Source organism: Oncorhynchus masou, chromosome 3 (assembly GCF_036934945.1).
Source record: "Oncorhynchus masou masou isolate Uvic2021 chromosome 3, UVic_Omas_1.1, whole genome shotgun sequence".
NCBI classification, from domain to species: domain Eukaryota; kingdom Metazoa; phylum Chordata; class Actinopteri; order Salmoniformes; family Salmonidae; genus Oncorhynchus; species Oncorhynchus masou.
This window is the reverse complement of record NC_088214.1, coordinates 41,606,007-41,750,185: the sequence shown is the minus strand read 5'-3', so window position 1 is coordinate 41,750,185 and position 144,179 is coordinate 41,606,007. Positions and strand designations below refer to the sequence as shown.

Below are 144,179 nucleotides of genomic sequence, written 5' to 3'. Positions count from 1 at the left end.
TCCAGTCTGTGTTTCTTTTTTGTCTGCTATGGAAGAGGCAGAAGAATGCACAATCACGAGGGGATATAGAGTGGCAGCTGTTGCTTCGCGAGGTATCGCTAGCAGTAAAATTGCAAATTTTGCTCTCCATCCCATGCCAAAATGATTAGAATTGCATGAAATGAGAGTTATAAAATTGCAAAAACTTCTCTCTGCTCCATGGCAAAATGTGTAGAATTGCAGGAAATTAACTTTAAAACGTATATTTGTTCTCTTCGCTGTCATGATGGGGCCTGCTAAAATGTTTTGCCTGCAAGGGGGTGGGGGGAGGGGGGTAATTCAGCAGTCCTAAAAATATGCCTTATTTACTTTGAAGAACTAAATTGTGATTTTGTCAGACAGCAGTTCTATAGAGATGATATGATGCTTTGGAATGAAAATAATACTACCACTACCATCATAGAGCTTTTAATATTATTATTTTATTTTTTATTATTATTAAATTGTTGTTACAGCATTCAAACAAAACAATCAAACCCAATATCGAAAACCGTGATTTCTTTTTTAATCATTGAACCGAAACCGAACCGACCTCAAAAAGCACTAATTGCTCAGAACTCATTCAGATCCACAGAATGTGTTCAGATGTTTGATGCAGGAAACAAAACATGGGTAAACTACGGAACATTCATTCAGTTCATTTGTTACCGTTCCTCCCCAGGTGACTGAAACCAGGACGGGCCCGCTTGGATGCAGTAACTATGACAACCTTGACTCTATCAGCTCAGTACTGGTCCACAGTCCAGAAAACAAGATCCAGTTACAAGGTACTTCTGAAACCTGATCTACAGACAAAATGTCAGCAGGCATAGTCTACAGACAAAATGTCAACAGGTGTATCACTCTGGAAGAACATGAATGAATCAGGTGTGGCTTTCATGGTTTACTAATTTATTCCCAACAAGTTAAAGGGACTACTGCACAGTAACTTACTACAGCTGCCTCTATATGGGGTGCATTCTTAAGAGGTCCAATGCAGTAAATACAGGCGATAGTAGTTCTTATCTGCAATCGAATTGGCTCTCGAGGCTAATCCACAAGGAACGTATTCATACCCCTGGATGACTGTAATTGGTACATCCTCAAAAGAAATGTAGCTGCAGTGCCTGATTGTTGTGCCTTCTTACACTCCGAAATACTTACCTAGGTCTCACTTGCCTCCCCAGGACTCCAGGTAATTCTACCAGCCTACCTGCGGAGCCGCTTCGTCCAAGCAGCCCTCAGCTACATCGGCTGTAACTCGGAGGGCCAGTTTGTTTGCAGGGCCAGTGACTGCTGGTGCCAGTGCAGCCCGGACTTCCCACAGTGCAACTGTCCACAGACGGACCTCCATGCCCTGGAGAACAACCTACTGCGCCTCAGGGAGGCTTGGACACTGGCCAACCAGGAGTTTGTGGAATCAGGTGTTTACTGGAGTTAGTTGAATATGCAACAGTTCAATGTACTTGGTGATGAGCGGACAATTGAGAAGGCTGGGTGCCAGTATATTTCTGCTTTAGCCAGCTTGTTGATGAATTGCAACAATGTAGTGTTGAGTGTAGGGAGTCAGGTCTTCAGGCTCACATTCAATAAGGTTTCATATGTATGGAAATAATAAAAATCCCCATTGTGCAATTTTTCATTGAGATATGGTCGTGGAGTAGGGTGCATAGTAGTTTTAAACCTTCACATAACAAAAGCGTATGTATTTCTCACTCCACTGAAATACCCTTGTTTCAACAAAAACCTTGATATAATAGGTTAACGCGGCGATTTAAATGGTCTTGCTTCGATAACGTAGACAGCTGGACGTGTATTGTTTGCACCCACTCCTAGTTACTCACCATCTGATACATTACCACTTTAATGACTGAGGTTGGATAACTATCCCTCACGACTCCAAATTACAGACAGGTGGTAAATAGAATGTGATACATTTTTGCTCCAATTAAATAATGTCAGTTCTGTTCTCTAGCAAGTCACAAACAAAAAGAACAACCAGTTGTTTATTCATACTTGTTTTTTTCTTCTTTTCTCAGACAGTGAGAACAGACACTTTTTTTGACACATTCTCAGAAAATAAAACTTTACTTATCCATGTTTTGTTTTTCTTATTCTGTTTTTATTCCAGAGGAGTTCCAAAGTTTTGTTGGAAGGTTGCCAACCCATTACGCCGTGAACACATCTGTCGTGGAGCACTTGTGGAGCATGGATGGGGGTCTGCTCCAACGCTATAGGCAGCTGGAGACCACGAGTGGCCTGCTCCTTGACAAAGCACGTCGCGCCGCGAACAAGCTCTTCAGTCTTAGCAAGAGATGCCGCCATCGGCCCAGGATAGTGCTGCAGAGGGAGAGGTACAGAGTATTTTTAGGGGGTTCGTTAACCCCGAGGTCCCCCCTAAAATACCTTGTCTTGTATTTATGCAACTGATTTATTTCACTGTACGAGAAAGAAATGCACTTTTGGGGAAACAAAAGCTGAGAGGTTAAGAAAGGAGACAAGAAGTGCTGACGGTAGAAATTGAGTCTCACCTGGGAAAACCCGAATTAAGGGTAGTTGGACGACCGGCAGTAGCTTATTGCAGTACAATTAGAACCGTTTCTACTTTCTTATCCGAAGTATCTAAGACCACGGTGCTCAGGAGTTGTGGTAGGCCTACATACTAGGTCACAATAAGTCTTTGGATAATGTGGAATGTCCACACTCAGAAAGGAGTATGAAGAACACACGTTTTGACATTCAAACGTTTGTGCTTGAGATCCCGCCTCTTCTACAGTAACCAATTACATGCAATCCCTTTCAATCCCTTTCATTGATGTTAACCGCCAAAAACTACAGTCGGAAGTGCATTCAATTTAGAATTTGGATAGCCTGGTCCCAGAACTCTTTGTGCTTTACTGGGGCTGGCAAAATAGATCTGGGACCATGCTTCTGTACCTCTAAAAATATGGTTTCTGAGTAAACGATGAATGGTTTTTGCCCTGTGACTACTGTGGTTTCCTGGTTCAGCCCTATGCCCTGCTACCTGGCCCACCAGTAATTAGTTACTCCAGCTTTCCAGAGCAGCTCTCCTTTTATCGTATCTTCACTGTGATGGATTCCTCGCTCCTGACCGCTCTGTTTCGATAGCCATTCTTTGTATAGGAAATGAACTAAATGGCACAATTACTTCGGTTCTCCTGCCATATGCAAGCTCTGCTTCCTCAATCCAATTACACTGCTTTATCACACCTCGCTGGTAGTAAAATGGGGGATTTGATGGAGGTGCAGAATTATTAAACTTGTACATTTTATTGCATCTGTTCCCATGAAACCTTTTATTCTTTAAAAGCTCTGTAATTGTACTGAGTTGTTGGTATATGCCGTATTCATACATTGAACAAAAATGTGTGTGTGTGTGTGTGTGTGTGTGTGTGTGTGTCTCCCTCCATCGCCACCCACCTGCCTACTCAGGGGGAATTCACGACTAGATGAGCATGTTCATTTTGGTCTGATTTGTCTTGCATTGCAACAGCTGAGCCTACGAGAGCAGAAATGGGGCTTCTGATCTGCCTATCCCTCTCAATTTACGATATTGTTGCTGTTAATGTGCAGTATGAATCCTGCTGTGTCTGAGGAGATGTTTTTCACATACAATCAGGTAAAAAATGATTGGCACCCTTGATTAAGATTAGCAAATAAGACTGTATAAAATAAATACTGAGCTATATTGTATGCTCCAATTTGAAAATGTTTATGCTAATACAATTGCTCAGAGAAAGATTTTGTTTAACAAGTAATTTTTTTTGGCCCGCAAAAAGATAAGGGTTAAAATGATTGGCACCCCTGTTTTCAATACTTTTCAAAACCTCACCTTGCGAGGATAATGTCACTGAGCCTTTTTCTAAACACATCGGGAGCGATCTTAGACCATTCCTCCAAACAGAATCTTTCCAGTTCTTTGATATCCTTTGTCTGTGCTTATGGACTGCCCCTCTTCAATTCAAACCACAGGTTTTAAGTCCTGAGATTGCGATTTTGTGGCCAATTAACCATTTCTTTGTGGATATTGATGCGTGTTTGGGATTATTTTTTCACTGGAAGATCCAGTTGTAATCAAGTTTCAGCCTCTGTCCTGGTACTTGGTAAAGTTCCCTTTTTCTGTTGTTGCATACAAATATTTATTTTATACTGGGTTTTTTGCTCATCTTTATAAAGGACGCCAATCATTTTGGACCTGACTGGATCTCATGGACAGAAAACAAGAAAATGGACTCACAAAAGTGACCAAAACAAAAGAAAACGTAAATTTACTAAGCAATCAAAATGTAAAGTGACTAAGAAGTTACCCTCATCTACAGTATGTTCTATCCTCTGTCCTCAGACCCCTTCGCTACTGGCTGAGCTACATCCTGTCCCTTCTGTACTGCAGTGAGAATGACCACATCGGCCTGTACTCTGTGGAGACCCGCAGCTGCTCCTGCCCCTACCTCCACCCCCCCTGCCAGGGCCCCATCCCCTGCTCAGTAGGAGAGGGCCCCCGCTGCACCTCCTGTTCCACTGAGAACCGCACCCGCTGCTCCAGCTGCAACTCGGGCTTTACCCTGGGCCAGGGGCTGTGCCGACCTGCCGTGCCTGACCCAACGGACCCCTACCTGGGCTTGGAGAGCGACCGCGACCTCCAGGACCTGGAGCTGTGCTACCTGCTCCAGCACCGGGACCCGCGCATCACCTTGCACGGCATCTTCGTCAGCAACGACGTTCGCCTCAACGCCTGGTTTGACCCGTCGTGGCGGAAGAGGATGCTGCTGACCTTGAAGAGCAACCGCTACAAGTCCAACCGTGTGCACATGCTCCTGGGGGTGGCGCTCCAGGTGTGCCTGACCAAGAACAGCACGCTGGAGCCTGCGCTGTCCGTGTTCGTCAACCCGTTCGGGGGCAGCCACTCGGAGAGCTGGACCATGCCCATCGGCCAGCACGGCTACCCCGACTGGGAGCGGACCAAGCTGGATATCCCCCTGGACTGCTACAACTGGACCTTGACACTGGGCAACCGGTGGAAGAGCTTTTTCGAGACAGTGCATTTCTACCTGAGGAGCCGCATTAGGGATTCGGTGCCAGGATTGGCTCCAGGGCCAGAGGTTAGGGGACACAGGAACGCTAGTACAGTGTACCTGGAATCACCAGAGGGCACCGTGGAACCAGTGGTAGCATCTTCATCCCAGAACATGGGCTACATGAAGATCAACAGCATGCAGCTGTTTGGATACAGCATGCACTTTGACCCGGACACCATCCAGGACCTGATCTTGCAGCTGGACTACCCGTACACTCAGGGATCCCAGGACTCGGCCCTGCTGCAGCTGGTGGAGATCCGCTACAGGGTCAACCGACTCTCTCCTCCAGGGGCTCAACAGATGGACCTGTTCTCATGTCTGCTCCGTCACAGACTGAAACTGTCCAGCTCTGAAGTGACCAGAATACTGGCTTCCTTACAGGCTTTCAGTGCCAGACAACCAAACTCTGTGGAGTACGAAGCAACCAAACTATGTAGTTAATAATGAGCGGTGGGCAGGGCCAATGTGATGTTTTTTTGTATTAACCCAATCAGAGACAATGTCTGCCACATAAGCTTATAGATTTTGTCCAATGGGTCCATTTGTGTCGGTGTACACTGTTCATGGCTTTAGTTGTATGTAAGTGTCATTGAATTTGATGTTTTTAATCACTCAAATCAATCAAATTGCTTTCATTTGTGTACTTTTATACATTTTAGGAAACAAACCATCAATTGGTTATTACATTGATACTAACATGCACCCGACTGGAGCATGTGAGTGAGAGAGATGGGAGTGAGACGCTGCATATGGGCTGTGTTTGTACTGACCATCTGAAGCTGCAGAATACATTGTCTCACAGTGTCTCTATTCTCCAATGGGGAGAGAAGGCATCATTGGCACAGATTACCAAGCATATAGTGGGGAGATTGAGAGTAGTAGCCTCCTACTCTGTACCTGGCTGACATTCACATTTACTATGAGGGATGAGGGAGGGAAGCAGAGAGACATGCAAAGCATCAAACACGGGCTAGGTATCAATGGCCATGATCAGAGATACAGTTGAAGTCTGACGTTTACATACACCTTAGCCAAATACATTAAAACTCAGTTTTTAACAATTCCTGACATTTAATCCTAGTAGAAATTCCCTGTTTCAGGTCAGTTAGGACTCAGCACTTTAGTTTAAGTATGTGAAATGTCAGAATAATAGTAGAGAGAATGATTTATTTCAGCTTTTATTTCTTTCATCACATTCCCAGTGGGTCAGAAGTTTACATACACTCAATTAGTATTTGGCAGCATTGCCTTTAAATTGTTTAACTTGGGTCAAATGTTTCAGGTAGCCTTCCACAAGCTTCCCACAATAAGTTGGGTGAATTCTGGCCCATTCCTCCTGACAGAGCTGGTATAACTGAGTCAGGTTTGTAGGCCTCCTTGCTCGCACACGCTTTTTCAGTTCTGGCCACAAATTCTCTATAGGGCTTTGTGATGGCCACTCTAATATCTTGACTTTGTGGCCCTTAAGCCATTCTGCCACAACTTTGGCAGTATGATTGGGGTCATTGTCCATTTGGAAGACCCATTTGCGACCAAACTTTGGGGCGGCAGGGTAGCCTAGTGGTTAGAGCGTTGGACTAGCAACCAGAAGGTTGCGAGTTCAAACCCCCGAGCTGACAATGTACAAATCTGTCATTCTGCCCCTAAACAGGCAGTGTTCCCAGGCTGTCATTGAAAATAAGAATCTGTTCTTAACTGACTTGCCTGGTTAAATAAAGGTAAAATAAAAATAAAATTCCTGACTGATGTCTTGAGATGTTGCTTCAATATATCCACATAATTTTCCTTTCGTCATGAAGCCATCAATTTTGTTAAGTGCACTAGTCCCTCCTGCAGCAAAGCACCCCCACAACATGATGCTGCCACCCCTGTGCTTCACGGTTGGAATGGTGTTCTTCGGCTTGCAAGCAACCCCCTTTTTCCTCTAAACATAACGATGGTCATTATGGCCAAACAGTTCTATTTTTGTTTCATCAGACCAGAGGACATTTCTCCAAAAAGTACAATCTCTGTCCCTATGTGCAGTTGCAAACCGTAGTCTGGCTTTTTTTTTATGGCGGTTCTGGAGCAGTGGCTTCTTCCTTGCTGAGCGGCCTTTCAGGTTATGTCGATATAGGACTCGTTTTACTGTGGATATAGATGCTTTTGTACTGGTTTCCTCCAGCATCTTCACAAGGTCCTTTGCTGTTGTTCTGGGATTGATTTGCACTTTTCGCACCAAAGTACGTTCATCTCTAGGAGACAGAACGCATCTCCTTCCTGAGCGGTATAACGGCCGCGTGGTCCCATGGTGTTTATACTTGCGTACTATTGTTTGTACAGATGTACGTGTTACCTTCATGCATTTAGAAATGGTTCCCAAGGATGAACCAGACTTGTGGAGGTCAAAGATTTGTTTTGAGGTCTTGGCTGATTTCTTTTGATTTTCCTATGATGTCAAGCCAAGAGGCACAGAGTTTGAAGGTAGGCCTTGAAATACATCCACAGGTACACCTCCAATTGACTCAAATTATGTCAATTAACTTATCAGAAGCTTCTAAAGCCATGACATCATTTTCTGGAATTTTCCAAGCTGTTCAAAGGCACAGTCAACTTAGTGTATGTAGTGTTCTGACCAACTGGAATTGTGATACAGTGAATTATAAGTGAAAAAATCTGTCTGTAATCAATTGTTGGAGAATTACTTGTGTCATGCACAAAGTAGATGTTCTAACCGACTTGCCAAAACTATAGTTTGTTAGCAAGAAATTTGTGGAGTGCTTGAAAAACAAGTTAATGACCTAAGGGTACCTAAGGGTACGTGAACTTCCGACTTCAACTGTAGTTCTCACGCGGAGCAAGAGGGAGTTGATTTAAAGTCTCAAAGACCATTGGGTAAATCTTAAATAGCACTTGTGCAGAAGTCACTAGTAGTCAAGAAATCTAGATTCATAAGACATTTTCTCCTGGGGGTAAATGAGAGACTTGATTTTCTGATATTCTCTACTAACCACTGCTCATATTGAATTTAAAGAGGATGAGAGCTGAAGGGATTATGCAGTGTGATGGTACTTTATGGAGGTAGGGGGTATTTTTCGACTGGGTGTTTTTCTGTAGTCTAATAGTGAGAAGCTTGTACATGTTATTTATGCCAGACTTTTTAAAAATCAAATAAAAAACAATCAGAGTAATCCATCCCTTCTCTTCCTTTGTTGTAATTCTAATTTAAGGGAAATAGAAAGTGGGTAGAAACAGAAGCAATTGACTTGAAAACACTACAAACGACGCACTCCTTGTCCCCAAAATATGCAGTCGTTAATTTGTAAGTAAATTGGATTGCTTTCCAAATTTGACAGAACCATTTTCAGTGAGGCAAGGTTTAAATTTCTAGTCAGTTAAAAAAAAGGTCCTAGTTATATTTGCATATCCAAATGGAAAGTAAAGTAATTAAAATCAAGGCTGAGTAAACAAACAATTAAACAGCTATGCCACCCATGTGTAGCATTTCATCGACAAGGCCCAAATGTACTTGAACAAACCCTTTATAATGCTCCTTGATTGTGGGGTTGCAACGTCCCCGGATCGCTAACCTTTATACTGTGTTGTCTTTCAAAATGTTATTTATCAAGAGGGAACCAACGTCATTCAGTAGGGAGGCCATTTTCTTCTGTTGAAATATGTTAATTCAATGGTTGTTCACAACTGTCCAATTTTGTAATCATGGTGTTTGATTGTGATTGTACAGCATGTAGGCCTATATCTGCCAATGTAGAGTTTTTAAACACACAGAGACAGAGATGAGCATCGAAGGATGAAGGAAACACACACACACACACACACACACACACTGAATGATTAGCTGAGGCTTTGGGCTGACAGGCCAGTGGGCCTTGGAGGAAACATGAGTTAGACTAATGTGTGTGTCTGTTTTACAAGTGGGCTTGCGAGGGGAGGCCGGGCTACGGTGAAGAGGAAGAGTTTATGGAGAGGAGTCTCTCAGGAGAGGCATTAAAAATAATGTCTGACAATCCACAGGAAGGAATGAACTCGCCCTGGAAGTCCACCGAGACCAAACGAGAAATCTGTGTGTTCATTGTACAACAGCAGTTCCTCTATATGAAACAGCCCTGTTGTTAAAGCTGAGCCACGCTCTACCGTGCTGGCCGGGTTAGGCATCCACCACTGGAACCGTGCTGGAAAGAACAGTATCAAAATAAAATATATGAGCCAACATAGTATGTTTCTGGTTGGCACGGTAGTGTGAAAAGGGGACATGTGAGCTAAATGTATCCACACACAGGGATAGAGCAGGAACTGAACATAGAGTGACTGATAACTGTAAGAGAATATAAACATGTTCTCCTCATCATGCATATATGACACGATACAAATCATCGTCTAAGGTATTGGTTTTATTTATTGTTAATAGATTCAAGCCCCCTCAACAATACTTGACACAATCTTTTTAATGCACCCTTTAAAAATATTTTTTTTAAGATTTCTATTGCTATCCTTGAGACCTACCCCAGCTAGCACATAAGGTTCTGGAACATTCTTAGCACATATAAGGAACTTGACAAAAAAAACATAATTTTATTGGTTACTGCATTATGTAATTTTTTGGGTGACCAGACCATATTCACATAAAATTGTAAGTTGTAGATCCACTATTTCTATTTCTTAAGTTCCATTTTGTGTGTCTTTTACTTCAGTTTTATACACTAGCTTCAGGCAGCTGAAAATACAATATTTTTCGTTATGGAAAAGATATGTCACAGCGGTTTAGATGGTACAGTGACTCTCTACACTACACAGTACTTGCTTTGTCACAAACAGAAATCACATTTTTGCAACCAGGAAATGGCAGAGCGATTTCTGCATAGTGCATCTTTAACAGACTGTTTACTTAAATTTCAAACATGGTTACATTTATTTCAATTTTGGTAATGTTCTATGAACTTTCTTCTGTGGAATTGTTAGTACTTTCAGCACAACATTTCCTCATGGTTCTATTTAAAGTAATGTTCTCAAATTGTTTGGAGAAATTTAAGAAAACTTTCCATAAAAACCACAAGACATTTTTAATAACGTTCAGAGAATGTTCTTATAATATTATTTAAAAACGTACAGTCCTTTCTCAGAACGTTAAGAAAACATTGCATTAAAAAACACAATAAAACATTATTAACATTCAGAGAACGTGCTAAGATGTTATTCAAAAACATGTCCATTCTCAACATCAATAAGACTCACTCTATCCTCTCTTGTGAAGTGTGTTCAGGTGTGTTGGCCGCGACCACTAATTGGCCACACCTGATCTTAATGAGTGCTTGTTTTCTTTTAAAATGGGGTATGATTGAATAGACGAGAACTAACATCTTTGTAGGTGCAAAAAAACAGGCATGCTAGCTCCATCCTGGTAGCACAGTGGACTAAATCCTGGCTAGAGGACAGAAGATTATAGGTTCGCTTCTCTCTGATACTGTGTCACAAAAAATAAACGTGTTTGCATGATTAATGCATGAAATAATGAATTTCCATGTGTCCTATCTATACTAGGAGTTCCAAAATGTTAACCTGAAATAAGCTAACAGTGTTATTAGAAGTCTTACTGAAACATAACATTTTAAGTAAGTTATTCAAAAACTACAAAATAACCTATAATTTATATTCTCAGAGCCTTAAAATGTTCTCAGAACCTCCCTGCAACCTAAAAATAAAACATGTCAGTTTTCTTATCAAAACTTTCAAAAAACTACCAGTCAGGAAACCTTTGGCTTTGTTCCCACAACCAATGTGCAACCAAAAACTAGTGTGGGACTATTCCTGCAGCACCAGGCAAGTTCAATCAAGTGCAATGAAAGTACAAAAGTATTTAAAAAAAAATACTATTTGGTACCCAGGTCTGGTTTCAGGAGATTCAAAACCTGTCATGAAACAAGCTCAAACCACTAAGAACAGGGATGTTGTTCATCTGATGAATTACATCGTACTGACATGAAACCTCCCATATTTCCATCCAATAAAGCCAATTTGCTTGGCAGCTGAGACATACTCAAATCAGAAGAGCACTCAGACTGAATCACCTCATTGGCTTTAAAATATTGCTGGAGTATGATATTTTTAACATCTATACTTTCTCACATAGCTTAACAATGGATGCAATAAAGATTTCACATCGGGAGTGGCATCAATGCCCCCTGCTATGCCAGGAACACTAACAAAGGGCCAGTTCAGTTATTTATCTCAGTCTCTCATTGTTAGCTACCGAGCTAATGACAAAGATGAAAGACGGAGATACTGAAGAATTAAAGATAATGCACACCACAAACAAAAAACACCCTCCGGTGACCACCGGTGGGGGTTCTCCTCTGTTGTTTTGCCACGTACTTATTCAACAGCTAGCATTATTGAAAAGCAGAGCATGTGAATTTAGAATGAGAGTCTGGCTTCCCTTCCTGTAGTACAAACCCTGTTAGAGGCGTAAATCCATAGACACACCAGGGCCCCTACGCAACGCCTGTGGAGCCTCTGCTACTTCTTCGGCTTCCTCTATACAGTTCTGATTATTAGCATAATATGGTATTATAATGCAACGCTAATCAGGTGCTGAGGAATATTCAGCCAGACCAGGGTGGGGATTTGAGGGAAACTTCCTTGAATCATTGAATAGTACTCATTGTATGTTGTGCTATACTACTGATAAACAACAGTGGTATACTGTCATTCAAAGCCAGAGGCAGCCATTGTACAATATACAGTGTATAATAATCCATGCCGTTCTGTGCCCCATATACTGAATACAGTACTCTAATACTAAAGTACACAATCCAAATATAACCGGTAGAGGTTAATAACTTTAGTCATCTCATATCATCCAGCTAACACAATGCCATCCCCATATTGCGTTATGTTCCAAAACATCACCTCAAAATAGCATACAGACCTGTTAGTAAGTAGTGCAGCTACCTGTTACCATCTCAATCGAGGTATTTGGGGAAAGAACTATGCCTGGCAAGACAACATTCCTCAAATCATTGGCCTGTGACACAATGTGACGAATTGAACTGACAACATTATACATTTTGTGTTATTCATATTTCACATAGTAAACAAACGATTAGTTATCCTCATTTACTCGGCTGTGTCCGGGGACGCTTCAGGGGTGGGCAGATGGCTCGGGACCCTTTTTACAACATTTCTCAACGTTCCCCCTTCACATAAATGAAACAGGCACTGACTAGCACATAATCAGGATGTCTGGAGACCGTTTGATAGAGCACAAATTATAGTGAAAAGCTGTAGGAATCAACGGTTTCGGGGTCTTCGGAGACTGTTTGGCTGGCAGGAGCTGCCATAGCTGGAGGACTTGTAATCTCACAGCCCCCTAAACATTGCAGCCAATTATTTAGTAGAAACAGGCACATCCCAGGACAACCCAGGGCCCTTGAACAGCACAGTGGAGAGGGTATAGTAATTATGTCTCAAAATCATAGGTAATTTGTCTCTTTTGAACATTATTTACTACACCATACACTTATCAAGTACTCTGACGCTATCGGTAGTCTATTTCACTGGTGATACTTGCTTTTGCAGTTGTCAAGCTTAGTGGCAAGTTCGTAAGAAGTTTGTACCATAGATGGGGTTTGAACTAAACGACCCAAACACCCATGGTGAAAGTTGTTTTTTTACTATACCCTACCTCGGTAAGCTGTCTCTTGTATTAAGTTGGAATTCACTGAAGCATTGAGAAAGAGCACATAGAGCTACTAAGTTAGCTTAGCGGTTAAGAGTGTTTGGTCAGTAACCGGAAGTTTGGCTCAGTGAAATGCTGGTTCCAGGCAGCAAGGTGGAAAAATCTGCAGTTCTGCACCTATGATGTTGATTAAGGCAGCCCGTACCTCTCGGATCCAGAGACGGCCACTGGCAAGCTGGAGAAGTGTGCTCTTCATGGATTAATGCTGGTTTCAACTGTACCGGGCAGATGGTACATGACATTGTGTGGGGGAGCAGTTTGCTGATGTCAGTGTTGCGAATAGTGTGCTCCGTGGTGGTGGGGCAGGCATAAGCTACAGACGATGAACACAATTGCATTTGAATGCACAGAGATACCGTGATGAGATCCTGAGGCCCATTGTCTTGCCATTCATCCATTGCCATCACCTCGTGCACGGCCCCATGTCGCAAGGATCTATACACAATACCTGAAAGCTGAAAATGTCCCAGTTCTTCCATGGCCTGCATACTCACCAGACATGTCACCCATTGAGCATGTTTGGGATGCTCTGGATTGACGTGTATGGCAGCGTGTTCCTGTTACCACCAATATCCAGTAACTTTACACAGCCATTGTAGAGGAGTGGGACAACATTCCACAGGCCACACTCAACAGCCTGATCAACTATATTTAAAGGAGATAAAGGCTGTGTGAGGAAAATGGTGGTCACATCAGATACTGAATGGTTTTCTGATCCACGGCCCCTACTTTTTTTTTAAAGGTATCTGTGACCAACAGATGCATGTCTGTATTCCCAGTTATGTGAAATCCATAGATTAGCACCTAATGTATTTATTTAAAAAATTGACTGATTACCTTAAACAGTTGAAGTTGAAAGTTTACATACACTTTGGTTGGAGTCATTACAATTAGTTTTTCAACCACTCCACACATTTCTTAACAAACTATAGTTTTAGCAAGATGGTTCAGACATCTACTTTGTGTTTACAGACAGATTATTTCACTGTATCACAATACCAGTGGGTCAAAAGTTTGCATACACTAATTTGACTGTGCATTTAAACAGCTTGGAAAATTATATCATGGCTTTAGAAGCTTCTGATAGGGTAATTGACATCATTTGAGTCAATTTCAGGTGTACCTGTGGATGCATTTCAAGGCCTACCTTCAAACTCAGTGCCTCTTGTCTTGACAACATGGGAATCTCAAAAGAAATTGCAGACCTCCACAAGTCTGGTTCATCCTTGGAAGCAATTTCCAAATGCCTGAAGGTACCACGTCCCTGTGTACAAACAATAGTATGCAAGTATAAACAATATGGGACCACGTCGCCGTCATACCGCTCAAGAAGGAGACGTGTTCTGTCTCCTAGAGATGGACATACTTTTGAGCAAAAAGTGCAAATCCCAGAACAGCAGCAAAGGACCTTGTGAAGATGCTGGAGGAAACAGGTACAAACATATCTATATCCACAGTAAAATTAGCCCTATATCGACATAACCCGAAAGGCCGCTCAGCAAGTAAGAAGCCACTGCTCCAAAATCGCCATAAAAAAAGCCAGACTACGGTTTGCAACTGCACACGGGGACAAAGATTGTACTTTTTGGAGAAATGTCCTCTGGTCTGATGAAACAAAAACTATACTGTTTGGCCATAGTGACCATCGTTATGTTTGTAGGAAAAAGGGGGAGGCTTGCAAGCCGAAGAACAACATCCCAACCGTGAAGCACAGGGTTGGCGCATCATGTTGTGGGGTGCTTTGCTGCAGGAGGGACTGGTGCACATCACAAAATAGATGGCATCATGAGGTAGTAAAATGATGTGTTGAAGCAATATCTCAAGACATCAGTCAGGAAGTTCAAGCTTGGTCACAAATGTGTCTTCCAAAAATGGACAATGACCCCAAGCATACTTCCAAAGTTGTGACAGAATGGCTTAAGGGCCACAAAGTCAAGGTATTGGAGTGGCCATCACAAAGCCCTGACCTCAATACTATAGAGAATTTGTGGGCAGAACTGAAAAAGCGTGTGCGAGCAAGGAGGCCTACAAATCTGACTCAGTTATACCAGCTCTGTCTGTCACGGCCGTTGAATGAAGAGGACCAAGGTGCAGCGTACATATTCTTTTTATTAGAAAAGACGCCGAACAAAACAATAAACGCTATCAAAAAAAACCCATGACGCTAAAGGCTATGTGCCATAAACAAAGTTAACTTCCCACAAAGACAGGTGGGAAAAGGGCTACCTAAGTATGGTTCTCAATCAGAGACAACGATAGACAGCTGTCCCTGATTGAGAACCCTACCCGGCCAGAACACAGAAATACAAATAATAGAACATAGAATACCCACCCCAAATCACACCCTGACTAAACCAAATAGAGACATAAAAAGGATCTCTAAGGTCAGGGCGTGACACTGTCAGGAGGAATGGGCTAAAATCCACCCAACTTATTGTGGGAAGCTTGTGGAAGGCTACCCAAAATGTTTGACCCAAGTTAAACAATTTAAAGGCAATGCTACCAAATACTAATTGAGTGTATGTAAACTTCTGACCCACTGGGAAATAAAAGTTGAAATAAATTGTTCTCTCTACTATTATTCTAACATTTCACATTCTTAAATTAAAGTGGTGATCCAAATTTTTACTAGGATTAAATGTCAGCAATTGTGAATTTGGCTAATTCTGTATTTGGCTAAGGTGTTTATAAACTTCCGACTTCGACTGTATGAACTGTAACTCAGCAAATCTTTGAAATTGTTTTATGTTGCGTTCATATTTTTGTTCGGTGTAATAAAGCAGTGATCCAGAAACAGAACGTCTCGTTAGTTTAGCATATGCCCGACTTGATTCCATCCCAACCTGAAGTCCAATTTGTGGTAATGGGAAGAAAGGGCAACGGAATGTCAATGTGGCCGACTTTGGTTTGAACCAGGATCTCCTTCATTTCCCTCTGAGCTCAAGCCATTAGTTTGGAGAGCTGACGCAAGTTTTCAGGTCTGGGGAAAGGTTACTCATCGTGCAAACGTGTTTCAGCAACCCACCTTATGGTATTATTATCATGATCTCCAATTTGCCACAGTAGACTGATCATTTGGGACGATTTCTGGCTGAATTGTTCAATGGGACCCATGTACCTGTAAATGTCCAAAAGTTTAAAAGGGTTGCTCATTAGATTTGGGATCCTATTGTGAGCCTGGTTAGTCTCCCCCCAAACACAACCCAGATGCCCTTGCACAACCTAATGACAGCATAAATCAACTGTACAGCGCCTTCACTCGTAATCTGTCCACAAATTCAAGGGCCCCCATCCCATTTTAATTCCCTCCCTGCCGGTGCGGTGCACCCTAACTCAAATTGCGGAACTATAGGACTTGAAACTCGATAGAAAGGCGGAAATTGAGGCACATTCCTTTGAAAGCGAAACGTCTCTTTATTCCTTGGAGGTTGATGTGTCTGCAGTAAGCATGCACAGTTTGCAGATGATGATGATGATGAAAGGGGTTTCAAGTCTGGCTGAAGATGAAAGAGATGACTTTGCTTCTCTCCAGACTCATTATTCTCAATTTAGGTGTCTTTCCGCAGAGTACTTCTCTCCTCCCCTCCTTTTCCCTCTTTCCTCCCTCCTTCAATGTCAGATCCCTCGCTCTGGCTGAATGAATGAAGTCGTCTTCACTTAGGGGTCCGCTAATAGGATCAGAATGATGCCCAAATGATTTTGCTAGACAAATTGAGACAAATGTACAGACATTTGGTAGACGGATAGTAGACATGCTGCTTTGATGAGAACGGGTAGATAATGAATTAGAAAGTGGGTTCTTCATGATTGAAAAACATACATTTTGAAACATGAATGCAAAGAAAGTTGTTGGTTTTATCCTTGGCTCGTTGATTTGGATGCCCAAGCAACTAACAGGAACCTGTATTTACATCAATGATTTCAGCACGATCACAACTCTAGAGAGGTTTATCTCGCTCTGTCCTTCGAGGCACATTTCATGACCGACAATTTAAGCTGTGCCTCAATTAATTGGCTCCCATTTGGGGCGGTCCACCAAGAGGACTGTAACCGTATGCTAATTCCGCAACTAAAAGCAAGTGAAATACACCAGCCAGGCTTAACTATATGGAAGTTTTATTAGTGCTTAGGCAGATGGGTAATGACCCTCGACAATAATAAAATATGTTTTATTATGTCCCAAATCTTACCCCTTAGAACCATGGGTATACAGTGTGTGGTAAGGTGAGACACTTGCGAGTACTTGCATTTGTTACACCTCTTCTTGATTCCATGTGTTCTTATAGAAAGTGAGAAGATAAGGCAATGTCATTTCACCATTCCCTGAGTTACTTGTCCCTATCTACCGATTCAATTAAACCTAACAAAGAGGTCCTCAAAGAATGATTTCCGGGCTTCACATTTTGCAGTCAGATGCAATCAGTGCAATTGCTGCAAAAATGTATAAATTGCCCATTGCCACTAAAGCCCTAATATTCAGTATAAAAGCCTAAAATGCAGAGGCACTTTTCATTTGCTCTTGTCGCCAAAGACAGAATATGTTTGCAATTAGTGTATGTCAAAGATGGAATCAAAACAGTAATTAAAATTGACACCAGAACGGCACATAGAAAATGTGCGCCATTGTTTTTCTGACAGTGTGGCATAAACATTGCCTGGCATTGTCGCTTGTCTTTATTATCACTGTTCTGAACAATATAACACATTACCGTATCTCCCCAAACTACAACAAATCCCCAAATGTTCTGAATATAACATTCAAAAGTTTTAATTACTCAGCTCTTAGCGTACTGTATAGCCAGCATTTGCCACAGATGGAGATTGCTGTGTTAGCTAATTAAAGGATAGCTCAACCAAATTACAAATGTACATATGTGTTTCCTTTCCAAATAGACAGAACATTTTTGTAACGTGGATGAACTATCCCTTTAAATCAACCAGCATGTGTTATGGTATTCCTATTTTCCCTTATATCCATGCTAGTGGAATGATTATCATAGACTCGTGTTTGGAGGTGGTCGAGTGGCTTGTTGAGGTCATCCGATTAATCCCTTGTTGAAAATGAAACTCTCCTTCAAAATGGAAGGAATTAATAGACAGCCTCTCAACAGCTCTTTTCTCCATTATCCTTCAATGTCAAGTAGGCCTACAGAGGTGGTGGAGTGCTAGGCACAGTATGATAGGCACAGAGACTCATTATTACCAAAAAACTCTTCAACTCTATATCGAGACTCTATACAGCACTGAAAAAGAATGACTCAGTCGCAGTCTAAATTAAATGTGACACCTGTGTATTGATTGAATCTGAGGACATAACCACACAAAATGGCATCTCTTTGTAATTTTGGGGGGAGAATTAACAACTTTTCCGAGTAGAGTTCCTCACTCCCAGACTATGTTCAAATTGGATTGGCTTTTTCAGTCATTTCACATGTGGCACTGATACCACCTTATTCACTCATATATACTAAGTGTATACTGTATGTTCCTCTCTTTTCCATCTTCAAACTATTGTAAGTAGCCATAACGGAATGGCACCGTCAAAAGATGAATGTGGTCGTGTGTGGTCATGTGGCTAGAGCCCCTGACCCCAGCACACGCACCGTATATGCCAGAGTTGTCATGGGCTGGAATCTGACTCACTGCCCTTCTGACTCAAACTCCTTCTTATCTGCCTCTCACTATCCTATCTGTTCAATAAAATAAAATATACACAAAATCTGATGAGATTCATCTTTATGGTGTCATCTATGTCTCTGCCTAAATCTAAAATGTGAGGGTCCATAAATGTAAAGGAATGTTTTACTCCACAAAACCTTTATCACCCTTTCTTAAGAAGAAACACTGGGTCCTGATGTTGATCCTTACAGTTTAACTTGAGAGAACTTGTGAAACTGTGCTCTGCTTTCCATTTCTTAATGCATTAATATCGCAATTATCCGTAATGAATCTGCCAAGATAATGTAACAGAGGAAGATTTATGACAGTCCAACAAAAGACTGGTGCAATGATTCAGTAATTTCTGAGACTGGGGAAAGACAGACATTACAAGACAGACTCTCCTTTCTACTGCGGCCCCTTTTTCCACCTCTCATTTCAGAAGGGAGTACCTTTAAGCCATCACGTTCAGATAGGTCCACTTATCGCCATCATTTATCCCCATTATGCTTCAATCACAGCCTCACATCACCCCATTGCAGAAAATAGCTGTGGAGATTGCAGGGCCACTTGTAAAATATTTATTTTGTTTGATAAAGACAGTTAATTAACCTTTTGATGCATACCAACACATGGGTTTGATCATTCTACAGTGGTCCCTGCAGTGGAAACTCAAACCGGTGTGATTTAGAACGCTTATTTAGAATGTCCATTTTAGATTGTCGCAACAGTCAGTCTTTGAGCTGACAACACAGTTTTTTTTTCACAGAAACATTTCGCACAAACGCAGTCCTTACAACGTTATGTCCTGAATGTGGCAAGTTTATGTTTGAAATGCAATGTTCAGACAGTGACAGGTGTGTCGTATACCATCATTCAAGTCTCTTCATTCACTTAGGGAAGTTTACTCAAAAGATGAATGAACCATCCCTCACTTCATTTTGTTATAACATCTTTGGTCGGACAGATGTTTACGTGACACTTAGAAGGCATTGTATAATGTCAACAAACATGGCGCCACACATAGCTGGCAAATAGTTTAGCATTAGCTCATCATAATCAGTACAACTTTCAAATAAGCATTTTCTGTGTCCATTACAATCTATAAAATAATTGTAATGCATGTCCCTAATTTGTTTTTTTCATAAAACATTAACTACATTATGCTCCATACATACATATACATACTGTACATATGGTATGCTACAGTAGAAACGACATCCCGGTATACAGAAAATAAGGCACCTACTTTGGTTAGAACACACACGTCGAAAGTTATTATTTGTAAGCAAAACAACAATGAAGGCAATGCAAGCACCAGTCAGAAAATATACCAGGGGGAAAAGTTTGTGCTAGAATGCTCAAATATCTGCATACTTGATTTGGGGAAACACTGGGGAGGTGCTTGGGCTCTTATGGAAAAGAGAAGTTTGTCCGGTTGAGTAAAGCCTCAAACATAAATTGTCCGCAACAGTGAAATGGGATACTTCTATGTGAATTAATGAGGAGGCGGAACACACCTCAGTTCAAACTCAAACTCAAACAAAAACTTATTAAGAAAATCATTTCAAATTGACAAGATGAAATATAGCCGATAGATAATTAGCAGGCAGTGTGCGTTTTGGTTTGACAATCACATTTTGGGATAGTGAGTGCATTCTGACATCACACGCATAAAAAAACTCAAAACAAACTCAGGATGGGGGCGACCGTTAGAGATATTTGGAACTCACGCATGAAAAGTTTAATCATGCCTGTATGATGCATTTTGCATCATACAGAGATGAGTTCTGTATTTTAAAAGTTACATATTTTGAAAATGTTATTGCTGACATTCAAAACATGTTTGGGACTATGTCAACAATGGACTAATTTTTATTTTTATTTTTTTATTTCACCTTTATTTAACCAGGTAGGCTAGTTGAGACCAAGTTCTCATTTGCAACTGCGACCTGGCCAAGATAAAGCTTAGCAGTGTGAGCAGACAACACAGAGTTACACATGGAGTAAACAATTAACAAGTCAATAACACAGTACAAAAAAAGGCAAGTCTATATACATTGTGTGCAAAAGGCATGAGGAGGTAGGCGAATAATTACAACCTTGCAGATTAGCACTGGAGTGATAAATGATCAGATGGTCATGTACAGGTAGAGATACTGGTGTGCAAAAGAGCAGAAAAGTAAATAAATAAAAACAGTGTGGGGATGAGGTAGGTGAAAATGGGTGGGTTATTTACCAATAGAGTATGTACAGCTGCAGCGATCGGTTAGCTGCTCAGATAGCACAAGTTTGAAGTTGGTGAGGGAGATAAAAGTCTCCAACTTCAGGGATTTTTGCAATTCGTTCCAGTCACAGGCAGCAGAGTACTGGAAGGAAAGGCGGCCAAATGAGGTGTTGGCTTTAGGGATGATCAGTGAGATACACCTGCTGGAGCGCGTGCTACGGATGGGTGTTGCCATCGTGACCAGTGAACTGAGATAAGGCGGAGCTTTACCTAGCATGGACTTGTAGATGACCTGGAGCCAGTGGGTCTGGCGACGAATATGTAGCGAGGGCCAGCCGACTAGAGCATACAAGTCGCAGTGGTGGGTGGTATAAGGTGCTTTAGTGACAAAATGGATGGCACTGTGATAAACTGCATCCAGTTTGATGAGTAAAGTGTTGGAGGCAATTTTGTAGATGACATCGCCGAAGTCGAGGATCGGTAGGATAGTCAGTTTTACTAGGGTAAGTTTGGCGGCTTGAGTGAAAGAGGCTTTGTTGCGGAATAGAAAGCCGACTCTTGATTTGATTTTCGATTGGAGATGTTTGACATGAGTCTGGAAGGAGAGTTTACAGTCTAGCCAGACACCTAGGTACTTATAGGTGTCCACATATTCAAGGTCGGAACCATCCAGGGTGGTGATGCTCGTCGGGCATGCGGGTGCAGGCAGCGATCGGTTGAAAAGCATGCATTTGGTTTTACTAGCGTTTAAGAGCAGTTGGAGGCCACGGAAGGAGTGTTGTATGGCATCGAAGCTCGTTTGGAGTTTAGATAGCACAGTGTCCAAGGACGGGCCGGAAGTATATAGAATGGTGTCGTCTGCGTAGAGGTGGATCAGGGAATCGCCCGCAGCAAGAGCAACATCATTGATATATACAGAGAAAAGAGTCGGCCCGAGAATTGAACCCTGTGGCACCCCCATAGAGACTGCCAGAGGACCGGACAGCATGCCCTCTGATTTGACACACTGACCTCTGTCTGCAAAGTAATTGGTGAACCAGGCAAGGCAGTCATCCGAAAAACCGAGGCTACTGAGTCTGCCGATAAGAATATGGTGATTGACAGAGTCGAAAGCCTTGGCAAGGTCGATGAAGACGGCTGCACAGTACTGTCTTTTATCGATGGCGGTTATGATATCGTTTAGTACCTTGAGTGTGGCTGAGGTGCACCCGTGACTGGCTCGGAAACCAGATTGTACAGCGGAGAAGGTACGGTGGGATTCGAGATGGTCAGTGACCTGTTTGTTGACTTGGCTTTCGAAGACCTTAGATAGGCAGGGCAGGATGGATATAGGTCTGTAACAGTTTGGGTCCAGGGTGTCTCCCCCTTTGAAGAGGGGGATGACTGCGGCAGCTTTCCAATCCTTGGGGATCTCAGACGATATGAGAGAGAGGTTGAACAGGCTGGTAATAGGGGTTGCGACAATGGCGGCGGATAGTTTCAGAAATAGATGGTCCAGATTGTCAAGCCCAGCTGATTTGTACGGGTCCAGGTTTTGCAGCTCTTTCAGAACATCTGCTATCTGGATTTGGGTAAAGGAGAACCTGGAAGGGCTTGGGCGAGAAGCTGCGGTGGGGGCGGAGCTGTTGGCCGATGTTGGATTAGCCAGGCGGAAGGCATGGCCAGCCGTTGAGAAATGCTTGTTGAAGTTTTCAATAATCATGGATTTATCGGTGGTGACCATGTTACCTAGCCTCAGTGCAGTGGGCAGCTGGGAGGAGGTGCTCTTGTTAATGAAACAAATACCACAATATTGTTTTTGGGTGGACTTTTCCTTTAATTGGCACTTACTATAGTCTTTTGTTTGAGATGGGAGAACATGTTTTTTATTAAGTTGAACATGTGCTCGTCATGACAGAATGTTACAAGACCCAAAAGGGATTGATTTCGTGGAACTACCCATTTCTCCCCACTCCCCGCAACAAAAAAAGCACTGGTATTGGAATATATATTATGTTAATCTTTCATTAGCGCTGATAAGGTAGCTCTGCATGTACTGTAGGAACACAATCATATACATTGTCCTTGCATGGTAAAGTGCATATTAAGTATGTAGTTTTAGCCCTTGGGCCAAAGTGGGCATTTGATCTCTGCATACAGTTTATGATTTATTTCTCAATTCACCCAGATCGGACTGTGACTAAATCATTTTTCCTCTGTTAGCCCTTGAACTCTTAAGCTTTTCCCCCTCAAATCATAATGTATTCATGCATATGTTACCTGATATACAAAGTATTCCATTGGCATTCATAGCTGGACCTTGAAAACAGAGAAGTGGTTGGGTATCTTTCAAGGAGCAGAGGCATTTAAGAGGTTTACACTTAATAGGACTTACTGTATATGTCAGTGGTGGTCCCTGGGTCTGAACCACGCCCTGTGCAACTGGGTCCTGGACTTCCTGACGGGCCGCTCCCAAGTGGTGAAGGTAGGAAACAACACCTCCACTACACTGATCCTTAACACAAGGGCCCCACAAGGGGCCCCACAGCCCACTCTTGTACTCCATGTTCACCAATGACTGTGTGGCCACACACGCCTCTAACTCAATCATCAAGTTTGCAGATGACACAACAGTAGTAGGCCTGACTACCAACAATGAATAGACAGCCTACAGGGAGGAGGTGATGGCCCTCGGAGTGTGGTGTCAGGAAAATAACTACCTGCCCTCCAGGACACTTACAGCACCCGATGTCACAGGAAGGCCAAAAAGATCATCAAGGACAACAACCACCCGAGCCACTGCCTGTTCACCTTGTTATCATCTAGAAGGCGAGGTCAGTACATGTGCATCAAAGCTGAGACAGAGAGACTGAAAAACAGCTTCTAACTCAAGGCCATCAGACTGTTAAATAGCCATCACTTGCCGGCTACCACACGGTTACTCAACCCTGCACCTTAGAGGCTGCTGCCCTATGTACATAGACATGGACTCACTGGTCACTTTAATAATGGAACACTAGTCACTTTAATAATGGTTACATACTGCTTTACTCATCTCATACGTATATACTGTATTCTATTCTACTGTATTTTAATCAATGCCACTCCAACATTGCTCGTCCTAATATTCATATATTTCTTAATTCCATTCTTTTACTTTTAGAGTTGTGTATATTGATGTGAATTGTTAGATACTACTGCACTGTTGGAGCTAGGAACACTAGCATTTCGCTACACCCGCAATAACATCTGCTAAAAATGTGTATGCGATCAATACAATTTGATGTAACTTGGTTCAGTAGATATGAAATGCATTGAATAAATCCTGCTTTCAACAAGCAGCTTGGACTGACTGATGGTGATCATTTTAAAAGTGAGACTTTGCTGCTGTCTGCTGGTATATCCGTGAGACACACGCCAAGTGCTCTGTTGGAATTGGGAGGGTGTGACAAGAGAATACAGCTTCTGCATAATAATATACGGCAGTGTGTCTAATCTGTCCACAATGTTATTAATATGTATCAAACATGTTTGTATAGAGGCAGTTCTAACCCAATTAGAAGTGTAACAAAGATTGCAATTGTAACTGATTAACTAATTGATGATGTTCTTCTTGTCTCAAGCCTAAACTAAAGTGGGGCAAGTGTCTGCCTGAAAGCTAATGTATCATGCATAGGTTCAGCATGTCAAGTTGATGCAAATTACCCTCTCTGGGCAGGTTGAATCACATAGACTAAATTTAATCAGAAGCCGCGGGAATATACTGTAGGGATTTGGGTCGTTTTATATTCAAACCAATAATACATGATATAAGCAAATCAAACTGATTCAGACCTGGGCAGAACATTTTAGTATTTTGTGGTTTATTTGAAAACACCAACTTTTCAAATACGCAAGGTAGTAGAATAAAATCAATTATTTTCTTTGATATTCAAATACAAGTCTCAGAAAAACTAATCATATTTGAAAGCATTTTGAATACCTCTCAGAATACTCAATTACATTTGAAGATATGCAAGTCATTTCAAAACAAAAACATTCATTTGATTGCTACCAAATATTTGATGAAGAACCAATTACGGCAGTTTGTGTAGTTAGTCTAAATATATGCTCATCAGCACAGTGTGCTCTTAGAAATTGAGAGTGGTGGATCTAGAAATAAATGCATGAGGGACATGGAATCTCCTCAAAATTTGAGTAGACCACTTTTGCAGCTTCAAAATGACTAACACGTATATTTTCATAATAAGTGAGACATAAAGTAATACACTAACACAACATCGAATCACATGCGCCGAATACAATGGCTGTACCATGAATGCTTGCTTACGAGCCCTTCCGTTGATTTGACATCAAGTTCGTATATATACGTAGTAACTTTGTGATTATTACAATTGCAACATTGTTGTCACATAGGACTTTGGAAATTGCTTTATAATATTGGAGTTATTAAATAAGTGGAATAAGGAACTCTCACTATTCCTCTTGTGTACAGTAGTTCCAGAAACTCTCAGGTCATTACTATTCAATTAAAATGCAATTACCAAAGTTTTATGTAAAAACATGCTAATAAAATGTTGCTCCAAAAGCAAAGTTTTATTACAAAGAAACAGGAACAGTTTAATGTTATGTATTACTGTGAACGCAAACAATAACAAAATATGCTAATTAAGTGTCGAAAGGAATCTAAATGTCCCAAAACAGGCTTCTTTAATCAACTACAGCCAAGGTAGGTATTTTGTTTTTATGTTTTATTTCTTACATTGTTAGCCCAGACAATCTTAAGTGTTATTACATAGCCCCGGAAAGAACTATTGGATATCAGAGCGACATCTACTTACCTGCACTACGACCAGGAAAACGATTTTCTCGAAGCAGATCCTTTGTCCGAACCACCCAGGGCATTTCAACTGATTCCAGAGGCTGACCCAAAACAACGCCACAAGTGAAGAGGCAGACAGAGCGGTCTTCTGGTCAGACTTCGAAGGCGCCCACACCACCTGCCGCTTCCGAGCATTTTACTCACTAATGTCTAGTCTCTAGACAACTAGGTAGACGAAATTCGGGCAAGGGTTGCTTTCCAGAGAGACATCAGGGATTGTAACATACTCTGTTTCACGGAAACATGGCTCTCTCGGAATATGCTGTCGGAGTCGGTACCGTCACCTGGATTCTTTGTGCGTTGCGTCGCCAGGAAAAACATCTCAAGAAGAAGGGTGGGGGTGTATGTTTTTTTTTTTTTTTTTTTTTTTAACCTTTATTTAACCAGGCAAGTCAGTTAAGAACAAATTCTTATTTACAATGACGGCCTGGGAACTGTGGGGTAACTGCCTGTTCAGGGGCAGAACGACAGATTTGTACCTTGTCAGCTCGGGGGTTTGAACTCGCAACCTTCCGGTTACAAGTCCAACGCTCTAACCACTAGGCCACACTGAGTTCCTGTATGCTGTAACAACATACAGGAACTCAAGTCCTTTTGTTCACCTGACTTAGAATTCCTCACAATCAAATGCCGACCATATTATCTCCCAAGGGAATTCTCCTCTGTTATTGTCACAGCCATGTATATCCCCCCTCAAGCCGATACCATGACAGCCTTCAAGGAGCTTCACTGGACTTTATGCAAACCGGAAACCATACATCCTGAGGTTGCATTTATTGTAGCTGGGGATTTTAACAAAGCAAATATGAGAACAAGGCTACCTAAATTATATCAGCATGTTGACTGTAGCACTCGCACTGGTAAAACACTGGATCACTTCTACTCAAACTTCCGCAATGCATACAAGGCTCTCCCCCGCCCTCCTTTTGTCAAATCTGACCACGATTCCATTTTGCTCCTCCCTTCCTATAGGTAGAAACTCAAACAGGATGTACCCGTGCTAAGGACTATTCAATGCTGGTCTGACCAAACGGAATTCGTGCTTCAAGATTGTTTTGATCTCACGGACTGGGACAAGTTCTGGGTAGCCTCAGAGAATAATATCGACATATACGTTGATTCAGTGAGTGAGTTTATAAGGAAGTGTATTGGACATGTTGTACCTACTGTGACTATTAAAACCCACCTTGGATAGATGGCGGCATTCGCGCAAAACTGAAAGTGTGAACCACCGCATTTAACCATGGAAAGGTGACTGGAAAATGGCTGAATACAAACAGTGTAGTTATTCCCTCCGCAAGGTAATCAAACAAGCGGAATGTCAGAATAGAGACAATCTTGAGTCGCAAGTCAACGGCTCAGACATGAGACCTATGTGGCAGGGTCTACAGACAATCACATACTACAAAAGGAAAACCAGCCACGACACCGACATCTTGCTTCCAAACAAACTAAACACCTTCTTTGCCAGCTTTGAGGATAATACAGTGCCAAGGACTGTGGGCTCTCCTTCTCCGTGGCTGACGTGACGTGAACACATTTAAACATGTTAACCCTCGCAAGACTGCCGGTCCAGACGGCATCCCTAGCTGCGTTCTCAGAGCATGCGCAGACCAGCTGGCTGGTGTGTTTACGCACATGCTTCAATAGGGCCACCATTGTTCCTGTACCCAAGAAGGCAAAGAAAACTGAACTAAATGACTATCTGTCATCAGGAAGTGCTTTGACAGAATAGTCAAGGATCATATCACCTCCATCTTACCTGTCACCCTAGACCCACTTCAATTTGCTTACTGCCCCAATAGGATCATAGATGATGCAATCGCCATCACACTGCACACTGTCCTATACCATCTGGATGAGAGGAATACTTATGCAAGAATGTTGTTCATTGACTCTAGCTCAGCATTCAACACCATTGAACCCTCCAAGCTCATCATTAAGCTTGAGGCCCTGGGTCTCAACCCCGCCCTGTGCAATTGGGTCCTGGACTTCCTGACGGGCCGCCCCCAGGTGGTGAAGGTAGGAAACAACACCTCCACTTCGCTGAGCCTCAACACTGGGGCCCCACAAGGGTGTGTGCTCAGCCCCCTCCTGTACTCTCTGTTCACCCATGACTGTGTGGCCATGCACGCCTCCAACTCAATCATCAAGTTTGCAGATGACACAATAGTAGTGGGCTTGATTACCAACAATGACGAGACAGCCTACACCGAGGAGGTGAGGGCACTCAGAGTGTGGTGTGAGGAAAACAACCTCTCACTCAATGTCAACAAAACAAAGGAGATTATCGTGGACTTCATGAAACAGCAGAGGGAGCACCCCACTATCCACCTCAAAGGGACAGCAGTGGAGAAGATGGAAAGTTTGAAGTTCCTCGGCGTACACCTCACGGACAAACTGAAATGGTCCACCCACACAGACAGTGTGGTGAAGAAGGAGCAACAGTGCCTCTTCTACCTCAGGAGACTGAAGAAATGTGGCTTGTCACTTAAAACCCTTTTATAGATGCAAACTACCTGCCCTCCAGGACACCTATAGCACCCAATGTCACAGGAAGGCCAAAAAGATCAGACTGAAAACAGCTTCTATCTCAAGGCCATAAGACTGTTGAAACAGCCATCACTAACACAGAGAGGCTGCTGCCTACATACAGACTTGAAATTATTGGTCACTTTAATAAATGGATCACTCGTCACTTTAATAATGCCACTTCAAAATTGTGTACATATCTTGCATCACTCATCTCATACGTACACTACCGTTCAAAAGTTTGGGGCCACTTAGAAATGTCTTTCTTTTTTTCTTTTTTTTCTTAAAACAACAGAAAATTGATCAGAAATACAGGTTAGACATTGTTAATGCTGTAAATGAGCTTCAGACTATCTCCCATAATCAATGCCATTACCTGTACCCGTGATGCAACTGTAATTGCCCCCATATGCCTTAACACCCCAAGGGGCCCGATGAGGAGGTACTGTAGGAAACACAGGGCTCAAAGAGGAACAGAGAGTTGAATTGGGCTGAACCTGGTAAAAACCTCTCAGAATACACAGCCACCCCTCTCCTTCTCCTATAGCAAATGGGTGCGTAGCCAGAACAGGTCTAGCATGACCAATGTTTCATGCAACTCATGCAGTCCTTTCTATTTCAGGGTCTTAGCTGTACACCTCATATAAGACAGCCACAAATTGTCCCTACTATCAACACCAGTCTCAGTGCTAACATTAATTGCCTGAATGGGATTTTTAACACAGTGGTGGCAGGTTCGGTCCAGGGGTGGTAGAGGAGTGATTCTGGCCCTGGTTCGTCTGGGACCTCTGGTTTTGGCAGCACCTTAATAGAAAACACACCCATCGTGTCTGTCCCGGTCCTTTGTGGTCCGAGGGTGTAATTTGTAAGTCGCTCTGGATAAGAGCGTCTGCTAAATGACTTAAATGTAAATGTAAATGACAATAGTAGCAGAAAACGGCAGATTTCTTATGGAATATCTACATAGGCGTACAAATGCCCATTATCAGCAACCATCACTCCTGTGTTCCAATGGCACATTGTGTTAGCTAATCCAAGTTCATCATTTTAAAATTATAATTGATCATTAGAAAACCCTTTTACTACTATGTTAGCACAGCTGAAAACTGTTGTTCTGATTAAAGAAGCAATACAACTGGCCTTCTTTAGACTACTTGAGTATCTGGAGCATTAGCATTTGTGGATCCATTACAGGCTCAAAATGTCCAGAAACAAAGACTTTCTTCTGAAACTCATCAGGCTATTCTTCATCTGAGAAATTAAGGCTATTCCATGTGAGAAATTGCCAAGAAACTGAAGATCTCGTACAACGCTGTGTACTACTCCCTTCACCGAGCAGAGCAAACTGGCTCTAACCAGAATAGAAAGAGGAGTGGGAGGCCCCAGTGCACAACTGAGCAAGAGGACCAGTACATTAGAGTGTCTAGTTTGAGAAAGTCCTCAACTGGCAGCTTCCTTATATATATATATATATATATATATATATATATATATATATATATATATATATATATATATATATAAAGGTGCCTACATGTCTTGGTGTTTAAGACAAAGGGGGTATCTACTTTTTAGAGGTCTTGTGAATCCATAGCCATTTTAATTAAATGATGAAGTAGACCTCCATGGATACTTGATGTGATGTCATCAATTAAATCTGTAGGTATGTCATTTATATTGTTGTATTGCATCAAAAACATATGAAATAAATTACAAGTACACTGAGTTTTTAAATGTCATTTTCTTTCAATTCTTTCCATAACATTGCTGGTAATTATTGGTGAATCATCGAACCTCATTTGATGTGAGGAGCCAGTCTCCATGGATAGTCTTAAACAGGTATGTCCTATCTTTGATCACTGTAAAGGCAAATATTAGCATCTAAAATGTACCCCAATATTTTCACGTTATTGAGGTACTGAGATGACGTTTATTTACCTGTTTTGTGTGAAACACACTATTGAGTTTGAAGTTGTCCTGCTACTAGTCATGCAATGGCACATTCAGATGAACCCTTCGTAGAATCATCATCTTAAATATAATATATTTTGGTAATGGTATGTTAGCAGGTGATGCCATTCTTCAACAACACAGACCCCAAAGCAAATCAGGGCTTGCTTTATGGCCTTTAGCATGCAAGTGTTCTGACAGTGATTTTGCCTCATCTTCTGACGCCAACAATACATCATCAACATATTATACGACAAATCAAATGAAATGTTACTGGTCATATACACATATTCAGCAAATGTTATTGCGGACGTTATTGCAGGTGGAGCGAAATGCCTGTGTTCCTAGCTCCAAAAGTGCAGTAGTATCTAACAAATAAAAACAATAGACAAATCTAAAAGTAAAACAATGAAATTAAGAAATATATCAATATTAGGACGAGCAATGTCGGAGTGGCATTGATTGAAGAACAGTATAATATAAAACAGTATATACATATGAGTTGAGTAAAAACGTATGTAAACATTATTAAAGTGGCTAGTGTTCCATTAGTGAGTCCATGTCTATGTATATATATAATGCAGGAGTCTCTAAGGTGCAGGGTTGAGTAACTGGGTGTTAGCCAGCTAGTGATGGCTATTTAACAGTCTGATGGCCTTGAGATAGAAGCTGTTTTTCCATTCTCTCGGCCCCAGCTTTGATGCACCTATACTGACCTCGCCTTCTGAATGATAGCGGGGTGAACAGGCTGTGGCTCGGGGTGGTTGACGTCCTTGATGATCTTTTTGGCCATCTCGGCAGAGTTCCCGAAGAAAAAGTAATATCTCAGACTGGCCAATAAAAAGAAGAGATTAAGATTGTAAAAGGACACAGACACTGGACAGAGGAACTCTGCTTACAAGGCCAGTATTGCAGAGTCGCCTCTTCACTGTTGACGTTGAAACTGGTGTTTTGCGGGTACTATTTAATGAAGCTGCCAGTTGAGAACTTGTGAGGTTTCTGTTCCTCAAACTAGACACTCTAATGTACTTCTCCTCTTGCTCAGTTGTGCACCTCTTGAGGACTCTAACCTCCTATCTAAAGAACACAAATTGTTTCTTTAGGGCCTGGTTACCCCTACAACCTGTGTTTAATTCAAAAGCTTTTACAAGGCTTACATTAACCTCACGTGTAAAAATTGCTGCTCAACTAGCAACCCACTTCCATGCAACAAGAATTGTTCTCACCCTTAATCAATTATGGCTTATTTTAACTGATAGGGCTTTAACAGAGGATTCTAACCCCTATAAATCACAGATACGTATCACTCATTGCATGCACTTATAAAATATTTATCTGATTTGGTTCTTTTAGATTGGTGTGGGTCAAAACACACCCATCAATATGCAGTCAGGGGATCAAGAGCTAACTCCCGAAATGGGTTGCGTGCCGCCCTCACTTTTTCTCCAGGATCAACGCACAGTTGATGAGTATCTTTGGTGTAGACCAAACCATCCTGTGTCACAGCCCCATGTGTTAGCAGTTGTTGTTATTCTTCAACAACACAGACCCCAAAGCAAATCAGGAGGATAAAGATGTATTTATTTAAAGAGAACAAATCATAGTTGTTATGCTTGAAAGTGGATGCTTGTTCTTTCCTGTTCTCCTTGTTTTCTCCGCTGAACGAAGAGACAGGATATAGTTTATACCGAAAGCCTAGCCTGTGGTTGACCAACTAGAATTAGTTTCAGTAAAATTGTGCCAATGTTCAAATACAATGTATCCGTTTCAGGCTTCAATGTATAGATAGTTTGGACCAATGAGAACTTGCCACACATAGCTATGAGTCCCGAACTGGAACCCCTAAACAGAATCTAAACAGATGTTGAACTGAAACACAATCCGTGTCCCTGACCCATTAATCTTCAATTCCACATTACAGAAAAACAACTAGTTCTATTGATCTCTCTGCGTTGTGTATTTATCTTTTAATATTCATACTGATGTTGTGAGCTGGTTTTGGATCAGCTCTCTGATGGGTTTGCTGAAAGTCATCCATGGGAAAACCCGGAGTTTATCTTATACACATATGGTTCAAGCATTGTGGACGGGGGAGAGAGGAAGGCAGGCTGGGCAGTTACTACGATGGACAATGTGACAGGCATGTTACCATGCAGGAACATCAACACAGGTGGCGGAACTGGTGGCTTTGACAGAATCATGGAAACAGGCTGAAGAAAAAACAGCTAATATCTACACAGACTCAAGGTATGCATTCGGCGTTACCCATGACGTTGGAAAAATATTTGAAAAACAGAGGATTCATGACATTACTGAGAGCTCCTGTGAAGAATGGAACAGAGGTGATGGCTCTACTGAATGCTCTCCAGTTACCTGTACAGGTTGCGATTTTGAAAATGAAAGCACATGGAAAACTTTACAGGCGAGAGTCAAGGTCATGACCTTGCCGACAGAGCTGCCAAGGTGACTGCCAAGCAAACACCCCTGTCACCAAAACCAATTAGGAAATACACCTTGGATGCATTGCAACACATTAGAGATATGCAGAGCAATGCATCAACAGTTGAAGTGTGGGAATGGATGGCTGCAGGATGCAAACTCAGTCAAGAAGGTGTGTGGAAATACAACAGGCGATGTGTTGCACTAAATGCACTCTTACCCTACTTAGGTGACACAGATCCACTCTTTGGGACACATTGGTGCGGACAAGATAATTTATCGCTTTGTGGGCAAATGGTGGAATCCTGGTGTGTGGAAAGAGGCTGATGCTGTCGTGGTCGAATTGCAACATTTGTATGGAAGACAACACCAAGGGATGAGGGAAAGTACAGACAACGAGTGCCTGCCCCACCAGGACCATTCAGACATCTAGAGCTTGACTACATCACACTGCCTAAATGTAAAGGACAGGAAGATGTGCTGGTCGTTGTTGATCATTTCTCACAATGGGTTATAGCCTACCCTACTAAGAAAGGAACCGCACGACACAGCCAAAATTCTGATTCGAGAAATCATTCCCAGATGGGGATTGACGGACCAAATAGACTGTGTGTGTAAGGAGGTAGCTCATCTTCTGAACATAGACTGGCAACTACACTGCCCTTACCATCCTCAATCGAGTGGTCAGGTAGAACTCACAAATAGAGTTTTGAAAGAAAGACTGTCAAATATGCATCAAGAAGGGATAAAAATGGTTGCATGCATTGTCTACAGTCTTATCTAGTATATGGGCCACTCATAAAGAAAAAACAGGGTTGAATCCATCTGCGGTCATCACAGGTCGACCCATGTCACTACCAGGCACGTTAGATTTGAGAAAGGTAGACGTACACATTATGAGCGACACAATGCTTAACTACTTCATGCAACTGTCTAATGCAGTAGGGGCAGACAAGTAAATGAGGTGTGTGGGAATAACACCTGAGAGGGGACATGACGTAGTGCCAGGATGAATACATGTAACTCATTGCAAGGTTGTCCATTTTGATGACAAAGCGGAGACTGGAAAATAAAGAACTGATTGATCAGCAGTCGGGGGCCGATCTCGAGATTAGAGACATAGTAAGCCGATCAGAACCTGATACGCTTATAAGTTTGTACACAACAGTCATCATATTAGGGATATTTTTTTAAATGTCCACTTTTTCCTGAAAATCAGGACATGGACACCTAGGGAGATCTACAGTGCATTTGGAAAGTATTCAGACCTCTTGACTTTTCCCACGTTTTGTTACATTACAACCTTATTCTAAAATTGATTAGATAGCTTTCTACACACAATATCCCATAATGACAAAGCAAAAACAGTTTTCAAATTTTTGGTAATTTATTTCAAATAAAAAACAGCAATATCACATTTACAGAAGTATTCAGATCCTTTGACATGAGACCCGAAATTGAGCGCAGTTGCATCCTGTTTCCACTGATCATCCTTGAGATGTTTCTACAACCTGATTGGAGTCCACCTGATTGGAGTACACCTGTTGTAGACATGATTTGGAAAGGCACACACCTGTCTATATAAGGTCCTAGAGTGGAGAGTGCATATCAGAGAAAAAAGCAATCCATGAGGTCGAAGGAATTGTCCGTAGAGCTCTGATACAGGATTGTGTTGAGGCACAGATCTGGGAAAGGTTACCCACAAATGTCTGTGTCATTAAAGGTCCCTAAGAACACAGTGGAATAGTTTTCAAACAACCAATACTCCTCATAGAGCTATAGACACTGTAGCGAGAATGAATATTGCCTTGGAGGAAGATAATGACACAAGAAGACCCAAGTTGGATGGTAACACACCGCTATACTATAGCTGGCCTCCTGATGCTTCCCCATCTCCTTGGGGAAGGCAGTACAATGTTTGTAAAGGAGTTCAGTGACTATTTACATTTTATTTATGTATTTAATGTATTGGCATATGCTACATTCTTTTTCACTCAGTTCTATAATATATTGTATTTTATTTATTTCAGGAGACTTCCACACCATCTGATGACACCATGGACCTCCAACTCCCTATGTTGCGAGTATTGGCCCAGTCCATTCCTCAACACTTTTCTACTTGGTGGTGGAAAACAAAGCAGTCCTTGCTTTGCATGATTTTGTGGATGCTATTGCAGCATTATCATTTTCACATGACATATTTTGGCTACAGTACCCAAAGACGTGTGACTGTACTTTCAAATGTATGCAGGTGCAAAGGCTGGAAAGGCCAGGCAGAAAACACAAAGATACCCTACAAGCTCATCACGTTTATGAAATGCCTAAAAGAAAAACATTAGAAATAAATATGGCATAATGAACATGTAGCCTACTGTAGTTTAAAAAATATATATGTTCAGTCATAATGCTTAAACGAGCACAACTTGAAATAACATGTTATTGTCAAAGACTGCTTAGAACTTACAGTTCATGCAAAACTTTTGTTATACTTTGCAAGTGAATGTCATTCTGCAATGAGGCATGTCATGAAGAAGCAATTATTCACATGTTACGAACCGATGTTGAGAAACCATCTTGACCTCATGCCTATTTGTCAAGGGAAACAAAATATTTCTACAAGGGCATTAATTGGCTAAGAGGGGTTCTCCCTTTGTGAGACATTCTACTTGAGCTCCGTGATAGCTCTGTGCTCTCTCCCCCCCACGGGTTAAGGTGACATAACAGGAAAATGGGCTATGATACTCACTATCCCTGAGCCATTGTCTTGATGAAAGCTTCGGAAGCTCATTTATGTGGTACTGTACCATACACCAAAACCACAACCAAACCACTGATCTTGAGTTTGAAGTTTTCATCGACAGGTCTCAGGAAGAGGGATAGAAGTAACTCTTTGATACTAATGGTTCATTGACATACAGGACGTGACGAAGCTAGTTCGATGCATCAAATTCACATGCTGAGTAACCTTGCCTGAAACCTAAAGAATTTTGTTAGCTCCCCAAGCTAATGACTAGATGTACACTCAGAGATCACAAAGCGACAACCAACAGTTGAACGTAGCAAGTGGCCATCCTATCACTTCTGACTGGAATGTCGACCATCATTTTCTGACCATTGTACATGTTGAATTGGCGCAAACAGCCACAATTCGTCGACATCAAGCAAGGTGATTGTCGTTTAGACGATGTTGTCACGTGTCTGAGCTCTAATACAGTATTGTAGCATCCAGGAGATCCAAATTCAATCCCAGTCAGCCACGTACAGTAAGTACTATTACGTGGCTGGATCTCTGTGATGATGAGGTCAAAGGGGGATGACAAAAAAAGGGAGGTGGTTCGGTGCATCAAACTCACGTAATGGGTAACCTTGTCTGAGAGCTAAAGACTTGCGTAGCTCCCTAGGCCAATGTCTAAGCTTTAGCTCAATGGGCTAACACAGTCCTTAGGTGCTCATGAAACCCCGGGTTTGAATCAAGCCAGTCATGCATTAGGCTATGTAAGTGTGCTTTCATCCAATTACCACTTTGTAATGGTTCTGTGATGTATGGAGTATGGCAAAACATGTTTGGCTAAATAAGCAACCAATGAACACGATCCGAGTTGTCATTGATTCAAAGTTTGACATGGCTTGTGCCATGGCGACCTGACCAGTAGCCTACGAGTTCATCATTACATCTACACTATCCCAGGAACTAGGCCTGTTAGAGACAAGATATGTGGAAAAGCTGAAAACATGCAGTGTTCATGGTTTGTAGGCTTGTATGATTTGACATTAATATGATATAATAAAAGGGACGGACATCCTCTGTTGTCCTCAACATTGCCCTTGGTGACACCGATGTGACATCCCCATGTTGTTTACCAGCATTCACATATATCTGTGTTCCCGCTCGTCTTAGTTTTTCATTAGAAAACCACTCTACGGAATCGGAAAGGATGCATTAGTCAAATGTTGAAGTTAATCAATTCCTCTCTGCAATGTTCCCAATTAGCCTTCTGTGTACTAGCATCCCACTGTTATGGTGTTCGCCGTGCACCCGCCATCTTGTTTCTAGGCCAGTCAAGTAGTGCTCGTCACCCCCTGTAGAGTTTTCTGTGAAAAATGTTATGACATTTGCACTTCATCGTCTTTAGGCTATAGCAAAGATGATCTATTATATTGATAAGATGGTTGAATGAACGCTCTAACAATGGAAATACATGTCCTCAAAGATGGAAGGCAGGCGGGAAGAGGTGAGATCACGTGGGACCATTCTAGCCAATAAGAGGGCATGTACACGTGTGAACAACAGGCACAACTAAGATGTTTTTCTCAAAGTAGCCAGTAAATCCTCTCGCATCGCGTCTTCCTCTCTGGCTATAGTCTCGAAAACCAGACCCTGGGTGGGAGGCAAAGCGGATGTCTAGAGAGACTATTTAGGCTATGTCTGAGGGAATAAAGTACTCTCCATTTAGCTTTGAAATTAAATGAATCATTCTTAGAATTATTTGCGAATAAAACAGTGGGAGAGTGCTAGATCATTTCCATGGCATACTCCTTGCAGAAAGTTGGGGGTCATCCATGTTTGGTGTAATAAGATGTAATAATGATTCAACTTGTTTGGGTAACATTGTATTAAGGTACCTTTAAAGGGGGTTGTAGACCATTTATAAGTATTTTAATGGATGATTATTTATTAGTTCATAGTTTTTTTTTATAAATGATTCATAAGCAGTTATAGCTCATTGGTTGAAATTATGTTGTAGTTTTAGTGCTGGACAAATATTTATTTATTTTCCTTCAGAACAGAAGCTTCTCTTGTAGCACACAATGAGTGAAAAACAAGGGGTGCATTCATTTATAACAAGCCGTCTTATAGCTCTATAGCTTGGTAACATTTGGTATCTCACCAAGACCCATGGGCCATGTATCAGGAACAGTAAGTATCCTCTTACTCAACACCTGACTGCATGGATTTCTTTGTGAGACCACATGCTTCAATTATTATTCCAACAGAAGCTAGGACGGCGTTTGTATAACACAGTTAACATGGATTTATCCCAGCCAAAAGCTTTGCAAAACCACCAATGACCGGTTGACATTTGATCCTCCGCAGATAAGGTGCGCCATATCGTTTATCCACATTGGGTCAACATGTTAGTTGGAATGCATGAGGTTGGACTCCACCTGTTCTATCAGATAGCCATTCAGAGGGATAAATAAGGATGAATCCCAGATCCACTGCCAGATGGTCAGGATTCATAGCCTTGTCTGCAGCCTTGACATAAAACCAAACATAATCTAATTGACTTGGAGATTTCCTTGCTTTAGTGGTGAAGAAAGATTTGAGATTAAATGAGTTGTTTAGTTCACCAAAAATTCTGGACGTTAATGACAAATGTCAAACACAATTGTTCCTGAAAAATGTTGTATGTAATAATTGTAATAATATATGGTCATGTAGAAGACACCTTCATCCAAAGTGACTAGCAGAACTGTTGACATTGATAGTAACACATGCAGTGCCTAGTGAAAGCCTACACACTCCTTGCAGTCTTCACATTTTGCTGCCTGAAAATTAAATGTAAAACGGAATTAAACTGCATTTTTCCCAACAGATAAACAAAACATACTCCACATTTCTACCAAACTTTATGGAATTGTTTTAAAAAGGTCATACGAAGAATCATTTAACTATTTGATTTTGAATTTGAAGAATATTAAATAAGTATTTGATGAAAAAATACTGCTATTAGCCCATACAGACACATTGAATAACAGATTCACTACATGGAAAAACAGATAGTGCCCCCCAAAAGTATCTCTTCTATATCTGAGAGATACAGTATCAGAAAGATCAGGAAACATATATACAATGTATTTGGAAAAACTATTCAGGCCCCTTGACTTTTTCCACATTTTGTTTCCTTACAGCCTTTTTCTAAAATTGATTAAATATTAATTTCTCTCATCAATCTACACACAATACACCATCATGACAAAGATAAAAACAGATTTTTTTAAATACATTTTTACAAAATTATAACAAATAAAACCAGAAATACCTTATATACATAAGTGTTCAGACCCTTTGCTATGAGACTCAAAATTTGGTGGACAGCTGCTGCCGTCCTATTTGACAAAACAGCAGTGTGGTGTCTCAACAAGGAATCGATGACAACACTTGGTATGTAAAGCATAAACAGCACATTTTGATTATGTAATTGACCTCCAACATGATTGGCACTTTGTCTGAGATTGCTGGTGTTGTGAAGGACAGCACTGTGACAGGGATCAACATCACACGGCTGGTTGGACTGGAGGATGGTACGGTGCTGGTGGAAAGCTATGGCTGGCAACAACACCTGACTTCGTACTTGAGGCCGCTGCCACACATCAAGCAGAAAAGTTATAATACTCTCAATAAAAGATTTGCAAAACAGAGTCAGTGTAGTACAGTTAACTATACTGACACACACGCCATACGTTGCAGCAAAAATATATATATATTATCTCGCCACTTTACCCCTTATTGTATGCATATAACTACCTCATCACTGGTGTCGTTATTGATATTGTTCTTGTACATAGTGTCAATATAAATAAAATAAAATACACTATCTATTTCTGATATTGCTACTATACAAGTAACTATTGGGCAGTACCGGTTACACTTTCTGTAGAGACCCATCCACTCAGCAAGATGTGGCTGGGGGTTATAGCATTTCTTTCACATGACCCATCAATTTAGACAAATGTGTCAGGTTAGGCGTCATCCAGTGGCGACCCGTCATTCAGGTCAGGTGGGGCAAATTCTGTGCAAAAAAAACGTCGAGAATAAGAGAGCTCAGACTGGGAAAATACATTTTCAACGGTCATCGGAATTGTAAATCTTTCTCTTTCTTTGATAACAAAATTTGCCTGCGATGGACCGCCGCGCCACCTTCCTGTTCTAGTGAGCACATCACAACAAGGTGAGTCCAAAAATGTCTTATATGCTGCTGCATAAAATATGTAATATGCCAGGGGGATATGTATTCTGTATCTAAGAAGGTAATACTAAGTGTATGTTGTGTAGTAAGATGTTAGTAGCCCATGTGGCTCACCCTAATAATTTGGTCTATTTTCACCTCTTAATTTTGCCTAACGTTACTGTTCTGACTCGGTGGTGCACATGTAGCCTATAACATGTTTTTGAGAAATGTCATAATCTAATATTTTAAGAGCTTTCATTGTCTGCTTTTATGCCCCCTTTATTTATCCTATGGTTCTGACTTTGTGTGCAGGGAAAATAATGTAAGAGCAGCCAATGTTCTGCCTTCCGTCGCTGTACATTTCAAAAGTGCTGAACACATAGTTATATTGACTACGTCCATCTTGGCTCGCTCATTAATGTCTTAATTGAAATTAAATCTTACCCGCTCATCGTTCCCTTATGCCCTACTTTGTACATCTCAATTGTCAGTAGAAACCACATTTGTTTAAGTCAGCCATATCAGCTATGTTTTTTTCAAAGCATTAAACAAGGTTGAATGAATTGTTTCACTGCCAGACAAGGATCCGCTGATAGCCAGGTGTAGCTGTAGTAAGGATTCACTCCATTGTGCTGGAAAGAAAGCTCTGCTGTTGCAGGCCCTAACATTTGTAGCAGGCTTTATGTAGGCCCTAACATTTGTAGCAGGCTTTATGTAGGCCCTAACATTTGTAGCAGGCTTTATGTAGGCCCTAACATTTGTAGCAGGCTTTATGTAGGCCCTAACATTTGTAGCAGGCTTTATGTAGGCCCTAACATTTGTAGCAGGCTTTATGTAGGCCCTAACATTTGTAGCAGGCTTTATGTAGGCCCTAACATTTGTGGGCACCGCTTGTTTCCATTATAATGTAATTAATGTATTGTTTTAGTGTTGTGTTATGCAGTGGCTTTGCTGGCATACATCTAAAACATGTATCCCCCCCCCACCAAGATTTACATGCTAAAATCGCCTCTGGTGTCACCTAACATTTATGAATTATTTTTATCTGGACATTTTCTGTTTACCTGGAATTTTCCCTTATTGTAGGCTACTACTTTTACCACTTTTAGTGTTAATCTTTACTACGCTATTCACTGTTTAGCACATGACCTTACATGTGAATCCTTAAATGGATGGGTGTGGCTGGCTTAAGAGGGCGTGAACAATGCTCAATGGGTGTAGACAAAGGAGAGGTTCCATTAGTAGTACCAAAATATTCAGGGACCATTTTCTTGAAATTGAGGATACAAGTTTATTAACTTTCAAAGCAGAATTACTTTCCCATTTTTCCACAAAAATGCAGTGTATAATATAGCATTTTGGAGCTTTGTGTCTCTGCTTTTATCCAATGTAAAAAAAAATTAAAACAATTTTTGCTACATAAGACCGAATCAAGGTGGTCTTTCACAAATAGTTAAAAAAAAAACTTCAATGAGTAGGTATGTCCAATCTTTTTACTGTTACTGTATGTTGCCCCAAGAGTTTCGCAAGGTTAGTAGAATCTTATTTAAAACCATTCACAACTGTAATGGCTGCCCATTCAGGAATCGACACCACACCCCTGGTATTGGCAACACCATGCTAACTCACTGAGCCATTGGAACCATGTCCCTTCACTGTTTGGTCAAAAATATATACTATTTTCCAAAAACATATATCTCTATCGACACTGATAGACCGCCTTCAAGCGAGGAGTAAGAAAGAAGCCTAAAACTCATTTTTTGGTATACAGCGGTTGTGTCCGTACATTCATTATCAAAACATTGTCCCCAATGAGAAAGCTGAAATCTTACAAACATTTCAAAGTACCCAAACAGGTCAACATGCTTTTCTCACCAGACATCCTAAAATAAAATATCCCCTGTCATTGTTTGTGAGTATTGTTGTCATCCAAACTAATATTCTTTGTTGTTGGAGTGTGGACGGTCCCATCGTCTGGCAGCGAAATCATTAATTCAGCCTCATTTACATAGCTGAAATGGCCGACCTACTTAAACAAATGTGGTTTCTACTAACTCCTTGTGGATTTGTGTATGTCGATAAGAACCGCACTGTCCTTCAATAACAAGGAACGCCAAAATGAGTTTTGAACCATACACAAATATTATTACATTTATGTTCAGTAAATTCATTATGTTTGTTGGGTATATCACTAACACTTAGCTCTAAGTATGAACAAGTGCAAGCATACAAGCAGTGACAAGTGCAAGCATATTCAGCACTTTCAAAATGGACACCGACATAAATTCAGATAGATGTTAGTTCAGATAAATTGATCAAGATGTTGAGGCCTTAACTTTACTCTTCTTTAAGTCACCACATGCACAGACAGAAGTATTTTATTAGGCCTATGTGGTATAAAACGGAAGGAAAATACAATCACGAGGATCCACTTTTATAGACAATATAACGGCGCACCTGTGCTGTCACGACGAAAAAAATTCTTAGGTCGACGAAGTCGTCTGTTCTTTCGACCAATCAATTGGTTGACATCTTAAAACGTGTATTTGTCCATATACAGTTGAAGTCGGAAGTTTACATACACCTCAGGCAAATACATTTAAACTCCGTTTTTCCACAATTCCTGACATTTAACTGAAGTAAAAATTCCCTGTCTTAGGTCAGTTAGGATCATCACTTTTTTTTAAGAATGTGAAATGTCAGAATAATAGTAGAGATAATTATTTATTTCAGCTTTTATTTCTTTCATCACATTCCCAGTGGGTCAGAAGTTTACATACACTCAATGAGTATTTGGTAGCATTGCCTTTAAATTGTTTAACTTGTGTCAAATGTTTTGGATAGCCTTCCACAATCCTTCCATAAGTTGGGTGAATTGTGGCCCATTCCTGCTGACAGAGCTGGTGTAGTCAGGTTTATATGCCTCCTTGCTCACACACACTTTTTCAGTTCTGCCCACAAATTTTCTATAGGATTGAGGTCAGGGCTTTGTGATGGCCACTACAATACCTTGACTTTGTTGTCCTTAAGCCATTTTGCCACAACTTTGGAAGTATGCTTGGAGTCATTGTCCATTTGGAAGACCATTACGACCAAGCTTGAACTTCCTGACTGATGTCTTGAGATGTTGCTTCAATATATCCACATAATTTTCTTTCCTCATGATGCCATCTATTTTGTGAAGTGCACCAGTCCCTCCTGCAGCAAAGCATCCCCACAACATGATGCTGCCTCCCCCGTGCTTTGCGGTTGGGATGGTTTTGTTCGGCTTGCAAGCCTCCCCATTTTTACTCCAAACATAGCGATGGTCATTATGGCCAAACAGTTCTATTTTTGTTTCATCAGAACAGAGGATATTTCTCCAAAAAGCATGATCTTTGTCCCTATGTGCAGTTGCAAACCGTAGTCTGACTTTTTTATGGCGGTTTTGGAGCAGTGGCTTATTCCTTGCTGAGCGACCTTTCAGGTTATGTCGATATAGGACTCGTTTTACTGTGGACATAGTTTTGTACCTGCTTCCTCCAGCATCTTCACAAGGTCTTTTGCTGTTGTTCTGGGATTGATTTGCACTTTTCGCACCAAAGTATGTCCATCTCTAGGAGACAGAACGCGTCTCCTTCCTGAGCGGTTTGATAGGTGCGTGGTCCCATGATGTTTATACTTGTGTACTATTGTTTGTACAGATGAAAATGGTACCTTCAGGCGTTTGGAAATTTCTCCCAAGGATGAATCAGACTTGTGGAGGTCTACAATCTTTTTCTGAGGTCTTGGCTGATTTCTTCTGATTTTCCCATGATGTCAAGCGAAGAGGCACAGATTTTGAAGGTAGGCCTTGAAATACATCCACAGGTACACCTCCAATTGACGTAAAATATGTAAATTAGCCTATCAGAAGCTTCTAAAGCCATGACATAATTTTCTGGAATTTTCCAAGCTGTTTAAAGGCACAGTCAACAGTTATTTATAATTGAAATAATCTGCCTGTAAGCAATTGTTGACTTGTGTCGTGCACAAAGTAGATGTCCTAACCGACTTAGTTTGTTAACAAGTAACAAGAAATTTGTGGTTGAAAAAGTTTTAATGTCTCCAACCTAAGTGCATGTAAACTTCTGATTTCAACTGTAATGTATAGACACACCCTATGTTTGAATAGAATCAACTGTACTGTATGTAGGCTACTGAGCTTGTTAAACCACACAAATTACGAAAGAGGGCGCCAGAGATTAATATAGACTAACCGGAAGAAAAAAACCTGTTCCCAACTCCTCCCGCTCCCTGAGGTTATGCTCCTGTAATTGCCATAGGTTGCACCAGCAGTCATGAGCAACCTTTTCAATTTGGAGTGCCAAGTTGTCATACCATTTCTACTGATCTTGCATGCCAGTTAAGATTTTCATGTGCACATTTTTGTGGAATAGTTTAATTTTGTGGAACAATTTTGTTCATAAAGTCTTCATATCTCAAAATCAATGTCATGTGGTTAATCAAAATGATATCTAAATGAAAATGATACAAATCTAAAATTAACTTCTATTGCCATTGCCAATGTGTAAAAATAGCCGACATAAAGCCAACAAACAAAAACATGGCAAACCGCAGGTGGAAAATATCCTGATAAAAATAATTATCCTTTAAATCACATTGGCGACGCATGGCCTGTCTGCAAGGAACTTGAGATATTCTAGCAGCTATTACATTAACTTGGTCTGGCACGAAGCTCGTGCTAGCAAACCTGCAACATTATCACCAAACATTTGACCAGTCGACTAAATGTGGTCAGCCCTAGTCTGTAAGTCACATATGCACACGCATACACACCCATGAAATTGTGATCTTATGACCCCAATTGGAAAGCAATAAATGGAAGGAGCCCAACAACAGGGTAGGAGCATGATCACATTTTCCTATTCTAGGCCTATCACGTAATTAAACATTTTTTTAATTGACACTACTCTTTTGGGTAAAACTTTTACTTGACACCCAGTGTCACAACACCTGTTATGACACGGTCATAACCATGTCATAATATGTCATGACAGCTGACATAACGTGTCATAAACTGTTATAATATGTTATAATATGGTAATGAAACATCATTAGACCTGTTGTGACATATTGCGTTATTGTATGACTGGTTATGACACCTACATAAGAGTGTAAAAACCCACAAAACCTACCATAGTAGTTATTTTATGGCTGGTTATGACACCTACTGTACATAAGAGTCTCAGAACCTACAAAACCTACCACACAAAGCAAAACATTCCATTACACCATAGCCTATGTGTCAACGGTATGTTTATGTTATATTGTATTTTTTTGTTTGTTATTGACCATATTAAATTATCATTATAATTGGGCACACATTGATGTCAGACATGCACCTACCCCAATGCTCTGTTTCTGATGCCTGGGAAGAATGCAGGATCAGATTTCAGGAATAGGACAAGACACCCTCTTTTTAACCTATGTACGTGATAGGCCTATCTGGCTTATATGATTATGATGGTCATAATGCTTCATGACAGTGTCATAAAGTATATGTTCTACAAGTTTTTAAAGATTTGATGGAAAGAAACATGACTGGAAAGGATTGATTACAACATCAACAACAAATGATTTAAGAGACAAACTTTTAAATAAATGTCACACCCTGACCATAGTTTGCTTTGTATGTTTCTATGTTTTGGTTGGTCAGGGTGTGAGCTGAGTGGGCATTCTATGTTGAGTGTCTAGTTTGTCTGTTTCTGTGTTTGGCCTGATATGGTTCTCAATCAGAGGCAGGTGTTAGTCATTGTCTCTGATTGGGAACCATATTTAGGTAGCCTGTTTGGTGTTGGGTATTTGTGGGTGATTGTTCCTGTTCCTGTCCTTTTTTCTGTCTATGTGTTACTTTGCACCAGTATAGGCTGTTTCGGTTTTCGTGTTACGTTTATTGTTTTGTAGTGTTTGTGTTTAGTTGTTATCTTTATTAAACATGGATCTAAATAGCCACGCCGCATTTTGGTTCGACTCTCCTTCGCATAAAGAAAACCGTTACAATAAAAGGAAACTTCTTGGCAGGGAAAAAACTAATTTGAATAAATGTGGGTTTTGACACTCTTATGTAGGTGTCATAACCAGCCATAAAATAACACAATACGTCCCAACAGGTATGTAGGGGTCATGACAGTGTTATATAATAATTATAATTCCCTTCTTTCTGAGTGCTGTGTGCTGTGAAGCACCTCTCACTCACATGGCTCTCCATCACATGATCGGTTCTTTCTCACAGGCTACAAGTGAAGACAGACACATCAGGGATGCAACTGCGTGCGTCCTTATCCAATTCCGAGGTGCATATTGAAGATATTGGAAGAACTGCCCACATTTACTTTTTGTCAGCCAACAAGAACAGCAAAAGCACTAGCCTATGTCAATCTACTATCCCCCATAGTACAAAAATGTACCAATTATTATTCTGTGCAGGAAATAAATATTCCAAACATAGTTTGGGACAGTTGTGAGAGATGATAGATCCCAAAATAATACAACCACTAGCATTAAAAAACTTTTTTACGCAATGAGGCTGACGCAACAGATCAGAACATTTAGCTTAATATCTTAATAAACTATTAGGCAATTTTTTCACATTATAAGTGCATCAATGTGCACACGGCAGTAGACTATAAGCGCAAATGTTCCATTAGCGAGAAAACACTGTTATCAAAAGTGACTGCAAATGCCATTATGCATGTCATGATTTTATTTTAAAGGTTCACTTCGCTCACAGTCAGGCTCTACACCCATTATAAAGCAGATTAATGTGCTTAATTTTAAGTTATTTGGCCACTTTAGTTGTGATACAAACCTTATGAAAACATATAGGCCAATGGGCTAGGCTACATGAGGTGTGTGACTGTGATTCGAAAAAGTCGCAAACAAAGGCATTGTTTCTTGCCTTTACACTGGGCATCATTCACAAGTGATAATATATCATTCAAAAGTGACAGACTAATATTGTCACCCATCAGACAATTCTTGATTTAATCGTGTCTTTACACTACATTACACCCTTCCTCTGGTAGAGCGTGTCCCCACACCTCTCTGTACAAAGTTCCTGATGTTGATATGCTTCTCTGATGGCCCGACAACCACCATCACACTTCTGACACCATGGACTGAATTTTGATGGTAGCCCCAACCGGGATTCAAACCTGGGTCCAGCGACTGTCAAGCCAACACCTTAACCATTAACACGAAGAGGTCTGAACCTCTTGACCAGGTCGCTAGTTGTTGGGTTGCACACAATATCAAGGACTTCACACTCCCTAACCAACCCACACATGTTTTTCATGCACTCCTGTAGCCTACTGTTTTCTGTCACTCAAACACTGCAGTGTAAATTAGCTGCTACAGCTCACACTAGTCCATAATCTTGAGGAAGGATTTCAGTCCCTCATTAGGATAAGAGTTTAAGATGAATGTAAGCCTTTTTGCCACATGGATATGTCTTTACTGAATACAGTTGTAGTGAGTAAGAGTCTGACCCTCAAATACTAAGGGGAACATAAATCATTTGGACCCAACATATCTGCTCTGACACACTACTATCCTAAATCTGGTGATATTTTACTTGAACCCTCCCACATGAGGACTTTATAACACTTGCATGACATAACTTTTGCAGAAAAATGCTTTCAAAGTATAGGGAGCAATAAAAAATGTGACATGACATGGTGTGAGGATGTTCAGCAATTATTTTGTCCTTGATCTAGAATACTGGGATAATTAAAGTATTGTGTCATAATAGTGTATTGCCCGTTTTCATACGCTTCGGCAGCTGCCTGTTATGTTGATCAAATTACAAACATTAACAAAAATGTGTCGCCGTTGACGCTCTGAAATGCCAAAAACATCAGAGAAGTCAGAATAATAGAGTTTGTATTGAAATAGATCTGGCTCATTCTGTCAGGGCTTATGTAATTCAACAGCATGATTGTTAAGGCCATGAAAAACATGTTTACTCTATGTTGAAGCTTCCATTGGCATAGAGCCAGAAGATGTACAGAATGTCCTTAAAAACATCAACAGAGCAGGAAAATAGGCCATCGACTATTCTGGCCTAGTGAACTTAGACATGACAAAGAATCTGGCAGGAAGTGAGCTGAGGGTTACTGGTATTAAATCTTACTAGCCATCGGCTGCTGTTTTTCCCTTGAGCATCAACTGCTCCACAGGCACTGTAGTATGGCATCCAGCTGCTCCAACCTCTTCAACGTGTATGTGTGTCTTTCAGAAGGGTTGGGATAAAGCGTAAGCCAGATTTCTGTTGGACTGTGTGTACAAATAGACAAATAAATCTTAATAATACCACAAATAAAAACGTTAGAAATGTTTGGAGTCCAAGCTTGAACTCAGGCATTCATTGTTTTTTATCCTGATATTCCAATAAAGGAAAGGTGGTAGCATCTCCCATAAACGTCAACAACAACAAGGTCTTTAATTCATGGTGCACTTTCTATTTGAAAAAAGCTGACAACCTTTGGATTTAGTTAAGCTTTTAGATATTTATGGGAGATGCTATCACATTTCCTTTTTTGGAATACCAAGAATCTACCATGACTACCCAGATAAGCAGAGCCCCATACCAGAGAATCCTTTGGTACTAAGTAACGTCAAGTTTTGAAGTTTCCCACTGGGCACTGACATCAATTCAACGTTGGTATCAGGAATCAAAGTAAGACCCAGATGCAGACTGTCTAAGTAACACTGTTTATTGTGGAAACACGGCAGGCAAAGACAGGTCAAGCCAGGCCGGGGTCGAAAATACAGGGTAAGGCAAATGTACATGACGGCAGGCAGGCTCAGGCTCAGGCAGAGAGGTCAGGTGGGCGGGTATAGTGTCAGCACAGGCAAAGGTCAAAACTGGGAGAACTAGCAAAGAGAGGCTGGGAAACGATAGGCGTTGACAGGAAAAACGCTGGTAAGCTTGAACGAACAAGGCGAACTGGCAACAAACAGACAGAGAACACAGGTATAAAGGGGGGATAATTGGACAGATGGGCGACACCTGGAGGGGGGTGGAGACAAGCACAAGGACAGGTGAAACAGATCAGGGCGTGACAGTTGGTTCAACGTAATTTCATTGAAATGACGTGGAAACAACGTTGATTCCACCAGTATGTGCCCTGTGGGTTACCTCAGTTGGTAATCTCAGTTGGGGTGGCAGGGTAGCCTAGTGGTTAGAGTTTTGGACTAGTAACAGAAAGGTTGCAAGTTCGAATCCCTGAGCTGACAAGGTACAAATCTGTTGTTCTGCCCCTGAACAGGCAGTTAACACACTGTTCCTAGGCTGTCATTGAAAATAAGAATTTGTTCTTAACTGACTTGCCTAGTTAAATAAAAATAAATCAATTCAGCAATGTCTACTCCAGTCACTGTCTTAGATTGATGACAATATGAGAAAAGTATTTTGGTCCCTAACCTATTCATGGGTTTCACGTCGCATCACTACATTGGTGAAAGTTCTACTCAATGCTTTCCTAATTGGCGCTGATGAAGCTGTCATCTAAAGTGCTTTATAGTGACTTGGGAAAAAACAAGGACATTTCTAAAGGAGGCTAATTCTGAGTAGGCAAAGCTTTTGTCATCATTGTGACGTTGTCACCTTCTGATTGTTCCCAGTAGTCCCACAGTTTATACAGAGACAAATTGGTTTCCTAATTTATTATTTGCCTACTTAATTAATGTTATCGTATTTCCAAGACACTGCAGTGTAATTTAGACAAAATCCTCATTAGCCTCCATTTAGAAGGAATAAACAAGTTTGAAAAGTTGGCCAGTCCTCAAGAAAACATTCATAAAAACGGCCTGACGCACTGGTGAATAACCCATGAATTAGCAGAATAGAGCCGACCACCGTTTCCTGAGTGTAAGCGTCGGCCAATTGCCTATTACTGTAACAAGGAAGCTGAGTCACTACATCTGTAGTTCTGACCTGTAAACAAGCAAACTATCTGTGACATTGTGTATAATGTGGCAGAGTTTCTGGGAATGAGTCACATTGTATTAGTTGGCCAGTGTAGGACCTACAGTCCTTCCAAGGAATCCTCTACCCCCTTTTCCTGTTTCACCTACTTCCTTTCCCCTTTCCCTTCCTTTCCTGTTTCACACTCACAGAGATTCATCAGATTGTCTTTGGTGTTGGCTCTGTCTCATGTTTAAAAATAGAAACCCCTTTCTGAATAGACAATAGATTTCTCGTCTAGCCCAAAATGGAAGACTAATTATAGACATGGGTGTTTGACTTCTCAGAATAAGCTTTAGGCTTTATTTAACCTAGTCTTGGACTAAAAATCACTTTCAAATGGAGATTCACTATTGAGCATGCTTTTTAGATAAGGACTACGCTTAATATGCGTCTCGGAAACTGGCCCAAAGTATTATAGTAATTTCAGTATCATAACAATTATTTATTGCAGTGGCATTACAATTACATCTCCAAACAGATGTTTTTTGCTTGAGGGCTGGAAATAAACTCAATCCATACAACACATTTAAATAAATGATTGTGTGGATTTGCAATTAACTTTATATTATGCTTGCTTAATATAATATGCTTGCTTATATTTGCTTCCTTCTTTCTAATCACACACTTGATGGTCAATCCCCCCCTCCCCCTCCCCAAAGAAAAAAAATGAACCGAGGGAGTATTTTTCTCCTCCCACGGCCCTCATGTCATTGGCTAAGAGACGTGATGTCACAGAGGGGGCTGCCTTATAAAAACACACTCTTCACACACAGCCAGTAGACCACACTGAGAACTAGTTTCACTGCAGTGTTAGAGCCATCGTAGACTAAAAGCTCCGGAACACTACAGAAATACAGCACAGTAGCACAAAGGATCACATCTCATCATCTCCCACCATGTGCCGAGAACTGGAATCACTGCCTATCACATGTCTGGAGAGGTATGTCTTGTCATATATCTCTACTATCTCTTCCATCTCATTATATGTGCCTGGATTAGGGTTACATTTTGGATTTACATCGATGGGAATGATTATATAGCTACTTCATGGGGAAATTCGATAGACAGTGGTAAGTAAGATGTGAATGATTGCATCAAACTAATGTAAATGGTGTCTCTGTTTTCACAGGGCAAAGGAACTCAAAGCTCTCTTTAGAAGCTTTCTACAGAAGCCAGATCTGAGCATCAGTCACTCACACAAGACTGGCAAAATAAGGTAAGATATTTTAGCTCAGAATACTCAACTGCTATATAGATTTTTAAACTTGATCTAAATTGAATAGTGATAAATGTAGTCATGATTGAAATTTTGCACTGGAAATGGAAAAAAAAAACTTTAGGATGCTATGCTAAATAAATGCTAACATATATTCTTAGGACTGGGTGAACTAACCTGACGTTTTTTATCAACAGGTTAAATATGGACGAGCCCTTAAAATGGAGGCAGTCATTTGAGAACCTTCTGTCCAACCAACGTAAGTCTGATTATTGATATGGGTTATCATACTGATCACTTCTCTTACTTAAATGATATACGAATGTAGGATCTTAATTTGATCACCTTGTTGTTGCAGGAAATTATTTTAAAAAGCTGAAAGTGTGTCAACCCCTTAAAAAATGTCCATTAATTATAACCCACACAAGAATTAACTTTTCCTGTTGCTGCAGGATTATTTTCCTGCTGTGGGAAACTGGTCAAATTAAGATCCTGCATCTGTAGCATACTTAATATGACATACTGTACAAGCTCAGAAGTATATCTTGTAGAGATGTGCATTGAAAAAGTGGATAGGAAAAGCCATGTGGCTGGTACCCCATAGAGCCAGAATAAATAGCCTAAAGAGCAGTATCATGATGCACTCATAATATCACATTAAAATATACTATTCATACTTAACACTATAGGAAATGCAGCTTTTTCCAAATATAAAAAATGTTGAAATTGAGTCTCATCTTTTCTTTTCCAGATGGACTGTGCTTGTTCAGAGCTTTCCTGGTGTCAGAGTTTAGTGAGGAGAACATAGCTTTCTACCTGGCCTGTGAAGACTACAGGATAACCAAGCCCTCCTCAAAGCTATCCGCTAAGGCTAAGAAAATCTATGAGGAGTATGTCTGCAGTGACGCACCAAGAGAGGTAAATATCAATATACAATACAAATACAATGATTCAATTGTTCTAACTACATACAGAATATGTTTGAAGGGGAATTCATGGATTCGATGTACACTGCAGAAATATATGCGCCCACACACACATAATTTACTAATTGTACATGAACAATACTCAGTAACACTTAGTTTATTGTTAAAAACATATTAATCAAAATTGCCCTCTTTACCCAGGTCAACCTAGACCATGAGACCAAAGCCATCACCAAGAAGAACCTGGAGCGCCCCAGCCAGTCCTGTTTCAGCCTGGCCCAGGAGAAGATCTACGCCCTGATGGAGAAAGACTGCTACCCTCGCTTCCTCAAGTCCATCACCTACCTGGAGATCAGTCGGCAGGTCAAAGCTGGTTAAGACCAATTAAGGCTGGTTAATGCTGGTTGATGCTGGTTAAGGTTGGTTAAGGCCCACTGCAAGTGGCGAATGGGACACAAAGGAGACGACTATAGGAAACAAGCTGAAAAGCACACACTGGAAACCAGGTAGCCTCACTAGGTTCCTCCTCAGTACTGATTGGTCAGAAATATGGAGGGGCAACTGGAGATGAATGTTGGACTGGAAGTCAGTCAGAATCAAGACTGGAAATCTTGTCCTGTGGCCTGGGAAAGAGCCTCGCTCAATGTGAAGATTGAGGTATTGAGGTTTGCAAAAGGTGAACCTGTGTCTTGAAGTCAAGGACACACCAAGAGGTTCCTGTTCATGGATTTTTGAGTAGAAAGAAGAATGAGATGGAAAAGGACTGCTTTGCACAATCACTGATGGAGAAGCTGTTATAGTTTTATATTATCCGATGCTTTAATTTGTCTATTTATTTCTGTATTTATTAGCATTTATTTATTTGTTTCTACTGTGCAACTGTTCGACTTAGATTGTAATATTTATGCATATATATTTATGTTTTTTTTAGTCCCAGAATTCCTTGTGACAGAATTATTTTTGGAAATAAAATGCAACTATATGAAACATAATGACATGAGGTTTTGTTCATTTTCATTACCAGATCAAAAAGGACAGAAATGATCAGATCAAACCTTTGATGTCTTTTACATTCAATATGATATATGAAACATGCAAAACATATCCATCATTTCTGTCTCTCCTCTCTGACTTGCACATACTGTATATAAACTGAGAAGACAAAGGGGAAGGAGGTTGAAATAATTTGGCTCCAAGAACAAATGAAAGATAATCATCACTGGCCATGCACCATAATCTCCCATCTAATTGGGATGAAGCCTTTGCCTCCTACTATCAGGCAGGCACACAAATTGAAGGGAGGACAGGGGATCATGATCCTCCTATTACAGACAGGCCAATTTGAATCCCTCAATAATATACCATGATGAATTTGATGCATTCAGCTTTCTGTGGCTTTACACTATACAGTACTATTCAATTCAACATTGTATGATTGGATCCCCCCGTGTCAATGATGCATTTGCTTTGGCCTCGTCCTCAGAGGCCATGGTTTGTAAAGGGGAAAAAGGTTGAGCGAGGCTTGTAAGCAGGGTTTCCACTAGGTGCATGTTTTTTTTTTTTGCCCTACGCAGTTGATTTAAATAACCAAGTCCTAATCAAGCTTTTATTATTCTAATCAGCTGTGTAATGCTCGGGTAAAAATCAAAACGTGCACCCAGGAGTGCCAAAGGACCGACTTTGGCAAACCCTGGTAAGGAGAATGGAGCAATAACTGCCAGTGGTGTAAAGCACTTAAGTAAAAATACTTTAAAGTACTACTTAAGTTGTTTTTGGGGGGAGCATCTCTACTTCACTTTACTATTCATATTTGAAACTATTTGAAAACTTTTACTGTTACTTCACTATATTACTAATGAAAGGAATGTGCTTTTTACTCATGTCTTTTCCTTGACATACAAAAGTTCTCGATACATTTTGAATGTTTAGCAGGAGAGAGAAATGGTCCAATTCACGTACTTTACAGGGCATTCGGAAAGGATTCAGACCTTTTCCACATTTTGTTAAGTTATGGCCTTATTCTAAAACGGATTAAATTGTGGAAAAGGAGAAGAGGTCTGTATACTTTCTGTACAGTATCAATAAAACATCCCTGGTCACCCCTACTGCCTCTGATCTGACGGACTGACCAAACACACGTTGAAGAATCTCTCTCTCTCTAACTTGTAACAAATCAAGAAGAACACTCACATTTCACATGGTAAATTCACAAGCACCAATAAGAATTGTATTGAAAAAGGACATTTTTTAAGTAAAGTTTATATTGCGACGTGACTAGATGCACATGCGTTTTTTTCTCAAAACAAGAGATAATTGGAAATGGTTATATGTTTGGAGTTCCAAGACAACTTTAGTAGTATTTTAAACTTTCAAACAACTGGTTTCTATTAGGCTACGGAATTAGAGAAGGGATGTTCCTCTGAACCTCAGGCAGTAGACTCAAGCAAGCCTGTTTCTCAAGCAAGCCTGCCTGTCTGTCTCACAGACTCCGACCAGCAGCAGCAAACTATCCTCCTTATTTATGTGGAAGTAAAACACTCGTTATGTTTAAGCAACTCAATAATCACCCTAAGAATACCATCAGAACCACCTTCATATTTTATTTCAACAGAAAATGTGACATTGCACAGCAGTAAGCTGGTTAATTATTCATTTATAAAATTGTTCTTCTTGATTTTAATATGGAAGGTACTGGTGTTTGTATGTATTGTTTCTTGATGAGTGAAAGGTATTCTTATACCATATTTTTCTGTAACAATAGTAGCACTTCATCCAATTGGGGGAATATGATTTTTATTTTACCTTTATTTAAGTAGGCAAGTCAGTTAAGAACAAAGTCCTATTTACAATGACAGCCAAAGGAACAGTGGGTTCAGGGGCAGAACGACAGATTTGTACCTTGTCAGCTCAGGGATTTAAACTTGCAACCTTTCAGTTACTAGTCCAACGCTCTAACCACTAAGCTACCCTGCCGCCCCATGATGTTCCTCCATGATGAAAAGGGGCCATGTATGAAAAAGTTTGGGAAGCACTGATCTAGCTAATGATTATGACAAATACAGATGGGCAACCACACACTTCAGCTTATTTGTTTATATCCACCACGCTGCATCAGTTGGGCTACAGGTGGTAATGCTTATTGCTAAATGACACACCAGCCTGATAATCTGGACACATTTTTAGGCACATTTTTGGAGGGAAACATTTTATTTTAATGGTGTCACCATTATTTGATTTTCATAAATTTTGGAGTAGAAAAGTCACCAGGTCTGCGTTCAGTATGAAAAAAATGAAATGCAGCGTTCAATTAAACGCCAACGGTGCCTTTCTGAATTACCAGTTGAAAAACGGCGGTCGACGTCACCGGCCTTCAAGCCACCACTGATCCATTTTTCTTTTTCCATTTGTTTTGTCTGTGTTTCACATGTCACGTCCTGACCATAGAGAGCCCTTGTTTCTCTATGGTGGAGTAGGTCAGGGCGTGACTAGGGGGTAGTCTAGTTTAATATTTCTATGTGGGGTTCTAGTTTATTTCTTCTATGTTGGTGATTTGTATGATTCCCAATTAGAGGCAGCTGGTAATCGTTGTAATCGGTAATCGCACCACATAGTCACGTTTCGTTGTTTCTTTATTGTTTTGTTGTGCGGTTCACTTACTTCAATAAATTAAAATGTGGAACCCAGATCACGCTGCATGTTGGTCTGAGTATGCTTCCAACGTGACAACACACCTGATTTCAATCCCACAATTACTGTTTCATTATTTAACCCTCTGTTCCCCCATGTTTTTTTGTGAGTGATTGTTTATTGTATTTTCGGTCTGTCATGGTGTGCGTGTATTTGTTACTTTGTAAAAGTACGTTGATTACTCATATCTGCTGTCCTGCGCCTGACTCTCTATACCAGCAACACATAGGACCCATTACAGAGGGGCTCGTTTGTGGTTTGAAAATGCACCGCTGCCTGTCAAATACGTCACTCATTGATTCAAGCCACACCCCGGCACACTAGAGGTCGACCGATTAATCGGAATGGCCGATTAATTAAGGCAGATTTCAAGTTTTCATAACAATCGGAATCTGTATTTTTGGACACTGATTTGTCTGTTCTTTATTTAATCTTTACTTAACTAGGCAAGTCAGTTTAGAACGCATTCTTATTTTCAATGATGGCCTAGGAACAGTGGGTTAACTGCCTCGTTCAGGGGCAGAACGACAGATTTTTACCTTGTCAGTGTCAGGATTTGGCCAGGGTTGTTCCGGGTTTTGGTCAGTAGATGTCCCCATTGTGCTTTTTGTCCCTATGTTTTTCCCTTGATCCCCATTATTATTTGCACCTGTGTCTCGTTTACCCTGATTGTATTTAAACCCTTTGTTTCCCTCAGTTCTGTGCTCTGTGTTTGTATGTTAGCACCCTGCCCTAGTGTTCTGTGTGCTCTTGTCGTTTCCGGGTGAAGTTCTTGTGGTATTCTGTTTTTTGTTTTTGTTTAGTTTTGGTGAGTTTCTTTTGAGGTCTTTTAGTGTTTTTCCTACCACCTTTTGGATTTGCCATTTTTTGTATTTTAGGATTTTTTCTTTATTAAATACACCGTCTTAAGTACTGCTGTGTCTGCCTCATCTTCTGGGTTCTGCTGTCTATTCGTGGCTCAGTTGGTTAAGTGACTGTTTCTCACTCCGGAGACCCAGGTTCGAAACCGGGTCCTGACAGAAACACAGAGCCAAAAATGAACCCAGAGGCAGCCAGTTCCCAGGAACTTTTTGCCACGCTGTCCCACCACCAGGAGACTGTCCAACGCCACGAAGCCGCCCTGGTTCAGCAAGAGGCCTTAATGGCTAGACATTCTCATCTTCTGTCGGAGATGCTGACTTCCATTAAGCAAATATCTGATCGACTTACCCCGGCAACAGTTTCCGTCCCAGTACCTCAGGTTCACGTACCCATGGCAGTTAACCCCCTGGCTGAACCTCGTCTTCCACCTCCCCAACGGTTCTCAGGTGATCCAAGTGCTTGTAAAGGCTTTCTCACTCAATGTTCTCTCTCCTTTGAGCTGCAACCCTCGTCGTTTCCCACCGACCGGTCTAAGATCGCATATATCATCACCCTGCTGTCGGAAAAAGCCCTGGCCTGGGCTACTGCTGTGTGGGATGCCCATAGTTCCTGCTGTGCCAGCTACTCTGCCTTTGCTGAGGAATTCAAACGAGTGTTTCAAGGCCCAAGCAGTGGTTCTGACTCAGCCAAACAGCTCCTGACTCTCCATCAAGGTTGGCGCAGCGTGACGGACTATGCCATCCAGTTCCGCACGGTGGCAGCAGCGAGTGGCTGGAACAACGAGGCGCTCACGGTGTGCTTTCTGAAAGGCCTTTCCGACACTATCCAAGATGAACTGGCCACTCGGGAACCACCGGACAATCTCGAGTCCCTGATCAAGTTGGCCTCACGCATTGACCAGCGTCTGAGAGAGAGAGAACTCAACCGTAGACCTCTAGCCCCTATCAGTCCCAGCTCCGAGTCCCCACCTTTATCATCGCTGGCTCCACCGGAACCCATGCAGATTGGACGCATCTCCCAGGCTGAGAGAGACCGCCGGATGAGGAGCGACGCTGTCTATATTGCGGCAAACCGGGCCATTTCCGTTCCACGTGTCCCGGGCTCCAGGGAAACGCTCTGTCCCGTACAGACCGGGGGAACTGTAACGGGAAACATAACCTCCTCCCATCCGTCCAACTCCCGTCTGCTCATTCCAGTCACCCTCTCCTGGGACAACCACAAGCTTCACCTTCAAGCCTTGGTAGACTCTGGAGCCGCAGGTAACTTCATGGATGGTGTCTGGGCGAAGGAGAATGGCGTTCCCTCTGAACCTCTAAGTGACCCCATGAGGGTTACTACATTGGATGGAAGCCCTTTGGGATCTGGACTTGTCACTCATGTCACTACCTCCTTGAGACTTTCAGTTTCACAACACCAGGAATTGATGAACTTTCATTTGATCTCCTGTTCCGAGTTCCCTCTCGTCCTTGGATACCCCTGGCTTCACAGCCATAACCCTCACATCGACTGGTCTGTGGGCACTATCAAGCAGTGGGGTCCTACGTGCCAAGCTACTTGTATTTTCCAGAATTCCCGAGTTCTACTCCCGAGTCTTTAGAATCCATCGACCTGACCCGAGTTCCCGAGTGTTACCATGACCTCAAACTGGTGTTTAGCAAACAGAGGGCCACCATGCTACCACCCCATAGATCTTACGATTGCCCCATCGACCTGTTTCCGGGCACTTGCCCCCAGGGGTCGGATCTTTTCCCTATCTCCACCCGAACGAGCTGCTATGGATACCTACATCAAGGACTCTCTGGAAGCAGGCCTCATGCGTCCATCAACCTCCCCGGCGGGAGCAGGGTTTTTCTTTGTGGCCAAGAAAGATGGTGGATTACGTCCTTGCATCGACTACCGGGGACTCAATGACATAACCATCCGTAACCGTTACCCGCTACCCCTTATGGCCACAGCCTTCGAGCTGCTCCAGGAAGCAGTTGTTTTCACTAAGCTTGACCTGCGGAACGCATACCATCTTGTGCGGATCAGACCTGGTGACGAGTGGAAGACCGCTTTCAACACGCCTACTGGTCACTATGAATACTTGGTGATGCCCTTCGGCCTGACCAACGCCCCAGCGGTGTTCCAAGCGCTCATAAACGATGTGCTTAGGGATATGCTTAACATATTTGTGTTCGTTTACTTGGATGACATCCTCATCTTTTCGAGCTCCCTTCAAGAACACACTAAGCATGTCAGACAAGTACTCAAACGCCTCCTGGACAGCCATCTGTACGTTAAGCCGGAAAAATGTGAATTCCATTCATCCCGAGTACAATTCCTGGGATTTGTAGTGGAACCCGGTCGAGTCCAAATGGACCCTAGGAAGGTAGGGGCGGTAGCGGATTGGCCCACCCCCAAATCCGTTAAGGATGTTCAGCGTTTCCTGGGCTTCACAAACTTTTACCGCAAGTTCATCAAGAACTTCAGTTTGGTGGCAGCTCCTCTCTCAGCTTTAACCAAAGGTGGCAATGCAAGGTTTGTGTGGGGAAGAGAAGCTGAGACGGCCTTCCAAGGACTCAAGCAGCGCGTCCTCTCTGCTCCCATCCTGATACTACCGACTACGGATGAACCATTTGTGGTGGAGGTAGACGCATCAGAGGTTGGTGTTGGAGCTGTCCTGTCTCAGAGGGGTGAAGACAAGAAGCTTCATCCGTGCGCTTTCTTCTCACACCGGCTTACCCCGACTGAGAGGAACTACGATGTGGGGGATCGTGAACTCCTAGCGGTTAAGATGGCATTGAAGGAATGGAGACACTGGCTCGAGGGGGCTTCTCACCCGTTTCAAGTGCTTACGGACCACAAAAATCTGGAGTATATCCAGCAGGCGAAGCGATTGAACTCTAGACAAGCTAGATGGTCTCTTTTCTTCAATCGATTCCAGTTTATCCTCACCTATCGGCCCGGGTCGAAGAATCTCAAACCGGATGCCCTGTCCCGAGTCTACGCTCCTGCCATTCGAGATGACACGGACATGCCTGTCCTTCCTGCTGCTAAGATTGTGGCTCCGATCTCGTGGCAAGTTGAGGATACCGTGAGACGTGCTCAAGCTAGCGAACCGGACCCTAAAGGAGGCCCTGCCAATCGGTTGTTTGTCCCCAAGGCAGTGAGGACTCAGGTCCTTCTGTGGGGGCACTCCTCTCGCCTCACCTGTCATCCGGGCGTAGGTCGCACCTTGGAGTTCATCCAGCGTAAGTTCTGGTGGCCTACCATAAGAGAAGACGTTGCCACTTTCGTCAATGCCTGCCCCGTGTGCTGCCAGGGCAAATCTTCTCACCTCCGCCCTCAAGGACTCCTTCACCCTTTACCTGTTCCCCACAGACCCTGGTCCCATATCTCATTGGACTTTATTACTGGACTTCCTCCATCCCATGGCAATACTACTATCCTAGTCATAATCGACAGGTTTTCAAAGGCGGCCAGGTTCGTCCCTCTGACTAAGTTACCTTCTGCCAAGGAAACGGCTGAGTTGGTAATTAATCATGTGTTCCGAGTCTTCGGCATTCCTCAAGATGTGGTTTCTGACAGAGGTCCCCAGTTCGCCTCAAGGTTTTGGAAGGCCTTCTGCCAACTCATGGGGGCTTCTGCCAGTCTATCTTCAGGGTACCATCCGGAGTCCAACGGCCAAACAGAGAGGATGAATCAAGAGCTGGAAACCACCCTCCGATGTATGACTCGTGACAACCCGTCCACATGGTCATCCTTTATTGTTTGGGCCGAATACGCGCACAACACCTTGCGCTCCTCCTCCACTGGTATGTCCCCGCACGAGTGTCAGTTTGGCTATGCTCCTCCATTGTTCCCGGACCAGGAGGCAGAAGTCAGAGTGCCTTCAGCCTTGAAGTTCGTCAGACGCTGTCGGCTTATGTGGAGGAAGACCCGTCTCAATCTTATGCGTTCCTCACAGAGGTACCAACAACAAGCCAACAGACGTCGCCGTCCCGGGCCTACCCTGCGCCCCGGCCAGAGAGTCTGGCTCTCCACAAGAGACTTACCTCTACGGGTGGAGTCTCGCAAGCTGTCCCAAAAATACATCGGTCCCTTCAAGGTTGCCAGGAGAGTTAACCCAGTTTCTTATCGCCTACACTTACCCAGATCCCTTAAGATTAATTTCACATTTCATTGTTAAAACCTGTTGTTTTTTCTCCCCTTGTCCCGGCAGACAGACCTCCCCCTCCGCCTCGTGTCATTGGAGGCCAGCCGGCTTATACCGTCCACCGGATACTGGATTCCCGCCGGGTGCAGCGGTCCTGGCAGTATCTGGTGGACTGGGAAGGCTACGGTCCTGAGGAGCGCTCCTGGGTTCCTGCCAAAGACATCCTGGACCCTGACCTCATTCGTCAGTTCAGGGTCCTCCACCCTGAGAGAGCTGGTAGGAACGTCAGGAGCCGTTCCTAGGGGGGGGATTCTGTCAGGATTTGGCCAGGGTTGTTCCGGGATTTGGTCAGTAGATGTCCCCATTGTGCTTTTTGTCCCTATGTTTTTCCCTTGATCCCCATTATTATTTGCACCTGTGTCTCGTTTCCCCTGATTGTATTTAAACCCTTTGTTTCCCTCAGTTCTGTGCTCTGTGTTTGTATGTTAGCACCCTGCCCTAGTGTTCTGTGTGCTCTTGTCGTTTCCGGGTGAAGTTCTTGTGGTATTCTGTTTTTTGTTTTTGTTTAGTTTTGGTGAGTTTCTTTTGAGGTCTTTTAGTGTTTTTCCTACCACCTTTTGGATTTGCCATTTTTTGTATTTTAGGATTTTTTCTTTATTAAATACACCGTCTTAAGTACTGCTGTGTCTGCCTCATCTTCTGGGTTCTGCTGTCTATTCGTGGCTCAGTTGGTTAAGTGACTGTTTCTCACTCCGGAGACCCAGGTTCGAAACCGGGTCCTGACAGTCAGCTCGGGGGATTCAATCTTGCAACCTTACAGTTAACTAGTCCAACGCTCTAACCACCTGATTACATTGCACGAGGAGTGCAATGTTGCGTATTGTTGCTCCAATGTGTATATTTTTAAACCTGCATATTTAGCTAAAAGAAATCCAGGTTAGCAGGCAATATTAACCAGGTTTAATTGTGTCACTTCTCTTGCGTTCATTGCACGCAGAGTCAGTGTATATGCAACAGTTTGGGGAGCCTAATTTGCCAGAATTTTACGTAATTATGACATAACATTGAATGTTGTGCAATGTAACAGGAATATTTAGACTTATGGATGCCACCCGTTAGATAAAATACGGAACGGTTCCGTATTTCACTGAAAGGATAAACGTCTTGTTTTCGAGAGGATAGTTTCCGGATTCGACCGTATTAATGACCTAAGGCTCGTATTTCTGTGTGTTATCATGTTTAAACTAAGTCTATGATTTGATAGAGCAGTCTGATTGAGCAATGGTAGGCAGCAGCAGGCTTGTAAGCATTCATTCAAACAGCACTTTTGTGTATTTGCCAGCAAGCCTATCAACTCCCGAGATTAGGCTGGTGTAACCAATGTGAAATGGCTCGCTAGTTAGCGGGGTGTGCGCGAATAGCGTTTCAATCGTCACTCGCTCTGAGACTTGGAGTGGTTGTTCCCCTTGCTCTGCATGGGTAACGCTGCTTCGAGGGTGGCTGTTGTCGATGTGTTCCTGGTTCGAGCCCAGGTAGCGGCTAGGAGAGGATGGAAGCTATACTGTTACACTGGCAATACTAAAGTGGGAAAACGTAATTCAGTGCAAATCGTTATGCAATGTAGCTAACGTTCCGTTCAGTCGTTCTACAAAAAAATGACCAAGCATGGTTCCCCTCTGAACTGTTAGAGTTAGACCAACAGTTCAAAGTAATACAGCCATTTTTGGTATATCAGTTGTGGTTGGGATATTTTGAACAAACAATCAGGAAATGTATTTCCCCTTCAAAATTCACCATAAACAACCATTTCACAGTTATAAATCTCCCAGGGGGCCATTGTGTTGTATATTGGGGCTGTCAGGTTCAAAGTTACGCCGTTGGTCTCAGGGTTCTTGTGTATGTGAGGGGGGTAGACTGCAGGAACATCTGGAGGAGCAAATTCCCCAACAAATTCAGCCTCCCAGAGGGGTTTTCCCAGAAAGCGGGCGTCAGAGAGTATGCCAGAAAGCGGCTTCAGAGAGTTTGGGCTGGCCGTGGTCTCCATGAAGACTAGTGATCACCCGTTGCGCACCTCTTCAGGTTTGTTTGCTGTGGCGCCACAGCCCACGAGTGAACCCCTCAGAGCCGCGGTGACTCACTTTACATAACCTCTCTCTCTTCCCCCTTTCCTTCCACACATCAATGAAGTATGTAATACAGACTCCCACAGAAAAGTGGGTGAGGGAAAAAAAGGGTTGTTCATAAAAGCCATTCATCACATGGAGAAGGACAGTAGCCAACTAACAACTCCAGTCAAACCCACTAACTCAGTAACTATAAGGTCAAAGATTGATGGCACATATTCCCAACGCAGTGCACTACTTTTGACCAGGACCCATCCTCTCTCCTAGGAGTATGTAGTCTGACCAGAGGGCAATAGACAGAGCAGTAAAGCAAAGGATCAATCAAAAATATTTGATTGTAACTGTGGCAATAGTTGGAAGAGATGTATTATTTACATATGTACTGTATACAGTTCACTGTATTGTAATGAGCATGGAAAAAAACTAATTAATGATAATGACATAGAATGATTCTGTTGATTATAAACATTGTATCTTCTACAGACAAGGTCCACTGGATTAAGAATAAATCCCTTGCTTGACTATATTTAACTATATTTAGCTCTAGTATGGTGATCAAATGTTATGTTTACCATTCAACTTGGTTGATCGATTACAGCCAATGCGTCTTAATCAAGGGCCTTTAAATCCGTTACTAGAAAGTTTCATAAATGTATTTCTCCCCAGTTCCACCTAGGCCTGCGCTGGTAGAAAAAAGGGTTCCAAAAGAGTTCTTTAGCTGTCCCCATAGGAGAACCCTTTTTGGTTCTAGGTAGAAGCCTCTGCGGAAAGGGTTCTCCTATGGGGACATCCAAAGAACTCTTTAAGGTTCTAGCTAGCGCCTTTTTTTCTAAGAGTGTAGAGCCATTTAAAATGACCTTCATGTCGAGACTAAGTCCTTAGTCAGGCCTCCGCTAGAAGGAAGTAGCTGTGAAAAACGTGTAAGTCTCGGACCTACCATTTGAAACACTACTCTAAGTGTCAGTCTATTGCGTCGAAGCAGATCTGCTTGGAAATGATTTTACTCACTCAGTACGCCATCCCCAAGGGAATATTTCCTGATTTCAGTTACTGGAAGTACTTCCCCCTTACAGTGTCAAACTCCTAACCACTCTGGGGAGAAGTTGGTCAAGTTATAGAAGTCTTTCCAGGGTAACAGTCACACAATAGGAATTCCTTTGAGTACTCCAACTCTGCCCCATTGTGGTGAGATGGATGTAGATAAATGCACTTTTGTCTCAATAGAGATTACCCTGAGGTCAATGCTAGTTCACTGCAACTCCGCAATTAGTTTAGAATCATTTCTTTATGTGACGTTCAAGTTTTATTCTTCCACATTCACAACATTCTCAGCACTAAGATGTGAATAAACGCGCACTGTGAAGCTCATGTAACCTCATATTGTAAATGGTCCATGATCGTATTTGGAAGAGCTTCATGTGAACAGACCAAGGAAATCTCCGGGCCCCTAGCTTGGGTGAAATACGTTTTTCCTGGCCACATAAACATCCTTTCCCTATACAGCATATCCTAGATGATATGATCACTACTGAATCACTAAAAACATGATGTATCATTAAAAAAGATTGTTCCATCTTACTGAGATGTTCTTCTTATGATACTGTGTGGGTGCTGTGGGAGAAAACATCCCTTTGGAGACCTGTGAGAAATGACCAAACCAGAGAGATTAGCAGACTGTGCTTTCTGAGATTTCAAAATAAGGCCTTACACATTTTTAAAAATCCACATTTGGACAAATTCTCAGTGACATAGCAGACCTATTGGTGCATTGGTTGAGATTTTATTTTGATCTATTTAAGGAAGAAACATCCACCCCTGTTAGAACATGTACTGAGATTTTATTCCAAGAAATGGTTTGAAATCCACCCACAGAGGGCAAACAAACTTTAAACAAGGCTGTTGCTTGGCGAAATAGCTTTCCTGGCTTTCTCTTCAGTGGAAACCTTGGCTGGTTGGATTCTCTTCCCGTCTGTCGGTCTGTCTGTCTTTGTCTGTAGACAAGCAGTGCGACTGGATCACGAAGGTCCAATGTTGTTATAACCCGAAAGGAAACAATGGTTGGGGCTTTCTTCCTGTGACTGTCTGTCTGTAGCTTTACAGTGTGGGTGGTTCCCAAGGTTCAGGCGGCAGGCCAGGTAACTGAGTCACTGGCTGGAAGAAAAGACAGACAGGTCCTTTCTGATTCCTGTCAAGCATAACAATCAACTGCCTCTGTGAGCCCAACAGCCTTGTGAATCTTAAGTATTTTGCCAATTCTCTAAATGGACACAATAGAGACATAATACTTTAAAACCTTGTCCTTGAGCGTCTCAAAAGAAATGGAACGTCAGAATAAACTGTTGGCTTGTAACAAGTCAAGTGGAAAAGATGGATGAACGCGTAAGCGTAGCTGTGAAGGGCAACAGATATATGTGGACTTACGATTGTTGCAAAAGGACGCACATGAAACCATTTCACTGTTAGTCTACACCTGTTGTTTTACGAAGCATGTGACAAATAGATGTTGATTTTATTACTAGCCTAAGAGGGCCCTTATCTATTTTCCAAGAAGATGGATCATTGGACTTCGCAGATGAGACAGAACAGCTTACTTCTCCTCAAACCCCTTGTGAGAACATGTTAGTCCTTTCTCCTTGTCTTGTGTCCATAAAAAAGCATGGTGGACTTCAAGGAGTTGCCAGTAAATCTGAAGCAGGTACAACAACAAGAATATGAACAAAGAGTAGCAGGGCCATTAGAGTTAGAGCTTGATCATCGCGAATGAGTCACATACTGGACATGTTTAATACAGTACATTGCGGGCTTAGAAGTGATGCTTGATGATTTTGCCCTTCACTTAAAAAATAAATAAATACGTATCGCGTTGAGAGCCATGTTCAAAACACAGGGCCATAGTCATGGTAACAAGGTTACTAGGGGAACCAAGCCGACGAGTAGCGGAGTTGTCATTTGGAGAACGTTCTCGAATTACATGACATTTGCCACTCAACCGAAAACATTAGATCCCCGTGATTGCGATTGACTTAATCCATTGTGGTTCATCTTAGTGTAAGACAAATGAATGTTTTGCAATTAACTGTCCGTATCATAACAGAAATGTAATGGTAGCTGCCTCAGCTCTGACATTAATTAGGTACATATTACTCACAGCATGGCATTTACAGTTATCAGGGTGATTGCTTCCCCCCCCAGTGCTTACAAAGACTTACTGGAATGAGTATAGGTTCCGGAAGGTAATAAAGTACCGGGAAGGTGTTGGATGTTCCTTGAAATACTCGGTCAAAATACTATAAATATTCATAATATCATTTAAATACTCATAAGGAGCACTTTAAATACTCATAATATAGCTGAAATGTGTTTTTTTAACGCATTGTTAAATTATAACACCAGCGGACTGCAATTAGTTGTCATCACATTACAAATAGAGAACTCAAACTCCAAAAATATCATTCGTCATTATTTTCTATTGAATACACATTCTTTAGTTTAACTGTAAAAAAAAATACAATAAAAAGCAGGAAAGGATTCATTTCAGATTGCATGTTTGTGGACAAAAGTTGCTCAAATAAATAAATAAATGATAACTTTTTAAAAAGTCTTTTGTGGCACATTTGTGTGACCACATCCCAGAGGGTGAGTGACCCACGAGACGAGTCCATGTTCTTTGGGATATAACTAATGTGATGTCAACATGAGCAGTCCAGATGTCTCCTCTAACTCTCAGCTGGACCCAATTCGTCTTCTTTAAACCCTTATGCAGAGGAGAAACTAACAAAGGAAACATCAGAGAAAGTGTAAAAGGCCTTACAGCAAGCATGCTTTGAGAGGTGAATGCAGTTCTATATGGCCCCCCATTCTGACCTGAGCACGTAAATGCACTTTTCGCTCGATGCGTATTCTGACTTTGAACTTAAGCATGAGAATGGAATGCTATTCACCTGCTATTCATTTTGGGTGGAGAGTATACAGATGTGTCATATTCTGAACTTGACTTCATTCCCTAATAAATTTCACCAGCTGTACCACAAGGACACCCTGAATAAGGTCTAACGAACCTGCCAGTTCTAAGTGGAAAAGCATGTACTTTATTTTTTTTTACAATTGATATAACACTATTCTCCGGCACATCACAGCACCCCTCACCCTCACCATGGGACCCATGCACCAGGAAAGCCTTCCCTACCTCATCACCACCACACCCGTACACAAAGCAATCCTCTGCCTCCCGTGGCTCCAACGTCATAGTCCCACCATCTCCCGGTCGAGGATGAAAATCACCGCCTGCGGACCAGGATGCCGAAGGACTTGCTTTCCCGTACCCTGTGGTTCCATGCCGGTTGAGAGTCCAGTAAGTGCCCTCCAGCACATCAATTGGTCCTCCCATATCGTTGGCCCCGTGTTTTGGGACGTAGATGTGGACATACGCCAAGTTCTGGAGAGGGAACCCGCTCCTGCTACCTGCCCCCCAGAACGAATCTACGTCCCCATGGGGGTAAGAGATCGGCTGTTGACCTGGTCACACACATCCCTCACCGCTGGACACCCTAGTATCACCCACACCATCCAATCCCTCTCCAAGAAGTACTGGGGAACCACCTTGGAGCAGAACATCACCCACTATGTCAACTCATGGTCCATATGTACCCAATCCAAATCTCCCCAGCACGCTCCAGCAGGGAAACCACTTCCCCTTTCACTACCTCAGCGGCCTTGGTCACATCTGTCCATATACTTTGTCACTGAACTCCACCTGTCTGATGGTTTTACCATTATGGTTGTTGTTGTCAGATACTCTAAATCCTGCAGTTTTACCCCACTCTCTGGTCTACCTACCGCTTTCCAGGTCACCGAGGGACTATTCCAGCTGGTCGTCCGGTACTATGGGCTTCCCGACGACATCGTTTCCAACCATGGTCCCCAGTTCACGTTTACGGGTCTGGAAAGCCTTTATGGAGAACCTGGGGGTCACGGTCAGCCTCACATCCATGTACCAGCCTCAGTTCAACAAGTGGAGAAGACCAGCCAGGAGCTGGGGAAGTTCCTAAGGAGTCACTGCTAGAACCAGCGTGGGGAGTGGGCCTGGTTCCTTCCTTGGGCGGAATACGCCCAGAACACACTTTGACACTCCTCCACTGGGCTGACACAGGGTGGACTCCAAGCGAGGCTCCTGCAGTGGATGAGTGGTTTCCGGCACAGAGGAGAGGAATATGCATATATTTAGATGGATTTCTTTCATTGATCCCTGTTTTATGAACCCGTTCTCTCTCTATGTATTCCAGTCTGTCGACAGAATTCTAACTAAATGTACATTGTATTTAAAGGGATGGCTTGAGACAAATGTGCTGATAAAACCTATTGAATGAAAAGGCCACAAGAAAATCTGTTGGCCAGCAAGTGGGAGGGTTTTCTGCATTTGAATTATATTTATTTAGCAGTTTGCAAGGGAACCACGTCTGCAAAGCCCTTTACGCACCCTTCATAATATAACCTCTGACCTTAGTTCCTTTGTTTTTGTCTTTGTTTTAGTATGGTCAGGGCGTGAGTTGGGGTGGGCAGTCTATGTTCCTTTTTCTATAATTTGTGTTTTCTGTGTACTTTTGTGCACGCCTGTAAGTCACGGTTTTGCGTGTATGTGTGTTGTTCTGGACTATTTAGTTCCCCTGTGTTTTGGGGCATTCGTCATGTTCACCGGTGTGGTGAATAAAAAAGTATCGCTACTCTGAACTCTCTGTTTCCTGCACCTGACTTCTTCCTCCACTACACCCCGGGCATTACAGAGTCACCCACCACCAAAGGACCAAACAGTGTGGTAATGGGCAGCAGCAGCGATCTCCAGACTCCTGGACATGGGAGGAGATCATGGATGGCAAGGGACCCTGGATACAGCCGGGAGAGTATCGCCGCCCAAGGCAGAGCTGGAGGCAGCGAAAGCCAAGAGGCGGAGGTTTGAGGAGGCAGCACGGCGGCGCGGTTGGAAGCCCGAGAGGCAGCCCCAAAAATGTCTTGGGGTGGCACACGGGGAGTGTGGCTAAGTCAGGTAGGAGACCTGAGCCAACTCCCCATGTTTACAGTGGAGAGAGGGGAACCGGGCAGGCACCGTGTTATGCCGTGAGGCCCATGGTGTCCCCGGTGCGCAGGCATAGCCCGGTGCGGTACATAGCAGCGCCTCGTATCAGCTGGGCTAGAGTGGGCATCGAGCCAGGTGCCATGAAGCCGGCTCAGCGCATCTGGTCTCCAGTGCGTCTCCTCGGGCCGTGGTACATGGCACCAGCCCTACGCATGGTGTCCCTGGTTCGCCAGCACAGCCCAGTGCGGGTTATTCCACCTCGCCGCACTAGCCTGGCTACGGGGAGCATCCAGCCAGGTAGGGTTGGGCAGGCTCGGTGCTCGAGACCTCCAGTGCGCCTCCACGGTCCGGTCTATCCGGTGCCTCCTCCACGCACCAGCCCTCCGGTGGCAGTCCCCCGCACCAGGCTGTCTCTCCATCTCCTCCCTACAGGTTCTCCTGTCTGTCCTGAGCTGCCAGAGTCTCCCGTCTGTCCTGAGCTGCCAGAGCCGCCCATCTGTCCTGAGCTGCCAGAGCCACCCGTCTGTCAGGAGCTGCCAGTCCCGCCCGTCTGTCAGGAGCTGCCAGAGCCACCCATCTGTCAGGAGCTGCCAGAGCCGTCCGTCAGTCAGTAGCTGCCAGAGCCGTCCATCAGCCAGGAGCTGAGAGAATCGCCCATCACTCCGGCGCTGCCGGAATCGCCCTTCACAGTCTCCCGCCTGTCCGGTGCTCCCGGAATCTCCCGTCCATTTGGAACCTGGGCTAGGGTCCCCAGTCCGAGGCCGGCGGCGAGGGTCGCCGCTCTAAAGAGGCCACAGAGGCAGGTTAAGAAGCGGACAAAAACTATGGTGGAGTGGGGTCCACATCCCACGCCAGACAGACGCCCACCCAGAACCTCCCCTATAGTTTCAGGTTTTGCGGCCGGAGTCCGCACCTTTGGGGGGGGGTACTGTCACGTTCTGACATTAGTTCCTTTGTTTTTGTCTTTGTTTTAGTATGGTCAGGGCGTGAGTTGGGGTGGGCAGTCCTTTTTCTATATTTTGGGATTTCTGTGTTTGGCCTGGTATGGCTCTCAATCAGAGGCAGCTGTTAATCGTTGTCCCTGATTGAGAACCATACGTAGGTAGCCTGGTTTCACTTTTGAGTGGTGGGTGATTATTTTCTGTGTCTGTGTGTTCCACACGGAACTGTTTCGGTTTTCACGTTTTCACGTCGGTTTTCACGTATTTCACGTTGTCATTTTGTATTTTTCTGTGTTCTATTAAAAGTATCATGAACACTTACCACGCTGCGCATTGGTCCTCCGATCCTTCCTGCTACTCCTTGTCAGAGGAGGAAGAAGACCGTTACAAAGACAAAATACCAACTACTGAAAAGTGCATAGGAATGGCATGCGTAAGAAAGGTGTAATTTCCTATATTGGAATTGGGCACTATGAGCATTCTGTCAGAATGAAATGTATACTGAATGAATTTTCACATCTAGGCTATTTAAATACATTCGCTCTTTTTGATATGACAGTTGACTTTTAGGGCTGTGTTTGACTGATGATTTATTAATCCTATACAGGTTTTTGCCTCTCTCCTTTGCAATTGCTCAGTGTCATTAAAATCATGCCACCCGTTTAACACTTACTTGTTTAGCACTTGTTGTTTAACACTTGTTTAAAGCTTTAACACTTGTTCTCCTGACTCCTAATGTTTGAATGGAAATGTACAGTACGTACATGTGTGCTTTTCAAATTTACCTCATTCAATTGTCTTTATTGTAAATGTTAAGAAGCTGATGTTATTCTGATTCAAACATCAGAAATTAAATTAGTCTGTGAGTTGATGGTATGCCAGATTGTCACACGCTCATTCTTCTTGTAGGGCCAAACAGATCAAATTCAAGTTTGGTATCCTGCTCCAGAGGCAAGACCATGATCACACTGAGAATGTCATCCCTCTTCCAAAGAAACCTGAGAGATGTCTGGAGATGCCTCCGACGCATGGCAGGTAATGGAAAAACATGCTCTTCAAAACAGACAAAGCTTTCAGGACGTAGAAAAATATGTGTCGCTACAGAATCATTTGTTATTGTAAAAGCTCAAATGTTGATTGCAATACTTTTCATTATATTAACGAAGTCATGTGCTGGATTATTATGTTTCTACATTGTCAACATTTTTCCATATGCATAGAAAGTGGATACATGGACGTGCATCACAATCAGTGTTGGAATTAGATTTAATTTCTTCTATTTATGCATACTCTTGTATCATTGTTTTATGGCCCTAATAGAATTCTCACATAGAAACTTCATTGGGAGGAAGGATGTTTGAAATGCGTTTTATACTGAACATATAAATGCAACATGTGAAGTGTTGGTCCCATGTTTCATGAGCAGAAATGAAAGATCCCAGAAATGTTCCATGTGCACAAAAAGCGTATTTCTCTCACATTTTGTTCACAAATGTGTTTACGTCCCTCTTAGTGAGCATTTCTCCTTTACCAAGATAATCCATCCACCTGACAAGTGTGGCATATTAAGAAGCTGATTAAACAGCATGATCATTCCATATACAGCCGGACTCCAGAGTGGCGCAACAATCCAAGGCACTGCTGCCATCTAGAGACCACATCTAGGGTGTAGTGTAGGTGGGCAGTTTGCTAATGATAACTTTGTGAACAGAGTGTCCCATGGTGGCAGTGGGGTTATGGGATGGGCAGGCAGTCATAAGCTATGGACCTTGAACACAATTGCATTTTATTGATGGCAATTTGAATCCACAGAGATACTGTGACGAGATACTGAGGCCCATTGTCGTGCCGTTCATCCGCTGCCATCACCTCATGTTTCACCATGATAATGCACGGCCCCATGTCACAAGAATCTGTACACAATTCCTGGAAGCTGAATATGTCCCAGTTCTTCCATGGCCTGCATACTCACCAGACATGTCACCCATTGAGCATGTTTGGGATGCTCTGGATAGACGTGTACGATAGCGTGTTCCAGTTTCCGTCAATATCCAGTTACAACTAACAGCCATTAAAGAGGACAACATTCCACAGGCCACAATCAAAAGCCTGATCAACTATATGCGAAGGAGATGTGTCGCGCTGCATTAAGCAAATGGTGGTTATACCAGATACGGACTGTTTTTCCGATTTACTACCCTACTTTTTTTTTAAAGGTAATTGTGACCAACAGATGCATATCTGTATTCCCAGTAATGTGAAATCCATAGATTAGGACCTACTGAATTTAATTAAATTGACTGATTTCCTTATATGAACTGTAACTCAGTAAAATCTTTGAAATTGCTGCATGTTGCATTGATATGTTTTTGTTCAGTATAGAAAAGGTACATGTCTTACCCAGTACATTTTGTCACATCTGGGCTTAACTACACGTCAAATACGCCCAAACTCTGTCACATAGGATACACTGAAACATGGACCTTCTCTTTCTTATTCATCTATCAGAGTCTAGAACGTGTATGAGAAGTGTTCTAGAATATTGCACCGTTGGCATTCATACTTTTCGAATTCTCAGCATGGCTCAAGCAATTTGTCCAACTGTCAACACATTGAACTGAAGAGGTCAGGTTGGTTGGGAATTTTGGTGAGGTGCGTGTTCGGGTTGTGCATCCCTCCGCGGGCGCTAGTCTCAGAGCCATGTAGCTATGTCCCAATGGGACACATCTCTGCATTTTTGCACCATGAATTACACTTTAAGTGGCAATCAGCAGTTGCTACAGCAATTTTTGGACTTATAAATGAATGATGTGTACCCATTGGTTCTTGAAGAATGTAACTTATAAACGGCTCATGAGCTTAGTTCAACTGTAATACCCCATCAGAACCCCAAATATAAGGTTTGGGGTAAATAAACACTCCAAAAGCCTCAAAACATGGTTAATACTCAAAATGTTGATATCATGGATAATCAGTCCTTGCATCCATAGCTCCGTCTATGAATTTGAGAGAGGTTACATTTCTCCAGCCCCATCCCTCAGCTTTTTGCCGATTCAGGGGTGGGGCGACCGCTTTGTTATTGTTTCTACTGCTGATTGTAGCTTTACAATACATTACAATGATAAAACTGTGTGTGTGTGTGTGGGGGGGGGCAATAATTGAATTTCAGAATGTGAAAGGGACATGTCCCCCCCACCGTCCCCGTCCCCAGTGAAAGTTCCGCCCCTGGTAGCAAATGCTATGTACAGTCTCGCAAGGTGCAAGGGAATATTGGGTGACAGTGCACTGACAACGCAAGTGAACTCATATCACATTCAATCTGCAATAAAAAGATGTCAAGCAAGGTAAACAAAAAAACACATCAGTTTAAGACTTTTTTGCACACTATTGCAAATGTTCTTGAAGAAAACTAAATCTCAAATTTGCACAATTCCAGCCCTGTTCCTAACTGTATTTCACTGTTAGACATCCAGAATGTTGCTTCTCTAGCAGCCATTGTCAGGACCCGGTTACGAACCTGGGTCTCCGGAGTGAGAAACAGTCACTTAACCAACTGAGCCACGAATAGTCAGCAGAACCCAGAAGATGAGGCAGACACAGCAGTACTTAAGACGGTGTATTTAATAAAGTAAAAAGGAGAAGTCCTTCAATACAAAAATGGCAAATCCAAAAGGTGGTAGGAATAGCACAAAAAAGCCTCAAGAGATACTCAAAAACAAAAACAGAATTCCACAAGAGCATCCACCGGAATCGACAAGAATACACAGAACACTAGGGCTGGGTGCTAACATACAAACACAGAGCACAGAACTGAGGGAAACTAAGGGTTTAAATACAATCAGGGGACACGAGGCACAGGTGCAAATAATAATGGGGCCCAAGGGAAAAAACATAAGGTCAAAAAGCACAATGGGGGCATCTAGTGACCAAAACCCAGAACAACCCTGGCCAAATCCTGACAGCCATGGCTTCTCTTAAACCTAGTGTTCGTAACTCTCATCATGGCCTTAAAAACAGATAACTTGTTTTGAGAAGAGGCTTTCAAGCTGAAGCAAAAATGATATATTTAGGTTCTGCCTGACAAATCGTCAGTATCCAGACTGAATAACCGAAAAACATGGAATGACGATTATGCTCTTGAGGACATGAGCATAACATGTCACGTAAGAAAATGTGTTATTTTGGTATTGGTGTGTCTGGCTTTCTGCACCTCACAAAGGAGGCTGTCAGTTTCAAAACACCGAGGCAAAAAAAAAGAGTGAGGTTACATTGACAGTGATTGGCAGAAGTTTTTGGTCAATTATTTATTTCAGATGTCCTTCGCGACTCAACATGGTCAAACTCCATTTTCATCAAGCCATGGAAATTTTGTCACTCTAAGTGAATTCAAAATGTGGAACTAATATAAATCGATAAGAAGAACAATTGAGGCAATTTCCTGGTTATTTTTTACTATTTATATTGAGAATAAATCTGAAATGGTACATTATGCGTACACTATTGAGAGAAGTACGGCATTTGTTATAATGTTGTTGAGATTTGTCAGCATGTAATAGTTTCAAGTTTCAAGTTTTAATGTCACATGCACAAGTACAGAGAAATGCCTTTCTTGCAAGCTAACCCAAACAATGCAGTAATCAATAACAATGTAATGCTAAAAGTAACAAGGTAGAACAAAAACTTAAAAATAAGAACACGTTAATAAGTAAGTTAGAATACTATATACAGGGTCAGTTTCAGTACCATATTTACAGCGTGCAGGGATTCTGGACCAATAGAGGTAGACATGTATAGAGGGAAGGTGACTAGGCATAAGGACATATGGTAAACAGAGCAGCAGCAGCAGCATATATGATGATTGTATAGGAGTGAGTGTGCATGTGTGTAGAGTCAGTATAAGTGTATGTGCATATCAGTGGAGGCTGCTGAGGGGAGGAAGGCTTGAATGGAGCGAATGGAATGTTATGATGTATTTGATACCATTCCACTTATTCCACTCCAGACATTACCACGAGCCTGTCCTCCCCAATTTCGGTGCCACCAACCTGCTGTGGTGCTGTGGTGGAGCAAATAATGGAGTGAGTGTTTGTATGTGTGTTGGAGTTTCTGTGTGCGTAAGTGTAACTGTTTAGCTATTTTGTAAGCTATTTAGCAGTCTTATATAAAAGCTGTTCAGGGATAGAAGATGTTCAGGAGCCTGTTGGTGTCAGACTTGATGCACCGGTACCGCTTGCCTCGCGGAAGCAGAGAGAACAGTCTATGGTTTGGGTAGTTGGAGTCTAACAATTTTCCTGGCCTTCCTTTCACAAAGCATGATATAGAGGACATGGATGGAAGAGAGCTCGGTTCCAGTAATGTACTGGGCTGTCGGCACCACCCTCTGTAGCACCATGCGATCAAGAGCGGTGCTATTGCCGTACCAAGCAGTGATGCAGCCAGTCAAGATGCTCTCAATGGTGCAGCTGTAGAACTTTCTGAGGATTTGCAGGCCCTTGCCAAACCTTTTCAACCTCCTGAGGGGAAGAGGCGCTGTCGTTTCCGGTAGTCCACAATCAGGAAGGGTAGCCTGGCTTGTAGGAGTGTTGGGCCAGTAACTGAAAGTTTGCAGGATCAAATCCCAGAGCTGACAATGTAAAAAATATGTTGTTTTACCCCTGAACAAGGCAGTTGTTCAGGGGTAAAACTATTTAGACCGATGGAGTTGTTCCATATTTTGTTACCTTACAGCCTTATTCTAAAATGGATTAAATATTTTAAAAAAAAACGTTCTCATCATCTACACACAATAATCACAAAACAAAAATGTATGAAAAATAAAAAACTGAAATATCACATTTCCATAACTTTCAGAGTCTTTACCCAGTACTTTGTTGAAGCACCTTTGGCAGTAATTACAGCCTTGAGTCTTCTTGGGTATGGCGCTACAAGCTTGGCACGCCTGTATTAGGGGAGTTTTTCCCATTCTTCTCTACAGATCCTCTCAAGTTATGCCAGGTTGGATGGGGAGTGTTGCTGCGCAGCTGGCTGGGCCACTCAAGGACATTCAGAGACTCGTCCCGAAGCCACTCCTGCGTTACCTTGACAGTGTGTCGAGGTCCTGAGCAGGTTTTCATCAAGGATCTCTCTGTACTTTGTTCTGTTCATCTTTCCCTCGGCCCTGACTAGTCCCTGTCGCTGAAAAACACCCCCACCACCATGCTAAACTGTAGGGATGGTGCCAGGTTCCCACCAGATGTAACGCATGGCATTCAGGCCAAAGGGTTCAATCTTGGTTTCATCAGACCAGAGAACCTTGTTTCTCATGGTCTGAGAATCAGGTGCTTTTTGGTAAACTCCAAGCCGGCTGTCACGTGCCTTTTACTGTGGAGTGGCTTCTGTCTGGCCACTCTACCATAAAGGCCTGATTGGTGGAGTTCTGCAGAGATGGTTGTCCTGGAAGTTTCTCCCATCTCCACAGAGGAACTCTAGAGCTCTGTCAGTGACCATCGGGTTCTTGGTCACCTCCCTGACCAAGGCCTTTCTCCCTTGGTCAGGGAGGTGACCAAGAACCCGGAAGAGTCTGGGTGATTCCAAACGTCTTCCATTTAAGAATGATAGAGGCCACTGTGTTCTTGGGGAACTTCAATGCTGCAACCATTTCTGGGTACCCTTCCCCAGATCTGTGCATCGACACAATCCTGTCTCTGAGCGTTACATACAATTCCTTCGACCTCATGGCTTGGTTTTTGCTCTGACATGCACTGTCAACTGTGGGACCTTATATAGATAGGTGTGTGCCTTTCCAAATCATGTTCAATCAATTGAATTTACCACAGGTGAACTCCAATCAAGTTGTAGAAACATCTCAAAGATGTTAAATAGAAACAGGATGCGCCTGAGCTCAATTTAGAGTCTCATAGCAAAGTGTCTGAATACTTAATACTAAATATTATATTTTTTCTTAATTTTTTTAATACATTTGCAAACAATTCTAAAAACCTGTTTTCGCTTTATCATTATCGGAAATTGCATGTAGATTGATGAGGTAAAAAAAATATTTTGCACATTTTAGAATAAGGCTGTAACGTAACAAAATGTGGAAAAAAAGGGGTGGGTGAGGGCAGCGTGGAGTGCAATTGAGATTTGCGTCATCTATTGAAATGTTGGGGCGGTATACAAATTGTAGTGAGTCTAAGGTGTCTGGGATGATGGAGTTGAAGTGTGCCATAACCAGACTCTCAAAGCACTTCCTAATTACGGAAGTGAGTGCTAAGGGACGATAGTCATTGTGGCATGAAAAGCCTTAGAGTTCTTGGGAACAGGAATGATGGTAGTCATCTTAATAAAATGTAGGGATTACAGACTGGGACAAGGAGAGGTTGAACATTACCTTGAATATGCCTGCCAGCTGTTCTGTACATGCTCTGAGAATGCGCCCTGGAATACCATCGGCCCCGTGGCCTTGCAGGTGTTGACCTGATTAGACTTTACTCACGTCGGCTTCAGACAGCTAGATCACCCAATCTGAGTTGGTGGCGGCCCTCGCACCCAGCACAATGTTATTATTGTCAAAGTGTGCATAAAATGCATTGAATCTGTCTGGTAGAGAGGCTTCGTTGTGCAGATCACGTCTGGGTCTTTCTTTGTAATCCAGAGATCTAGTGCCATCCTCTGGACACAGAGAATGTTGTCATGACAAGAAATGAGAGAGCAGTCAAAACTACTTAAGGGAAAGGGGGATACCTCAGTTGTACAACTGAATGCGTTCAATTGAAATGCGTCTTCCGCATTTAACCCAACCCCTCTGAATCAGAGAGGTGCGGGGGGCTGCCTTAATCGACATCCATTACTGTGAAAATAAGGTTTGTGACAACCACTCAATACATTCGACTAAAATATAGAGGATTGTCATTTTCATAAGACAATAATTGTTTTAATAATTACAAATTATTTGTAATATGAGTTTTCTCCCAAGTTGCCTCTTGTGATGGACATTTCTTCATGTGGTTACTGAGATATCCAGACCAGTTGAATATACCAAGCAGACTAAATAATAGAAGAAATCCCAAAGCTAAGACCGTAAAACACTTCAAAAGTGACTTCCACAGTGCAAATCCAGGTACACAAACACATTTAGCCATGAGGCAAAAATGAAAGTTACAAATAAATGCATTCTGGCTAGTAGGTACTTTTAATTGTGTATGTTTACATGGACCGATTCTAAGAATACTCTTAATTAATGAAATAGTTTGATTAAAATGTATACATGCTTTTGCAAGAGGAACGATTTCCCTAATTATCCTGTTTACATGGTCAATCAAAACCCTTAAAGGTGCAGGGTATTTTTTTTACAGGTCCTATTTAACCACATCTGTCCTCCAGGTTCATTACACATGGTCTTTGCCCTGTTGGCATTGTGTAACAAATCCATTCTGGGGCCCATGGCTTGGTCCTTGTGCCCAAGCATATCAAATGGATTCGGTGATCAGTTGTTGCCAAAACAGTACCATCTGCGTAGGACTACTTTGTCAATCTGGAGACCAATAGTGAATACAGTAGGCCCGTTTGAAAACAGCAGCTGCGGTGTTTCCAGATGATACCACTAGATGTCATACCTGTATCAATTATTACATATTGTGTGGTTTTATTTTGAATTGGAGATAGAGTTATACCAAAGATGCAGGTAACTAAGCCAAGAGATCTCATTGGCATTTATTTTTCAAATGAGAGCGAATTAAGCATAGTGGGAAGAATAAATGGGCAGAACCAAGCACAAGCTAGCGAGATCCTATTGTCGCGTTTTAGCATGTATTTGCATATTTCCGTTCGGGTACTCCTTCTCTGTGAAGTGTTTCCACGTACCACAGCCACAAAGTCAAAATTGGCTATAGTAAACATTCATGAAAACAAAAATGCTTTTTGGTCTTCATTTAAGGTTAGGGTTAGGCATAAGGTCAGCAGTATGGTTAAGAATAAGATTACGTTTAAAATCACATTTTAAGAAAATAAATTGGGAAAATAGGCAGGGTTTATCTTTATGACTTTGTGTTTGTAGTAACTAGTGACGACCCTGTTAAGTGCTCTTGTGCAATAACTCAATCTGCCCTTGCACTCCTAAACAACACCATTGTTTTCAACTTTAGCAAAGGGTAAATTCTATACTCTGTTCATAACAGATTCTAGTTTTGGGAACAGAACACTGCATTGAGATTGAATGTTTCATTGCCAGTGTTCAATAAATGTGAAATAGAATACAGCTTTGTAGTGAATTCCAATTAATACATATTTTTTAAACAGAACAGTCTCAACAGCCAATTACTGCAGGATATCGAAGGATATGCAGTAACAACAACCACCAGTAGTTCAGTTCTCAAACGGGGGGGTGCGGGGGTGTCCGGTACACCAGTGGCTGCTGTGCTCTGTTCCAATGAAAACAGCCGAATCCCCCGATTTAAAAAAACAAGACAAAACACAGCTGGTCTTCAAGAGGACGGGGCTTCAAGACAACTGGTAACTCTGGGAAAAAACAAGGTCAAAGCATGACGTCAGTGATCTTCAGGTTGAAATGTCAGTGCTCTAGAAAGATGCCCTAGTTTCTGACTTGGATTTCCCGAGTTTGATGATCGTTCGGAGCTCATTCTTTCCCCAAGTTCCTAGTTGTTCTGAATGCAGCATTAGACGGTGAGAGGCAGGTAGCCTACCGGTTAAGAGCATTGGGCCAGTAACTGAAAGGTTGCTGATTTCAATCAGTGTAGATGTAGGGGAGGAGACAAGTTAAAGACGGAGTTTTAAGCCTTGAAACAATTGATTGTGTATGTGTGCCATTCAAAGGGTGAATGGGAAAGACAAAATATTTTAGTGCCTTTGAATGGTGTAGGGTAGTAGGTGCCAGGCACACCGGTTAGTGTCAAAAACTGCAACGCAGCTGGGTTTTTCACGCTCAAAAATGTCCCGTGCGTATCAAGAATGGTCCACCACTCAAAGGACGTCCCGCCAAATTGACACAACTGTGGGAAGCATTGGAGTCAACATGCGCCAGCATCATCGCTTTTGACAACTTGTGGAGTCCATGCCCCAACGAATTGAGGCTGTTCTGAGGGCAAATCATAGGGGGGGGGCTCAATATTAGGAAGTTGTTCCTAATGTTTGGTATACTCAGTGTATATATACACAGGGCCGGTTCCAGGCATAAGCAACAGTCGTGGTTGCAACTTACCGTTAAGAGTAAGAAAGTAGAATACACCAGGTTCAACTTTGAAATTTGGTTGTTCATCAGCAGTTTTTTGCTTGTTTTGTCAGTCACTGACAGTCACTCAATTAGCCATGTCAGCTAACAACTTTTGATTGGTCGTTAGTCTAGCCAGCTACAGTACATTCGGAAAGTATTCAAACCCCTTGACTTTTTCCACATCTTGTAACATTACAACCTTATTATAAAATTGAATAAACTTTTTTCCCCTTATCAATCTACACATAATACCTCATAATGACAAAGCAAAACAGGTTTAAAGACCTGATTGGGGGAGTGCTGCAGAGATGGTTGTCCTCCTAGAACAGGCCTGGACAACTCCAGTTCTCGGCGAACTGATTGGTGTCACACTTTTGCCCCAGCCCCAGCTAACACACCTGACTCCAATAATCAACTAATCATGATCTTCAGTTAAAAATGCAATTAGTTTAAATCAGGTGTGTTTGCTAGGGATGGGGGAAAAGTGTGACACCAATCAGGCCCCCATGGTCTGGAATTGCTTAGGCCTGTTCAAGGAGGTTCTCCCATCTCCAAAGAGGAACTCTGGAGCTCTGTCAGAGTGACCATTGGGTTCTTGGTCAACTCCCTTACCAAGGCCCTTCCCCCCGATTGCTCAGTTTGACTGGACGGCCAGCTCTAGGAAGAGTCTTGGTGGTTTGAAACTTCTTCCATTTAAGAATGATGGGGGCCACTGTGATCTTGGGGACCTTTGATGCTGCAGAAATATTTTGGTACCCTTCCCCAGATCTGTGCCTCGACACAATCCTGTCTCGGAGCTCTACAGACACTTCCTTTTACCTCATGGCTGGGATTTTGCTCTGACATGTACTTACGGCGCCGACAGAGATGGCCGCCTCGCTTCGTGTTCCTAGGAAACTATGCAGTTTTTTGTTTTTTTACGTGTTATTTCTTACATTACTACCCCAGGTCATCTTAGGTTTCATTACATACAGCCGAGAAGAACTACTGTATATAAGATCAGCGTCAACTCACCATCAGTACGACCAAGAATATGTTTTTTGCGACGCGGATCCTGTGTTCTGCCTTACGAACAGGACAATGGAATGGATCGCATGCAGCGACCCAAAAAAACGACTCCGAAAAAGAGGGAAACGTGGCGGTCTTCTGGTCAGACTACGGAGACGGGCACATCGTGCCCCACTTCCTAGCATTCTTCTTGCCAATGTCCAGTCTCTTGACAACAAGGTTGATGAAATCCGAGCAAGGGTAGCATTCCAGAGGGACATCAGAGACTGTAACGTTCTGTGCTTCACTGGAGAGACGCTATCCGAAGCGGTGCAGCCAATGGGTTTCTCCACGCATCGCGCCGACAGAAACAAGCACCTTTCTGATAAGAAGAGAGGTGGGGGTGTATGCCTTATGGCTAACGAGGCATGGTGCGATGAAAGAAACATACAGGAACTCAAATCCTTCTGTTCACCTGATTTAGAATTCCTCACAATCAAATGTAGACCGCATTATCTACCAAGAGAATTCTCTTCGATTATAATCACAGCCGTATATATCCCCCCCCAAGCAGACACATCGATGGCTCTGAATGAACTTTATTTAACTCTTTGAAAACTGGAAACCATTTATCCGGAGCCTGCATTCATCGTTGTTGGGGATTTTAACAAGGCTAATCTGAAAACAAGACTCCCTAAATTTTATCAGCATATCGATTGCGCAACCAGGGGCGGAAAAACCTTGGATCACTGTTACTCTAACTTCCGCGACGCATATAAGGCCCTGCCCCGCCCCCCTTTCGGAAAAGCTGACCACGACTCCATTTTGCTGATACCTGCCTACAGACAAAAGCTAAAAAAAGAAGCTCCCACGCTGAGGTCTGTCCAACGCTGGTCCGACCAAGCTGACTCCACACTCCAAGACTGCTTCCATCACGTGGACTGGGACATGTTTCGTATTGCGTCAAATAACAACATTGACGAATACGCTGATTCGGTGTGCGAGTTCATTAGAACGTGCGTTGAAGATGTCGTTCCCATAGCAACGATTAAAACATTCCCTAACCAGAAACCTTGGATTGATGGCAGCATTCGCGTGAAACTGAAAGCGCGAACCACTGCTTTCAATCAGGGCAAGGTGTCTGGTAACATGACTGAATACAAACAATGCAGCTATTCCCTCCGTAAGGCTATCAAACAAGCTAAGCGTCAGTACAGAGACAAAGTAGAATCCCAATTCAACGGCTCAGACACAAGAGGCATGTGGCAGGGTCTACAGTCAATCACGGACTACAGGAAGAAATCCAGCCCAGTCACGGACCAGGATGTCTTGCTCCCAGGCAGACTAAATAACTTTTTTGCCCGCTTTGAGGACAATACAGTGCCGCTGACACTGCCTGCAACGGAAAAATGCGGTCTCTCCTTCACTGCAGCCGAGGTGAGTAAAACATTTAAACGTGTTAACCCTCGCAAGGCTGCAGGCCCAGACGGCATCCCCAGCCGCGCCCTCAGAGCATACGCAGACCAGCTGGCTGGTGTTTTTACGGACATATTCAATCAATCCCTATACCAGTCTGCTGTTCCCACATGCTTCAAGAGGGCCACCATCGTTCCTGTTCCCAAGAAAGCTAAGGTAACTGAGCTAAACGACTACCGCCCCGTAGCACTCACTTCCGTCATCATGAAGTGCTTTGAGAGACTAGTCAAGGACCATATCACCTCCACCCTACCTGACACCCTAGACCCACTCCAATTTGCTTACCGCTCAAATAGGTCCACAGACGATGCAATCTCAACCACACTGCACACTGCCCTAACCCATCTGGACAAGAGGAATACCTATGTGAGAATGCTGTTCATCGACTACAGCTCGGCATTCAACACCATAGTACCCTCCAAGCTCGTCATCAAGCTCGAGACCCTGGGTCTCGACCCCGCCCTGTGCAACTGGGTACTGGACTTCCTGACGGGCCGCCCCCAGGTGGTGAGGGTAGGTAACAACATCTCCTCCCCGCTGATCCTCAACACTGGGCCCCACAATGGTGCGTTCTGAGCCCTCTCCTGTACTCCCTGTTCACCCACGACTGCGTGGCCACGCACGCCTCCAACTCAATCATCAAGTTTGCGGACGACACAACAGTGGTAGGCTTGATTACCAACAACGACAAGAGGGGCCTACAGGGAGGAGGTGAGGGCCCTCGGAGTGTGGTGTCAGGAAAATAACCTCACACTCAACGTCAACAAAACTAAGGAAATGATTGTGGACTTCAGGAAACAGCAGAGGGAACACCCCCTATCCACATCGATGGAACAGTAGTGGAGAGAGTAGCAAGTTTTAAGTTCCTCGGCATACACATCACAGACAAACTGAATTGGTCCACTCACACAGACAGCATCGTGAAGAAGGCGCAGCAGCGCCTCTTCAACCTCAGGAGGCTGAAGAAATTCGGCTTGTCACCAAAAGCACTCACAAACTTCTACAGATGCACAATCGAGAGCATCCTGGCGGGCTGTATCACCGCCTGGTACGGCAACTGCTCCGCCCTCAACCGTAAGGCTCTCCAGAGGGTAGTGAGGTCTGCACAACGCATCACGGGGGGCAAACTACCAAACTATCTCCACCTACACCACCCGATGTTACAGGAAGGCCATAAAGATCATCAAGGACATCAACCACCCGAGCCACTGCCTGTTCACCCCGCTATCATCCAGAAGGCGAGGTCAGTACAGGTGCATCAAAGCTGGGACCGAGAGACTGAAAAACAGCTTCTATCTCAAGGCCATCAGACTGTTAAACAGCCACCACTAACATTGAGTGGCTGCTGCCAACACACTGACACTGACTCAACTCCAGCCACTTTAATAATGGGAATTGATGGGAAATGATGTAAATATATCACTAGCCACTTTAAACAATGCTACCTTATATAATGTTACTTACCCTACATTATTCATCTCATATGCATACGTATATACTGTACTCTATATCATCGACTGCATCCTTATGTAATACATGTATCACTAGCCACTTTAACTATGCCACTTTGTTTACATACTCATCTCATATGTATATACTGTACTCGATACCATCTACTGTATCTTGCCTATGCTGCTCTGTACCATCACTCATTCATATATCCTTATGTACATATTCTTTATCCCCTTACACTGTGTATAAGACAGTAGTTTAGGAATTGTTAGTTAGATTACTTGTTGGTTATTACTGCATTGTCGGAACTAGAAGCACAAGCATTTCGCTACACTCGCATTAACATCTGCTAACCATGTGTATGTGACAAATAAAATTTGATTTGATTTGATTTGACATGCACTGTCAACTGTGGACCTTATATAGGCAGGTGTGTACCTTTCCAAATCATGTCAAATCAATTGAATTTACCATAGGTGGACTCCAATCAAGTTGTAGAAACATCTCAAGGATGATCAATGGAAGCAGGATGCACCTGAGCTCAATTTTGTGTCTCATAGCAAAGATTCTGAATACTTGTAAATAAGGTATTTCTGTTTATTTAATACATATGCAACAAAAAAAAACAATGTTCTTGCTTTGTTATTGTGGGGTATTGTGTGTAGATTGATGAGGAAAAAAAGTAATGTAGTCCATTTTAAAATAAGGCTGTAAGGTAACAATGTGGAAAAAATGAAAGGGGTCGGAATATTTTCCGAACGCACTATATCTAAACTTGTAATCATGGACGAATACCGACGGGCATGTTGTTGGTCATTCTGACTCAGATATCATATTAACATGGTATAAGTCATCACAAAACGTATAGAATTGCACAGAATTTGCTTTATAATGGCAAAAATGTCGCTCCACCCAATGGCAAAATGGGTAGAATTGCAGGAAATAAGCAGTAAAACAGCACAGTTTTTCTCTTTGCCCCATGGCAAAATGTGTAGAATTTCAGAACAAAATTGCTGCTGACACTCATTTGCTGATGATACTCTGAACAGCTAGTCAATGAACAGCATTCTTGCATAAGTATTCCTCTTGTCCAGATGGGATAGGGCAGCGTGCAGTGTGATGGTGATTGCATCGTCTGTGGACCTATTGGGGCGGTAAGCAAATTGAAGTGGATCTAGGGTGACAGGTAAGGTGGAGGTGACTAGTCTCTCAAAGCACCGTTATTATTTCCTATCCTGATGCCTAGTCTCTTTACCCTGCCTTCACGTACACACAGTCCATTCAAAAGTTTGGACTCACATACTCATTCAAGAGTTTTTTAAATTCTTTAACGATTTCTACATTGTAGAATTATAGTGAAGACTTAAAAACTATGAATTAACATATATGGAATCATGTAGTAACCAAAAAAGTGTTAAACAAATCAAAATATATTTTATACTTGAGATTCTTCAAAGTAGCCACCCTTTGCCTTGATGACAGCTTTGTACCATCTGGCATTCTCTAAATCAGCTTCATGAGGTAGTCACCTGGAATTTGTTTCAATTAACAGATATGCCTTGTTAAAAGTTAATTTGTGGAATTTCTTTCCTTCTTAATGCGTTTGAACTAATCATTTGTGTTGTGACAAGATAGGGGTGGTATACAGAAGATAACCCTATTCGGTAAAAGACCAAGTCCATATTATGGCAAGAACAGCTCAAATAAGCAAAGCAAAAAGAAAGTCCATCATTACTTTAAGACATGAAGGTCAATCAAAAACTTTGAAAGTTTCTTCAAGTGCAGTCGCAAATACCATCAAGCACTATCATGAAACTGGCTCACATGAGGACCGACACAGAGTTACAGAGGATACATTCATTTGAGTTAACTGCACCTCAGAATGCAGCCCAAATAAATGCTTCAGAGTTCAAGTAACAGACACATCTCAACATCAAATGTTCAGAGGAGACTGGGTGAATCAGGGCTTCATGATCGAATTACTGCAAAGGAAGAAACCACTACAAAATTACACCAATAAGAAGAGACTTGCTTGGGCCAAGAAACTCGAGCAATGGACATTAGACTGGTGGAAATATGTCCTTTGGTCTGATGATTCCACATTTGTGATTTTTTGTTCCAACCCGTCGTGTCTTTGTGAGACGCAGAGTAGGTGAACGGATGACCTCGCATTGTGTGGTTCCCACCTTGAAGCATGGAGAACGAGGTGTGATGGTGTGGGGGTGCTTTGCTTGTGACACTGTCTGTGAAATATTTAGAATTCAAGGCACACTTAACCAGAATGGCTACCACACCATTCTGCAGTGATACGCCATCCCATCTGGTTTGCGCTTAGTGGGACTATCAGTTGTTTTTCAACAGGACAATGACCCACCACACCTCCAGGCTGTGTAAGGGCAATTTGACCAAGAAGGAGAGTGATGGAGTGCTGCATTAGATGACCTGGCCTCCACAATCACCTGACCTCAACCCAACTGAGATGGTTAGGAAAGAGTTGGACCGCAGAGTGAAGGAAAAGCAGCCAACAAGTGCTCAGCATATGTGGGAACTCCTTCAAGACTGTTGGAAAAGCATTCCTCATGAAGCTGGTTGAGAGAACACCAAGAGTGTGTCAAATTGTCATCAAGTCAAAGGGTGGCTACTTTGAAGAAACTCAAATATAAAATTTAGATTTTTTTGGTTCCTACATTTTTCCATTTGTGTTATTTCCTATTTTTGATGTCTTCACTATTATTCTACAATGTAGAAAATAGTCAAAATAAAGAAAACCCCAAGGATGAGTAGGTGTGTCCAATCTTCTGACTGGTCATTTATCTACCTCAAATACCACAGCACAATGATCTGGTGCTGGTGCAGTCCTCACTGTAGCTCCATTCTTATCTTTTTTTCCCTCTTGTTAATCTTTTTTATTTTCATTGTTATTTTTAAACTCCTCATTCTTGGGAAAGGCTCGTAAGCAAGCGTTTCAAGGTAAAGTATACACCAGTTGTATTCTTCGCATGTGGCAAATAAAAATGGATTTGATTTGGCACGAGCGTAAACTGCACATCACCTGTTGTTTTTATTTATGGCCAAAACAGGAAAAACGGACAACCTTGCCTTGAGGGGATTCGATTAATCTGTATCGGGACCCCGGGTAGGCGTGTTTTGCACCGGGTGAAATTGGATTGCGTTCGTTTTAGAACCGGGTTGCCTCCAAGGCGTGAGCCAGGTGCCCAGTTCAAAGCACACCGCAAAGTCGGCTCAAAACAAAAGTGACGTGGTAATAAGTACGATTCTGAGTTTTCACGTCAGTGTGGTTTGCTTTTGATAAAATCATGTTATCTGCCTTCCCAATGACAACTAGTTTGACAATTCAAACATACATTTAATGGAAAATAGATGTATGTTTCTGGACGATGCACCATGCTGCGTTACACTGGCGCAGATTACGGTTCAATTTGAGATGTACACTCCTCCCTCACCGCTTTTGCCCGTTTCCTTCATGGGCCATAGACCGGTGCCCTGCACCTCAGCATAATCGAATCCGGCCCTTGAGAATTGTGCGTCATCCAAAACAGCACTAGCGCGGCAGATATTCTATCTCGGACTGTATAAAATTGGACCGCCAGACGCATATTGTGTTAACATTGTGGTTCCATTCCATAGGCGACTAACCAATCAAAGACCTTCGTGAGTGTTGAGCGAGATGCGCGTATTTACAGTATTCTAATAGCGTTGGCATAAAACTAGTGTCGGACTGGTCGTGTATCGGAAGGGCGATGCCAGGGATAACCAAGTATAATTTAGTGGATGATGCACAGGATTTGAGGATCCCCATGCACAACGAGGCGGCATTTCAGCATGGAGTCTGCTTTGAGGCAAAGGTAAGGTTACCTAGTAGGATATAAACTACAGTAACCGCTTATCAATGTGGGGCAACAATGTAGTTAAGGATAACAGGAGTGACCCGGCGTCGCGCTTAGTAAATCATGAATTGATATCTAAAATGACATTTTTCCATAATGTTATGACCGTACAATGTAATGAGGATATATGTACATGTTTTATTTTAATCGTACACGAATATTACGCTGTGCTTGTTAATTGAATTCTAAATGTACTGTATTAGATTATAGGTGCGCTTTTGACATATATTAATTCATTTTATTAAGCTATATACCAACTTGTTTGCTATTCAAATCCATTTACAGTACCTTAACAATTTATTCAGAATGTATAGTGAACTCCTTTTGACGAGAAGCAGTTGAGATCAGAGTAAGAGTTGAAGATATCGATAGGCTACTTGAATTACTAATGACGTCTCATAACTTTGTAAATATTATAGTACATTGGCAGTCTGGAAGTCGGTCGTCCAAATAGCCGAATGGAGATAGTGGCTGCAATGAGAAGGATAAGGGTAAGACACTTTCAACAATACAATCTGTGAGCCATAATATTAAATGCATTTCTCTCCCTTCCAGAAAAAAATACTTTCGCTATATATTAGGAATATTGCAATGCCCTTCAAAACTTGGACTGTATGTGTGTGTGTGCATGCACGCAAATATATGTTTAATAAGATACTAATATTCTACTCTCTCACATTGGTATGGTATCTGCATATAAAACAGAATGACATTGCTTCTTATCAAATATTGCAAGTCAATCATAATATTCTAAGGCTATAAGACTAAAATAACAGTCTAAAGGCCCCCACAGACTACGATTTTAGCAGTCTTATGCCGTGTTTTTGCGGACACAGACAAAAAGTCCACGTCGTGGGCAAATTCTTATGGTTCATAAATTATTGTCGGACATCTTGGCTCGTTTAGTGTGACAGCAGCTGTGCTCGAATACCCATACTAACATACTGTATACTACATACTTAGGGTGCATTCATAAATTCAGAGCGTTGTCAGATTCAGAGTTTTTCGCTCTCTGAGCGTTCAGAGCGCACACTAGGTGCTCGGGCTGAGGAATAGGGTTGATCAGAGCGTTCTGACCTCACAACGGCAGTCAAGCACCCAAGCTAATTGGCTAACAGTGGCTAGCTTGCTAGCTAATTCAAGACACAAATGAGAGAAGAACTCACTCTGACCATTTTAATCACCCTAAGCAGTTGGTTAGGCTGTTTTTATGTTATCCAGAGCATTGGCGACAGTAACTGTGCTGATGGCAACAATTTAATTACGCTTTTTTTGCCGACATTTACTGACACCGACCATATTCAACTGGTGTTGAGCGTTTGTAAATGCATCAGTTATTCTGCGCTCTTGCACACTCAGACAAGTGCTCTGAAATCGGAGTAGATAGCCAGAGGGAATTTACGAGCGCACCCTTAATGAGTATATACTACATACTAAATACCATTAGTTCATTTTAGTATACTGTAAATGAACTATCGTTTCAGTTGAGCATACTAGTGCTTCGCTTTTGCTATGCAACCTCTTGTTAGCTTGTTAGCATAAATTACTAGCTAGACATTTTACATTTTCGGGTGTGTTCGTAAATTCAATCTGGAGTACCAGGGAGTACTCAGAGTGCGCTCTGGGCATTCGTAAATTCAGAGCTTTGTTGGATTGTCCGTTTGTAAATTCAGTGTTTTGCTCTCCAAACGTTCAGAGAGCACAGTGGACGCTCTGGCCAAAGAGTAGGGTTGATCCGAGTTTTCTGACCTTACAATGGCAGTCAAGCACCCCAAATAACGTTGGCTAACTTGCTAGCTACTACCAGACACAAATGAGAGAACACCTCACTCTGACCATTTTAATCACCCTAGCAGAGCTGGTTAGGCTGTTTTTATGTTATCCAGAGCATTGGTGACAGTAACTATGCTGCTGGCGACAATTTAATTACGCTTTTTTTTTGCCGACGTTTACTGACACCGGCCATATTTAACGGGTGTTGAGCGTTTGTAAATTCATCAGTTATTCTGCGCTATTGCACACTCAGACAAGTGTGCTCTGAAATCGGAGTAGATAGCCAGAATTAACCATGCACATTGAGAACGCACACCTATACCACTTAGCTAAGAATGACGTGAATAACCAAGTCAATAAACATTTGGAAGTTAGTTAGATAGCATATAGTTAATATACTGCCTTGCAAGTTCGATGTATTTAGTAGTCAACTAACGTTAAGTAAGTATCTAACATACTGGTACATACAGCTGTAATGCTATGCGGTTCGTAAGGATAGCGTAGGTAACAAATTGTCAGCCAAAGTAACTTATTTGAAAAAAATCATTACTTTATTACATTGCTCAACATCTTAGCATTTGTCATAATTAGTTAAAGCAATGAATTTGTATCCTCTCTCCTCGAAATTAGGCTGCATATTTTCTGCCATTTTCTTCAAATCTGAAAACGTGAAACCACGCCCATTTTCCGAAGAATAGCATTATGGGCCCTAAAAGCACGGAAATGGTGTCCACTGTTTGTATACTTCGTATTTTGGCGAATTTAATACGACATCCGGGAACTTTTGGCATACTAACTATATCCATACTATGACCAATAAGCCTAATACATACTCAATTTACATCACAAATAATACTGTTAGTGAGGTTAGTATGACTATTCGAACACAGCTAAAGTCTAGGTCTGCCGATTAAGTAACACTATGTGTAGGCTCGGACAAAGTTATGGCAGTCAGAACTTTTTAGCATTTATAGTGTAGTGTTCCGGGTGTTACAAGCCGATGCCGGTGACTGACCAATGGGAACACGGTCGGCACTGAGTAGGCACACAATATTATGATTATTGGGAGTTGTCATATTAATTAAATAGTTCGATAAAAACATTTGCATGCATTTCAAGAATAATGATTTCCCTAATAATCTTGTTGACATGGCAAATAAATGTAAAAAAAATGGCAATCAAAATGAACATTCTACCATAGAAACCATGTTACTTTTGGGAAGCCTGTTTGATTCGGAGTTCGTATGTGAAAACTATTTCTAAGATGCATATTTTCAGTTTTTCCGAACTCACTTGGGAAGCTTGTGCTACGGGTGCTGGCACTTGCGCAGATTAAATCGACCGCTGCAGTTGATGTCGGCTGACATAGCCTCGCAAGCCAATCGCAGAATGTGGCGATAGAATTTAAGCAAATCATACAATCTAGCCAGGTTGATATCAAGATATTAATTGGACAACATCGCACAGTGTGACAGAATAATAGTAAAATATTGAATCCGATGTACAGTGTGGGAAGGTCTTAAACCAGCCATCTCTTCCAATCTTATATAACCAATATTTCTAACCATCTCTGTTTGAAGAGTCCTCTTTCTAAATCTTAAAACCAATAACCCTAACCATCTCTTTAAGAGACATCCACTCCTCTGGAAAGATGAGACGGAGATGGCAATGGTGTCTGGCATTAACGGATACTGCAGTGGGCCAGAGTATTACAGTGTTACAGAGCGGATTTAACTGCTGCAGAGTCAGCTGGGAGAGCCAAATGTTACATTTAATCTAGTGATGCGTCTGTGTCACACAGAGGTCGCCCAGTCCCTCAATGACACCCAGAGAGGGACAATTTCTATACGTTTTATTTTCACATGCACAAGTACAGTGAAATACTTAAGTTGCCTGCTCTACACAACAGTGCAGTAATCAATATCAAAATAGATAGATAGATTTTTTTTATTGAACTATCTATCTATCTATCTATCTATCTATCTATCTAAGAAAGAAAACACAAACAATAAGAAATAAGAAACAGTATGTTTAAACAGTACAGTATGTAGTAAACAGTATGGCAGCAGCATAAGTGGTGGGTGGGTGTGTGTGTCTGGTGGCGATTGTGTGTGTGTAAGTGTTTGTTAGAGTGACAGTGTAGACGTGATAGGTGGATATACATGTGAACAGGGCTGGAAAGTAACTGGTAGCAAGAATATATGAATACTTAAGATAATATACTAGTGGTAATACATGCATGTAAACAGGAGTAATAGTGACCAGTAGCAGGATAAATAGATAGATACTAATGGTAATGGAAATCAATAATCAATGAACAGCAGTGTAGTGGTTGTATTTAACAATCTTATGGCCAGGGGATAGAAGCTGTTTAGGAGTCTGTTGGTCTGAGCCTTGATGCACGGGTACCATCTGTTGGTCTGAGCCTTGATGCACTGGTACCGTCTGTTGGTCTGAGCCTTGATGCACCGGTACCGTCTCCACCATCTGACGGGAGCATGGAGAACAGTCCATGTCTCGGGTGGCCAGTCTTTGGCCATTTTTAGGGCCATTCTCAGACACTGCCTGGCATGTACTTCCTGGAAGGCTGTGAGCTCACCCCCAGTGATGCGCTGGGCCATCTGCCCCAACCTGCCGTGCCTTCCTCACAACTGTGCCGGTGGGAGAGAACCATTATCCTCAGTGATGTGGACACCGAGGAACTTGAAGGTATTGACCCTCTCCACTGCAGCCCCATCGAAGTGAATGGGGCTGTGCACCTGCCCATGTTTCCTGAAGTCCACAATCATCTCCTTGGTCTTGCTGACATTGAAGGAGAGGTTGTTGTCCTGGCACCACATTGCCAGGCAGTGGTGTAAAGTACTTAAGTAAAAAAATACTTTGAAATACTACTTAAGTCGTTTTTTGGGTATCTGTACTTTACTATTTACTGTATTTTTTGTACTACTTTTACACCACTACATTCCTAAAGAAGATAATGTATTTTTTACTCCATACGTTTTCCCTGACACCCAAAAGTACTCATTACATTTTGAATGCTTAGCAGGACAAGAGGACATCCCTGGTCATCCCTGTTGCCTCTGATTTGGCGGACTCACAAAACACACATGCTTTGTTTATTAATTATGTCTGAGTGTTGGAATGTGCCCCTGGGTATCCGTAAATAAATAAAAAAAACAAGAAAATTGTGCCATCTGTTATGCTTAATATATACAGTAACAGTAAAAAGTTTGGACACACCTAGTCATTTAAGGGTTTCTTTATTTTTACTATATTGTAGAATAATAGTGAATACATCAAAACGATTAAATAACACATATGGAGTCATGTAGTAACCAAAAAAGTGTTAAACAAATCAAAATATATTTTATATTTGAGATTCTTCAAAGTAGCCACCCTTTCATAATATAGTCTATAGGCCAATACTAAAAATGAAGTAAAAAGTAAAAAGTCAGCCAATAGAACAGGCAGAATATCATGCATTTTTATAGGAAAAGAAGAGCAGCATGGAGAATCTTCAAACCTTTGACATGAGAGAATCCCGATGAGCCTTTTGGTTGAGGATCGGAGGGGGAGAAATGCTTTTGATGAAAGTACTCATTTGATCAATTCGACTTCTGATGTTGTGTTTCTCATTTGGGGAAAACATGTTTATTTTAGATTAGTATTTGTCGTTTAGATGTCTGGTCCCTTTGACTGCAGTGAGGCAGCGAGAACGGTTCTAACTACTCAAAGGCAAGAATAAAAGCGGTGCACTGCCGAGTCTTCCTTCATGTCTAATGCACTCTGAGGGGAGGGGGAACCTAGATGCTGGAGACTTTGCCAGCTCTACCATCTGACTTTTCCCGTCTTCTTCAGCCTTAGGCAACTTTGTGTTGACCCAAACGTTGATTTACTCTCAGCAGCAGATGGTGTCTTGTAGGGACAACGATGGTAAATACTTAAGTACTCACTGCCTGCCTTAATGCATATGTTTCCATCCCTTTACATCTCTACAGGAACTGTATCTCTGACAAGGTTGAGGAAAATTGGAATTGGAGTCTAAGTTTACTTCCTGAATATGAATGAATTGAAATGGAATTTACTCCAACCCTGCTCTGTGGTTATGTACAAACTATAATGACATGATACACACACAAAGACCATGATGTCACCCCTAGGCTATACACCGAAAGCTTGTGTGGATCATTTTATATTCCAGTTTCATGTACAAATCTATGGAATTTACATTTCCCCCCACAGTATGAATTCAAATTGAAGAACATCAAGAAGAAGAAAGTCAACATCATCGTGTCTGCGGATGGTGTAAGGGTGGTTTTGCGAAAAAAGAAAAAGGTAAGTCCCCTTCAAAATATGAAATACCTGATGAAGTCAGAGTAGCTACCAAAATGTTGGTCTTGATTATGAATTGTTCTATTGGAGAATGTGTGCCTTTTCCTACATTTGAATGAGCTTAACTGTCTTGTGCTCACAGTGAAAACTCACGTCAACATTTTAGCCACTTAGCAGATGCCCTTATCCAGAGTAAGTTCCTTTTATTTATCCTTTATTTAACTATGCAAGTCAGTTAAGAACAAACTCTTATTTACAATGACGGCCTACCCCGGACGACACTGGGCCAATTGTGCGCCGCCCTATGGGACTCCCAATCACGGCCAGATGTGATGCAGCCTGGATTCAAACCAGGGACTGCAGTAACACCTTTTGTTCTAAGATGCAGTGCCTTAGACCACTGTGCCACTCTCTACACTCACAGTAGTGAGTGGATACATTTCATTTGTACTTTTGTACATCAACTATTATTTTGCACCAAGGTCAATGATACAAGTAGCTGAAACTGTTATTTCTTAGCCCATCAAATTGAAGGGCTAAAGTTACTAAATGTTTCCACCAGTGTGAAGTGTACAACTGTTATTTTCCAGATGCAGTAAATCAAAAGGAAAAATAATCATCAGTAATGAAAAGACGGTTCTATGGTCAGACGTAAACAGGCTTCCTTTGCGTATGGAGGCGGAATGGCTTATGGTTGTGAAATGTGGTGATTTGAGGAATGATCGAATGCCATAGCTCTCTGTCCTTCATGGAAGCTGCAAGGTCCCTCATCTTGTGACTCTGCAGATGGAAAAAGTTTAAGAACCTCCATATATACGTGTTTCTTATAGTTGAAACACTGACCCTAAGTCATAAGTCATAGGAGTGAATTACAGCGTTGCGTAAGTGTTGTCACTCTGTGGTTGTGTTCCAGAGGAAAGAGTGGTCTTGGGATGACAATACAGTCATGATAACACAAGACCCCATCTACAGGTAAAGACAGGCACCAATTGCCCTCAAACATAACCCTTTTTAAGACTATTCTTTGCTATGTCCATACAAACCCATTGATGATTTTTGATTGAGTAGTTCAGATTGAAATCAATCAAATTCTCATGATCAAGATACTTCCCCGTCCCATTTAGGATTTTCTATGTGTCACATGACGCCCAGGACTTGAAGATCTTCAGTTACATTGCAAGAGATGGAAAGAGCAACATGTTCCGTTGTAATGTCTTCAAATCCAAGAGGAAGGTAAGACCTTAGAGATCCTATAATTCTACAGTATACAGTAGAAGTCAGAAGTTTACATACACCTTAGCCAAATACATTTAAAGTCAGTTCTCAGTTTTTCACAATTCCTGACATTTTATCAGAGTAAAAATTCCCTGTCTTAGGTCAGTTAGGATCACCACTTTATTTTAAGAATGTGAAATGTCAAAATAGTAGAGAGAAAGATTTATTTCAGCTTTTATTTCTTTCATCACTTTCCCAGTGGGTCAGAAGTTTACATACACTCAATTAGTATTTGGTAGCATTGCCTTTAAATTATTTAACTTGGGTCAAATGTTTCAGGTAGCCTTCCACAAGCTTCCCACAATAAGTTGGGTGAATTCTGGTCCATTCCTCCTGACAGAGCTGGTATAACTGAGTCAGGTTTGTAGGCCTCCTTGCCCGCACACGCTTTTTCAGTTCTGCCCACACATTTTCCATAGGATTGAGGTCAGGGCTTTGTGATGGCCACTCGAATACCTTGACTTTGTTGTCCTTAAAACCTGTTACGGCTAGACGTTCCGCTAGCGGAACATCCTGTGAAATTGCAGAGCTCAAAATTCAAATTGAATTATTATGAAATAACAAGTGCAATACACCAAAATAAAGCTTAACTTCTTGTTAATCCAGCCACCATGTCAAAGACTTTACGTTGAAAGGAAACTATGTGATTATCTGAGGAAATAAAATTTGATTTGATTTGACAGCACCCCACGATAGAAACACATGAAAATCATATTTCAACCAAGCAGGTGCGACACGAAAGTCAGAAGTAACGATATAATTCATCCCTTACATTTGAAGATCATCTTCTGTTGGCACTCCAATATGTCCCAGAAACATCACAAATGGTCCTTTTGTTCAATAAACTCCTTTTTATATCCCCAAAATGTCAATTTATTTGGCGCGTTTGATTCAGAAAAACACTGGTTCCAACTCGCCCAACATGACTACAAAGTATCTAATATGTTACCTGTAAATTTGGTCCAAACATTTCAAACAACTTTCCTAATCTAACGTTAGGTATTTTAAAACGTAAATAATCTATCAAATTTAAGACGGAATATGTTCAATAGCGGATAAAATGAAAGTGGAGCGAGTTCCAGGTCGTGCGCACCAAACAAAAATGTACACTTGGTTTGACACTCAGAAAGGAAAGGAAAAACATCAACCAATTTCTAAAGACTGTTGACAGCTAGTGGAAGCCATAGGAGCTGCAACCAGGTGCCTCATAAATCTAGTTCCCCATAGGAAACTAATTGAAAACACAGTGATCTCAATTTTTTTCCTGGATGGTTTGTCATCGGGGTTTTGCCTGCCAAATAGGTTCTGTTATACTCACAGACATGATTTTAACAGTTTTAGAAACGTTAGAGTGTTTTCCATCTACATATTCCAATTATATGCATATCAGAGCTTCTGGGCCTGAGAAACAGGCAGTTTATTTTGGGCACGCTTTTCATCTGGACGTGAAAATACTGCCCCCTAGCCCAAAGAGGTTCAATTGAGCCATTTTGCCACAACTTTGGAAGTATGCTTGGGGTCATTGTCCATTTGGAAGACCCATTTGCGACCAAGCTTTAACTTCCTGACTCATGTCTTGAGATGTTGCTTCAATATATCCACCTAATTTTCTTCCCACGTGATGCCATCTATTTTGTGAATTGCACCAGTCCCTCCTGCAGCAAAGCACCCCCACAACATGATGCTGCCACCTCCATGCTTCATGGTTGGGATGGTGTTCTTCGGCTTGCAAGGCTGCCTCTTTTTCATCCAAACATAACGATGGTCATTGTGGCCAAACAGTTCTATTTTTGTTTCATCAGACCAGAGGACATTTCTGCAAAAGTACGATCTTTGTCCCCATGTGCAGTTGCAAACCGTAGTCTGGCTTTTTTATGGCGGTTCTGGAGCAGTGACTTCTTCCTTGCTGAGCGGCCTTTCAGGTTATGTCGATATAGAACTCGTTTTTACTGTGGATATAGATACTTTTGTACCTGTTTCCTCCAGCATCTTCACAAGGTCCTTTGCTGTTGTTCTGGGATTGATTTGCACTTTTTGCACCAAAGTACGTTCATCTCTAGGAGACAGAACGCATCTCCTTCCTGAGCGTTATGACGGCTGTGTGGTCCCATGGTGTTTATACTTGCGGACTATTGTTTGTACAGATGAACGTGGTAACTTCAGGCGTTTGGAAATTGCTCCCAAGGATGAACCAGAATTTTTTTCTGAGGTCTTGGCTTATTTCTTTTGATTTTCCCATGATGTCAAGCAAAGAGGCACTGAGTTTGAAGGTAGGCCTTGAAATACTGTCACGTCCTGACCTTAGTTCCTTTTTTATGTCTCTATTTTAGTTTGGTCAGGGCGTGAGTTGGGGTGGGCATTCTATGTTTTGTGTTCTATGTTTTCTATCTCTATGTGTTTGGCCTGGTATGATTCCCAATCAGAGGCAGCTGGCAATCGTTGTCTCTGATTGAGAACCATACTTAGGTAGCCTGTTTCCCACTCTTGTGAGTGGTTATTTTCTGTCTCAGTGTTTTTCACCATACGGGACTGTTTCGGGTTTTCTTTATTCGCTTGTTTCTTTTGTTTTCTGTGTTCAGTGGAATAAATATGACGAACACTTACCACGCTGCATATTGGTCCGATATTTCCTACTCCTCCTCAGAAGAGGAAGACGACAATCGTTTCAAATACATCCGCAGGAACACCTCCAATTGACTCAAATGATGTCAATTAGCCTATCAGAAGCTTCTAAAGCTATGACTTCATTTTCTGGAATTTTCCAAGCTGTTTAAAGGCACAGTCAATTTAGTGTATGTAAACTTATGAACCACTGGAATTGTGATACAGTGAATTATAAGGGAAATTATCTGTGTTTAAATAATTGTTGGAAAAATGACTTGTGTCATGCACAAAGTAGATGTCCTAACCGAATTGCCAAAACTATAGTTTATTAACAATTGTGGAGTGGTTGAAGTGGTTTTAACGACTCCAACCTAAGTGTATGTAAACTTCTTACTTCAACTGAATGTTCTATGTGATGATTATATGTGTAAGAAGGGTGTAGCTCTATGGGAGTGGGCTGAGTATGAGATTAAAGATATCCACAGGTTCCAGATCAGTGATATATAATCCGCTTATTTCTACAGGGTATCAGATCGTGGCAGCAGCTGCTTAGGAAAGGGGCAGAGAATAGGGAGGGAAGGGGGCTGGGTATAGGGAATGTGCCATGATGCATTATATTTTACTTGGGACTCTTGGATCAATAGGGATCGTCGAGGGCTTAGTCTATAATAACACATACACACACGCTGTGCATGCACTCACACACATTTTTTTTCTGATCTACATGAACACAGTGCATACACATTTTATACACAGTACACACACCTTATGAATTTCAATTTCACACAACCCTGCATGCAAGAAAAATTATTGGGAAAATGAATGGCACGCGACTACCCCATAGCTGCATATGGAACAGCGATAAATTTCTGCATAACAAAAGCCTGGATAGCAACACCACCAATGAGGTTGGCTCTCATCACTTCACCATGGATACCAGCCATGTACTGTAGACAGTGACTGAGTGAAGCAGCATACTAATGAGTGTCTGCATCCCAAATGGCACCCTATTCCCTATTGGGGATTATGGGCCCTGGTCAAATGTAATGCACTGCGTAAGGAATAGGGTGCCATTTAGGACGCAATCACTGAGTGAGGTGGGAAGAAAGAGCGGCCTTTAATTCTGTCCTTAATGTCATCTTCAAGCTGTACCACCCACCATCTTCACTTACCAGACAACAGAGACACAGGCTGTAATCCTGTGTAGTGCAGTCTTGCCATTCAGATGACTCCAGCCTTGAAGCTCTTATCTCAGGCTTCCAGATCGAACTTTTGCCATTGGAGGGGAGGGTGAACCGATGATACTGGGCTTGATTTACTGGACTTCATGTGGCTTCCCATGGATCACTGTCTAGGGTTTATAGTATCCCCAGAATCTTAGTGTTGACCTTGTCATCCATGTGGCTCAGTTGGTTGAAGCACAGTGCTGGTTTCACAACGGTTGTGGGTTCAATTTCAGCAGTGGCCATGCCAATAAAAATATCTACTGAAAATGAATTTTTTTTTGTTATACAGTCTAGAACAGTAGTACATACTTTACATAGCACTTTACACAGTACATTGTTGATGCACCTTTGGCAGCGATTACATCCTTGAGTCTTCTTGGGTATGACCCTACAAGCTTGGCACACTTGTATTTGGGGAGTTTCTCCCATTCCTCTCTGCAGATCCTCTCAAGCTCTGTCAGGATGGATGGGCCACTCTGGCTGGGTCACTCATGGACATTCAGAGACTTGTCCCAAAGCTACTCCTGCATTGTCTTGACTGTGTGCTTAGAGTCGTTGTCCTGTTGGAAGGTGAACCTTCGCCCCAGTCTGAGGTCCTGAGCACTCTGGAGCAGGTTTTCCTCAAGGATCTCTCTGTACATTGCTATGTTTATCTGTCCCTCGATCCTGATTAGTCTCCCAGTCCCTGCCGCTGAAAAACATCCCCACAGCATAATGCTGCCACCACCATGCTTCACTGGTTCCAGCTTACCTCCAGACATGACGCTTGGTATTCAGGACTAAGAGTTCAATCTTGGTATCATCAGACCAGAGAATTTTGTTTCTCATGGCAAGTGTCATTTAGATGCCTTTTGGCAAACTCCAAGCGTGTTGGCACTCCTTTTACTGAGGAGTGACTTCCATCTGGTTGTCTTTCTGGAAGGCTCTCCCATCTCCACAGAGGAATTCTGGAGCTCTGACCATCAGGTTCTTGTTCACCTCTCTGACCAAGGCCCATCTCCCCCTCAGTTTGGCCAGGCGGCCAGCTCTAGGAAGAGTCTTGGTGGTTCCAAACTTCTTCCGTTTAGGAATCATGGAGGCCACTGTGTTCTTGGGGACCAATGCTGCAGACATTTTTTGGTACCCTTCCCTAGATCTGTGCCTCGACACAATCCTGTCTTGGACCTCTGCAGACAATTCCTTCGACCTCATGGCTTGGTTTTTGCTGTGGGACCTTATATAGACAGCAATCAATTGAATAATCCACAGGTGGACTCTAATCAAATTGAAGAAACATCTCAAGGATGATCAATGGAAACAGGATGCACCTGAGCTCAATTTCGAATAGCAAATGGTCTTAATACTTATGTAAATAAGGTATATCTTGGTTTTTATATATGCATTTGCAAAAATGTCAAAAAAACTATTTTTGCTTTGTCATTGTGGGGTATTGTGAGTAGATTGTTTGTTTGTTATTTCATAAATTTTAGACAAAGCTGTGACGTAACAACATTTGGAAAAGGGGAAGGGTATCTGAATACTTTCCGAATGCACTGTATATCTATATCTATATATATATATATATATATATATATATAAAAACTGTATATTGTCACGTTATGGCGCACACCTGTCACCATCGTTACGCACACCTGCGTGTCTTCAGACTCACCTGGACTTCATCACCTCCCTGATTACCGTTCCTATTTATGTCACTCGCTTTGGTTCCCTCCCCAGGAGTTATTGTTTCTGTTCATGTGTCATGTCTGTGTGTTGTTTGTGTTTCTTATTGTGTATTATGTGTTTATTTTTTTTGAACACTCACTCCCTGAACTTGCTTCTCCGGCCTCTAGGTCTCCAGGCTGCTTGTTATGGTGCACACCTGTCACCTGCGTGTCTTCAGACTCACCTGGATTCCACACATGGTCACACGTGACATATATAACTGTATATAACTGTAGATAACTCAAGGAAAAACGGCTCGAGAATGAACCAATCCGTTACAACGAAAGCATGCACCTCTACAGTAGATCAGTAAGGCTACGTCGCTGAATTACTGTGCTTTTTGTTCTCTTCCTATTTCCATCCCTCACTCCCCCCTCTTTCTATCTCCCTCTCTTTCAACTGTTTCTACTTTTATCTCCATCCCACTACCCCCTCTTCCCTTCCTTCCTCTTCCCCCTTTCTCCACACCATATCCCGTCTCTGTCCTACCCTTCTCCTCTCTTTTTCCCCTCTCCTCCCTCCCCTCACCTACCTCTCTCCCCCGTCCCTCCGTCAACTCACCTCCCTCTCCCCACTCCTCCCTCTCCCCCTCCCCCTGCCCACCTCCAGTCCCAGGCCATGCGCATCGTGCGGACGGTGGGCCAGGCCTTTGACGTGTGCCACCAGCTGACCCTGCAGCAGACAGGGGAACAGATCTCAGAGGATGGAGGGGACACCAGCACTGCCGACGCAGAGGGGGCAGACGCCGTGCCAGGTGTGACTGGCATACTGTTTCATCTTTGCAGTGGTGACATTCTCTACTGAGGCTGAATCAGTTAGAGATTGTCGTGTGTGCTGTGACTCCAGCGAGTGTGGAGAGCAGCCAAGTTTGAATTCTATATTTCATTTTTTTTGGTCTGAGAAAAGCGCTATAAAAATATTATGTACTATTCATTTGTATGTAAGGAATGGGTTATGTTTCGCGTTTTTGCTTGTGATTGTTATTTTGTTTGTTGTTGTTGTCTCTCTGTCTCTGTCTCTCTCTTTCTGTCTCTGTCTCTCTCTCTGTCTCTGTCTCTCTCTTTCTGTCTCTGTCTGTCTCTCTCTTTCTGTCTCTGTCTCTCTCTCTGTCTCTGTCTCTCTGTCTCTCTCTCAGCCAAGAAGAGGTTGGCATTGTCTGATTCCACTGACCTTGAAGCCACTACAGAGGAGAGCATCGACCGTTTGTCATCCGACCAGGACAAGAGCCAGGACCTTCACAGTAAAGATGGGAAGGTAATGTCTATGACCTGGGTTGTGTTTATTAGAGCAAACCGTTGCAAAATGTTTTACAAAAGAAAACAAAAATATGTATTTGTATTGGACAAGTTCAGGTAGTACATTGTTTTACTCTGTTTCAAAACCGTTTCCCCCTACTAAACTCAGCAAAAACAGAAACGTCCCTTTTTCAGGACCCTGTCTTTCTAAGATAATTCTTAAAAATCCAAAAATCTTCATTGTGAAGGGTTTAAACACTGTTTCCCATGTTTCCCAACAATTAATGAACATGCTATATATAACCACAAAGCACCTTATTTTTTGCAGTGTAAAGTTGTGTTACCCAACATATACAGTGCCCTACAATTCCACAGCCAAAGCACATCCTTACGACATACGTTTGACTAAAATAAGGTATTGAAATATTCATCATCTTTCTTGTTCTATCGCTCATTTTGAAGGACATTCTCTCAGTCAGAGTAGAGAGAAGTTGAACGATCTGTCTTTTACAGTATGCTATCAATAAACTAAACAAATAAACTGGTGAACTAAGGATCATCCTAAAAAAACAAACCATAACTATATCTGAAATGAGCTGAGATAGGGTTAAGGGTCAATCTAGACTCTAGATGAGTTGTTTTACTGTGATGTGGTAGATGTCTGTCTGGCTAACCTGCTGTACAATACAAGGAGGCACTCAAATACATCCATCATTTCCATAGGGCTGATAACAACCGCTCTTTTCATTCCAATAGTCTATTTTTCGACTTTGTTTCGATATTTTTTTTAAAGATGAAATGCACTACACACTACACTAAACACTGAATAAAACAATGAAGTCCCATGATGGTAGTGACTGCCCATTACTGGTTCACACTTATTTACCATATTTTATTGACTTAACTCTAATAAAATATGTCAATTGTCTACTTTGTGCATGACACAAGCAATGTTTCCAACAATTGTTTACAGACAGATTATTTCACTTATAATTCACTGTATCACAATTCCAGTGGGTCAGAAGTTTACATACACTAAGCTGACTGTGCTTTTAAACAGCTTGGAAAATTCCAGAAAATGATGTCATGGCTTGAGGAGCTTCTGATAGGCTAATTGACATAATTTGAGTCAATTGAAGGTGTACTTGTGGATGTATTTCAAGGCCTACTTTCAAACTCAGTGCCTCTTTGCTTGACATCATGGGAAAATCAGAATAAATAAGCCAAGACCTCAGAAAACAAATTGTAGACCTCCACAAGTCTGGTTCATCCTTGGGAGCAATTTCCAAATGCCTGAAGGTTACACGTTCATCTGTACAAACAATAGTACGCAAGTATAAACAACATGGGACCACGCATCCGTCATACCGCTCAGGAAGGAGATGCGTTCTGTCTCCTAGAGATGAATGTACTTTGGTGCGAAAAGTGCAAATCCATCCCAGAACAACAGCAAAGAACCTTGTGAAGATGCTGGAGGAAACAGGTACAAAAGTATCTATATCCACAGTTAAATGAGTCCTATATCGACATGACCTGAAAGGCCGCTCAGCAAGGAAGAAGCCACTGCTCCAAAACTGCCATAAAAAAGCCAGACTACGGTTTGCAACTGCACATGGGGACAAAGATCGTACTTTTTGGAGAAATGTCCTCTGGTCTGATGAAACAAAAATAGAACTGTTTTGCCACAATGACCATCGTTATGTTTGGAGGAAAAATGGGGAGGCTTGCAAGCCGAAGAACACATCCCAACCGTGAAGCTTGGGGGTGGCAGCATCATGTTGTGGGTGTGTTTTGCTGCAGGAGGGACTGGTGCAATTCACAAAATAGATGGCATCATGAGGGAAGAAAATTAGGTGAATATATTGAAGCAACATCTTAAGATATCAGTCAGGAAGTTAAAGCTTGGTCGCAAATGGGTCTTCCAACTGGACAATGACTTCCATACTTTCAAAGTTGTGGCAAAATGGCTTAAGGACAACAAAGTCAAGGTATTGGAGTGGCCATCACAAAGCCCTGACCTCAATCCTATAGAATATGTGTGGGTAGAACTGAAAAAGAGGCCTACATACCTGACTCCGTTATACCAGCTCTGTCAGGAGGAATGGGCCAAAATTCACCCAACTTATTGTGGGAAGCTTGTGGAAGGCTACCCAAAACATTTTAAAGGCAATTTAAAGGCAATGCTACCAAATACTAATTGAGTGTATGTAAACTTCTGACCCACTGGGAATGTGATGAAAGACATTAAATTCTGACATTTCACATTCTTAAAATAAAAATAATTCTTAAAATAAAGTGGTGATCCTAACTGACCTTAAACAGGGCATTTTTACTAGAATTAAATGTCAGGAATTGTGGATAAACTGAGTTTAAATGTATTTGGCTAAGGTGTATGTATAAACTTCCGACTTCAACTGTACTACTGTCACGCCCTGACCTTAGAGCCTTTTTACGTCTCTATTTGGTTTGGTCAGGGTGTGATTTGGGTTGGCATTCTATGTGCTGTATTTCTTTGTGTTTGGCCAGTGTGGTTCCCAATCAGAGGCAGCTGTCTATTGTTGTCTCTGATTGGGAATCATACTTAGGTAGCCACCCCCTCCCCTCCCCCACCTATGTTGTGGGATCTTGTCCTTGTGTTGTTGCTGTTGAACCCTACTAGGCTGTATGTTTCGTTGGTGTTCTTGTTTTTCTGGTTATCATTAAAGAATATGATTAACCTACCCCACGCTGCATCTTGGTCTAATTCCACCAACGACGATCGTTCCAACTACTTCAAATACCACTTGAGTAGAAGTCAAAGTATATGGTTTTAAATATAGTTACGTTTCAAAAGTAAATATAATTGCTAAAATATACTTAAGTATCAAAAATAATAGTATAAATTGTTTAAAATAATGTATGGGGTTGCAAAATGCCAGTAACTTCCCCAAAATGTCCTGGTTTTCCTGAAAGCCTGGTTGGATTCCTGGAATCAAATCAAATCAAATTTATTTATATAGCCCTTCGTACATCAGCTGATATCTCAAAGTGCTGTACAGAAACCCAGCCTAAAACCCCAAACAGCAAGAAATGCAGATGTAGAAGCACGGTGGCTAGGAAAAACTCCCTTGCAAGGCCAAAACCTAGGAAGAAACCTAGAGAGGAACCAGGCTATGTGGGGTGGCCAGTCCTCTTCTGGCTGTGCCGGGTGGAGATTATAACAGAACATGGCCAAGATGTTCAAATGTTCATAAATGACCAGCATGGTCGAATAATAATAAGGCAGAACAGTTGAAACTGGAGCAGCAGCACGGTCAGGTGGACTGGGGACAGCAAGGAGTCATCATGTCAGGTAGTCCTGGGGCATGGTCCTAGGACTCAGGTCCTCCGAGAGAGAGAAAGAAAGAGAGAAGGAGAGAATTAGAGAACGCACACTTAGATTCACACAGGACACCGAATAGGACAGGAGAAGTAATCCAGATATAACAAACTGACCCTAGCCCCCCGACACATAACCAATGCAGCATAAATACTGGAGGCTGAGACAGGAGGGGTCAGGAGACACTGTGGCCCCATCCGAGGACACCCCCGGACAGGGACAAACAGGAAGGATATAACCCCACCCATTTTGCCAAAGCACAGCCCCCACACCACTAGAGGGATATCTTCAACCACCAACTTACCATCCTGAGACAAGGCTGAGTATAGCCCACAAAGATCTCCGCCACGGCACAACCCAAGGGGGGGCGCCAACCCAGACAGGATGACCACATCAGTGAATCAACCCACTCAGGTGACGCACCCCTTCCAGGGACGGCATTAGAGAGCCCCATTAAGCCAGTGACTCGGCCCCTGTAATAGGGTTAGAGGCAGAGAATCCCAGTGGAAAGAGGGGAACCGGCCAGGCAGAGACAGCAAGGGCGGTTCATTGCTCCAGAGCCTTTCCATTCACCTTCCCACTCCTGGGCCATACTACACTCAATCATATGACCCACTGAAGAGATGAGTCTTCAGTAAAGACTTAAAGGTTGAGACCGAGTTTGCGTCTCTGACATGAGTAGGCAGACCGTTCCATAAAAATGGAGCTCTATAGGAGAAAGCCCTGCCCCCAGCTGTTTGCTTAGAAATTCTAGGGACAATTAGGAGGCCTGCGTCTTGTGACCGTAGCGTACGTGTAGGTATGTATGGCAGGACCAAATCAGAGAGATAGGTAGGAGCAAGCCCATGTAATGCTTTGTAGGTTAGCAGTAAAACCTTGAAATCAGCCCTTGCTTTGACAGGAAGCCAGTGTAGAGAGGCTAGCACTGGTGTAATATGATCAAATTGTTTGGTTCTAGTCAGGATTCTAGCAGCCGTATTTAGCACTAACTGAAGTTTATTTAGTGCTTTATCCGGGTAGCCGGAAAGTAGAGCATTGCAGTAGTCTAACCTAGAAGTGACAAAAGTATGGATAAATTTTTCTGCATCATGTTTGGACAGAAAATTCTGATTTTTGCAATGTTACGTAGATGGAAAAAAGCTGTCCTTGAAATGGTCTTGATATGTTCTTCAAAAGAGAGATCAGGGTCCAGAGTAACGCCGAGGTCCTTCACAGTTTTATTTGAGACGACTGTACAACCATTAAGATTAATTGTCAGATTCAACAGAAGATCTCTTTGTTTCTTGGGACCTAGAACAAGCATCTCTGTTTTGTCCGAGTTTAAAAGTAGAAAGTTTGCAGCCATCCACTTCCTTATGTCTGAAACACATGCTTCTAGCAAGGGCAATTTTGGGGCTTCACCATGTTTCATTGAAATGTACAGCTGTGTGTCATCCGCATAGCAGTGAAAGTTAACATTATGTTTTCGAATAACATCCCCAAGAGGTAAAATATATAGTGAAAACAATAGTGGTCCTAAAACGGAACCTTGAGGAACACCGAAATGTACAGTTGATTTGTCAGAGGACAAACCATTCACAGAGACAAACTGATATCTTTCCGACAGATAAGATCTAAACCAGGCCAGAACTTGTCCGTGTAGACCAATTTGGGTTTCCAATCTCTCCAAAAGAATGTGGTAATCGATGGTATCAAAAAGCAGCACTAAGGTCTAGGAGCACGAGGACAGATTCAGAGCCTCGGTCCGATGCCATCAAAATGTCATTTACCACCTTCACAAGTGCCGTCTCAGTGCTATGATGGGGTCTAAAACCAGACTGAACCATTTCGTATACATTGTTTGTCTTCAGGAAGGCAGTGAGTTGCTGCGCAACAGCCTTTTCTAAAAATTTTGAGAGGAATGGAAGATTCAATATAGGCCGATAGTTTTTTATATTTTCTGGGCCAAGGTTTGGCTTTTTCAAGAGAGGCTTTATTACTGCCACTTTTAGTGAGTTTGGTACACATCCGGTGGATAGAGAGCCGTTTATTATGTTCAACATAGGAGGGCCAAGCACAGGAAGCAGCTCTTTCAGTAGTTTAGTTGGAATAGGGTCCAGTATGCAGCTTGAAGGTTTAGAGGCCATGATTATTTTCATCATTGTGTCAAGAGATATAGTACTAAAACACTTGAGCGTCTCTCTTGATCCTAGGTCCTGGCAGAGTTGTGCAGATTCAGGACAACTGAGCTTTGAAGGAATATGCAGATTTAAAGAGGAGTCCGTAATTTGCTTTCTCATAATCATAATCTTTTCCTCAAAGAAGTTCATGAATTTATCACTGCTAAAGTGAAAGTCATCCTCTCTTGGGGAATGCTGCTTTTTAGTTAGCTTTGCGACAGTATCAAAAAGGAATTTCGGATTGTTCTTATTTTCCTCAATTAAATCAGGAGGGAATAAGCAGCAAATCTGGGAATCCTCCAACCAGGATTTCTGGAAAACCAGGGAATTTTGGGGAAAGTTACTGTTATCTTACAACTCTTGCAGTATGTAATGCATTGTGTATCCTCAGTCATTATAGATCATAATCACTGACCTGGTCCTCATTTTCCCCATCCAAGGACCCAACCCAGCAGCTGACCACATCCAGGTCAGGGCCACCTGTGTCAAGCTTGCTAGCTGTGGACTGCTCTGTGGCACACCAGGTGCAGCTTCTCCAGAGACAGCTCCAGCAGCAGGAGCAGCAGGCCCAGGCTGCTGCAGCACAGGTAGACACACGTTTCCAAACAGTTCCAAATGATGGTTTGCCTTGTTGAATGCAGCTCATGCGTGTGGGTCTGCGCTATTCAAACATGTTGATGTTCAGTTTGCCAAAGTAATGTACACTGTTAGTAAAGGCAGTTTAGACCAGAAACATACGCTTTGATTTGCAGTGCGTAAACAGTACCTTTAAAGTTGCTAGCTAACAACCTGAAAACTGGAGTGTGTGAACAGCACAAGTGGCTCAACTAGGGTTTCAAAGCTACCGGCAATTTACCAAAGTTACTGGAATATTCTCTAATTTTGATAATTAACTGGCAATCTATGGCAATCTATTGTGCTTTGGTCATTTATATTTGAATAACTTTTTTTTAAAGTATTTTTATTTATATATTAGTATTCCTTTTGTATAACTGTCTGAGTTTCTAGTGGATACACCATATGGTTCAAGAGAAAATGTATTTAAAAAGCATCTAATCAACAATGGAATTATTTTTCAATTTAACTCTGCAACTCTTTCAACTAACTTATTTCACAGCTGCCACCAGCTTGGCGCCAAAACTTGATGAAATAAATTAAAGTGTGTAAAAAATGGATAGAAATGATATTTTATGCTGAAACCCTCATATTAAACACCAATGGTATTGACTAAATTGCCTGTTTTATATTTAGGGTGATGTTTTACAGCCTTGTCATAAAAATGTGTATTTTAAAATCGTCTTAGCTGTTTGATTATTTAATATATTTTACAACGCGATATGGCCACACAGAGGGCCAGAGATAATTAGACACCTGTGATAATCAGAAGTACCCAAAAAGGTCACTTGATGTTATATGATTTAATGAAATATATTTAAAAAACTTTGAAGTTAGCAAAATTCGGATAATTTACTGGTAAACTTAGAATGTTTATATCCAGAAATATAACCTCCCTTTGCAACCCTAGGCTCAGCTATTGTCCTACACACAAACCTTTGGTTTAATTTGTTTTGGTTGCAACCCTGAGGTATCCCTATAATGATTGACAGTTCAACAAGGCAATTGTGGCTGTAAAGGGGGGACAAGACAGTGCTTTTCATCAAAGGTAGCGCACATCTCTGCTGGAGTAATAAGACATTCCTTATGGCTAATGAGCAAGCCAGCTCAACGGTGTCACTCTGTGCTCTCTTCTGTTTCTTGTTCTCTCTTCTCTTTCCTATAATCACATGGCTTGGTCTAATGAGGTTTGGGCTTACTTTTGATTATAATGAGGGATTCTATCTAATGCTGATTGAACAGCGTCAGAATTGTAGAAGTGAAGAAACATTTGCTTTGATCTTGATCAGTGGGTGTGTGTACCATGAATTTTAATTAGATCTTGTGTGATGTGTGTGTTCACATTTGTTCGTGCCCCTGGTGTGTGAGCCTGCACACAAACATACCTACATACACCACCGGTCAAATGTTTTAGAACACCTACTCATTAAAGGGTTTTTCTTAATTTTTTACTAATTTCTAAATTGTAGAATAATAGTGAAGATATTAAAACTATGAAATAACACATATGGAATCATGTAGTAACCAAAAAAGTGTTAAACAAATCAAAATATATTTTATAAATAGCCATCCTTTCAAATAGCCACCCTTTGCCTTGATGACAGCTTTGCACACTCTTGGCATTCTCTCAACCAGTTTCATGAGGTAGTCACCTGGAATGCTTTTGAATTAACAAGTGTGCCTTAAGTTAATTTGTGGAATTTCTTTCCTTAATGCGTTTGAGCCAAACAATTGTGTTGTGACAAGGTAGGGGGATATACAGAAGATAATCCTATCTGGTAAAAGACCAAGTCCATATTATGGCAAGAACAGCTCAAATAAGCAACGAGAAACGACAGCCCATCATGACTTTAAGACATGACGGTCAGTCAATACGGAACATTTCAAGAACTTTGAAAGTTTCTTCAAGTGCAGTTGCAAAAACCATCAAGCGCTATGATGAAACTGGCTCTCATGAGGACCGACACAGGAATGGAAGACCCAGAGTTACCTCTGCTGCAAAGGACAAGTCCATTAGAGTTACCAGCTCAGACATTGCAGCCCAAATAAATGCTTCAATTGAAGTAACAGACACATCTCAACATCAACTGTTCAGAGGAGAGTGTGAATAAGGCACTCATAATCGAATTGCTGCAAAGAAACCACTACTAAAGGACACCAATAAGAAGAGACTTGCTTAGGAGTCAGAAACACGAGCAATTGACAAATTGGAGAGTCCAAATTGGAGATTTTTGGTTCCAACCACCGTGTCTTTGTGAGACACAGTGTGTGTGAACGCAATATCTCTGCATGAGTCTTTCCCACCGTAAAGCATGGAGGAGGAGGTGTTATGGTGTCGGGGTGCTTTGCTGGTGACACTGTCTGTGATTTATTTTTACACCACTTATTACACTTAACCAGCATGACTACCACAGCATTCTGCAGTGATACGCCATCCCATCTGGTTTGGGCTTAGTGGGACTAGTATTTGTTTTTCAACAAGACAATGACCCAACACACCTCCAGGCTGTGTAAGGGCTATTTGACCAAGGAGAGTGAAGTGCTGCATCAGATGACCTGGCCTCCACAATCCCCCGACCTCAACCAAATTGAGATGGTTTGGGATGAGTCGGACCGCAGAGTGAAGGAAATGCAGCCAAGTGCTCAGCATATGTCAGAACTCCTTCAAGACTGTTGGAAAAGCATTCCAGGTGAAGCTGGTTGAGAGATTGCCAAGAGTGTGCAAAGCTGTCATCAAGGCAAAGGGTGGCTATTTGAAGAATCTCAAACACAAAATGTATTTTGATTTAACACTTTTTTTGTTACTACATGATTGTGTGTTATATAATGTGTTATTTCATAGGTTTTATGTCTTCGCGGTTATTCTACAATGTAGAAAATAGTAAAAATAAAGAGAAACCCTTGAATGAGTAGGTGTTCTAAAACTTTTGACCGGTAGTGTATATGTGTGTGTGCACTCTAACCTCTCTTCTACGTATGCCTACCTAGGTGCGCTTGCTCCAGGACCAGCTGTCAGTGGAGGTGTGTGCCAGGACAGACGCCCAGGCCCGGGTTCAGAGACTCCTACTGCAGAACACTGATCTACTGCAGCACATCTCCCTACTGGTCAATCAGATCCAGGAGCTGGAGCTCAAATCTGTTGCAGGACTCAGCTCCAGTGAGTGGTGGTTCTTCTTTCTATTTGTATTATTTATTAAGGATCCCCATTAGTTCCTGCCTTAATGTTGCCGGACACTACTCCTGGGGTCCAGCAATATTAAGACAGTTATGTACAATCAAAAATATTACATGACATTACATCCCATAAAACTTTTCACAATACATTGTGTGTGCCCTCAGGCCACTACTCTACTACCACATATCTACAATACAAAATCCATGTGTACTTGTATGTAGAGTGTGTGTTATAATGTGTGTGTCTCTTCACAGTCCCTGCTTTTCCATGAAGTGTGTTTTTATCTGTTTTTTAAAATCTGATTCTACTGCTTACATGGCTCTATGTAGTAACGTGCGCCTCCCATAATCTGTTCTGGACTTTGAGATTGTGATTGCGGTGGTATGTCTTGTGGGTTATGCATGGGTGTCCAAGTTGCTTGCTAGTAGTTTAACCAGACAACGTTACTCCAGGGTTACTCAAAGCAATTTTGTCACCTCAACATGCTCATTTTCCACATTATTCATTACTAGATTTAGTTGAGGTTTAGGGTTTAGTAAATGATTTGTCCCAAATACAATGGTTTTAGTTTTTGAAATATTTAGGACTAACTTATTTCTTGCAACCCATTCTGAAACTAACTGCAGCTCTTTATTATGTAAGGTAAGGGTACTAGACAGCTGCCCTGGGGAATTCCTGATTCTACCTGGATTATGTTGGAGAGGCTTCCATTAAATAACACCATTGATGTTCTGTTAGACAGACACAATATAGCAGGAGGTGTAAAGCCATAACACATACGTTTTTCCAGCAACAGACTATGATCGATAATGTCAAAAGCCGCACTGAGGTCTAACCAAACAGCTCCCACAATTGTTTTATCATCAATTTCTCTCAGCCAATCATCAGTCATTTGTGTAAGTGTCTTCCATACATGTTGAATCTCCTTCCCTATAAGCGTGCTGAAAATCTGTCAATTTGTTTACTGTAAAAAAGCATTATCTGGACAAGCACAATTTTTTCCCAAAAGTGTACTAAGGAAGAGAGAAGGCTAATTGGTTGGCTATTTGAGCCAGTAAAGGGGGCTTTACTGTTCTTTGGTAGCGGAATTACTTTTCCTTCCCACCAGGCCTGAGGGCACACTTTCAAATAGGAGTGGCATCTCTTACTTTTTCTTCATCCCTTCACTATTTGATTGTCTGCCTTTCTTTATTCTCTCTCCCTCCTCTTCCATTTATATTTCTCTCCCACCCTGGGGCGGCAGGGTAGTCTAGTGGTTAGAGCATTGGACTAGTAACCGAAAGATTGCAAGTTCAAATCCCCAAGCTGACAAGGTACAAAATCTGTCATTCTGCCCCTGAACAGGCAGTTAACCCACCGTTCCTAGGCCGTTATTGAAAATAAGAATTTGTTCTTAACTGACTTGCCTAGTAAAATAAAGGTATAAAATATATTTAAAAAAATCTCTCTCTTTCTTCATCCATCTCTCATAATATATAATAATATATCCCATTTAGCAGACGCTTTTGTCCAAAGCGACTTACAAGTCGGCTGGGGCCACTACTTTTACATATGGGTGGCCCCAGAGGGAATCGAACCCACGACGCTTGGCAAGCGCCATGCTCTACCGACTGAGCCACACAGGACCATCATCCCTCCCTCTCTTATCTCTTCATCCCTTTTTCTCCACTCACCCTCTTCATCCTTGTTTCTCTTCTCCTCTCTCACCTGCCTACCTTCTCTTTCTTTGGTTCTCTTGCTCTTCCTTTCACACAGTTGATTCTGTACTGTTATGTCAACTCAGCAAAAAGAGAAACGTCCCTTTTTCAGGACCCTGTCTTTCAAAGATGATTCGTAAAGATTCAAATAACTCCACAAATCTTCATTGTAAAGGGTTTAAACATGGTTTCCCATGCTTGTTCAATGAACCATAAACAATTAATGAACATGCACCTGTGGAACGGTCATTAACTTCTTGGTGACAGGGGGCAGTATTTTCACATCCGGATGAAATGCATGCCCAAATTAAACTGCCTGCTACCCATCCCCAGAAGATAAGATATGCATATTATTAGTATATGTGGATTGAAAACACTCTGAAGTTTTTAAATCTGTTTGAATAATGTCTGTGAGTATAACAGAACTTATGTAGCAGGCGAAACCCAGAGGAAAAACCATTCAGATTTTTGTTCTTTTTTTAGAGGTCACTCTTTTTCAATGAGATTTCATTGGGAATTCAGATTTCTAAGGGACCTTCTTGCAGTTCCTACCACTTCCACTGGATGTCCCCAGTCTTTTAGAAATTGGTTGAGGTTTTTCCTTTGTGTAATGAAGAAGTAGCCATGTTCAAATCGAGGGTCACTTCAAGTGTACTGTTTGTTAGAGGCGCGTGACCAGAAAGGTAGCGTCAGTTTGTTTTCTTCCTGTATTGAACACAGATCATCCCATCTTCAATTTTATTGATTATTTACTTTAATAAATACCTAAAGTTGTATTACAAAAGTAGTTTGAAATGTTTTGGCAAAGTTTAAAGGTAAATTTTGAGAAATCTTGTAGTCACGTTGCTCAATTTGGAACAGGTGTTTTTCTGGATCAAACTCGCCAAATAAATGGACATTTTGGACTGCTCAAAAAAATAAAGGGAACACTAAAATAACACATCCTAGATCTGAATGAATGAAATCACACATTTGATTTCCATTGATCATTTTTATCAACCCATGGAGGTCTTGGATTTGGAGTCACACTCAAAATTAAAGTGGAACCCCACACTACAGGCTGATCCAACTTTGATGTAATGTCCTTAAAACAAGTCAAAATGAGGCTCAGTAGTGTGTGTGGCCTCCACGTGCCTGTATGACCTCCCTACAACGCCTGGGCATGCTCCTGATGAGGTGGCGGATGGTCTCCTGAGGGATCTCCTCCCAGACCTGGACTAAAGCATCCTCCAACTCCTGGACATTCTGTGGTGCAACGTGGCGTTGGTGGATGGAGCGAGACATGATGTCCCAGATGTGCTCAATTGGATTCAGGTCTGGGGAACGTGCGGGCCAGTCCATAGCATCAATGCCTTCCTCTTTCAGGAACTGCTGACACTCCAGCCACACGAGGTCTAGCATTGTCTTGCATTAGGAGGAGCCCAGGGCCAACCGCACCAGCATATGGTCTCACAAGGGGTCTGAGGATCTCATCTCTGTACCTAATGGCAGTCAGGCTACCTCTGGCGAGCACATGGAGGGCTGTGCAGCCCCCCAAAGAAATGCCACCCCACCCCACACCATGACTGATCCACCGCCAAACCGGTCATGCTGGAGGATGTTGCAGGCAGCAGAACGTTCTCCACGGCGTCTCCAGACTCTGTCACGTCTGTCACATGTGCTCAGTGTGAACCTGCTTTCATCTTTGAAGAGCACAGGGCGCCAGTAGTGAATTTGCCAATCTTGGTGTTCTCTGGCAAATGTCAAACGTCCTGCACGGTGTTGGTGCTGTAAGCACAACCCCTACCTGAGGACGTCGGGCCCTCATACCACCCTTATGGAGTCTGTTTCTGACCGTTTGAGCCGACACATGCACATTTGTGGCCTGTTGGAGGTCATTTTGCAGGGCTCTGGCAGTGCTCCTCCTGGTCCTCCTTGCACAAAGGCGGAGGTAGTGGTCCTGCTGCTGGGTTGTTGCCCTCCTACGGCCTCCTCCACGTCTCCTGATGTACTGGCCTGTCTCCTGGTAGTGCCTCTATGCTCTGGACACTACGCTGACAGACACAGCTCGCATTGATGTGCCATCCTGGATGAGCTGCACGACCTGAGCCACTTGTGTGGGTTGTAGACTCCATCTCATGCTACCACTAGAGTGAAAGCACCGACAGCATTCAAAAGTGACCAAAACATCAGCCAGGAAGCATAGGAACTGAGATGTGGTCTGTGGTCACCACCTGCAGAACCACTCCTTTATTGGGGGTGTCTTGCTATTTGCCTATCATTTCCACCTGTTGTCTATTCCATTTGCACAACAGCATGTGAAATGTATTGTCAATCAGTGTTGCTTCCTAAGTGGACAGTTTGATTTCACAGAAGTGTGATTGACTTGGAGTTACATTGTTTTGTTTAAGTGTTCCCTTTATTTTTTTGAGCAGTGTATATCGACTTAATTAATTGAACAAAAAGGCAATTTTTGATGTTTATGGGACATTTTGGAGTGCCAACAGAAGAAGCTCGTCGAAGGTAAGGCATGATTTATATTCATATTTCTGCGTTTTCTGTCGTGCCTGTAGGGTTGAAATATGTTTTCTCTTTTGTTTACGTAGGTGCTATCCTCAGATAACAGCATCATTTGTTTCCCGCCGAAAAGCGTTTTTGAAATCTGACATGTTGGCTGGATTCACAACACGTGCAGCTTTAATTTGGTATCTTACATGTGTGATTTCATGAAAGTTTTTACAGTAATTTATTTGTATTTGGCGCTCTGCATTTTCCCTGGCTTTTGGCCAGGTGGGATGCTAGCGTCCCACATAACCTCTCTGGGATAAGACACTGACAGCTTACAGAAGGTAGGCAAATAAGGTCACAATTATGGAAACTTAGGACACTAAAGAGGCCTTTCTACTGACTCTGAAAAACACCAAAAGTAAGATGCACAGGGTCCCTGCTCATCTGCGTGAACGTGCCTTACGCATGCTGCAAGGAGGCATGAGGACTGCAGATGTGGCCAGGGAAATAAATTGCAATGTCTGTACTGTGAGATGCCTAAGACAGCGCTACAGGGAGACAGGACGGAGAGGTGATTGTCCTCGCAGTGGTAAACCACGTGTAACAACACACATACAGGATGGTGTGATGTTCGGTACAGGATGGCAACAACTGCCCAAGTTAAACTAGGAACGCACAATCCATACATCAGTGCTCAGACTGTCCGCAATAGGCTAAGAGGCTGGACTGAGGGCTTGTTGGCCTGTTGTAAGGCAGGTACTCACCAGACATCATCGGAAACAATGTCGCCTATGGGCACAAACCCACCATCGCTGGACCAGACAGGACTGGCAAAAAGTGCTCTTCACTGACGAGTCGCGGTTTTGTCTCACCATACTGCTCGTTCTGTGTGTGATTGCCTGCAAGGAATGTCAGTGTTCTGCCATGGCCAGTGACGAGCCCGTTCTCAATCCCATTGAGCACGTCTGGGACCTGTTGGATCGGAGGGTGAGGGCTAGGGCCATTTCCCCCAGAAATACCGGGAACTTGCGGGTGCCTTGGTGAAAGAGTGGGGTAACATCTCACAGCAAGAACCAGCCAAATCTGGTGCAGTCCATGAGGAGCTGCACTGCAGTACTTAATGCAGCTGGTGTCCACACCAGATACGGTCTGTTACTTTTGATTTTGACCTCCCCTTTGTTCAGGGACACATTATTCCATTTCCGTTAGTCACATGTCGGTGGAACTTGTTCATTTTATGTCTGTTGTTGAATCTTATGTTCATACATACATTTTCATGTTAAGATTGCTGAAAATAAACACAGTTGACAGTGAAGACGTTTCTTTTTCTGCTGAGTTTTAAAATAATTATCCACATTGACATCATGGCTCGTAAGCAACACTGTCATCTTGCCCTTTTTAATCTATCATCATCTCCCGTCCTCAACTCACTTCCTCTCGCTATATTCCCTCCACTCATCTTCTTTCCTCCATTCCAACAAATTCTCTCTCTTCTCTCCACAGTGGGCTCCCAAGACAGTCTGCTGGAGATCACCTTCCGTGCCAAGCCCCCCTCCTTGCTACATGACATCACCACCACCACCACCACCCACACCTCCATGGGCCCCCTGCAGGTTCAGCCCCAGATAACCAATGGCCCCTGGGCCTCCATCCTACCAGGGGCCTCTCCTCCAGGGACCAGGGCCCCGGACAGCCACTCTCTGGGCCCGGGCGGAGTGAGGCTGGAGTGCTTCCGCTTCCCTCGCAGTGGGGGAGGGGACAACCACGAGAGCCAGAACCAGGAGGCTGAGAGTCCATGCTCGGGCTGCCCAGGCGGGGACTCCCCTCTGGGGGTTCTTGGATCCCTGGAGCTCCTCCGTTTCCGGGAGTCGGGGATAGGTTCGGAGTACGAGTCCAACGCGGATGAGAGCAGTGACAGGGACAGCTGGGGGCGGGGAGAGGGGGCACGGCCTGAGGGCGTGGCACTTCTGTTCAACGTAATGAATGCGGAGAGCCCCGCGGACTGTCTGGGTGATGAGGTGGCCGTGTAGCCCTCCGCGGCTTCGACTTCACCCAAGAACAAAATCATATCACACAGTCTACAGTTCTATGGTGTTAACTGTTCACCACCCTCCAAACTCTGCTCTGCAGTCCTTTTGTTTGATATTTGTTTGTTGCATTTTTTTGTATTTGTTGGATATTTTGTTTTTGTTTATATTTGGTCACGTTTGTCTGATGTTTATTTATATCTGTTGCAGTTAATTACATGTGTTTCTTGAATGTGTTTACATTTTTCCATACATTTTGTCTCAGCACTTGACTTGCGACTGCTGTTCCTGCTCTCCTGGGCTTACTGCAGTGTAGCTGTAGTTTGTGTAACAGCTGTCTAAATATGTGGTTCTGGCCTGTGTTATTGAAGCATTGTGTAATAGTGAAACACACCCAGCATGGCCAGTCGTTGGCGCTGTTTTTTTTTTTTGACGAAAAGACTCTGAATGAGTTGAAAATGAGTAAACGTCTAATGTAAAGACTGCGAACTTCAAAAGCCCGCTGTACTAGTGCTGTATTACATGACTGGATCATATTTGTGACTGACAATTGATTCAAGACAGTTTACATTCAAGTTTTCCTCCACCGTGATGCTCCATGCAATAAGTCCTCTTTCCCAAGACTTTGGTACGATTCACTTTTGAGCCAACTCAATATCATACACCCAAACAGTTGTTGTTATTTGTTTGGTGCAATTGAAGAAAGAAAAAAAAATGAGTGGTCTTTTGTTGAATGACAACACACACTTCATTGAATAATCCCTACTCTTGACCAATGACTGATGAAGGGGCGTAGACTTCGGCACCGAACATCAGCTTGCCTCAATTTCTTTTGTGTTCACAAACAGCCGAACAAACCCTTACCGAAGACCAAAACTTCACAAAATGGCGTCATAATATATGCATGAACTGTTCCAAACTGTTTCGGAAGGGAAGCGGACGCCTTAAGTGTACAATATATATCACCACAGTTATTTACCCTCTCTCCCAATACAAGGCATGCTAGGGTTTAGATGGAACCAATACTATCTCAATAGTTTCTAATATCAAATTTAAATCAAATGTATTTATATAGCCCTTCGTACATCAGCTGATATCTCAAAGTGCTGTACAGAAACCCAGCCTAAAACCCCAAACAGCAAGAAAAGCAGGTGTTGAAGCACTAATAGAGTAGAGGTTTGAAGCCAATTGAATATCACTTAGCCAAAAGGTTATAACACCTATATCTACACTAGCTCAACATAGCGATTTTTCCCTCTCCCAAGATTAAGGCGGTTAGGATTCAGTTTGGAGCCAACTATATATCACTACTCTTTAGACATTTACTGACTTTATCATCCCCCTAAGGACAATTTGTTTGCAACACAGAGGTGTGTGTGTGTAACAAAATCAGCAGCAGCATATTTAGCAGGTTCTGCTCTCCCTGCAGCTTGGCTGTCACTGCTCCCCCATGTCTCCGTACTGCACCAATGCCGCATTGTCATGTTCTAATGGCCCAGCTGTCAAACAGGCGGGACTTTTTGAGTCGGCTCCAAGCCACTGACTCATCGTATTGGGACTACGTCTTTGAGCGCTCTACAAATCGATACATCGCTTACATCGCTCTCTTTTTTAATGTGTTTTACACTCTCCCTCTCTCTCTCCCTCACACACACACACACACACACACACACTATTTTTCCCTGTCACCCTCCATTTTTTTATTATTTATTTACTAAATACTAATCACACAGAATTACACATACACATAATTAAATCGTAACTTGATTACAAATTACGTCATAAAGGAAAAAGTCCCTAGCGGGCGGAACAGATATGACAGCTGGTTACACAAAAGAAAAGGGCTGGGTTTGAGTGAAAGAGCGGGAAGACTGAGGAACAAAGGGCGAAGCTGTGCTATAGTAAATACAGAATCTTATGCATTCTAAATTACCGCCCATTTGGAAAAGGAAAATGCAATAAATATTTACTCTGAGCTGCGCTTCGGTAGGTTGGTGGTAGATGGAAGGCCGTGTTGCCCAACCGAGTCCTTTGTCCTTAGAAGAATGTCTCTGCTGGTAAATTGGATACGTTGTAGTAATGCTGTTGTCTGGTAGAAGGGATACTCTGTCTGTTCCTTCCTAACCTGCGTTTGCAGCTGCTGTTGCTAACTCAAAGGCTAGGAGGTATCACTTCTGTAGTGAATAAGAGTTCAAAGTACATACCATTCGCAACCAAAGCTCACGCTGATGTTGTCTTCGTTCTGTAGTTATCTGAACCATTCTGACATCGGACCGTCGTCCTCACATCCTCGGAACAGGAGGTTACATTGTCGTCAAGGCTTTATATAGGAAGGGAGAGGAGGGCGTGTTTGAAAAGTTTTATAGCCCATGTCCCTTCACAGGGGTGGAGCCACTGATTGAGCATAGCCCTAACCTTATGAAAACCCAAATCTCACATTTTAGAAGCTAAAATCCCATTTCATCCCATCACGAATAATTTCATATTCAAACATGTAAATTGAACAACAATTCCATGTGAATCCGATAACTCTGATGTGTAGACTTTCCACTGTAGAATTTGTCATCTTATCATTGATGAGAATGTCTCTGATGACAACCGAACTGACATCATATTCATTAAGTACCACCGCATATGTTCAATTGGTTGGAATACCAGAATATAGTTCATTTCCCATCACCTTCTGATGTTCCCAGAATCTCTATGTTAACCAAGTAGGGTAGAGAGAGGAAAAAGGGGGAAGAGGTATTTTTGACTGTCATAAACCTACCCCCAGGCCAACTTCATGACACTCTCAATAGTTTATTTTCAGGGTCATGTCTTTTCTGATATGAAAGTGCACAAAAAGTGGAAAGGGAAGATACATCCAGTTGGACAACTGACTAAGTGCATTCAGTTAGGTGTGATGTCACTAATGCTCTCCTCACTGAATTAAACACCCATTCTCAAATGCCATGTTCGATGTATCTCCTCTTTTAGCTCATCTGAATGAATTAAAAATAGCTTACTGTCGTAGAAGGTGTCCCAAATGGCACCCTATTTCCTATGTAGGGCACTGCATTTGAACAAAACCTGATCAAAATAAGTGCACTACATAGTGAATAGGGTGCCATTTGGGACACATCCTTAGTTCGCCTTATCCAGACCCGGGTTCAAATACTATTTGAAATCTTTGAAATATTTTAAGCATCACCTTTAAGATGGGCGGGGGGGTGCACTTTTGGGACTGTTCTATTACATCCATTGCAAAAGGCAAGCTCAATCAAGCACAGCTGAAGTATTTGAAATTATTTCAAATAGTATTTGAACCCATGTCTGCTCTTCTCATATTCAGCACCGATTCTCCTCTGGATATGACTTTCCGTTCTCCAACTAACGTTGACCTTTTCAACTATCTGTCTCTGTGGGTATTTATAGCTATTTTCTGTCTGTGGACTGTGTTGAGATCATTTTTAAAGGTGCCGGCCTAACTGGGAGAGTGAGAAGACAACAGCGCTGGTCTTCGGATTGGGTCAGTACCCTTGGGAGCATTCGTTAAGCTCAACGTGACAAGACTACTGACACCTCCCTGTTGCCTAACTTTGGGTAGTAATGAGGTCGAACACGTAAATGTTGGACATGCTACAAAACATTTGATGTTTATGGAATCGAGTGTTTTGACTCATCAGAGTTCTGAAGGTGTGTGCCCCTGTCTGATGGTTGACTTCATGACTATATAGCTGATATGACGGTCATTTCTAAATCAGTATTTTCAGTGCTTCAGCTTAAAGTGCAGCCAAAAGTTCCATGAATATCAAGAAAAATATTCAGCTTTTCATTTTTTATTCATTTGTAAATATTAATAAAAACATAATTCCACTTCGAAATTATTGGGTATTATGTGTAGGCCAGTGACACAAAATATCAATTTAATCTATTTTAAATGCAGGAAAAAGTGTGGAAAGGAAAGTGGTGTGAATACTTTCTGAAGGCACTGCAGCTGATTCAGACGATCATTTCTAAATCACAAATTCAGCGCTTCAGCTAAAAGTGCTGCCAAATGTAGGTGACACTTGCTCAACAAATCTTACATTGTTAGCTTAAAAATATGTTTTAACCAGATAATGTAACAATCCCATCATTATTTGAGACAGAGATAATCACACCCTATTTCTTCTGATTGTCAGAGTATGTTGCCAAAAAGCACAACTCTGTAGGACTGACACACCCTGTATTGAGACTACAAAGGAAAGTAGTAAAAATTGCAGTATGGTAACAGCCCAAATATGCTCTTTGTGCTTTGAGGTAACACTCACAGTGGCCTGCAGATGAGTACTAAGAAGAGCACTGTGATAATGATTATTGGAAATTAGAGAACAAAACCTGGGCCAACAAACATCAAACACAGTCAGAACAATGTTTATTATATCCTTTTCGTATAATAAAACCTAGTTATCAATTTTTTGCTCCTGACACTGAAGGCATGTCTAGCCTATAGCTACAAAATATCTAGCTTACTCTCAAACAAGGACCGATAACAGTTAGGCTGTCTATGTATCGAGGTCAGTCCCTCCTGATCTCCATCTGTGGTCGGTCTTTTATGGAGGCGGAGAGTGTTTACTCCTGTCAAAATCTGTCCACGATAAGCAGATCGATAAGAAAACCGCCTGCCTTCTCGCCTTTGGCAAATATGGGCAGCTGCAGCCCAATATGGTCACCGGAGTATGGGTGTGTCTAAAGGACGGGTGCATGGAAAGAAAATCAGCTAATTGGGTAGATTTGTTGCCCCTCAAGACTGGGCTGCACGAGTCAAGTCGATAAGCCAGCGACCACTGCACCGATGTTGTTTCGATGTGCCTGCTGACCACTGATAGGGACTTTGCTACTATCAGTTTGGTGGTGTTGCCGACGGAGGCAAATGTTTTCCCTCCCATGATTTTATTTCAAGTAGGATAGCAGCCCGCACAAGAAATGACTACTATTGATAACCATCTAGATGTCACCTTGATATGTACATACAATCTACTCAATGGGGAGGGCATGAATGGCAACGACACAGGGACACAGCGCTCTTCGCTCCCGCTTGACAAGCACTACTGTCCTGCAACGGCCTGGAAAGTAGCCAGCTACCTAGTAGCCAATATCAGGGTGACAGTCACAGTAAGCACACGCATACGACTCATGAAGCAACAGTACACTGATGCTTCACTTTAAGACAAAATAAACAATTGTCAGTTTTATAACCTTTTTTAAAAAGTATTATTTGTATAAAACTAACAGTGAAATACGACTCAGACTCAGATGTATGGTAGTTTCATGGTAAGATACAAAATAAACACTGCTCAATCAATCAAAACCGTTTAACCTGTAGCAGAGCACATTCCCCATGCCCCTTGCTTTTGACACACCCACTACTTCAGACACACCCACTCTCCATACTACGGTCGCCATATTGTAATGCGGCTACCCCCTTCTCACCTTTGGAACAATGACTTCAGTTGTTGGAACGGTCACTCGACTATCTTGTCAATATAATAGAAAAGATTTAGTTATGGTCAAGTACTTCCATATTATTGCTTTCTTAGAAAGGCTGAGGCTGTTTGGGATTGCACGCCCACGATACGTAAACATGGATGAGTAGGCTAGTGCGAGAACGTTTGATTCATCTGTTGCTTTCCTAAAAGCACTTCCAAGAAAACATTGAGCAACATTCACAACAGAATATAATTGAATAACAATAGAATTTTATAGTGATATAATTTCACTTTCCATATGTACATATTGAATACCATATTGCCAAGACTGGCTATACTGCCATTCTTCCTTTACTTCCGAAATCCCTATGATGTTCACAGTTGATTCACAGCTGATCAATGTTGTGTGTGAAAAGTGTTAATCAGACAGATCTGATTGGAGGACCAGGATCCAGATGTTTTTCTACATGATGATTTGTGTGTGCAGTAACTCCCAATAACCACCATTTGTCACACCCTTATCTGTTTCACCTGTCTTTGTGATTGTCCTCACCCCCCTCCAGGTGTCGTCCATCTTCCCCATTATCCCCTGTGTATTTATGCCTGTGGTCTCTGTTTGTCTGTTGACACTTTGTCTTGTTTGTCAAGTGAACCATTATTTTTGTCTCAGCTCCTGCTTTTCCCAGTCTCTCTTTTACTCGACCTCCTGGTTTTGTCCTGACTCTGAGCCTGCCTGCCTGACCCCTCTGCCTGACCCTGAGCCTACCTGCCGACCCGTACCTTTGCCCTACCTCTGGATTATTGACCTCGGCCTACCCTGAGCCTGCCTATCGTCCGGTACCGTTGCCCCACCTCTGGTTTACTGACCCCTTCCTGCCTTGTCCTGTCTATTGCCTGCCCCTATTGGATTATTAAACCTTTGTTATTTCGACGTTGTCTGCATCTGGGTCTTACCTTCATACCTGATACTATTATCACTAACTCATTTTAACTCCCAGTAACCACCAACTATCACAAACTAAAACTAACTCCAAGTAAACCAATACTAACTATCATAACTCAAACATACTCCCAAAAACTCAAACGTACTACCTCTAAGTCAAACAACAGATGTGGGATCTTAATTTGGTCACCCTTTTGCTGAAGAACTTTCCTACAATGCAGGAAATTATAAACTTGTAGTGTTGAAGTTTGTAATTTCCACTTTGAAATTTCAGAGTTAACTGTACAAAACTTTAAGAACACCTGTTCCTTCCATGACAGAATCCACCTGAATCCAGGTGAAAGCTATGATCCTTTATTGATGTTTACTTGTTAAATCCACTTCATGTTAAAGAAGGATTTTTAAGCCTTGAGATAATTGAGTCATGGATAATAATATGTGTGTGCCATTCAGAGGGTGAAGGGGCAAGACAAAAGATTTAATGCCGAATGCACCGGTTTTGTCAAGAACTACAACGCTGCTGGGTTTTTCACGCCCAACAGTTTTTGATGTGCATCAAGAATGGTCCACCACCCAAAGGACATCCAGCCTACTTGACACAATTGTGGGAATTATTGGAGTCAACATGGGCCATCATCCCTGTGGAACACTTTGTAGATTCCATGCACTGACAATTAGAGTCTGTTCTGAGTAATTGACCATTAATTAACATAAACACATTTAGCATCTCCTGGCTTTGACACTGCCAAAATGTCTATTTCAGAAGAAAAGAATAGCATAGTCTGAGTTATTTTAGGTCCTGATTTGCCTATGCCATATGGTTGTGGGCTACACTCATTTAGCAGGCTAGATTTGCTTTGAATTCTGTGGCATTATTTTATAGTATTTTAGAGTATGAAGAATGCAATTGAACAAAGCTGAATAAAATAGAAAGGATATTTTCTCCAAACCATTTGAGGGAGTGCGCACATGCGGCTATTCTGTTTTGAGAGATTAACAAAGAAACAGGTACTCCTATGTGCTTCATTTTGAGTTATTTGTGTAACTTTAGTTGTGATACAAACATTGGGTTATATAGTTTGATTTTGTATAAATTCCAAGGCTGCATGATGCACCTCTAATGATGATTTGAAAAAAGTTGAATGGGAGGCATGAGATCTGCTTTTTTTGTGCAGGCTGTACACACTTCATCAGTCTCTTATTCACAATTTGACAAAAACTTGATAATGCCTCGAATTAACCCGGCGCACATCCTCTTTGTGTTGTCGTAATGCCCACAAAAAAATCCCCTCTAACTGCGTGCTGTGTGCTGTGAAGCACCTCTCACTCACGTGGCTCTCCGTCACGTGATTGGGTCTTTCTCACAGGCTACAAGTGAAGACAAACACATCGGGGATGCATGAGATATTGGAAGAACTGTCCACATTTACTTTTCGTCAGCCAACAAGATGAATAGGCCGAACGAACAGCAAAATCACTAGCCTATGTAAATCTACCCTCCCCATAATACAAAAGTCAACCTATTATTTTCTATGCGAGAAATAAATATTCCAAACAAAATCTGGGACAGATTTAATAGATCCCAAATTAATACAATTACTAGCATCAAAAAAAATTTTTACGCAATGAGACTGACACAACAGACACAACAGACACAACACAACTATTAGGCTTTTTCTTCACATTATAAGCGCAACAATGTGCACACAGCAGTAGGCTATAAGTGCGAATGTTCCATTAGCGGGAAAACACCATTATCAAAAAGGGACCCGCAAATGCGATTATGCATGTAATGATTTTATTATAGTTGCATTTTTATGGTGAAAATGAACTTCCCCAAACTTAAAACTCACACACTGTGTATGTATGACAGTTAGACTCTACACCCATTGTAAAGCGGATTAATGTGCTTCATTTGAATAGGTTATTTGGCCACTTTAGTTATGATATAAACCTTATCAAAACATATAGGCCTATGGGCTAGGCTACATGAGGTGTGGGACTAAGATTTGAAAAATTAGCTCAATAAAGGTATGCATTGTTTCATGCCTTACACAAGGCATCATTCACAAATAAAAATATATAATTCACAAGTGATAGGCTAATATTGTCACCCATCAGACTATTCTTGATTTAATCATGCCTTTACATATACTAAATAATATTTGTGAAATTTGTTAAGGATTTAGAATGGACCATTATCATGCACCTGTCTCGATACAGGTGCAGGGGGGAAATACATGTAATCTATGCACTTGGAGGACACTTCCCCATGGTTCATGTTCATGCCAGCCAGGTAGGCTATACTCCTGTTGTAAAGACAAGCAATGTGCTTAATATTAGGAAAGTTGAGATATAAATATGTTAGGCCTAGCCTGTAGAAAGCTGATGGGATCCTCCTCTTTTTAAAAGGATCGGCATTCCGTCAACGGAACAGTTGTAAATCATGCAGCGCGTTATATCAAGATCACAGATTTTAGAGTAACAACAAATGTCGGTACATAGAAGTGTCTTATATCGGCTGAAAGGTTCAATTCTTGTTAATATAACTGCACTGTCCTATTTACAGTAGCTATTACTGCGAAAAAATTCCATGCTATTGTTTGAGGAGAGCTCCTAAAAACAAAACTTTTTTTCAACGCAATAGGTTTGATAAATTCACCTCTGAAGGTGAAATGCGTACTTACATTCTGAAATATTTCTCTGATTTATCATCCAAAAGGTCCCAGAGATAACATGAAGTGTTGTTTTATTAGATAAAATCCATTTTCATATCCTGAAAAGGTCCATATATCACGCACAATCAATTTTGTATTTCCACTCGTTCAATTTGCAAACCAAGGAATCGGTGAAAATCTCACCCTAAACGGTGTTTGAGCGAGTCAAATTACATTCGTATCTGCTCCTCCGAAATCCCAGAAGGTAATAAGACTTCAATATTTCATTAGGGCTGTTGTATATCCTATAGGACACCTTTCAGCTCTGTTCAGAGAGCGAAGCCTTCATGGCACGTCTGACGCGGGCAGCCATCTCTTGAACAACTGTATCTTTCTCAACTGAGCATTAATCAGGGTCAAACAAAGCTAGCTAGATAGCGAATTAGCTGGGCTTTACGGGAGTATCCGGAAACCATATATATGTCATAAAATGTAGCTTCTAACGACAGCATGCCTTTTCATTTTGGACAAAAAATCATAAGGATATTCAGAGTTATGAAGTTATGAAAACTGGTTGTTTTGCAAATGTTGAACTTATATAATATGGCTACTAATACTGGAAAAGCTAAATCAAAGTCAAAGTATACAGATTTGACGATATTCTTGCAGAAAAATGGAATGTGAATGCAAATGTCTGCTTCACGGTTTGCCCAAATGTACCTGGGGACTTCACACTAAAAGTCTTGTTGTCCACTCATTTTTCAAGTTATCCATCTGAAACTTTGCACATACACTGCTGCCATGTTTTGGACACTATCGGAATTACAACCAGAGTGATGGGCTACAACTATGACCTTTCTCTTGCATTTCATTTCATGGTGGTTGAAAAAGACCGGTTGTTTTTTTCTTTGTATTTTCTTCTACCAAATCTATTGTGTTATATTATCCTACAATTCACATTTCCACAAACTTCAAAATGTTTATTTTCAAATGGTACCAAGAATATGCACATCCTTGCTTCAGGGCCTGAGCTACAGGCAGTTCCATTTGGGTATGTCATTTAGGCGAAAATTGAAAAAAGGGGGCTATCCCTAAGATGAATAGAAGCCATCACTCTATTTTCTCATGATATTGCTTAGCCTATAGAAGTGTTGTGCAGCATGAGCTCATGGGCTCTCATTAACTTGATTTTCGATCACATTTGCATTGATTTCAGAGTGACAATAGAGTGCTGAGTTCCAGGCATTTAGCAAGTTTGGTAGCCTACGAATTACCATCAGCAGCATCAGAGCTTGGAGAAGCTTAATTACCGTGACTAAACGGTCAAGAAAAATTTGACTGCCTTCATGCCTCTTGACCGCTGGTGTGGCGGTAATACAATCACCGTAACAGCCCTAGGTGCAATTCAATATTAGGAAGGTGTTCTTAATGTTTTGTACACTCAGTGTATTTAATATATATATATATATTATTTTTTTGTGGTTGGGGGGTCACCTAGCGGTCAGGGGCCCTAAGCGACCACTTATGTCAATTATGGCTGGAGCCGTCCCTGCTGCCCTCTCGTTGTAAACTCCATTACTGAGGTGTGGCAGTTCCAGGTCAGTGTCTCAATCCAAGATAAATTGGCATGAGCTGGACACAAAAGAACCACTGTTGAAAAACTGGTGAGATCCACTCACTGCTGTAAGTAAACAAAGAGTGGACATTACTGTTTTCATACAGTTGAAAAAAACATCAATAAGACTTCAATAAATAACAGAAAAGGATCATCCAAGTTCAGTCAGACATGATTTGACTTCTCTGTCCAGCAATGTTTCTTTTTTTGGCCTACATTCTGCATGATACTTTTAGAAGCCCTATAAAACCCCATCACACCCACAGTAATGAACAGGTTTCCACAGGATGAATGTAAACTCGGGTCCTTCTTCAGTAGCACTTGGCTGCTCAACAGAAGCCTGCTCTAAACTAGCTCCCTTACAGCTCTCCAGGCCATAATTGAAACCTTATGTGCATCAGGTGGAATTCTGGGGCTTTTTGGCGTCACACCAAAGAATCCCAGAGTGTGTTATTTTTATTTCATTTTTTTCCCCATTTCTCTTTCCTCTAGTGGGAGAGCTTGCTTTTACATCAGCCCTTTTCCTCCTTCTTCCCCAGAAAGTCTGTCCCGGGAAGAAAGTATATTACAGTGTAATAGACTTTTGAATTTTATCCAGTCGATTATGGAATAATATTCCCCTGGACTACTGAGGATTTTGGGAAGGCAGTGAAAAGTAAGTGTGGTCATTATTCTCCTCCGATTACTCTTACTTTTATAGAACGTCATTTGGCATTGCATTTTGACACTGCTAGTAGCCACGTTTCGGTGACAGCTATGGGTGTATTTGTCATCAATGGAATTGAAAGCTGAGAAACGTTGAGATGGTACCTCCCAATCTTGATTGACATGTAAATATAAATAAGTTGTTTAACAAAAATATGTTATCTTCCTTTAGATAATAGTTCACTATTTTCTCGTTATTTTATTCGCCTGAGGAAAAAGTGGAATTCCATTCTCTTCTAATGATTGACTTTATTTTAATGTTTATGTTCATTTTGATACTTTATTTGAACACACTAGTCACCTGACCTGCCAGTGTCAGTATTGACATGTAAGTGACACATGGACATTAACATTATTAGAATATTAACCATGGTGGATATGACCTAAACGCTGAGGTTCTTTTTCTAATCACACATTATTATAACTAGGGCCCAGAGTTTTCTAACCTGACCAGAGGAAAACTCCTGACCCTACACATACACACACCCAACTGAGGCAGAGAGCAGTCCGAGTTTAGCATGATGAAATAGGCCTAACGCAGGACAGGACCACACAAAAGCACAAAGGCAGCACTTTACAGCAAGGATCCGTGGGCATCAGATTAGCGTCCATGCGAATTCACCAACTCACCAGGGCTACACAGAACCACACAGTCAGTACTTTCCCCCCCACTCACATTTTTGGGGTAAACTCACCACATAAATTACTGAAAGTACAGGAGGGTAGCCATGTAGAGCATATTTGTGCAGTAGACATATTTCACCGAGACATTTACAGGCTTTTTAAAAGATAAATAAGCATTGAGGACTTATACTGCATGTACTGTGGATGGAGGGGTAGTCAATTACCTGAGTAGACCGTACAAGGGGGTCTCTGTGTATGTCTGCCGCTGGTTGGAACCAATGGGTTAGATAGGTGCTTAATCTTAGAACGTGTTTAGGGGGTCTTCTTTGTATACTGTATGCATTGTTTGTTTGAGGTCCATTCCATTTCAACTCCATAAAGAGTGAATTGAAAATCCTAATGGTGAATGGATGCCTGTTTTTATTCCTTGAATTGAATTTCAATTCATATCCTGAATTGACTGGATTGATATGGAATTGAGCCTACAATGATGCATTGGATCAATCAATCTAGCGATTGATCGATAAATCGTCAATCTTCATCATTATACCGAAGGGACATTTTAGTTCTTGGCAGAGGACATTAAACTGGTCAAATATATGATTCATAAATTAAGAGTTTATTTCCAAAACGCTATATCCACCAATTTTTCACATTTGTGTTTTTTTCGTCAGAAGTGATTGCTTGTGGGTTAAACACACCTTCATGTGTGTTTAAAAAAATGACTGGTCTCAGATTTTAATTCACAGATGTAGGATATTTTTTTATTTTTGCTAAACTCTATAGCCTATATCCATTGTTTAGCTGGAATGGAATGTTCGCATCCTGTATATTTGAATGTTATATGTGGTTGTCTCACGTTAAGATGAATGCACTTACTGTAATTTGCTCTGGATAAGAGCATCTGCTAAATTACAAAAATGTCAAATGTAAATGTTGTACATACAGATCTCATATTACTGTATTAAATTATATATATATATCTATATATTTATATATATATATATAATATTGATGTCACAAATGTATCATTTGTACAGTTCTTTATGAAGTTATTTGTTACGTTTTACACAGTCAAATTGCTCTTAGAATGAGGCGGATATATAGCATTTAGCAAAAACCATGATCATTTGTCTCTGAAATGAAACCATCAAGTGATATATTTTAAACAGGTACATCTCCGTCATTGAACACCTCCATGCCTTTATTAGATGGTGGGAAAAAAAGCCACCAATCTCTTTCATCATTTCTTTCAACAATAAAAGCTCATTTACCAACATTTCTATTTATATAGAGAAAAAAAGTTGAGATTAGAGAGAAGGCTAGCATTGACCAACGGATGGTACAAGTACAACCCCTGCGTACGTATCATTACATACATATTGTGGTTGCTGTTGTTGTTGTTATACTGAACTTGTGAAACATTCTGTCAGGTGTTCAGCTCCTGCCTCTGAGATGAAGGCTCTACAGATAAGACATTGTCTCCTGCTATTCCTCCTCACTGCTGTAAGGACCCAAGTCAACCCAGGTACTGTACATGGAGGTCAACTCATAGCCTTTTCACACTATCAGAGCTGCACTGTGCTGGCTGAGACGCCCTCTCCAGCATGGTCCCAGTAACTACAGTGGATGTGTAACCGAGGCCAAGACAGTGCAGCTTGATTTGGTTGACACCGTATATCTGAAAAGGATGTTAAGTGTTTGTTTATTCATTTTAAGATGTTACATGTTCATGTCACGTCTCTGCATTTTCGAAAGCCTTTCTTTATACAGTACATACGTCTAACTGAAGGGGATATTACTTCATTGTAGTCAAGTCAAGGTGTTGACATGATGGAGATACTAGCACGCTGTAATAGCTAGGTGGGCTGGTTAGGTCATCACCGTCAAGGTGTGCGTGTGTAAGTGCGCGCGTGTGGGGTTTAGCCATTGGTCGATTGGTCAGACAGCAAATATGTGAGAACAGGCAAACCATTCACAGGCTGGGGGCATTCAGGAAATGTCTGAAAAGCTGTAGGGGCAGGAGAAAAGAGGCTGATGGAGAAAAAGGCTGCTGGAGGTATGGAGTGAGCTGCTGGTGTGTGTGCGTGTGCGAGTGCGAGTGCGAGTGCGAGTGTGTGTGTGTGTGTGTGTGTGTGTGTGTGTGTGTGTGTGTGTGTGTGTGTGTGTGTGTGTTCGTACGTCTGTGTCAGTGCTAAGGAGCAGGGTGACAGGAGAGGCACTCATTCATAACCTACCTCTCCTGGACTTTTCCACTTTAAATAGTTTCACTGTATGAAGCATATTTTGTCCACAAGCTCTCAAAGTCTATTTCTATGTTTCAGTGTTACTTTGAGTTGTAAGCAGATCCAGAATGAAGGGTAATAGGCAGGTACAGTAAGAGTAGGACAGAGTTAACAGTTATGCACAATAAGTTGACTACATCTACCTACATGTACATATTACCTCAATTACCTCGACTCACTGGTGCCCCCGCACATTGACTCTGTACCGGTACCTCCTGTATATAGCCTCACTATTGTTATTTTTAATGCTACTCTTTAATTATTTGTTACTTTTATTTTGGGGCATTTTATTTTTTTACTTAACACTTAATTTTCTTAAAACGGCATTGTTGGTTAAGGGTTTGTAAATAAGCATTTCACTGTAAGGTCTACTACACCTGTTGTATTCATGCGCATGTGACAAATAAAATGGGATTTGATTTGATCACTGACACAGTAGACGAAGAAGCCATTTGTTCTCACACACACACACGCACACACAGACACACACACATGCACCTCAATTGCTGTTTTAACAGCTCATGGTTTTTCTCTTTCTTGCTATAATAAATGTTGTTTTAAACCACCGTAATAATATCTTGAGAAATTAGAGTTTTACATTTTTGGAGGGGTTTTGTTTCCAATGGTTACAGCACTAAGTCTAAAACTGTCTGTGACTTTGGCTCTGGTACAAAAGATAGAAAAAGAGATGCAAAATAAAGAGGAGGAAAACTGAAGGGGCCCCTCCCTACTCTTTTTGCTTGGACTGGCACCTACATAGTGATGCCTCTGTTTCAGTGGGGCCTCCCAGGCCTAAAGGAAGAAGCTGGGGGAGGGTTGTGCCCTGTCCACTTCAGTTCTGACTCAAGCCAGATCCTACCAAATGCATGTGCAGTGTGGCACACTCATTGACTTCGGGAATACTTTCCCGTGCATAGATACACACACACACACACACACACACACACACACACACACACACACACACACACACACACACACACACACACACACACACACACACACACAAACACACACAAACACGCACACACCAAACATCTCAGTGACTTGTTGATGACATGAGTTGAATCTGTTTCATTTGCCATTGTCATAGCTTTTAACTAGGTCCTGGAGTTTTTCCCTGATCAGGCCACATGGTCAGAAAAAAAACACCTGACCCGAAAAACATGCATCTATAACACTGTATCTGTTTTTAGGTGTGTGTCGGTATCCTCTGGGTATGACTGGAGGACAGATTCTTGATGAGGATATCTCTGCTTCTAGTCAGTGGTCAGAGTCTACAGCAGCAAGATATGGCAGGTATGCTATCCACATTGTCACCATATTGTACACACTCTAAACTCTTTTCCGTCAGGTAATCAGAGTACTGACTGTACAGTCTGAGTGAAGGCAAGATTGCCTGCCTTATTGCCCTTCACCAATCCAACCTTTTCAGATCAGTGATTCCTTAAAATAAGGGAGGAAGGCATTTTTATTATTCAATTGACTAAATATTATACTCCCTTCTAATATGCTATTCCCTTCTACTTCTACTGCTTCCTCCCTTCCTTCCCCCCTCTCCTCCTCAGATTGGACTTTGACGATGGAGATGGTGACGGGGCATGGTGCCCTAACATCATGGCAGAGACGGACGCAGGCGGCCCGAAGGATTTCCTCCAGGTGGACCTGCGTTCGCAGCACTTCATCACGCTCGTGGGCACCCAGGGTCGCCACGCCGACGGCATGGGCAATGAGTTTGCCCAGCGCTACCGCATCAAGTACAGCCGTGACGGCAGCCGCTGGGTGGCCTGGCACGACAGGAATGGCAGGCAGGTGAGCAGATGCAAACTAGTGTCCATACTACCAGAATCCATTCTGACATCTGCTTTCAATGTTTTTCCAATGTTGATTCAATGTCCTTTTGCTCTCAGGGCTGGGTTCAAAGAGTATGAGTTTTCTTTCAAATACTTTGAGTGTTTGATTGAGCCAGCCTGGAGTGCCAGTTGGGGCCCAACTGTTGGGCTGGGTTCCCACTTTTGGGACTACTCCATTGGTTGCTCAATCTTGCTTTGATTGGCTTTGTGATTGGTTTGACTTTCTATAGCTTCCATATTTGTCTGGCTCTGTTTGTTGGCATTCGATGTTTAGTGACTGTAGTTTTTGGATGAGGATGATGATGCTCTTTCCTGTTCCTGTCTGCAGGTGATCGAGGGGAACATGAATGCCTATGACGTGGTGCTGAAGGACCTAGAGCCACCCATCATTGCCCGCTTCGTACGCTTCATGCCAATCACAGACCACTCCATGATCGTGTGCATGAGGGTAGAGCTCTATGGCTGTGAATGGCTAGGTCAGACACACTACAGTAATCCTATATCTAATCTCATCCTATCCTATCCTAGATATAATCCCATCCTATCCTACAGCCTATATTTAATCCCATATCCTATATCTAATCCCATCCTATCCTATATCTAATCCCATTTTATCCTACATCCTATATCTAATCCCATCCTATCCTATATCTAATCCCATTCTATCCTACATCCTATATCTAATCCCACCCTACATCCTTTCCGTATATGAAACTGAAAGAAAAGAGAATAGCCTAGATGCTCCCAGAGTTGGAATGTAAAGCAAACTTTAGACCAGGCGGATGTAAAACGGCCACTGTCATTGATTGTGACCTTTCCTTTGACCTGTCCCTGGCTGTGTGTTATTGCAGATGGCCTGGTGTCCTACAGTGCTCCGGCCGGCCAGGAGATGACCTACAGAGGCCTGGACGTCCACCTCAATGACTCGGTCTACGATGGATCCATGGGTCTACAGTCAGTTGGGTTTGTTTTAGTATATTTGTACTTCAACAGTGGCATTTTCTAAGTACAAAACTGTTAAGAAGCGTTAAATGCTCCACATCCTAAGTGACTCTGATCCGAAGGTACTATTTAACAAAGTTGTGAGCCATTCTTGGCCCATGTGAGGATTCTGTGGACAACTCTTGTCACACTACTGAGTGAAGCAGAGCCAAGCTGTCCTGCCCTGGCCTGGATTTGTATCCACCATAGTTTTTGGAACCTTGCAGAAAGGAACAATGTGAAAGGAAATTATCCAAGCCAGCACAAAACGGTTCGGGTCAGTATGATAGTGTGAAATGATGACGTGCAAGACACAAGTGGATTCAACACAGGCATGATAGCAACAAAGACCTCCTTTTTTCCTTTCTCCTCTCGGTATGAGTTAGGGATTAAGTGCCATGCTCAAGGGCACAACCGTAGTGGATGGGAGTAATGGTCCTTTCTCCTTTCTCCCCCCAGTATGGAGGAAGGCCTGGGCCAGCTGACTGACGGGACGTGGGGTCTTGATGACTTCCTCCACAGTCACGTGTACGGCGTGTGGCCCGGATACGATTATGTGGGTTGGACCAATGAGAGTTTCCCTAAGGGCTACGTGGAGATGACTTTCGAATTTGACCGCGTCCGCAACTTCACCTCGATGAAGGTGAGAGGTCAACTTGTACAAAAAGAGGTGGAGAAAGGATGTGGTTTTGCCATGTTCCCAACGGGAAAAACTGGGCAAAACGGGTTGAAATTCTGGTTTTGTTGATGTAATTTCAGACCGACCTTAACCTTGTGTCATTGGTCCACTCAGTAGGTGTGCAAGAGATACCCTATTCAGGCATATGTGGAGGTCTGTTTTGTCCTTCAAGAGTGGCTAAATATTTAGGCATATGTCCAACAACTTTAGCCTCCAATTGTTTCGTCATTGGCTGAATAGCACCTGGACATCCAATTTGTACTTCAAACCATGCAGTGACAGACAGTATACCACAGTACACTCTACACTCAAGTGTTATAGTTGATAGTTGTCCTCCTCTCTCCGTAGGTGCACTGCAATAACATGTTCAGCCGCGGCGTGCGAATGTTTCGGCAGGCCTCGTGTTACTTCCGTACGTCCGAGTTGGACTGGGAGTCCCAGCCAGTGTCCTTACGTCTCCCGGTGGACCAGGTCAGCCAGAGTGCCCGGTTCATCACCGTGCCCCTGGGGGACCGCATGGCCAGTGCCATCAAGTGCCGCTTTGCCTTCAACGAGGCCTGGATGATGATCAGCGAGGTGGCCTTCCAGTCAGGTGAGACTTGAGTTGCTTGGGTCGTGTTCAGTAGGGCTCACTGTAACTAAACATTTTTGTAACAGGGAACGAAAAACATTGTGTTTTAGTTCAGGTGGTGTCTCTCCCCGTTCCACTCTGTTTCAAAATAGATGATGATATTTCTCCTCTTTCTCCCTCCCTATCCCTCTCACCCCCCCCCCCCCTCCCCTTTCAGCAGGGACAGCAGTTTATAACACATCCCCGACTCCCCGCAAACGTGGCCACCCGACAAATATTATTCCAGGTTAGCTCCAGCTACGTTCTTACCTGTTTGGTCTTCGCCAACCCTGTCTCCTTTCGCATTCAATAGTGCCCTCTGCTGCCTGTTCTTAAAATGCTGTTGCATTAATTATGACGAATAGAGGAATGATAAATACAACACTTACTGAGGATGACATTATAATTATATATTTTTGTAAATGAAAAGCTTACGTGATGTGAGCACTAAACGTCTTGATGACCACCCTTCCTTGTAATAAATATTATAATGCCATAAAATGTTTCAAGCTGTCAAATCTTTGTATCCTCAACTCCTTCAGTGAGGGATCTTGGATTCTTCGCTCCAATGCGCTTTGACAGGGAGGTAAGGAATTGAGCAAGCAAGGACGGAGGAAGCAACGAAGCTCTCTGTTAAATATTTTATACCTTCTGGTACATTAGGAGATGACCCCATCCACAAAGTGGATGAAAGCAACACCCGGATCCTGATTGGCTGCCTGGTGGCCATCATCGTCATCCTTTTGGCCATCATAGTCATCATTCTGTGGCGCCAGGTCTGGCAGAAGATGCTAGAGAAGGTATGTAACAGATTTTTATTCTCTGAGGTGTTTTCAGAGCAGAAATCATTAGGGTTGATCTAATAGCTACGAGGAAACTTCTCTGTCTTGTTATAAAATAAAGACTGCTGCCGGGCTAAAAAGGAAGTCAGAAACTAAGACTGCAAATGACACTGATCAAAGTTGTTGATTCATGTTTTTAAATGTTTTTTTACCTCAAGTGTTTCTTATTAGCTGTAATGTATCCCCAAACATCGATTTGCATGGCCTCTCAGCTAAACTTAAACACAAGATTACAACATCTGTCAATGTTTGACTTGGTGCCAACCACAGTGTTAGAAAAGCTAGAAGATGCATCTCTTATCTTTGCCATTGATTGCTTCCCAAGAGCGCCCTCTACCTTTTCTCTCTGGTGCCACCAAACATTACAACAAACACAGTTTATAACAGCAACTACCCTTCCCTCCAGGCTTCGCGGCGTATGCTAGACGACGAGCTGTCGGCCCGTCTGGCCGTCCAAACCCAGGCCTTCTCTTTCCACCACTCGTCCCAGTCCAGTGGGGAAGGCTCCAACTCCACCTACGAGAGGATCTTCCCCCTCTGCTCCTCTGACTACCAGGAGCCCTCCCGCCTCATCCGCAAGCTGCCCGAGTTCGCCCAGTCCACTGAGGAGCTGGGTGAGTGGATTCAAGGGAAAGTACAATCCAAAATCAAAGTTTAACAGTTAGACTAACTTTTGAGGTGTGAAAATATGACAAGAGTGTAAATATAGTGATCCCTAGTTACTTTTGGGGTGTGGCTTATTACATAAGACAGGCCTGTGGCTAGAAATATCAGTATTGTTAACTTGGAAGGTCACAAGAGCATTTCAATGGTCTTGATCAGGTCACATCTTACTGAAGTGTGAAACTTATGCTCTGTGTACTTCACAGCAGGGACTAGCTCCTCCTCCAGACCACCCCAGGCCTGTGGATCAGACGGGGCTCCCCACTATGCCGAGGCAGACATTGTGAGCCTGCAGGAGGGGACTACGGGCAGCAACACCTACTCCATCACGGCCGTCAACATGAGTCTGCTCTCTGGGAAGGACACGGCCATGAGGGAGTTCCCCAGGGACAAGCTCACCTTTAAGGAGAAACTGGGAGAGGGACAATTTGGCGAGGTATGGAATAAAACTGGCGATAAAGGGAGAGTGTGTGTGTGTGTGTGTGTGTGTGTGTGTGTGTGTGTGTGTGTGTGTGTGTGTGTGTGTGTGTGTGTGTGTGTGTGTGTGCATGCGTGCATGCGTGCAAACATGCAGGAAAGCAATTTTAAAAAACAAAAGTCAGATGACTCTTGCTTTCTTGCTAGACCGATGAAACATCAATAGTAAAATGCCTTTGTTTCTTCCCACAGGTGCACCTGTGTGAGGCCGAGGGCATGCAGGACATTGTGGAAAAGGATCTGTCTGAAGAGGTCAATGACCGTTCAAATGAGGTAGAGGGCAGCGATGACACACCAATTCTGGTGGCTGTGAAGACACTGAGGGAGGATGCCAACAAGAACGCAAGGTGAGAGCACTGGATCTGGAACTGTTGCCTTGACAACTGTACTGTCCTAATTACAAGAGCCACATGATTTACAGTATGGAAAATTACTTTTGTGATCCGAATGACTACAATGCTTGTACTTGCCTCATCTTTCACTTTGTGTTCTTGGTGTCTTGCCATTGGCCAGTTGTAACAGAGAATGTGTTCACAATAATCTACCAAGTAAGACTAGGTAAATTGACCAATCAACAAACGGAAAGAGCACTGCATTTCCCTATTTTGCCAGGCGTCACATCGGTTACCATTCGTTGTAACAGGAATTACTTTTTGAAAGTGAAACTGCATGGTGTGACAAGGTAAAGTGTGACAGGCAGGTGTCAGAGCCGTTATCTTACGTCACACCAATGACTTCCTGAAAGAGAAACTATCTGTGCAACTCAATGTAAAGTGTGACTAGCACTCTATCTCTCTACAGCACCTGCTGTCTCGACCTCTGAATGGTCTGCTATGAAAAACCAACTGACATTTACTCCTGAGGTACTGACCTGTTGCACCCTCTACAACCACTGTGATTATTATTTGACCCTGCTAGTCATCTATGAACGTTTGAACACCTTGAAGAACAATCTGACCTTAATGGCCATGTACTCTTATAATCTCCACCTGGCACAGCCAGAAGAGGACTGGCCACCACCTAGAGCCTGGTTCCTCTCTAGGTTTCTTCCTAGGTTCCTGCATTTCTAGGGAGTTTTTCCTAGCCACCGTGCCTCTACATCTGCATTGCTTGCCGTTTGGGGTTTGAGGCTGGGTTTCTGTACAGCACTTTGTGACATCTGCTGATGTAAAAAAGAGCTTTAGAAATACATTTGATTGATTGGTTTGCTAGCAGGTGTCTGTTATTATCCAGTGTTAGTTACAATAATGGCTTATTGAAGGAGAAACTGCATGGTATGTTTGTGCAACTTAATGTAAAGTGTGACCGGAATACATCATAGCCGTTACCACCTCGTGTTACAGGAATGACTTCCTGAAGGAGATCAGGATCATGTCTCGGCTGAGGGACCCTAACATCGTCAGCCTGCTGGCAGTGTGTGTGGAGAGCGACCCCCTCTGCATGATCACGGAGTACATGGAAAATGGAGACCTTAACCAGTTCTTGTCCAGCCATCAATTGGACGAGGTGGAGGAGATACAATCTAGTGACAAAGCCACGGTCAGGTACGTTACATCTGCATAATTGTACTAGATAATGACATCGCCGATTAGGGTTATTATGAAAGGTGATACTGTAACCATAATAATAATTCATTTTCTTACTTTTTATTTATCAAGTCAATTTTTTCATCCATATAGTTCATAACAGTATGTGGAAACCGATGCAATAGCGCAATATTAAAAAGTTTGTCATGCCAACACTTTAAAAGGTGCAAAAATGTTACATACTCTTGCCCTCTCTTTGTCATTTTATATATATATATATATACATTAAAATTCAGAGTTCAATTACTTTTCAATACTCTCATATCATCTTAGCTATAGCAACCTGATGAGCATGGCTACACAGGTAGCCTCTGGAATGAAGTACCTGTCCTCTCTCAACTTTGTCCACCGCGACCTGGCCACGCGCAACTGTCTGGTGGGCAAGAACTACACCATCAAGATCGCTGACTTCGGCATGAGCCGGAACCTGTATCGCGGTGACTACTACCGTATCCAGGGGCGGGCCGTTCTTCCTATTCGCTGGATGTCATGGGAGAGCATCCTATTGGTGAGGAGTTTTGGAGAGAGCTGATATTAGCTGGTAATGTTCTGTCGCATGTAGTTTTCAACCAAACATGTTTCCCTGTGTTTAGATATGAGTCAAATGACTGTGTGCCTTTCCCAGGGTAAGTTCACCATGGCCAGCGACGTGTGGGCTTTTGGTGTGACTCTGTGGGAGATTCTGACCCTGTGTGAAGAGCAGCCCTACTCGCAGTTTTCCGACGAGCAGGTCATCGAGAACACTGGCGAGTTCTTCAGGGACCAGGGCAAGCAGGTGACTACACTCTTGGAAAAAGAGTTCCAAAAGGGTTATTCGGCTGTTTTCCTAGGAGAGCCCTTTTTGGTTCCAGGTAGAACCCTTTTGGGTTCTATGTAGAACCCTCTATGGAAAGGGTTTTACATGGAACCCAAAAGGGTTCTACCTGGAACCAAAATTGGTTTCCTATGGGGACAGCTAAGAACCCTTTTAGGTTGTAAATAGTACCTTTTGTACCGGTGTATGGCTACCACATGTTTTTACTATGTCGTGCAATCAGCACTGTTCTATGGCAGCAATATGTGTACATGCAACAAAACGGGTGTAGAACCAGGTTTGTTAGTCTACATGACTAAATATTATTTTAGGTTGCTGCTCAGCTAAATGCGCTATCGTGCATACATTTATTTTGTCCCCCTATGTAACAGTATAAATTTAGACTGTCCCCTCGCCCATACCCGGGCGCGAACCAGGGACCCTCTGCACAAATCAACAACTGACACCCACGAAGCATCGTTACCCATCAGAACCACTACTTCAAGGTCTCAGAGCAAGTGACATCACCGATCGAAACGCTATTTAGCGCGCACCACCGCTAACTAAGCTAGCCGTTTCACATCCGTTACACCTACACCAAACGCGAACACGACACGCAGGTTAAAATATCAAAACAAACTCTGAACCAATGACAATAATTTGGGGACAGGTCGAAAAGCATTAAACATGTATGGCAATTTATCTAGTTAGCTTGCACTTGATAGCTAATTTGTCATATTTAGCTAGCTTGCTGTTGCTAGCTAATTTGTCCTGGGATATAAACATTGAGTTGTTATTTTACCCGAAATGCACAAGGTCCTCTACTCCGACAATTAATCCACACATAAAACAGTCAACCGAATCGTTTCTAGTCATCTCTCCTCCTTCCAGGCTTATTCATCTTTGAACTTATATGGTGATTGGCATCTACACTTTCCCAGTATTACCACGACAACCGGCAAAACAGTTTGTCTTTCAATCACCCACGTGGGTGTAACCAATGAGGAGATGGCACGTGGGTACCTGCTTCTATAAACCAATGAGGAGATGGGAGAGGCAGGACTTGCAGCGCGATCTGCGTCAGAAATAGGAATGACTTCTATTTTATCCCTTGGATTCGCAAATGCTCTTTGTGCGTGCGAGCAGTGTGGGTGCAATAATTGAATAACATGGATTTCTACATTTATTTTGCAATGCTCGCACACGCAACGTGTCCGGTCTGGTCAGCATGTTAGTTTACTCATTGTTGGGGTTGACAGACATTCACTGTGTGTTGTTCTATGAGTGAAATATGTGTGACAAAACATCCCAAATCTGGTGATTTTGTAAAAATGTGTTTTTCCTGTAATTTCCTAAAATGTTGTTTCTTCTCAGGTGTACCTGCCGAGGCCTGCCTGTTGCCCTGATGCGGTCTATAGCAGCCTGATGCTGGGTTGCTGGAGGAGAAATGCCAAACAGAGACCTACTTTTCAGGAGATATACAGCCAGCTTGGGGAGAGCCAGGAATAGCAGCTCATATATAGACCATGATTATATAAAGTGCTCTGGGGTAAAAGTTCCCCTAGGTACAGATCTAGGATCAGCTTCCCCTGCAAAACTAACTGAAGATCAGCGTTTAGGGGCAACTTTATCCTACACTTTTTTGTAACATGGACCAACATCTATGGTCCTTCTACATTTAAGGGACGGCAAAGTATTGTCCTTCCTCCTTTGAGGACCCCATAAATTAGAACTAGCACGTGAGAACTGACTGAAAACTGCATGCAATGTTCTATTCATCTCTCTCTCTCTCTCAGCCTTTTTCTCTCTCAATTTGAGTTGACTCCCTATATCTCTATTCGCCAGAGCCATGTATATTTATATTAACAATGTCTATTGCACACTATGAAAACACCACCTCTCTCTCTCCCTCTGTCTCGCTCCATCTCTCTCTCTCAATCACAATCTAGTTTTTAGGGTGTGGGACAGTTCTGTAAAAAATTATTTGTTATGTCTGTGATAATAAGACGTAGGAATGCTGTGTCAGATCGTGCACACCAGGAAATGTAATGTTGTTTATAATCTTCTATTATGAAGATAGTAATGTGTAGAAAATCTCCTTTTGGACTCAGATATTCAAGAATGTATCTGTTTGATAGGTTTTTCTTTATTCAGTTGATGTTGTGAAATGTGTTGTATTTTGTCAAAGATAAATAGGTCCTTTGAGTTAAATTTGTGCTTTGAAATAGTGCAACTTCATGCTTAAAACCTGCATTTCTATTGTTTGTGCAAGTTTTATACTCTAATTAGACAGTAGGCCTACTTATGTTTTCAATTAATTTACTGAACATTCTTCAACGTTCAAAACAATTTTAAAAACGACAATAAAATGTTCAAATAAAAAAATATGATGCCGATTATTCCTCTTTTTCTCTGCCTTAGCAACTCAGTGAGCCTGAAAAAGAAAGACAACCGAAGTAGAAAAAAAATGTGTAATTCACAACTTTTTTTTCAACATTCTGTATTGACGGGATGTATTGCTACAATATTTGAGAAATGAAATACAGAGTACAAGTACAACGGAGTGCTTAGTAAAGCTTAAAGGCTTCTTCTACTTTCCTCTGCCCTCTCTCAGTGCTCTCCGGAGTCCCTGGAAGTCCTGCTTCCTCCCACCTGTAGCAGTGGAAAGGCTAGAGGGCGTCATCACTGATAGGAATCTGTAGTTTACCAGGGGCTTCAGCCAGCAGTGTGCAATCCTGAGGGGCCACAGAGCTCACTGGCAGCACTCCTGGGGAGATGGAGGAAACCCCAGATGATGCGTTAGGGAGGTTTAACTCCTTTAGAAGAATTTGCATGGACGCTTTGTCAAGGACCTGGCCAATGATCTAGTTAGCCAGACAGATTATGGAGTCATGTGAAGCACAATATAATAGTCTTGAGGCTGCTTATTGAAGTGAAGCTTGCACTGAATGATGAATGCAGGGAGCTATCAATGTCATATACTCATCACCCAATGACCTTATTGGTGAGAGAGAAGATGGTGCCATGTTGGACCCCAGATTCTACATGTACCTCTGTCTTAGGGAGGTCCATGGCGGACAGTTTCAGTTGCATTTTGAGAAGTTGGTTCCCACATGTGAAACTCATCAAGGTAAGAAACCTTCCAGTTGGTAGGAGCGGATCTCATGTGAGATCCGGTCTGAAAGAAACGTCATGGCAACACAAACAAAAAATCTGGATACGAGAAATGATTTGGGCATTATAAATGGGGTTATTCTCATTCATGGCATGAATTGTTTTACTATCAGATATTATCACCTCGAAAAAAGTGTTGAAATACTCCACCGTTCAAATGTTTGTGGTCACTTAGAAATGTCCTTGTTTTTGAAAGAAAATATAATTTTTTTGTCCATTAAAATAACATCAAATTGATCTACAGTGTAGATGTTGTTAATTGTTGTAAATTACTACTGTAGCTGGAAAAGGCTGATTTTTTTTTTTGAATATCTACATAGATGTAGAGGCCCATTATCAGAAACCATCACTCCTGTGTTCTAATGGCATGTTGTGTTAGCTAATCCAAGTTTATAATTTTAAAAGTCTAATTGATCATTAGAAAACCCTTTTGCAATTATGTTAGCACAGCTGAAAACTGTTGTCCTCAATAAAGAAGCAATAAAACTGGCCTTCTTTAGACTAGTTGAGTATCTGGAGCATCAGCATTTGTGGGTTCGATTACATGCTCAAAATGGACATAAACAAAGACCTTTCTTCTGAAAGTCATCAGTCTATTCTTGTTCTGAGAAATGAAGGCTATTCCATGCAAGAAATGGCCAAGAAACTGAAGATCTCGTTCAACGCTGTGTACTACTCCCGTCACAGAACAGCGCAAACTGTCTCCAACCAGAATAGAAAGAGGAGTGGGAGGCCCAACTGCACAACTGAGCAAGAGGACAAGTACATTAGTGTCTAGTTTGAAAAACAGGCGCCTCACAAGTCCTCAATTGGCAGCTTAATTAAATAGTACCAGCAAAACACCAGTCTCAACGTCAACCATGAGGAGGCGACTCCGGGATGCTGGCCTTCTAGGCAGAGTTTCTCTGTCCAGTGTCTGTGTTCTTTTGCCCTTCTTAATATTTTTGTTTTATTGGCCAGTCTGAGAAATGGCTTTTTCTTTGCTACTCTGTAGCTAATGTAGCTAGCACAACATTCCATTGGAACACAGGAGTGATGATTGATGATAATGGGTCTCTGTATGCCTATGTAGATATTCCATTAAAAAGCAGCCGTTTCC

At 42.3% G+C, this 144,179-nt stretch overlaps 4 protein-coding genes across 4 annotated transcripts in view; all 4 read left to right on the top strand.

The window, feature by feature from the left end:
• LOC135517038 (BMP/retinoic acid-inducible neural-specific protein 3-like) overlaps positions 1–8,275 on the top strand; it is a 17,202-nt gene extending 8,927 nt beyond the window's left edge. Inside the window, exons 5-8 of the mRNA XM_064941068.1 lie at positions 701–806; positions 1,206–1,442; positions 2,150–2,372; positions 4,382–8,275. Of these exons, the coding sequence (XP_064797140.1) occupies positions 701–806; positions 1,206–1,442; positions 2,150–2,372; positions 4,382–5,555 (1,740 nt within the window). The 3' untranslated portion in view covers positions 5,556–8,275. The remainder of the gene's footprint in view (positions 1–700; positions 807–1,205; positions 1,443–2,149; positions 2,373–4,381) is intronic.
• A 41,987-nt stretch (positions 8,276–50,262) lies between these two features.
• On the top strand, positions 50,263–52,615 carry LOC135517028 (regulator of G-protein signaling 5-like). Its single transcript, XM_064941062.1, has 5 exons — positions 50,263–50,421; positions 50,611–50,697; positions 50,895–50,956; positions 51,449–51,615; positions 51,825–52,615. Exons 1-5 carry the CDS (start codon positions 50,378–50,380, stop codon positions 51,999–52,001), a joined length of 537 nt encoding a protein of 178 aa, XP_064797134.1. The 5' UTR covers positions 50,263–50,377; the 3' UTR covers positions 52,002–52,615.
• A 34,576-nt stretch (positions 52,616–87,191) lies between these two features.
• LOC135517017 (carboxyl-terminal PDZ ligand of neuronal nitric oxide synthase protein-like) lies at positions 87,192–121,003 on the top strand. The gene is made up of 10 exons (XM_064941055.1): positions 87,192–87,431; positions 87,893–87,964; positions 93,489–93,581; positions 94,492–94,550; positions 94,703–94,811; positions 100,997–101,141; positions 101,523–101,641; positions 107,580–107,726; positions 110,743–110,911; positions 116,617–121,003. The coding sequence occupies exons 1-10, from the start codon at positions 87,327–87,329 to the stop codon at positions 117,141–117,143; spliced, it is 1,545 nt and encodes a 514-aa protein (XP_064797127.1). The 5' UTR covers positions 87,192–87,326; the 3' UTR covers positions 117,144–121,003.
• A 7,254-nt stretch (positions 121,004–128,257) lies between these two features.
• Positions 128,258–142,270, top strand: LOC135517007 (discoidin domain-containing receptor 2-like). Its single transcript, XM_064941049.1, has 17 exons — positions 128,258–128,463; positions 130,571–130,665; positions 132,619–132,721; positions 132,991–133,234; positions 133,604–133,751; positions 134,127–134,229; positions 134,716–134,899; positions 135,284–135,527; positions 135,724–135,792; positions 136,209–136,345; positions 136,794–137,001; positions 137,257–137,486; positions 137,720–137,874; positions 138,871–139,071; positions 139,387–139,621; positions 139,739–139,888; positions 141,281–142,270. The coding sequence occupies exons 2-17, from the start codon at positions 130,593–130,595 to the stop codon at positions 141,413–141,415; spliced, it is 2,619 nt and encodes an 872-aa protein (XP_064797121.1). The 5' UTR covers positions 128,258–128,463; positions 130,571–130,592; the 3' UTR covers positions 141,416–142,270.
• Positions 142,271–144,179: the final 1,909 nt, after the last annotated feature.

Bases quoted from the DNA above. Each gene is read 5' to 3' on its own strand.
- LOC135517028 (XM_064941062.1), top strand. From the start codon at position 50,378: ATGTGCCGAGAACTGGAATCACTGCCTATCACATGTCTGGAGAG. The intron at 50,422-50,610 runs GTATGTCTTGTC...CTGTTTTCACAG, and splicing joins CCTATCACATGTCTGGAGAG to GGCAAAGGAACTCAAAGCTC. The intron at 50,957-51,448 runs GTAAGTCTGATT...TTTCTTTTCCAG, and splicing joins GAACCTTCTGTCCAACCAAC to ATGGACTGTGCTTGTTCAGA.
- LOC135517017 (XM_064941055.1), top strand. From the start codon at position 87,327: ATGCCAGGGATAACCAAGTATAATTTAGTGGATGATGCACAGGATTTG. The intron at 93,582-94,491 runs GTAAGTCCCCTT...GTTGTGTTCCAG, and splicing joins TTTTGCGAAAAAAGAAAAAG to AGGAAAGAGTGGTCTTGGGA. The intron at 94,551-94,702 runs GTAAAGACAGGC...CGTCCCATTTAG, and splicing joins ACACAAGACCCCATCTACAG to GATTTTCTATGTGTCACATG.
- LOC135517007 (XM_064941049.1), top strand. From the start codon at position 130,593: ATGAAGGCTCTACAGATAAGACATTGTCTCCTGCTATTCCTCCTCACT. The intron at 132,722-132,990 runs GTATGCTATCCA...TCTCCTCCTCAG, and splicing joins ACAGCAGCAAGATATGGCAG to ATTGGACTTTGACGATGGAG. The intron at 134,230-134,715 runs GTCAGTTGGGTT...TTCTCCCCCCAG, and splicing joins GATGGATCCATGGGTCTACA to TATGGAGGAAGGCCTGGGCC.